The sequence below is a fragment of the Giraffa tippelskirchi genome, chromosome 9 (assembly GCF_054371585.1).
Source record: "Giraffa tippelskirchi isolate mGirTip1 chromosome 9, T2T-mGirTip1v1.2.pri, whole genome shotgun sequence".
In the NCBI taxonomy this organism is placed as follows: Eukaryota; Metazoa; Chordata; class Mammalia; order Artiodactyla; family Giraffidae; genus Giraffa; species Giraffa tippelskirchi.
In genome coordinates this window covers 54,358,041-54,479,936 of record NC_137283.1, presented here as the reverse complement: position 1 = coordinate 54,479,936, position 121,896 = coordinate 54,358,041, and the positions used below count along the sequence as shown (strand labels likewise).

Sequence of the window (121,896 nt, the reverse complement as noted above, 5' to 3'; positions counted from 1 at the left end):
CTAGTATATCATTATCTCCCTCTAGGCAGCACCCATTCATGGTTTTGGTTTAAGATGAATCCTCAAAGAGGAAAACGATTTTTTCCCCAAGTGGGTCCCTGAGTTGCATCTCTCTCTTTTTTTTCCTGCTAAAGTGTTTTAGTTTCGACCTATCAAACATTTTTAATATAACAATTCTTGAATATACAAAGTTCCATCACAACAGCATCTACAGAATGGGGTAGGGGTGGGGTTATCAAGGGGAAGGACAGGTTTTTAGGTTCCTGACTGCTTCCTTCACCTCTGTTGCCTGTGAGAACATGGTCTTTGCAGAGGACAAGGCAGTTCAGCCAGAGGCCAGGGGCCGCACAGCCCACTCTAAGGTGGCCCAAGTGCGGGCGGCCCCTCCAACATGACATCATTGCCACTTCTCGGGAAAGCTAGATCTGCTTAGGAGACAAGAGGGAAGTGGTTGTTACTGAGAAGAACCTCATCATTCTTCAGCATTCTGCTGACCATGTCTTTGGGGGCATAGGATAGAGTTTTCTAGAGACTGCTGGATTGAAAAGAGCTAAAAATCCACCCGGGAGACGAACAGAAACTGAGTGTGAGCCTACTTCCTGCCAGGAGTCTTGCTGATGACTCTGGAAAGCTAGCATCGCGGTCCGCTAGATGTTTGGAAGGGGAAGGGATGACAGAGCCTTTGGCCCAGCAGGGCTGGAGCCTTGCCAGGTGTTGACCAAGAAAGCCTCCAGGCAGGCCAGGGAGGTCTGTGGGAAGCAGCTTTTGGCAAATGGTCCTCAAGGGAGCCTGGTGGTACATTAGCTTTCAGGCAGAATTTATTGCGTGTGTGAAAGAGAGAAAAGATACAAGTCAGAAAGTATTCAAGAACTAAAGTACCTCCTTCTTGGGGCTTCCCAGGTGGCCTAGTGGTAAAGATCCCACCTCCCAAAGCATGGGGCACGGGTTCGATCCATGGGTCAGGTCAGGAAGATCCCCTGGAGGAGGGCAGGGCAACCCACTCCAGTATTCTTGCCTGGAGAATCCCGTGGACAGAGGAGCCTGGTGGGCTACAGTCCATGGGGTCGCAAAGAGTCAGAAACGACTGTGGCAACTCAGCACACACGCACCTCCTTCTTACAGGTCTGTGGGGGTGGAAATGAGATAATACTTCTGGGTTTGGGAGAGAGACCCAAAACCTGTTATCTTTTGGCAGCCTGGTTTGATGGCTTGGATGTACATTTTACCCCCAAACTCTTCATAAGTCCGAAAGTGAAAGTGCAAGTCGCTCGGTCGTGTCCAACTCTTTGCGACCCCATGAATTATACAGTCCATGGAATTCTCCAGCCCAGAATACTGGAGTGGGTAGCCTTTCCCATCTCCAGGGGAATCTTGCCAACCCAGGATCGAACCTAGGTCTCCCGCATTGCAGGCGGATTCTTTACCAGCTGAGCCACAAGGGAAGCCCGAAGCTTCCCCCAACCCAGCAGTTCCTAGGCGATGTGGTGTGTGGTAATTCCAGTGGGTCCCATGGTCACATGTACGGCTGCACCTTCTTTGCTGTAAAATGAATCCTTTGGTCCAATGTGATGTTTTCTGAGACCTAATGTCAGTGGATCAAACACTCTGCGAATCTTTAGATTGACTGAGAACTTGTAACCCGGAAAGCTAACCCCATAGTCCAAGTATGTGTCAGTCCCAGTCAACACAAATGCTCCTGAGTAGAAGATGTCCAGTGTAATCAACTTGCCATCAAGTGACTGGCGGTGAGTTCCTTGAAGAACGGTGCCATGTTGGCAGCTCCATGTTCATCTTTGTTGCTGGAAAATTGGACATTCAGTAGCGGCAGTAACCAGATCATCCTTCTTTTTAATATTTATATATTTGGTTATGTTGGGTCTCAGTTGCTTCTTGTGGGATCTTTTGTTGCGGTGCATAGACTCTCCAGTAGCGTGTGGGCTTCCTTGCTCTGCAGCACATGGGATCTTATTTCCCTTACCGAGGATTGAACCCAAGTCCTCTGGATTGCAAGGTGGATTATTAATCAATGGACCCCCGGGGAAGTCCCCAAATCATTCTCAGTGAATGCAGAGCCTCTCTCCTGCCACATAAGCTCCACTCATGAGCCTACTGTGCCAAAACTGAGGAGATCAGTGGCAGAAGCTGACTGCTGATGTAGCTGAGTTGCCCTTTCTGCTTGGTTGCCTAGGACCTCTTCAATGATGAATGCTTTCCGCGGACACCAATATGTGGCACAAAGATCTTCACTCCCTGTGTCCATTCCTGTGGATCCACACACATGCCGCTTTCCCAGACCTTCTTGTTCCCAATCTTTAGTATTTATCCTTCCTGTTTTTCTCACTGCCCATAAGTCTGTATTTATTCTTACCTCAGGCAGCTTCTCTTGCCCAGAGTGGATACGATGCCCACGTGATCTGCTCAAAGCCCTGCCCTTTGGGAAGATTCCACCTCATTTATTGTCTGTGAGGGTCACTACGGAATGAGGTTGCCTTGTGGCTAGCCTCTATTTTCAGCTTCTACCCACACACCGAACAGATCCATCTGTGGATCAAGCTTGACCCTTTCTCTCCTTGTCAGGTGGCCACAGGGGGCCCCATGCAGCCACAGGTGTGAGATGAAGGGGCCATGTGGGTGCAGCACTGGTGGGTGACATGGTGGGCTTGGCCACCTGCCTGGGCAGCTTACTTGTGCCCTCTGCCCTAATTGTGCCCCATACCAGACATGCCATCTGACTTCAGATTGTCACGCCTCCCTGACCTCAAGCCATGGGAGGTCTGACAGACGCCAGCATATGAGAGGCTGTGTGGGCCTCCCAGGTGGTGCAGTGGTAAAGAACCCGCCTGCCAACGCAGGAGATGCCGGAGACGTGGGTTTGATCCCTGGGTCGGGAAGATTCCCCTGGAGGTGGGAAAAGGCAACCCACTCCAGTATTCTTGTCTGGGAAATCCCATAGACAGAGGAGTCTGGCGGGCTAAAGTCTGTGGGGTCGCAGAGTCAGACACGACCAGAGCATGCATGCGGAAGGGGCTGGGAGGGCTTCACTTCATGCTCCGTCTCTTCCAGGAGCCACTCCAGGAGGACTTTCTCAAAGGGTGCTAATTTTCGGCTACAGAGTGAATGGCCTTGCTCCAGAACTCTGGGGAGCTGGGTGATGATCCCGTTGGGGCTTGCCATAAACATGTGGCATATTTTCCCTCTCATAGCACAAGCTCTCCCAGGTCATATGGCCAAGAGGCAGAACTGCTATGCAGAACAGCCTGAGGAGTTCACAGAGCTCTTCTCTGCCCAGGACCTGCTCAAAGCTGGAAGCCTTCCACATCACTCAGAAGACAGATTGGATAAGAATTCCCACGTATCAAATATGCGGGCTCCAGCCTACAGAGGTCCACCGGGTGCTGAGCTTCCTTCTGAATGGTGGGAGGTACAAGATGCAATCAGATGTCCTTTATCTTGGAAAGGTGATCCCAGCATGCCCCAGACCACCGGAACACCCCCCAAACCATTGACGTGGTGAGCCCCTGAAACCTATTGGGGTCAACTGACCATCTTCCAGAGTCCCTGTATTCTTGTAGGGTTTATTTCCTACCCCCTGGGACCACATCTTGCTCATCGAGTCCTATTCACACTATGTCACCAATAGGGTGGAACGGTGTGCCGTTTTGCAGAATGTCCAGATGGTCCAGCCCCTTCAGACTGTGTTATGACAGAGGGCGGGAGAGTTAACGCAGCCTGAGCTGGATGGTCAACGTGTACTGTTGTCCGCCCCACATAAAAGTGAACTGTTTCTGGTCCTTCTTCTTGTTAGGGATGGAACAGAATGTATAAGTTAGATCACTGACTGGATGCCATGAACTCGAAGCTATGCTCAGCTGTGTAGCAGAGCTACCACATCCAAGGTGGCAACTGCAGTTGGGGCTGTTATGCAGCTGGGTTTGCAGGAATTCAGTGTCAGGCCCCAGGAACCCCTGGATTTTGCACGGGTTAGATTCCTGAATTGAAAGGGGGTGGATGGGGACTTCCTTCATGGTCCAGTAGTTAGGACCCCACACTCCCAATGCAAAGTGCCTAGGTTCAATCCCTGGCCAAGGAACTAGGTCCCACCTGCCACAGTGAAAGGTTCACATGCCTCAACTAAAAGAAGCCCCATGCCACAACAAAGATCCAAGAGCCCGTGTGGTGCAACTAAGACCTGGCACAACCAAATAAATACAAATATTTTTAAAAGAGGGGGGGACAGATGGGGACCACTACCCCCTGAATCCTTTAGCTCTTACATAGAGATCTCTGAGGAAAGTATTCTTAGACCCGTTTGGCAGATGAGGAAACTGAAGCTTAAAGTTAAAAAAAAAATAGTTTACTTATTATAAAACCTTCTGCTTTGTCAAACCAAAGTATTTGCACTTCACCACTAAGCTACCCAATCAACAGTTGTAATTAGAGCTTGTTTAGGAAAGTGAAAAACAAGATGTCACTGAATTTCTACATGTCCACGCACGTCTATCATGCTTTCTGTTAGAAGGTTTCCCAACAAGTCTAACTTTGGAATCAGAGGGGGCCAATTCTAGCTAATTTCTTAAGAGTAGAAACTCAAACTCAGTTGAGAAAGTTTTGGTAGCTTTTATTCCTGGCAGCTTTTGGATCAGCTTTATTTCCTAAGCTAGATGCCAGGATGTTTCCTCATTTGATTTTTCCAGGAGCGTGATGGAAAAAAAAAAAAAAAAGAGAGTTGCCACCCCAAATTAAAATATTCCCTTCCACGTGGAACAATGCAGCATGAGCCTGCCCAGAGCCAACACTGACTCTTTTGTGCAAATGGTGAAGCAGCCCTAAGAGACTAGGTACAACTACCCTCTATGTCTTCATACCCAAGTCATTTCCTGGGCTCATGGGTCTCAGTTTCCTCATCTGTACAATGGGAATAGTAATAATCTCTACTTCATATGATTGGTGCCTCTTGTTCATCTCTGAGTCTCTAAAATCCCCGGCACAAAATATCATTCACTGAATATGTGCTGAATGAATTAATGAAATTTACAGATTAAATGAAATGGCACATTGTCACAGCACAAGACAAACATTAGATTCTATGGTGGCAGTTTGACAAGGTATATTAAAAGCATGAAAAACACACAGGTTTTTTTTGGTCGTACAGCATGGCTTGTGGAATCTTAGTTCCTCGACCAGGGATTGAACCTGCCATGTAGGCAATTAAAGCATGGAGTCCTCACAGACTTAGAGAACGAACTTATGGTTGCTGGGGGTAAGGATGGGGGTAAGGAATAGTTAGGGAGTTTGGGATGGACATGTATACACTGCTATATTTAAAATGGATAACCAACAGGGACCTACTGATAGCACAGGGAACTCTGCTTAATGTTATGTGGCAGCCTGGATGGGAGAGGAGTTTGAGGGGAAATGGACACACGTGTATGTATGGCTGAGTTCCTTTGCTGTTCACCTGAAATTATCACAACATTGTTAATCGGCTATACTACAATACAAACTACAAAGTTAAAAAAAAAAGCACAAAGTCCTAACCACTGGACCTCCAGGGAATCCCCCACACAGGTCTTCTGACCCAACGATTCCACTTCTGGAAGTGGAAACTTAAGTCTAATAATTTTAATAACATGAATTCATAATGACAACAATCTTAATTAATCAGATAATTAATAATTAAGGATACTTCAGAGATTAAGCCACAAGAATGCTCCTGGAAAAACAACCTAAATATTCATCATTTTTAGGTGCGGCATCTAGACTTGTGACACATGGAAAGGCTTTGTAAGGCTACACACTAAGGCAGTGGTCCTCAAAGTGTGGTCTGGGAACCAGCCGCAGCAGCATCACCTGCAAACTTGGTAGAAATGTAAGTTCTTGAGCTCCACCCCCACCTACTGAATCAGAAATTCCCCATGGGGCTCAGCAAACTGAGTTTTAACAAGCCCTCCATGTGACGCTGATGCACATTCAGGTTTAAGAACCACCGTTCTAAAGTGTTACTAGAGATTTGCTTCTTTGTGAGTGGGGTATTTCAGTGTTATATTTTCTGACTTTCCTGGAGTACGTCAGCATGATATTGCCAAGTGATATGACAAAAATACTCCACTAAAAAAAATGAAGAAAAAGAAAAATTAGATTCTGAGTGGAAGTGAAAAGGGAGAAAAAAGTTATGAAGAAGCATGGGGGGATGGATTAGGAGTTGGGGATTAACATATGCAAACTATTACATATAGAATGCATAAACAACAAGATCTTACCATATAGCACAGGGAACTATATTCAATATCCTGTGATAAACCATAACGGAAACGATATAAAAACTGTGTGTGTGTATATATATATATATGTGTGTGTGTGTATATATACACACACATATAAATAACTGAATCACTCTGCTGTATAGCAGAAACACCATCTTGTAAACCAACTATACTTCAATAAAATAAATTTTAGAAAAAAAAGCATTCCCACCTCCCTAATTTTCTTTTCTTTCCCCCACTTTACTTCTACCCCACACCAATGGGATATTCTGTAGTTATGAACTTAACTAGTGTTCAGGCCATTTTGTAGCTTCGTTTTTTTTTTAATATTACACAGCAGCATTCCCCATGATGCCACAGGCTTCAGAATTATCATTTAAAAAACAGAAATATTAATGTTACTTTAATTATGATAGTTCCCTTGGCAACCTAACTCTTCCTCTGTGTTTTCAATGTTTTGCTGTCATAAATAATGCTGCCACGAATATCTGCACATACACTTTTCCCCAAATTTCAAATTATGTTACTGGGAGAGGTTCTCAGAAGTGGGGTTGCAGGATCCAAGGATAGAAACATTTTTATGGCTCCTGCTAGGTGTTGCCAGGCTGCACTTCCAAAGAGTGGCTACTGGTTTCCACTGCCACTAAGTACTGGAAAGACTGCCAGTTTCCAAACAACCTCCCCAGTGTGAGGGATTATGATTTAAAATAGTTTTGCTAATCTGACGGAGAAAATAAGTTATATTCTTGCTGTTTTAATTTTCATTTCTTGATTAGAGACAATAGCCTCTCCCCTTTCAAAATAAATAGTAAATGTTCTTTTGTAAATGGAGATGGGAGGAAAGCTCTGGACTTCTCACCATTTAACATCTTTGGGCTTGAGTTTCTTCACCTACAAAATGGAGTGATACCAGAGCAACTGGGAAATCAAGTGAAACAAAGTATGGGAAAGTGCTTTTTAACAGTGTATTCTGCGAGTATTGGAAAAGATCTTCATGCTGGGAAAGATTGAGGGCAGGAGGAGAAGGGGGCGACAAAGGATGAGATGGTTGGATGGCATCACCAACTCAACGGACACGAGCTTGAGCAAGCTCCAGGAGACGCTGAAGGACAGGGAAGCCTGATGTGCTGCAGTCCATGGGGTTGCAAAGAGTTGGACACGACTGAGCGACTGAACAACAACTCAGCTTCAAACGACCTATTACTAATTTATTTTAAAATGTTCTGTTTTGTCAACAATCCAAGAAAACCTCCAACCACGGCCCAAATCTTTAAAGTCTTCTTTTTTGTGCTTCGAAGGCTGTGGGCAAAGACCTTTCTCAATTTTTTCCTGTTTTGTTTTTTTTTTTAAGGGAAATAGTACAACGTGCTTGGAGTTTTCCGGAAAAGGGCCACCTTGACTGTAGCAGAAAAAAGCTCAGCGATGCGAGGGCACAGCCTCCCCAGGTCAGCAGACCCTACTTTGCCTTTGGAAGAAGAGCCCTTCTCATCAGGAAAAGTCAAAGACGCTCTTAGAACCAACAGAGACGCTCCAGGTGCCAGAAGCGGACCTCGGGCCCACCTGGCAGGTGTAGGAACCAGAATGCACTGCTTACCCACTCTCAGGAGATGACCGGCGCGCTGTGTTTCTCCGTTGCCAGGAAACCTCGCTTTCCCTAGGCTCACCGATTAGAGCCCCCTCTTGCGTTCATGCCCTGTAATAGCACTTTCAGTTGAGTAAAGAACAAAGACTACTTTTTTCTTTTGTTTTTAATACTTGATTTCAGTAATTTTTATTGTGCAATATAATATGCAGAAAAGTATTCAAGATATATCCACAGCTTGAGAAAGTGTAACCTCCACCTCGGTAAATAAACAGCATTAACAGCATCTGGGACACTTTAAAATAACCTTTCTCCCCATCACACTCCTCCCTCTACAGATAAAAATCCCTCCCAATGCTTAAGTAATCCCTTTTTCACTTTCCTTCATAGTTTTACTACTGGGCTTCCTGGTGGCTCAAACGGTAAAGAATCTGCCTGCAATTTGGGAGACCTGGGTTTGATCCCTGTGTTGCAAAGATCCCCTGGAGAAGGGAATGGCTACCCACTCCAGTATTCTGGCCCAGAGAATTCCATGGACAGAGGAACCTGGCAGGCTACAGTCCATGGGATCGCAGAGCTGGACAGGACTGAGTGACTTTCACTTTCATGGTTCTATTACCTGTACATGTACCTGAAACAACAGAGCTCTGGATTTATCTGTTTGGGGACTTTATCTAAATAAAACCATATGGTTTTACTCAATATTATGTTTGTAAGGTTTCATCTGTGTGCTGCATACAGCAGAAGGGCATTCAGTCTCCTCACTGGGTAACATTCTACGGTGTAACTGTGCTCCAGTTTATCTGTTCTCCTGTTGATGGACAATGGGCTGTTTCTAGCCTGGGATTATTTTGAACAGTGCTGCTGTGAACAGGTTATACATCTCAGAGTGAAACTGCCAGGCAACCAATGTGCATCTCTGACTTTATTAGATAATGCTAAACCATTTTCTGAAGTGGCTGAACAAATAAGTGTACATTCCCACCTGGCATCAGATGTTTTTCCCAGCATTCCACAGGGCTACAGTTGATATTGTCAGACGAATCTTTCCAGTCTGATGAATGTGTAGTGGTATCTCATTGTCATTTTAATTTGTACTTCCTGATAGTTAATGAGCTCAAGCACATCTGCGTATGTTTATTGGCCTATTGGATTTCTTCTTACTTGGGGTCTCATCAATTTTTTAAATCCATTTTCTTTTGGGTTGCCTGTGTTTGTAGCAGAAACCTGTAGTTCCTGCAACTGGCCAGTCTCTGCAGCTGTTATCTCAGATAAACAGATTTTTAATAAACTTTTTATGTTGACATAATTTCAGACTTAGAGAAAATTTGCTAATATAGGACCAAAAACTCCTAGATCCCTTTCACCAGATTTCCAAATGTTAACATATTACCACATTTATTTTATCCTTCTCTCATAAAAAAATCCCAGGGACAAAGGAGCCTGGCAGGCTACAGTCCAAAGGGCCGCAAAGAGTCAGACACGACTGAGTGACTAAGCACTAGTCTCTGGTAAATAACTTTTCTGCTTTTTGAAAGCAGACTGCAGACATGATGCCTTGTTACCCTAAATCCTTCAGTCCCTCAGTCCATGTTTGCTAAAAACATATGTAACTACAGTACAATGACCAAAACCAGGAAACGAATACCAATACGTTAATAGTGTTTTACTAGTGACACATTAATGTTTTATCTACAGACCTTACTCAGATTTTGCCAGTGGTCCCAATCATGTCCTCTGTAACTAAAGAAAATTCAAGACTGTGTTTACATTCATTTATGGTATCTCTTTAGCCTCCATTAATCTGTAACAACTCCTCTGTCTCTGTATTGTATGACATTGATTCTTTTGAAGGGTCTGGATCAGCTTGTGCATTTAGGCAGGAATATCACAGAAGTGATACTGTGTTCCAAAGCATCTTTTATTTTTATTTTATGTTATTTCTATTTAAGACTGGAATAGCACAAGCTTTCCGAAGAATGGAGAAGTGGGAACTTAGTTCACAAACTTCTTCCAAAGCATCATCTTAAATCCCAAGATTGGGGCTTCCTTGGTGGCTCAGAGGTTAAAAACAACAACAACAAAAATCACCTGTCTATGCAGGAGACACAGGTTCAATCTCTGGGGCTCTCCAGGGGCTCCAGCTTGCAGACTACACATCATGGGACTTCACCACCCCCCAGCCCCACAACCATGTGATTATTGGTGCAGTAATCACATGAACCAATTCTTTTATAATAAACAAAGGTATTTGGGTATCTCCTACTGGTTCTGTTTGTCCGGAGAACCCTGGCTAATATATCCAGAACAGATCTCTGTTTCAATGATCTGCTGCAGTGTAACAAACCATTGCAAAGTTGGCAGCTTAAAACACAATGATTTATTGTGTTCATCATTTTTCAAGATGGTCTGAGCTGCGCTGGGTGACTCTTCTGCTTCATATGGTGTCTGCTGTGGCTGGAAAGTCCGAGATGCTTTTTCACTTGCCTGTCTGGTGCCTCAGCTGGGGTGACTGCCAAACTTGGGACCGGTCAGACCTCTCTGCCTGGCTTCCCAGCACAGCCAGCTTGGGATTTGTCACTACAAAGAGGGTTTAAGACAGCCAGATTTCTTACCCGGAGTCTGAATTCCAGGAAGAAAAGCAAAAGCCACCAGGCCTCTTCAAGATTTGGCCTGGGATAGTCATTTATCACTTGTGTTACATTCCGTTGGTCAAGATAAGTCACAATTCCAGCTGAGAGTCAGGGGTTGAGGAAATAGGCACCACCGCCCTCCCTGTGGTGGGGGAGTAGCACATGGAAGGGAGAGGTGGTTGGGGTCCCTCTGCAGAGACCCGCCACCTGGTGACTGTGGGTTCTGTTGAGTGCTGAGACCCAGAAAAGGAAAAAAGATCCTAGGGAACAACTAGTGTCCCTGCCACAGGCCCAGCCCAGAGCCAGCAACGAGGATGTGCTAACTGGCTAAAGCCTCTCAGAACCCACCGCCAGAGCAAGCGGGGGGATCAGGACCCACCCCCAGAATCCATTAAGTGCAGGTTTTTTAGTGGGGAGGATTGAGTTACACAGAGTATGAGATGGTTAAATAGTATCATCATATGAGTTTGAGCAAGCTCTAAGAGATTGTGAAGGACAGGGAAGCCTGGCGTGCTGCAGCCCTTGGGATAAAAAGAGTCGGACATGACCGAGTGACTGAACAACATACCACAAAAAAGTGGTACCTCCTTGTGGTTTCGATTTTTTTCCTTTCCCTAATGAATAATGATATGTGTGTGTGTGTGTGTGTGTGTGTGTGTATAACATAAAATTTACCACTTAACCATTTTAAGTGTATAATTCACAGTGTCCTATAACCATCACCACTATCCGTTTCCAGAATTTTCTCATCACTCTAAACAAACTCTGTCCCCATTACGCAATTACGCTCTCTCTCACCTTCTCCCAGCCTCTGGTAACTTCTATTTATACTTTTTGTCTCTATGAATTTGCCTATTCTAGTGTCTCCTATAAGTGGATCTCATATCTCAGACAATATTTGTCCTTTTCTGACTGGTTTATTTCACTTGACATAGAGTCCTTAGGGTCCATCCATGTTTAGCAGATGTCAGAATTTCATTCCTTTTAGTGGCTGAGCGATATTCCATTGAGTGTGCAGAGTACACTTTGTTTATCCATTCACTCACCTGCTGATGGATGGACACTTAGGTTGGTTCCACATATTAGCTGCTATGAATAATGCTGCTGTGAACATGAGTGTGTAAATACCTGTTTGAGACCCTGTTTTCAATTCTTTTGAGTGTGTATCTATGAGTGGGATTGTTGGGTTCTATGTTTAACTTTTTGAAAAACGGACAAACTGTTTTCCCTAGTGGTTGCTCCATTTATTTTTTTATTCCCACTAGCAGTGCACAAGGGTTTCAGTTTCTCCATAGCCTCATCAATACTTGTATTTTCCCTTTTTTTTTTTTTACGTAATAGCCATTCTAAGAGGTGTGAAGTGTTATCTCATTGTGGTTTTGATTTTTGTTTCCCTAATGACTAACAATATCGAGCAAAGCAAATTGTCCTCCCCAAAGTGAGTGAGCCTCATCCAATGCACCAAAAACCTGCTTTCTTGTACTTGCTGGCCATTTAAAAAATATCTTCTTTGGAGAAATGTCCTTTCAATTCTGTTGTCTTTTTTTCCGTCTCATTTTTGAATTGGGTGGTTTGTTTTGTTGCTGTTGAGTTGTAAGAGTTTGTTTTTAATATATTCTGGATATTAAACCTTTATTGGATATATGACTTTCAAAAAATTTCTGTCCTTCTATGGGTTTTCTTTTCAGTTTTTAAAAAATATTTATTTAGCTGTGTCAGGTCTTAGTTGTGATTCTTGCCACATCACGTGAGATCTTTCCTTGCGGAGCACCGACTATCTAGTTGCAGCGCATGAACCTGGTTGCCCCCAGTCACGTGGGATCTTTGTTCCCCGACCAGATATCAAACCCATGTCCTCTGCATTGAAAGGCAGGTTCTTAACCACTGGACCACCAGGGAAGTTCCTGTCTTTTTATTCCTGAAAGTTTCCTCTGATGCACAAAAGAGTGCAAGTTTATTCTTCAAAGGAAAATTCAGTGACAGAAAAAATACCATGGAAATAGCAAAAATACTGGCTACAACCAAGTGGCCCAAAGTAGAGTTCCGGGATCACTCTAGACTAACTCTCCCCCTTCATTCATTCATTCACTCAGTGACTCATTCATTTATTTATTTTGGACAGACTCAGAGCCTAGCTGGGGAGACCAGTATGGACCCAGAGGATTGCCCGGCTTTGTGTAAAGAATTCCAGCCCTGGGGAAAGGCAGTGGGGGTGGGGGAGAGAGGAGGGGCTGCGGGTGGGTGCACACTTCCAGCCATCCTGTGGACCAGACCTTAATGTCACCAAGTGTGCCCTTCTTCTCTGCTCCTGTGGCCCCGCCTCCAGTCTCATCCCTAGTCTGGGCCCCCTGAGAAGCTAGCACAGGATGAGATGAAGTGAAAAAGAACTTCCTTCCCTAACATCCATGGGTGAGAAAACGGGGAGAGAGTGGCAGGCTGGGATGATGCAAATCAAGCTCCAGGGGAAGAAGACGAGGAAAGTGGGTCAGGTGGAAGGGTCTCGTCCGCTGGGTAGTCTAAGGAAGGTTCAGTGGGTGTCGGGGAGTCCTCAAGCCAGCCAGCTGTCTCCCAGGAAAGGGCCTGTCTAGTATGTCTCCAAGTCAATGGCTGGGAGCTTCCCGCCAGAAGCACAGCCTCAGTGCAATCCCAGAGCACAGCAGCCCTTGGTCAACTAGATTCCCTGTAGCTGGAGGTCACGCCCATTCTCATGGCCCCCAAGGGGCCACCAGAGTGATCTTTCTAAAAGGCAATCTCCACGCCTCTCCTCTGCTCAAACACCTTCCAAGGCTCCCCAGTGTCCTCAGGCTAAAGTCCCAGGTCCTTTGGGGGAAGCGAGGCCACCTGCCCTTGTGTGCTGTCTTGCCCACTAATCCTCACGCCTACTCAGCCATGCTGGGCTGATCCCTGTTGCCCCCACACATGCTATCCTTTCACTCCTCCCCACCCTTGCCCATCCTGGGCCCTCTGCCTGCAAAGCCCTTCCCTACACCTTCCCCGCACAGCTCAGTCCCCACATCAAGCGTGTCCCCCAGGTTCCCAGGCTGTCAGCAGAATCCCTGCCTCCATCTCTGGTCCTGCCTGGCTCCTGTGGAGTAGACGCAGGAGGATTCCCCGGGGCTGTGTCAGGAGAAGGAGACATCAAGCCCAGCACAGCTGGACTTCTCTCCTTTCCTCCCAAGGCAAACTGGCTTGGATGACCTTGAAATACTCTCATACCCATGTCCTCCCTCCACTGTGGTCATGGCAGAAACCCAGCACACGGAGTCCAAGGCAACCAGAGATAGAAGCTCCCTCCTGCACCCCACTCCAAGCCCTTCTTGCCCACCCTATGTTGCAACCCTGCCTTCCTGGACTCAGGATTCAGGGCTCTATTTTTAGACAGCTTGTTGGACTGGGGCTCCTGGAATCTGCCTGAGGCCTGAGGTGTAACCAGTGCCCCGCTGGCACTGGCCTTGAGCCCTAGCTGGGCAGAGAAGCGGTGAGGGGTTCCCGGGGCCATGTCCCAGGGAGGCAGTGCACCAGGGCGGAGAGACCCTCTGCTGAAATCTGGAGGTGGGGGCTTTCTCTCCCAGGGCACAAGGGGCTCCTACAAATTGACCCACCTGAGACCCTCCCTTGACCACTGGGCTCAGAAAGGCCAAGGTTACCAGCAGGAGGTCAAACTCACGTCCTCACAAAGCAGTCAGGCTGCCAAACTTTGGAAAGATGAAGAGAAATGATTGTGGCCTTCTTGCTCTGGCTTTCTCTCCCATTCTGTGTGCACCTCCTCCAGCTCCCGTCTCCCAGCTCATGCTATGGAGAGCTCCCCACCGTCCACGGCCTGCAGGTGGGATCCACTGTTGTTTGTTTGACTGTACAGGCTCTTCATTGCTGCATGAAGCAATGCTCTCCAGTTGCTGCACATGGGATCTTAGTTCCCTGACCAGAGATCGTACCCAGGCCCCCTGTATTGGAAGGAGGAGTCTTAACCACTGAGCCACAAGGGAAGTCCCAGGATCCAGATTTCTTTGACCACAAATGACTGGAAAAAACTTTTTTTAATTGTGATAAAATACACACAACATAAAATGCACCATCTTGACTATGCTTAAGTGTACCATTCAGTGGCATAAAGTACATTCATATTGTTTTGCAACAGTCACCTCCACCTAGCTCCAGAACTTTCTCATCTTCCCAAACTAAAACTTTATCCTATTAAACCCTAACCCCTTAACCTCCCTACCCCTACCTTTACCCTTGACTACTCTAGAGACTTCATATAAGTAGAATCATTCAGATTTGTCCTTTTGTATCCGGCTTATCTCACTGAGCACAATATCCTTGAGGGTCATCCATGTTGTCCCATGTGTCAGAAGTTTATTCTTCTTTTCTTTGTTAAATTATTTTCTTTATTTATTTGGCTGGGGTCTTAGCTGCAGAGCTCGCAGGCTGAGTAGCTGTGGCATGCAGGCTTAGCTGCATATGGGATCTTTGTTCTCCAACCAGGGACCAAACTTGTGTCCCCTGCATTGCCAGGTGGGCTCTTTACCACTGGCCTCACCAGGGAAGTCTCAGAAGTTTATCCTTTTTTTAAGGCTGAATAATACACCATTGTTGTACACAGACCATATTTCGTTTAACCATTCATCTGCTGATGGGACACTTGGGTTGCTTCTACCTTTTGGTTACTGTGACTCATGCTGTTATGAGCACGAGTGTGCAAAAATTTCTTTCAATCCCTACTTTTGATTCTTTCATGCATATATATCCAGAAGTAGACTTGCTTGATCATAAGTTGATTCTATTTTTAATTTTTTGAGGAACAACTCTATTGTTTTCCATAGCAGAATTTGACATTTAAAAAAATTAGTTGCCAACGTTAAACAAAATCTGGGTTTCCTGCTCCTGTTGAGAAATGAGAGGTCTAACATCACTCCCAGAATCAGTCTCGTTGGGCAACCCCCCACTGCGGGCAGCTCAAGGTCCTGGCTCCACAGGACTCTCCCTCAAGCTTCGTGGTTCCAGCCTCTTCCCTGTGTTCCCCCAGCCCTGGGTGGTTGGGGCTGCCTCCTCAGTAAGGCTCTGTGAGACCTCCGTGGTTCCTCTGTGCCTTTCCAGTCTCCTGTATCTGTTAACAATCTCTGTTAAACACCGGCTGTGGTCCTGTTTTCCTGGCCGGCTCTGGCTGGTCCCACTCAGCTGGTGTTCCTGGCAAAACTGGACAGTCGCTGCCCCCTTTGGTCAGCTCCCTTGGCCCCTCTCTCCCATGCTCCCCGTTTTTCTTTCATTTTTATTTTTTTAAGTATTTATTTGGCTGTGTGGAGTCTTAGTTGCATCATGTAGGATCTTTTAATTGCAGCACGTGAACTCTTAGTTGCGGCTTGTGGGAACCTGGGGCCCCTGCCCTGGGAGCGTGGAGTCTAAGTCACTCGACCACCAGGGACATCCCTATGCGCCCCGTTTTTCTCCACCGGGCTGACTCTGCCTGCCCCTGAGGGCTCTGATGTGCCCCCCTGCCCGAATCAAGTACCTTTAATCTATGTCAGAAACGTGGTGATCTCATGTGACCCTCGCCGCACACTGTGACGTGGCTGCTACTGTGATCCCCATTGTACAGATGAGGAAGCTGAGGTCGGGACAAGGAAGGCTAAACCACCCTGCCCGCCAGTCAGGAGGCTCATGTTTCTGTTGTGAAACCTTGCCTTCTGTTTGTCTATTTGATAAATGTCTTATCGGCGCACTCCAGGCTCCCTTTTGAGGAAAGTGAGTTATACACAAGGGATTGAAATCTAAACCTCAGAAGCCAACTTTCCATGTCTTAGTTTTCCCATCTGTACAACGGGGATCATGGACAGGGGCTACCTCTCAGAATTATGACGAGGATGAAATGACGTCAGAATGATAAGGATGAAATGAAAAGTAACAAGTACTGAGCAAATGCTAGCTGCTGATACTATCATCTAAACATAGAGAGATTATTCTGTAAAGTATGAAATGCCCAGTGGCTGGAAATGATGCTTATGGAGAGTATGTAGTAACGGAAAAATGCTTATTATGTATGCGAGAAAAAAAGGCCTGAAATCAAAACAAATGAACTCATGCAGTAAAAAGACTCACAGGAAACACACCAAAATACCATCTGTGGTTCATTTTAGTTCTGGGATTCAGGGAGACTTTTTTTCTAAGGAAATGTTTTTTTTAAAAAAGTAACACATCACTAAAAGGAAGCAAGGGTGCTAAGACACTTCAGTCGTGTCCGACTCTGAGACACTAGGCACTGTAACCCTCCAGGTTCCCCTGTCCATGAAACTCTAGGCAAGAATACAGGTCTCCTGCATTGGCAGGTAGGTTCTTTACCACTAGCGCCATTTGAGAAGCCCACCCCCCTCTCACCACAAAAAAGAAGCATAATCCTCTTCAAACTGATTTGCAGGTGCAAAGTGATCCCAGCAGAGTTCCCACCGGCTTCTCGGCTTCTCGGCAGAAATTGACAAGTTGATCCTAAAGCTTGTGTGGAAATGCAAGACACCCAGAACAGCCAGAACAAACTTGGAAAGAAGGAACATGGCTGGAGGGCTGGGCCCCAGGTGACGCTGTCAGGGCTGAGCTGAGAGCTGAGTGTTGAGAGAACATAGCCGTGACTATCAGGAACATTCCCTACTCGTGGGTCACTTTATTCTCCTGAAATAAGGCCTTAAGCTTCACTGACAGAGGCCTCTTAGAACAGAGCAGGAAAATTCTTGCAGTACCAGGTGCTCTGGGAGGCAGCAAGGCTTTCATCCTTTGAAGTGTAAGAGTTGAGTTGGAAAATCCCAGAAACGAGAAAACGTAAAAGTCCTGAGCAATTCTCTAGTCTCACGGTTTTAAGTTTTCACCAGACCACAGTGATTGGAGGGCAAAGGATAACCAGTAAGATATTCATAAAACTTTCTTTTTTTTTCATTTTAATGCCCATTTTGTTTCTGATGATAATGTCCCTGCTTTTTTGATTTGGGACTACTATCCTTTCTATTATAAACCAATGCTGACAGTTGATTTTTTTGTTATTTTTTAAAAATAATTTTATCTATTTATTGATTGTGCTGGGTCTTCGTTGCTGCTCAGGCTTTTCTCTAGTCGCTGTGAGCAGGGGCTCCTCTCTAGCTGCGGTACAGGGGCGTCTCACTGACGGGGCTTCTCTTGTTGCGGAGCAGAGCCTCTAGGGTGCAGGCTCGATGGTTTGAGGCACACAGGCTGAGCTGCTCCGAGGCAAATGGGATCTTCCGGGATCAGGGACCGAACTGTGTCTCCTGCACTGACTGACAGGCAGACTCTTTACCACTGAGCCTTCAGGGAAGCCCTGTTTTTTTGTTATTTTTATTTAATGGGAAAAGTAAGGAGTTGGTAGCCCTCCTTTTCTCACTTGATAAAAATATTCTGTAACTCTGAGAAATCCCAAAGCTGAGAAATACTGGGAAAAACTGCAGCTGCCTCAGGGATGCTCTGCCCACCGTGGGCACTGGCCTACCGAGCTCTGTAGGGCAGCCTGGCAGCAGAACACAGGCCTGGGGCCCACTCACACCCTGCCCCAGACTTGCTGTGGGAACCTGACAAGTTATTCCATGTCCTTGAGTCTCCGTTTCTCCATCTGCAGAATGAGGGGGACGTACATATCTCAAGGCTGTTGTGAAAATTCAACCAACACAGCGGACCGGGACCTGCGGAGGCGCTTGAGAAAGTGTCCTTCAGAGTCTACGGGCTCCGAGAAGGTCCCCATTTTTCTCTTCTGCAAGTTGAAGAGTCCTCGGTTCACACTGTGGTTTCTTCTTCTGTGTCTTCTCTAGTTTGTCACTGTCACTCTTGACAGGTGAATCTAGAACACATTCTATCGGTGTGGCCTGACTGGGCACAAGAGAACATACTCTCACCTCCTTCAATCTAGACTCTATACCTCGGTTAATGAAACCCAAGTTTACCATGGATTTTTTGTGCTCTTATCTCACTTCTTTGGTATTTACTGAGCTAAGAATGCCTAACAGCTCTAGATCTTTTTTCACAAGAATATTTGCAAAACCCTGTCTCCTATTCCAAACCTGTGCAACTGAAGTCTTGGACCTAAAATGACAGTCTTTTTGCATTTATTCCCTTTTATAGTTTGCCCAGTGGGAAAGTAACCCTCTGACTCAATGGGGTCAGAGAAGACCCCGAATGTATTCTCACACTCAAGAAACCTAAAGGAATACTTAGCTGACTCTTTGTAGTCTAGGGAAGAGAGAGTTTATTTGAATCTTGATGGAGTCCAAGGGTAGCAGGGCTGACCCTGGATGAGCCGAGGGAAGACGCCTGATGCTGTGGCTTTAGTCCCCCAACACCTCACCTGTATCAGGTTTATCCCAGGGGCCCAATGTGGTGCTCCCCGGCCTCAGAGTGGTGGGCCAGGATGGCCTGGGGACTTGAAAGAAATCACAAGCCCAGACAGATGACAGCTTGCAGTGCCCAGGGGCTCCTACTGTCTCCAGACAGGAGTGATATCCCAGAACCCCCCTGCTGATCCAGGCCCCCGTGTAGGGCACAGACCCGCACCCTCCCCGCTCCTGCCATCATCCTGGCATCTGGGTTTCATGCTGACACTGCCCGAGGGACACCTCAGCCCAGCTGGTGCCAACATTCACACCACATGGAAGGCAAAGCGCTTTCTTTATTGCTCTAGTGTGGCCCACCCGTGTGTCTCCCAGAATGCCGCTCTGTCCTCATGGGTGGAGAGGATGCAGTGGTGGTCACACCAGGGCCTGGCTGCCCACCAGGCACTGGCCTCAGTCAGTCTTCCTGATGCCTGGAAGGCAAAGCCCACAGGATGGCATGGGATTCCGAAGGCAGCCAGGCCTCCTCCCCACCATTACCCCAGAGGCGCAAATGCCCCTAACAGATGACATAAGGCAGTCATGACCCACAGCCATTACAGCTCATTTCCCCTTTAGCATCAGATGGATTAAAGGAGATGGAAGTCTCTGACCTAGAGACACACAGCCCCTGGCCCATCAGTTTTGCGATGTAATGGTAGGCACAGAGCTGCTGGTCAAGAAAGAGGATCTCCTCTAGCCCTGTCCAGCCACTCTAGCTGTGTGATTCTGGCCTAGTCACTCTACCTCTCTGAGCCTCAGTTTCCTCGCCGGTCAAGTGTAGGAGAACTAAAACCCACTCCCAACCTGAGTTGCTATTAAGCAAATAAAATCACAGAGAAGATACTGCTTGGAGAGGCTCAAAGTTCTCTCAGCGAATGAGGAATACCCTGGTCCCCTCTGCTTTTCCACAGTGGCTCACACCTAAGGACTTTTGCATCCATTCCTCACTTGATTTTCACAATACCTTTGTGCTAGGTATTATGACACCCATTTTTCCAGCTGAGGAAACTGAGGCTAAAAGAGGCTCCCCAGAAATAGGAGACTGGAGGAGGTAGGACTTGCACATGGACATGAACTTGGGCAAATTCAGGGAGGTGGTGAGGGACAGGGAAGCCTGGCGTGCTGCAGTCCATGGGGTCGTGAGACTGAGCGACTGAACAACAACAGGCCTTGAACCCAGGCCCTCAGCTCCAGGCTCTGTCTCTTTCCTATATGCTAAGGCTCATTTGCAACAGAAGACCCTGGTGGGGAGAGACAAAGTGAACAGAGGGAGAATGTTAAAGTTACCTATCAGCCGAAACTTCTGGAAGAAGGGGATGAAGCCGTGCAGGACGCTGTGTATTCGGTACACTGCCAGAAACAGAGAGAAAGGCGATGGAGCTCTGTGCCCCTTTAGAGGGACCCCAAGGGCAGACCTCCCCCTGCCCACTCTTAGACAAAGGCCTCACCCATACAAACAAAGCTCTGATGGAATTTCAGGCAGCAGGTTAAGCTTAGATAATAGGCCTGAGTTATTATTATTGAAAACAACCATGAACACAGTAACAATGCCAGGAAACTAGGCGAATTCAGCACCCCACTCCATTAACTGCCTTGTTTTCAGTATCTGGCTAATTCTGTTTGTTTGCCACTTTAAACTGTTTCTGTTGTATTTTTATGGAGCTGCCCATTTTTTTCCATGGGGTTGTGCCAATGACCTCTCATTGACCTTGAGAGCGGTCAGGAAGCAAACACGAGCATAAAGAAATCTTTACAAAATATTTAGGTCGTGGCTTTCCGGCCCTTGGTGAGCCTCTGGGGCCAGCCCATCCACTGCCCCCACACCAGACTCTGCTTGCGGTGGGGCCTTACCCAGGCCAAAGTAGATGCCAACAGTCTCCAGGGAGGCAAAGGTGAGCAGGCCGACCCCAAGGGACATGAACCAGTCTGCAGGGGCAGCAAAGGAGAGAATGATCAGCCTGCAGATCCAGACCCCCGCCCCCTATTCCCATGCCGCACACCCCACTCACCTGTGTAATAGTAATAACACACCAGCAAGGCCCCAATGGCAAAGCAGAGGAGGATGAAATGGAAAAACTCATCTGTGAAGGCAGAGGTGGGGTTACAGTTTACCTCTTTCTCTTTTCTTTTAATTATCTGAAAGTATTCTTATTTCTGCTCAAAGGGAGCTTTATTCACTGTTCCAGGGTCTTCCCTGGCAGCCCAGTGGTTAAGACTCCGGTCTTCCACTGCAGGGAGCTTGGGTTTGATCCCTGGTTGGGGAAATAAGAGCCCTTGTGCTGCCAGCATGGCCGAAAATAAAATAAAACCATGGTATCCCTTCCTACCCTCACCCTTCTCTTTGAGACCCCCACGAATGCAGGCCTATAGCTGAGAAGGTCCCACTGGTTCTCACAACTTCTTCCCCAGAGTCCAGCCCACCCAGTCACTGCTCTCCATCATGGCCGTAAGGCCTGGAGGGCAGTTCTCATCCTGGTGACTCCGTGTACAACAGAAAGAGCACACGACCAGGGTCCAAGCTCAAGTCGTGCCCCTCACTAGCTATAAGACCACTTCCTGACCCTGAGCCTCAGTCTTCATATCTGCAAAATGGGCATCACTGGACTACCCTCTCAAGGTGATTCCAAGCTGAGGAGTTTGTGAACTGCAAGGCTGGTGGCAGAGGTGGGCTGTGATTACTTTTGTTCCAGGCCACCAGCTGACTTCCTCCCCAGAGAAATTGGAATCAGACAGCGGCGGCAGCCCTAGAACCTCAATCTCCTTACCGTCCTTCTTTATATTCAGTCTTCTTAGCTGAGAGGCCTCCATTTCTCCTGGGAACAAGAGAGATGAGTGTTTAACTCTAATGTGGAACAACTCAGGGATCCTCTCTGAGGAGGCCTCACTGAGAAGGGCTCTCCCGGGTTCTAGTTCCTGGGTCAGAGGGCACTCACTTCAGGGTGGTCAGGGGAAAGCTGGAAGGTGGGGTGACTGTCCTTGCACCCCCACTGACCCCCTCCTCCTCCATAGGCCTGAGTCTGTTCTGCTCCACGTCCCCTGAGCCCGGAGGCCCCTTTTCTGGATCACATGACAACCTGGGTGGTGATGGCATCGCTGCTGGAACCGACTCCCACTCCCACCTCCCAGGCTGTCTGTAGTCTGTCCCAGGCCTTGGAATCCAGGCACCTACCGCTACCTGCATATTTACCACTTGCGGGGGTAGAGCCTCTCCTTCGGAGTCCTGGAAATTAGAAACTCAACATTAGTGTCCAGGCCAGCTTGGGTCCTTAACAGATGCCACAGGTGACCTCTGAAAATGCCCCTGTCAGATTCTCCAGTCCCTAGGGGATCTTTCTATCTATAGACTATTATCAGTAATCCCTTTGCTCTTGCCTGGACCCCCTTTCTCACCTCCTCTGGCCCCCCTCATACCACAGCCAGCCCTGCCAGCCTGCTGAGCCCAGGTGCTGCCCAGAGTGGATATGGGGTCCCATCTTTCGCAGTCATATGTCTGACAGCAGCTGGCTGTCTCAGGGGAAAGATGATGCCCAGACCTCATCAACACCAGCACCGATGTTCCCCCGCCCCTAACAGACACTCACCTGACTCTCCTGAAGGCACCACCTCCCTGGGAGCACCTGCACAGAACAGAAATCAGTGATTGTGTACTTGTATGCTCTGGGTGGTAAGAAGTTACACTCCAGGGAAGGTGGAACTCTCTCACCCAGAGGCTTTCCACTGATCTACAGGGGGCACTGGAGCAAACTGGAGGGCTCTTTTTCCATCTAAAGGGACAGGTGCCACGCAGCAGTCCCTGAAAGCTGCCACAGTAACGCCTGCCCCATATTACAGGTCTAGAGAGGCTAGAAATTCAGGTTTTTACATAAACTTCTTGACTATAAAAAAGTTGGCAACTCACATTCCATCCAATCAAAGATATCATGGTTTGTGAGAATGATGTCATTTTATGGAAGGAAAACTATAGCCAATAATAACTGTGGGTTGCCAGTGATTTTAAGATGCACCCCGATTTCACAGATGTCCAGATGTGAAAAACTATTAGTTGCAGAATTGAATTGATGAAATATATTAAGAATAACGGGGGTTGCCAGGTGGCTCAGTGGTAAAGAATCTGCCTGACAATGCACGAGATGCAGGAGACGTGGGTTCCATCCCTGGGTCAGGAAGATCCCCAGGAGGGCATGGCAACCCACTCCAGTATTCCTTCCTGGAAAGTCCCATAGAGAGAGGAGCATGGCAGGCTACAGTCCACGGGGCCACAAAGAGTCTGCCACAATTGAGTACGGATGCACCATTAAGGATAATAATAAAGACATGCTGGGATCCAGATAAAGCACATCTGCACACACAGCCATCAGTTTGCAATCTGTGCCTGTTCATTGCTCTCCTGACGCAGGTGAGGACAGTTAGGCCAGCACCCCCAGCCCCATCAGGCCCAGAGGTTTACAAGACAAGCTGGGTTGTACGCTGGGGGCCTTGGCCCCGACCGCAGTATCAAGCTCCTTGTCGGGCTGCTCAGGATGAGTCGAGCCCTGTCCCTGCGCTGAGCTGCAGCCTTCTCTTTAATCTGGCCTGGGCGGCCCTCCACCTCATCACCCTCTGGTTCTTGGGGCCTCTCCTGTCCCCAATGACTTCTCTCCTAGCCTGTCATCTTCTTCCCCTCAGGGCAGGCAGGAGCCCCAACTCTGTACACTTCCCTCCTCCAGGTCAGCCCCAGGACACAAACACCGGGAGGGGGCACTCAACTCATGGCAACAAACATTCAGGACGCCGAACTGTCTTCAGGGCTGATGTGCAAACAGGAGCCACTGTCTGCAAGTCATCAAAGAGAGGCCACCACCGAGGGGACGGAAAGCAACCAAGAACAGCATGAAATGAGACTCCCATAGTGTAATTACCAAATGCCTCCAATGTCTTGGGGGCAATTCATTACTTGGAGGAATTAATTCACAAATACATGATGATATTTATGTTTCGACAGTGAATATGACTTACTTTTTGAAGAGAAAAAAACATTTAAAATATATGTATATATATATAAAACAGTTTCTCATTTTACATCCAGTGAAAACTTTCTTGCACGACCTGAGCAATTAGAAACATTTTTTTTCTAAATCAGATAACGCCTGTTTTTGTTAAAAAGAAAGAAAAGCAGAAAACTCAAAGAAGACAGTATGACAATTAAGTACAATGCTGCCACCCAGTGGCAGCCACTGGTAATAGCTTGATGCAGAACACTAAGACATCTCATTTACATTTCTTTGAACGTCTTTGTTTCCTGCTGTATTCCTCGGGTTATTATCAAGAGTTAGGAGACCAAGCAGATTATGGAACTGCTGGATTAAACAAAGTTAAAACAGACTTTCTTAACTGGCAGTGTGCATTTGTGAGGCTTTCTGGTAAACTAGTTCATTCCTACAAATTCCTCCATCTCATCACAGTGCTACCAAGCAAAGTGGCATAATATTTACATCTGCTTGCTGTAAAAGTGACGATGCTTAGAGACAATTACTCTATAATGTAAGTGTTGTAGAGATCAGGTCCTTAATTTTCCCATGCATGCTTAAACAACCCAGTATTCCAAGAGAGAGGGTACTGATCAAGCTCTATCTTGCAGGAACTGGTCACAGCCACCCTGAAAGTCGAGGCAATAGATCAGAATATACTCTGGCATGGTCTGACTGTGGTAGAAAACGCCTGTCCCCACCTCCATCTGCTCACGTTGTAACCACTCACCTAGTCACATCTCATATATCCGCCAACGACTTTCAGCTCATGAAACACCCTCATCACCTTGTTTCCTCCCAACAAATCCCTAAGCCTTCATGCCCTTTGCTTTATTCTGTTTCGCCCAAAGCCACTGGACAAACAATTACCTTCATAGAGTTGAAGCTCATCCTTCGAAACGTCAGGCTCCCCATGCTCAGCACCTGGGTGGAGACAAAAATCTGTTAGTTAGCTCCTCCCAGTAACAGCACCCCAGAATGGCTTCCCTCTTCTGGTATTGGAAGCTTTAAAAAGTAACATAGCCCTTGTGTTGAGGGTGAGGTGGGAGGTTTTCAAGAAGCAAGACAGCCTTACAAGAGATTTCCTGCTACTCTGACACCCCTCACACATCCTGAGGTGACCATGTTCAACTGACTAAGAAAGAACTGGGGGCCTGAGAGGACCTGGGCCTTGTGCAAAGTCGGTAATACCAGCCACAATTTATTGAACACTTACTTTATACCAACATTGAACTAGGTAATTTATAGTTGATATTCCATTTGACCCTCTTGGAAATTCCGTGAAGAAGGTATTAATACCTCTCCCTCCCCAATTTACAGATAAGGAAACTGAGGCTCACAAAAGCTGTTATTCTCTGAAGGTCACACAGCCAGGAAGTGGCAATTCTAAGGTTCAAATCCAGGTCTGTTGCCAAGGTCTGCTTTCCTGGTCATTTTTATCTCCAGAAATAGGATCCAGACCTCAGGTGCAGAGTCATGGGAACATTTATTAAACACCTTGTGTGTGCCAGGATCTGTAGTAGGCATTAATTCAGTTTCTTTCCCCCAAGTTCTTTTCTTCCCATGATCAATTTAGGCTAACATTTATTAAAGTTGTTTTTTTTAAAAAAACACAAAATTATATTTTTCTTATTATAAAAATAAAAGAATCTTATCATAAAACATCTATAGTAAAAGTCAGTTCAAAAAAAAGAAAAGAAAAATCATTCATAATATAACCATCCACCTGCTGCTGCTGCTGCTAAGTCGCTTCAGTCGTGTCCGACTCTGTGCGACCCCATAGACGGCAGCCCATCAGGCTCCGCCGTCCCTGGGATTTTCCAGGCAAGAGTACTGGAGTGGGGTGCCATTGCCTTCTCCATAACCATCCAGAGATAACCATTATTAGCATTTTGATATTTTGCTTTCCGGTCTTGTTTATAATCACGTATGGGTCATTTTTAACAAAATATATAACAAAATGTGGTCAACTGGAGAAGGGAATGGCAAACCACTTTAGTATTCTTGCCTTGAGAACCCCATGAACAGTATGAAAAGGCAAAAAGATATGACACTGAAAGATGAACTCCCCAGGTTGGTAGGTGCCCAATATGCTACTGGAGAAGAGTAGAGAAATAACTCCAGAAAGAAGAGATGGAGCCAAAGCAAAAATAACACTTAGTTGTGGATGTGACTGGTGATGGAAGTAAAGTCCGATGCTGTAAAGAACAATATTGCATAGCAACCTGGAATGTTAGGTCCATGAATCAAGGTAAATTGGAAGTGGTCAAACAGGAGATGGCAAGAGTGAAAGTCGACATTCTAGGAATCAGCGAACTAAGATGGACTGGGATGGGTGAATTTAACTCAGATGACCATTATATCTACTACTGTGGGCAAGAATCCCTTAGAAGAAATGTAGCCCTTATAATCAAAAAAAAAGTCTGAAATGCACTACTTCGGTGCAATCTCAAAAATGACAGAATGATCTCTTGTTCATTTCCAAGGCAAACCATTGAATATCACAGTAATCCAAAGTCTATGCCCCAACCACTAACGCTGAAGAAGCTGAACAGTTCCATGAAGACCTACAAGACCTTCTAGAATAACATGAAGAAAGATGTCCTTTTCATCATAGGGGCAAAAGTAGGAAGTCAAGAGATACCTGGAGTAACAGGCAAGTTTGGCTTTGGAGTACAAAATGAAGCAGGGCAAAGGCTAACGGAGTTTTGCCAAGAGAACGCACTGGTCATAGAAAACACCCTCTTCTAACAACACACAAGAGATGACTCTACACATGGACATCACCAGATGGTCAACACTAAAATCAGATTGATTATACTCTTTGTAGCTGAAGATGGAGAAGCTCTATACAGTCAGCAAAAACAGCAAAAACCGGGAGCTGACTGTGGCTCAGATCATGAACTCCTTATTGCCAAATTCAGACTTAAATAGAAGAAAGTAGGGAAAACCACTAGGCCATTGAGGTATTACCTAAATCAAATCTCCTACAGTTATACAGTGGAAGTGACAAACAGGTTCAAAGGATTAGAGCTGATACAGTGCCTGAAGGACTATGGACGGAGGTTTGTCACATTGTACAGAAGGCAGTGATCAAGACCATCCCCAAGAAACAGAAATGCAAAAAGGCAAAATGGCTGTCTGAGGAGGCTTTACAAATAGCTGAGAAAAGAAGAGAAGCTAAAGGCAAAGGAGAAAAGGAAAGATATAACCATCTGAATGCAGAGTTCCAAAGAATAGCAAAGAGATGTAAGAAAGCCTTCCTCAGTGATCAATGCAAAGAAATAGAGGAAAACACTAGAATGAAAAAGACTAGAGATCTCTTCAAGAAAAATTAGATACCAAGGGAACATTTCATGCAAAGATGGGCACAATAAAGGACAGAAATGGTATGGACCTAACCGAAGCAGAAGATATTAAGAATAGGTAGCAAGAATACACAGAAGAACTATACAAAAAAAGATCTTAATGACCCAGATAACCACGATGGTGTGATCACTCACCTAGGGCCAGACATCCTGGAGTCTGAAGTCAAGTGGGCCTTAGGAAGCATCACTACAAACAAAGCTAGTGGAGGTGATGGAATTCCAGTTGAGCTATTTCAAGTCCTAAAAGTTGATGCTGTTAAAGTGCTGCACTCAATATGTCAGCAAATTTGGAAAACTCAGCAGTGGCCACAGGACTGGAAAAGGTCAGTTTTCATTCCAATCCCAAAGAAAGGCAATGCCAAAGAATGTCCAAACTACCGCACAATTGCATTCATCTCACACGCTAGTAAAGTAATGCTCAAAATTCTCCAAGCAAGGCTTCAACAGTACATGAACTGAGAACTTCCAGATGTTCAAGTTGGATTTAGAAAAGGCAAAGGAACCAGAGATCAAGTTGCCAACATCCATCAGATCACAGAAAAAGCAAGAGTGTTCCAGAAAAACATCTATTTCTGCTTTATTCACTATGCCAAAGCCTTTGACTGTGTGGATCACAACAAACTGTGAAAAATTCTTAGAGATGGGAATGCCAGATCACCTTACCTGCCTCCTGAGAAATCTGTATGCAGGTCAGAAGAACTGGACATGGAACAACAGACTGGTTCCAAATTGGGAAAGGAGTACATCAAGGCTGCATATTGTCATCCTGCTTATTTAACTTATATGCAGAGTACATCATGCAAAATGCAGAGTTGGATGAAGCACAAGCTGGAAACAAGACTGCTAGGGAAAATATCAATAACCTTAGATACGCAGATGGCACCACCCTTATGGTAGAAAGCAAAGAGGAACTGAAGAGCCTCTTGATGAAAGTGAAAGAGGAGCGTGAAAAAGCTGGCTTAAAACTCAACTTTCAAAACACTAAGATCATGGCATCTGGTCCCATCACTTCATGGCAAATAGATGGGGAAACAATAGAAACAGTGACAGACTTTATTCCTGGGGGCTCCAAAATCACTGTAGATGGTGACTGTAGCCATGAAATTAAAAGACGCTTGCTCCTTGGAAGAAAAGCTATGACCAACCTAGACAGCATATTAAAAAGCAGAGACATGACTTTGCCAACAAAGGTCCATCTAGTCAAAGCCACGGTTTTCCAGTAGTCATGTACGTATATGAGAGCTGGACCATAAGGAAGGCTGAGTGCCAAATAATTGATGGTTTTGAACTGTGGTGTTGAAGAAGACTCTTGAGAGTCCCTTAGACAGCAAGGAGATCAAACCAGTCAATCCTAAAGGGAATCAGTCCTGAATATTCTTTGGAAGGACTGATGTTGAAGCTGAAACGCCAACACTTTGGCCACCTGATGCAAAAAACTGATTCATTTGAAAAGACCCTGAGGCTGGGAAAGATTGGAAGCAGGAGGAAAAGGGGACGACAGAGGATGAGACGGTTGGATGGCATCACAACTCAACGGACATGAGTTTGAGCAAGCTCCAAGAGTTGATGATAGACAGGGAGGCCTGGCGTGCTGCAGTCCATGGGGTCAGAAAGAGTCAGACACGACTGAGCGACTGAACTGAACTGATAGGAGATCAAACCAACCCTATGATTTGAATTTCTCTTTTTCGCTTTAGAGATGGATGAAGACCAGGCTCTGACCAGGACAGGGTGGAGCATAGCTGACCTATGCTGCTGCTGTTGGACATTAGGTTGTTTTTGTGACTGCCGTACTATAAACAATGCTGCAAGGAATATCTTCACACAGACACACTCAGTTCCACTCAGTGGACAAAGGAGAAATGGTAAGGCCTACTGCCTACCGGGTGAGCCGCCCCTGCGGGGGAGTCCAACCCCCTGGCTGTGCCGACGTTTTCTGGTTACTCGGGGGTGCTGGTCCTCATCACTGTTCTCTGCAGGGAACAAACACACGTTGTAGGAGAACCTCAGCCTGGACTGAGCCGGGAATACTTCATCCTGGTGTTGGTTCTTGGAATTTAGTGTATGTGAGCAATGTGGTCTGGGGGAAAGAAGTCTGTTTTGAGGACTGGGGGACAGGAACTGTCACAAACTTTCTGTGAGACCTTGAACAAATCACTGACTATTTCTATTATGACTTTCATGATGATAAGACAAGGCCCACGAGGTACTGTTACGGGGTGCTCTCCCTCCTGCCCAGTGCAGGAGCTACGTCATTTGTGAGGCCACCAATGTCACATCAACTCCACCTTTGCTTGTGCTTGGTCTCCCACCTGGAATGCCCTTCCCCTTGCTCCCTTATGCTGAAGTTAAGCTGGTGTAACACCTCCTATAGAGGGCCTTTTCTAGTTGTCCCAGCACATGTGCATCTTGCCCACCCTCCTCAGCAGGTGGGATCTTAGTTCCTCAACCAGGGATCAAACCCATGCTCCCTACATCCCTGCATTGGAAGTGAAGAGTCTTAAGCACTGGACCACCAGGGAAGTCCCTCCTCTGGGGTTTCTATAGCGTCAGCTGTCCGTGCTTGACACAGTGGGCAGGAGGGTCCACAGTGCTATTCATCTCTCCAACCACCTTGAGCTCTTGAAGGACAAGGCCCGGGCATCACTGTCCTAAGGTTGCCCAGCCTGGTGCAGGAACTTGATCAAGCCTTGAAGAATGACCGAGTCATCTGCACTCTTGGATCAGTCAGCATCCCAGGGATTCAGGCCTAGGAGTTTCTGGCTTTGGGTCCAGAGGACTCCCTCTTCCTTAGGATGATTAACAGAGCCCCAGGAGTCCTAATGTCCCTCACTGTGCTTGGGGTGGGGCTTCCCTTATAGCTCAGAGGGTAGAGTCTGCCTGCAATGCAGGAGACCCTGGTTCGATTCCTGGGTCGGGAAGATCCCCTGGAGAAGGGAATGGCAACCCACTCCAGTCTTCTTGCCTGGACAATCCCATGGACAGAGGAGTCTGGCAGGTTACAGTCTATGGGGTTGCAAGAGTCGGACATGACTGAGCAACTAAGCACACACACAGTGTTTGGGAAACTTCTGGTCTATCATGGATAAAATTTTACATTCTAGGAAAGCAAGTTAACTATGCTTACAAATCAGTGCATATGTGATCTCAATTAGGAACAGGAAGTACATCAAGATAACAATGGAGGAACCTCCCTGGTGGTCCAGTGACTAAGACTCTGCCCTGTCAGTTCAGGGAGCCTAGGTTTGATCCCTGGTCAAGGAACTAGATCCCACATGCCACGATAACTAAGACTTGGTGCAGCTAAATAAATATAAATAAATATTTTTAATAAGATAACAACAATAGTATTTATCTCAGGAGATAAGATTTTGAGAGGCTTCTATTTTCTTCTTTTCTGTATTTTATAAACATTAACCAATGCCCCCAAAAGGGTTTTTCATCACATTTTGCAAAATATCAAAGAATACAGAAAATAAGAAAACAAAAATTACTCCAAATTCTATTCAACAGGGACGACCTCTGTTAATATGCAAACAAAAATTATTTTAGCTTTCTCCATGATATATTCATAATATATAATCTTTAAAATTTGTTCAAGGATTGTTTTTTCTTTTCCATTATGATTTATTACAGGATATTGAATATAGTTCCCTGTGAAAGTGAAGTCACTCAGTCGTGTCAGACTCTCTGCGACCCCGTGGACTGTAGCCTACTAGGCTCCTCTCTCCATGGGCTTCTCCAGGCAAGAATACTGGAGTGGGTTGCCATTAGTTCCCTGTGCATAATTTTTAATAAAAAGTATTATAGAATTGTATGCTGTCTAAAATAAGGATAATTTTTCTATGTGCTAATTCAATTGTTTAAAAAATTAACTTGGGCAGAAAAAAAATCACAGTTAGTTGCTGGTCCCCTCAGTAACCATCACAGAGCCTGGCACATGGTTGATGTTCAATAGATATATATTGATGGGAATTCCCTGGCAGTCCAGTGGTTAGGACTCCAATCTTTCACTGCAGAGGGCCTGGGTGTGATCCCTAGTCAGGAACTTAAGATCCCACGAGCCATGCAACATGGACAAAAAATATATATACATATACAATTTAATATATATTGAATAAATGTAAGGAGATACATTAATATGTGTTTAGTGGTTATCTAACAGAACAAAGGATGTTTTTCTTTCTTCTTTCTACTTCTTTATATATTTCACATTTTCTATAATGTGCCCATGTATAATCTTTTCCAATAAAAAAAGTTTTAATTAAACAATAATAGGCTGCATTAAGACCAAATAGATATGTAGGGAGAGTGATGCTGGATGCCAGACTCTGAGTTCGAGTCCTTTGGGTGGAGGGGGCCTGGGGGCAGCTGGGAGACACTCAGGCTTCGGGCCCTGAAGACTAATGGTCTGTCTCCGTCTGAAGAATGCTCAGGGTCTGAGACAGAGCAGCAGGCCACCAGGGTGGGATCAGAGACCAGGATCCTGAATGTCAGTCTGTCTCGATGGTTCCAGGACTCTGTGTTTGTCTTCCTGATGCTTTCTCTTAGTGCTCAGTTTTGCTAACTATTGATATGACCAGTCCCATGTGTACTCTGGAGACCGGAAAGAAGGGACTTCTGGCTGCACTTTGGGGAGAACGTTTGCAGGGAAGCAGCATCCTTGGAGGGTCAATCAGAATCAGAAGACAGAAGGTCCCTGCCCAGGTAGGGAGGAGAAACAGGGACAGAATCCCCTGCTGGAGCCCCCCTGCCTCTGGAAGTTCTTCAACAGCTAACCTCACTGGCTTCAGTTTCCTCACCTGTAAAATGGGAATAAAAATAGACCCTTCCTGATGAGTTGATGGGCTTCCCTGGTGGCTCAGTGTTAAAGAATCTGCCTGCAATGCAGAAGATGTGGATTCGATTCCTGTGTCAGGAAGATCCCCTGGAGAAGGGAATGGTAACCCACTCCAGTATTCTTGCCTGGAGAATCCCATGGACAGAGGAGCCTGGCGGGCTACAGTCCATGGAGTTGCAAAAGAGTCGGACACAACTGAGCGACTAAACAATAACAACAATAAATACTATGACATAATAACTTTTGTTATGGTCTCCATCTGATGGATGAGGACCCCAGGGCACACAGGGTTAAGCAATTTACCCAAGGACACAAAGCTGTTAGTGGTAAAGAAAGGGTGTGAACCCAAGCAGGCTGCTGGAACACACACATGCACTGCCTCTGGCTCCAAAGTGCTCCTAGGAAACTAAAATGTTCCTTGACATGAGATGCAGTCACTTGAGGGGTTATATGGGCAACATGAAAAATAGTTGCTAAGATATTATGGAATAACACGGGAAAATGCTTAGGGTAAGATAGTGAACCAATTGTAAATTGAAGACAAAACTGTCTATGTGGGAGTTATACCTGTACAAGCTATGTGTACAGAGAGGCAGGCTCAGGAAGGGAATGTGGAAAACCGGAACTGCAATACCAAGGTGGGAGATGACAGGAGATTGTTTTTTCCATGTAAATGCTTGTCTTCAATATTTTACTATATATGTATTTAATTAAGTCATTGCTTTACCTGAGGAAGAGGACGAGGAGGACGAGGAGGATGAGGAGGAGGAGGAGGATGAAGAGGAGGAAGACTTGTCTTTCTCATCTTGTCCTTGAGAAACGAGTCTGGCCTCCTGGTCTTGCTTGTGGAAATCCGTCTCTCCATCTGGGAGGCACACGTAGTTAGGAGGAGTATTCCTGCCCTTCCCACCCCAGGGACCACCCAGGCCTTCCCAGGGGTCTACTTGGACTTGGGGATCCAGGAGTGGCTGGATTCTCTGGGGTACTCTTCCCAAACCCCTAGGGGCCATGGGAGGCACAGGAGATCAGGGCTCTCGGAGGCTCCAGAGGCTCTAGGAAGGCCAAAGACAAGACATTTCTCTGAATACGTAGCCCAGAGAGGGGCTTCTAAGCCCGTCATCCTTCCCAAGAGACCACTACACTGTGTAGGTGGTGGAGGTTTAGTTGCTCAGTTGTGTCTGACTCTTTTTCCACTGCATGGACCGTAGCCCACCAGGTTTCTCTGTTCACGGGAGTTTTCAGGCAACAATGCTGGAGTGATTTGCCATTTCCTTCTCCAAAGGATCTTCCTGACCCAGGGATCAAACCCTCATCTCTTGTATTGCAGGTGGATTCTTTACCGCTGAGTCACCAGGGAAGCCCACACTGTGCAGAACAGTTGCCAATTTAAAATTCTCTGTAAATTACAGAGCAAGTGGGATCCAATCAAGCTCTAAACCTTCCCATTCTGGGGCCATGCGGGACCCTTCCTCGCTTCTGGGGACTCTCCCTAATGCCAGTCCAAGCTCCCAGAGCCTCTGAGATTTGGGGGGCAACTGGGGGTTCCCACCGCTGGAGAGTGCTGGGGGACAGACTGGGCCAAGCACAGACATGTGCGAGTGCATAAAATCACTCCTTCTCGAGAGGTTTCAACTGTAACTTGGGCCATTCATTGAGACACATGAGCTGAGCAGCGTCTTCTGTTCCAGCCACTGCTGGACTCTATTTCCCATGCAGCTTTGCCCAGAGGGTTAGAGAAAGCAAACATACAGTCTAGATCTTCTGATTCTCCATGAACTTGACTGTGGTCTTGAAGTGATCCTGAAGTCTCCATGGCTTTCCCTGGAGGAAGTAATTAATATTACCCGAGTTAATATCCTTGATGTATAACGAGCTTGGCAAGTAAATAAGAAAAATAGAAACACCCAATATTCAAAGGTACAAGAAGAACAATTTATAGAAACACAAAAATAGGGAAATCTGAGTAATGATCAACTTTTGATACTATTAAGAACTTATTTTTTTTAGTAGACTTTAGTTTTTAGAGCAGTTCACAGCAAAACTGTTTTTCTCTACTTCTTTGTGTTGTTCACTTAAGAAGGCTTTCTTATGCTTGCTTGCTATTCTCTGGAACTCTGCATTCAATTGGGTGTATCTTTCAAACTGTGGTGCTGGAGAAAACTCCTCAGAGTCCCTTGGACTGCAAGAAGATCAAACAATCAACCCTTTAGAATATTCATTGGAAGGACTGATGCTGAAGCTGAAACTTCAATACTGTGGCCACCTAATGCGAAGAGCTGATTCATTGGAAAAGACCCTGATGCTGGGAAAGATTGATGGCAGGAGGAGAAGGGGGTGACAAAGAGTGAGATGGTTGGATGGGATCATGGACTCAATGGACATGAGTTTGAGCAAACTCCAGGAGATGGTAAAGGACAGGGAAGCCTGGCATGCTGCAGTCCACTGGGTCTCAAAGAATTGGATACAACTTGGTGACCAAACAGCAACAAACAACAATACACAAAAATTAAATGGAGGGTACAAAGATTGCCCATATACCCCCTGTTTCTAAACATGTATAGCCTCTCCCTGTTATCAACATCCTCCATTAGAGAATTTATTTTTTTAGGTGTGATATTTAAGCTGAGGTTATATTTATTTAAAATATCCTTTAGGACTTCTCTGGTGGTCCAGTGGATAAGAATCCACCTGCCAGTGCAGGGGACACAGGCTGATGCCTGATCCGGGAAGATTCCACAGGCCGTGGGACAACAAAGCCCGTGTGCCACAACTACTGAAGCCAGAAAACCTAGAGCCCACGCTTCACAACAAGAGAAGCCACCGTAATCGGAAACCCACACACCACAACGAAGAGTAGCCCCCACGCAGCATCTAAGACCCAGCACAGCCAAAATAATTAATTAAAATATCCTTCAATTTAGAGATGAACACTGAAATATGTATGATGAAATTATATGATGTCTGGGACATGCTTCAAAAAAGTCTGATTATCTGAATAAGGGAGTTGGAGGGCATGGTGGGGGGGCGGAATCCAAACACAACAACAGGATGAGTTAATAACTGTTGGAGCTATATCAAAATATAAATAGTTGGGAATTCCCTAGAGGTCCACATATATAAATATATATAGTTATCTCTGAGATCTTATATACACACACAGTTATCTCTGAGTGGTAGCATTATGGGTATTTTTAGTTTCTTATTTTCACTTTGCATTTTCTAAATTTTTATGTTTTGTTAAATATAATTTTTGTTATAATAAAATAACTTTTTTATAACTTAAAAATGTTATATGCCACCTTACATCAGTATAGTACTAAGCAGTTTTACAAAGGGTTTATATGCTCATAATTCCACCTGAGCCAGATCACAAACCAATCTGGAGAGAATTGGGATTAATTACTTCACATTTGAATTATAGTTTCTAGATAACAAAACTTTGCAAAAGATTGTCTCATTTAATCTTTACTATAACCCTGCAAGGTAAATTTTATCATCCTCACTTTACAGAGGAGGAAACTGAGGCTCAAAGAGATGAAGTAACTTGAGACTACAGAACCCACATTTTGTTTAATGCAACCCCAAACATTGGTCTGGAGCCCAAAACTGCTCAAAGGCCATCATGCAGTCAGGCACTTGGAGCTGCAGAATGAGATTTGGGAACCTGTCCCTTCAGGACACCATACCCTGTGCTTTCCTGAAGTTCTGAGTGGGTGCTGGTGGTAACTCAAAGAGGGCCTTCAAGTGAGGCCCCAAGAAGGCTGGACGTGTGGCCTCGGAAAATCTAAACAGCTAACTTCAGTGACCTGGTGCCCTTCTCTAGAGGAAATACATGGAGCTGCCATGGCTGGGCTGCCCCCCTGAAAGCCTTGATTTTAGCTGGGCACATGGCCATCCAGCGAGGGACAACATTTCCCAGCATCCCTGGGTGCTAGATTTGGCCAAGGGACCATGTGACTCATGTTGCTGCCGAGAGACCAAGAGTGGACAGGAACTGTGCAGTGGCGAGCTGACAGATGTTCTGTGGTTCTGGGGGGAAAGTACACACGCACACACATACACACACACACACACATACATCTGCAATAAATTTTGCTGATGTAAAGAATGGATTAGGGGGGAAATTAGGAATTTAGGATTAACAGATACACACCACTGTATGTAAAATAGACAACAAGGACCTACTGTATAGCACAGGGAACTATATTCAGTATCTTACAATAACCTCTAATGAAAAAGAATCTCTAAGAGAATAGCTATAAATGTATATGTATAACTGAATCACTTTGCTGTCCACCTGAAACACTGCAAATCAACTATATCTCAAGGAAAAACATAATAAAAATTTTAAAAGAATGCATAGCACACAAGTAATAAAAATAAGGTCCTCTGTATTGTGAATTTCATATACAACAAGTAGAATGTAATGCCTACAGTTTTGAGGTTTAATCTGCATTATTAACATTTGCTTAACCACTTTCTTAAACTCAGACAATCAACAAAGCAAACCATAAAGCTCTGATTTGTATAGGTTACTGATTTCTGTGATATAAACTGTCCCACTGACTGATATCAAGGTGATGTCACTGAGTGCAAAGCTGGGAAGAGGTGGGCAGTGGAACACAGATAGCCTTGTGTGGTGTTTCCACCATACACACGACAGTGAGAGTGAAAGTGAAGTCGCTCTTTGCGACCCCATGGACTGTAGCCTACCAAGCTCCTCAGTCCATGGAATTTTCCAGGCAAGAGTACTGCAGTGGGTTGCCATTTCCTTCTCCACATAGAACCTGCGAAAACCTCAAGTGCCCATGTAACAGCAGAATGTAGTAAAATAAATTAGGAAGTGATACATTTTGAGTACTTACTAGCCTTGCTTGTTGCAGGATTTAGTTAATTTATAGAACTTAATTTAATTTAATAGTGGTTGTGTTTAACAACCTGCTCCCCAAATTCCTAAAGATTTAACAATCGGTTCTCCCGTGTGGGAATCCGGTTTCAGCCCTGGGCTCCTAAACTACGGCACCTTCCACTTCCTCCTTCCGGCTTTTTGTACGCTGGTCTGTGGTGGGGAGCCAACCTCCTTCAGAGAAGCCAAGCCAACACCCCAGGGATGCCCTGAGCAATAAGGCAAAGGAACCTGGGCCCCACACAGCCTTGGGCTTAGAGCCGCTGGACCGCCTGGACCTACCTCTGGTTGACCATGTGCACAGGGAATCAGCTTCTCCCTTCTATGAGACTGGGATTCGATATTTGTTACAGCATCTTAGCCAAGCTGTGCTGGCTAAGACCCCTACACCACCCCATTTCTTCTCCTCCCTGCTTTGGGCCTAGGGATTCAACTCTGACAGGAGGTAGATTCACTTCTCTCTGACTAGTTTGGACCCAGGTCTCAACCTCCAAACTCCTCACATTTGGGACCAAAGCTCCTTTGCCAGTATACACGTTATATGGTGTTTAGCATCCTCCCCACTAGATGTAGGTAGCACCCCACCCTAGCTGTGAGAGTCAAAATGTCACCACACATTGCCAACTGTCTCCTGGGGGTAAAAATCACGCCTACTTGGGAATTGCTGGTCTACAGAACCTACTTTAAAAATATATGTATTTATTTATTTGGCTGCACTGGGTCTTACGTGCGGCCTGGGGGATCTTTGGTTGCCATGTGTGGGATCTAGCTCCCTGCCTGACCAGGGATAGAATCTGAGCCCCCTGCACTGGGAGCATGGAGCCTTAGCCACTGGACCACCAGGGAAGTCCCCAAGAGAAACCAGTCTTAAAAAAATTTTTGTTGTTATTTAATCACTCAGTTGTGTCTGACTCTTTGTGACCCTAAGGACGGTAGCCCACCAGGCTCCTTTGTCCATGGGATTCTCCAGGCAAGAATACTGGAGTGGGTTGCCATTTCCTTCTCCAGGGGATCTTCCTGAGCCAGGGATCAAATCCAAGTCTCTTGTGTTAGCAAGTGGATTCTTAATCACTGAGCCACCAGGGAAGCCCTAAAAATTCTTTACAATTTAATTAAAAATTTTTATTGAGGTATAATGCTCTTTTAACATTATATTAGTTTCAGGGGCAAAACATAATGATTTGATATTTGTAAACGCTGCAAAATGATCACCACAATAAGTCTAGTTAGCATCCGTCACCTTACATAAACAAACATTTTTTCTTGTGATGAGAAACTTTAACGTCTATCCTCTGAGCAACTTTCAAATATGCAACAGAGTATTTTGAACTAATAGTCTCCACACTGTACATCACATCCCCAGGACTTTTTTTATTGTATAACTAGAAGTTTGTAGCTTTTAACCCCCTTCACCCATTCCCACCCACCCTCCACCGCTGGCAACCACCAATTTCTTTTCTGTACCTATGAGTTCATAGGAGTTTTGTTTGTCTTTGGTAGAGAATCTACTTTTAATCCACCACAAGACCCAGACAAGGCAGAATCTTTCCCCATGCCTCAGAGCTGGACAGCCTGGGTGTGAACCCTGACCCTTGTAGCTGTGGGATTCTGGGCCAGTGACTTAACTTCTTATAGACCTCAGGTTCCTCATCTGCAAAATGAGGACAGTAATAGTGCTTACCTCATTGTGTACTGTTGTGAGAATGGCATGAGTTAAAACCCATAGAGCACCCAGAACAATGCCTGGTATAGAGCAGGGAATGAATAAATGTCAGCTGAGATGACGATCATTATTATGACGGGGGCAGCAACAAGACATCATGTGCTGTGTGGTTGGACAGAGCAGGGTTCAACCTCACTTCCGTCACTTGTGCACGAGATGACCTTGGCCGGGCGGTCCCCTTCTCCAAGTTCTAGTTACACAATTGTGGACTGTGATGGCAGCACCTTAGAGAAGAAAGCCGGCCAGTGCCTGCCTGAAGGAGGGCTCCATAAGCATGAGTTCACTCTTCCACAGACCACCTATGATACTTGGGCATTCAGGGTCCAGCCCCAGTCCCTCCCAGTCTCCCATCTCCTAGGCTCCAGGCTCCATTACCCTTTTCTGGAATAAAAATTTCCATTTCTCAGGGCAGAATTCAGCTCAGCATTAGGAAGTCACCAGCCAATAAAATGAACTGATATCCAGGTATGAATGACTGATGACCATGAGCCCCAGGGTGTATCTGTATTTTGAAGAGGATTCTCTGTACATAGCAGATGTCCAGCATGTCTCAGAGGCTGAGATCATCTCTCACAGTGGAATTTCAGGTAGAAGAAGAGGCTCAGAGCCACATGGGGGTAACAGAGTTACTGGATGATGCCAAATACGTCAACGGTTCACCATGCTGGTCCTACCTCTTGCCTGCTTTAGCTGTCTTGCTCATGTGGTAGCCCCTGGGCACACTCACATTTGCAGGCCTCCAGACTTCCACTAAGGCCATTCTTCCTTGTTGCCAAAATTGTATGTGACTTTTCTGGCACAGTGCAAATACCACCTTGTTCATGAACCCTCTGCTGATGGGGTCTAACCAGAAACCACCCTCCTTACGCCATCCCCTTAATCCTTCTGCCCGCTATCACCCCTGGACTTCCTTCTTGTTAACAAAACTGAACTTTGTTCCTCCATATTAAGTAGATGGGCTTCCCTGGTGGCTCAGATGGTAAAGAATCTGCCTGCAATGTGGGAGACCTGTGTTGGAATCCTGGATTGGGAAGATCCCTCAGAGAAGGAAATGGCAACCCGCTCCAATATTCTTGCCTAGAGAATTCCATGGACAGAGGAGCCTGGTGGGCTATAGTCAATGGGGTCTCAAACAGTCAGACATGACTGAGAAACTAACACTTTGGGTTTCCCAGGTGGCATTGGTGATAAAGAACCCATTTCCCAATGCAGGAGACATAAGAGACAGGGGTTTGACCCCCGGGTTGGGAAGCTCCCCTGACGGAGGGAATGGCAACCCACTCCAGTATTCTTGCCTGGAGAATCCCATGGACAGAGGAGTGTGCCGGGCTACAGTCTGTAAGGTCATAGAGTTGGACATGACTGAAGCAAGTGAAAAAGCTGGCTTAAAACTCAACATTCAAAAACAAAGAACATGGCATCTGGTCCCAACACTTCATGGCAAACAGATGGGAAAACAATGGAAACAGTGACAGACTTTATTTTCTTGGGCTCCAAAATCACTGCAGATGGTGACTGCAGCCATGAAATTAAAAGATGCTTGCTCCTTGGAAGAAAAGCTATGACAAACTTAGACAGTGTACTAAAAAGCAGAGACATTACTTTGCCAACAAAGGTCCATCTAGTCAAAGCTATGGTTTTTCCAGTGGTCATGTATGGATGTGAGAGTTGGACCATAAAGAAAGCTGAGTGCTGAAGAACTGATGTTTTTGAACTGTGGTGTTGGAGAAGACTCTTGAGAGTCTCTTGGACAGCAAGGAAATCAAGCCAGTTAATCCTAAAGGAAATCAGTCCAGAATATTCACTGGAAGGACTGATACTGAAGCTGAAGCTCCAATACTTTGGCCACCTGATGCGAAGAACTGACTCATTGGAAAAGACCCTGATGCTGGGAAAGATTGTGGTGGGAGGAGAAGGGGATGACAGAGGATGAGATGGTTGGATGTCATCACTGACTTGATGGATATGAGTTTGAGCAAGCTCTGGGAGTTGGTGATGGGACAGGGAAGCCTGGTGTGCTGCAATCCATGCAGTTGCAAAGAATCAGACATGACTGAGTGACTGAACTGAACTGAAGTGACTTAGCATGCAAGCATGCATCAAGTAGATACTTGTTTTCCCCATGAGGAGTGGCCATATGATCCAGTTTTGGCCAAAAAGAAGTGAGAAATCTGATGGTGTTCTGGGAAGGAGTTTTGCTTCTCCTGACAAAAGAGGCCAACAGTACTGGTGCTATGTCTTGCCTCTCCTTTCTTTCTTGACTGTGAATGTGATGGCAGGAGCCACAGCGGCAATTCTGTGACCATGAGGGAAGGCCAAGGCTACTGCAGGGACATTGAGCTGCTGAGCCCTTGATAGCAGCTGCCCATTTTCTAGTTATTTAAGAAAAACAAACCCTGTTTTGTTTAAGCCTCAATAGTCAGGATTCTCAGCATTTGTAGCTGAAAACAATTCTGATTGATATACTTTTCCTCCCCTACCTTCATACATTAATTGAGCATCGACTGTGTGCTTAGGCTAGGGTGATGGCACTAGTAAAGAACCCACCTGCCAATGAAGGAGACATAAGAGACACGAGTTTGATTCCTGGGTTGGGAAGATCCCCTGGAGGAGGGTACGGCAACCCACTCCAGTATTCCTGGCTGGAAAATCCCATGGACAGAGGAGCCTGGCAGGCTACAGTCCATAGGGTCACAAAGAGTTGGAAATGACTGAAGCAACTTAGTACATAGTATGTACTATGTGCTAGCACCAGGGATACTGTGGTGAATAAGTTGTATCCTTGTTCTCAAGGTATTTCATAGCAGACAGAGGGTGGGGGTGGGGCGGGGTTGGTAGTCCCATGGGAGCTCAGGGGCCAAATCACACCAGGGTCAGTCAGAGATCCTGAAGAAGGGAATGCTGAAGGAGAGCTTGGAAGGGCCAGAAGGAGCAGTGTGCAAAGGCACAGAGTCGAGGGGCCTTGGCCCACATGGGAAACAGTTGGCAGGAAGCAACTCCAAAGAAGGACATGATTTGGGAGAGGCCTAGGAGGCACATTGCTCTCCTGAGCCTACGTTAGCTGTGTCTTGTTTCAGAATCTTCCTTCTTGGGCCCTGACTTGTTGCACAACTGCTGGAGCCACTGTTCCTATTCACTTTCTGATCCCTGCTCAGGGCCTGGGAGAGGGTCTGACACACCCAGGGTGAGTCTCCTGCACTAGATCGCTAACCAGCCAGGGAAGGGATTACGGCTGATTCATTTCTGTGTCACCTGCGCCCTGCACAAGGCCTGGCAGAAAACAAAAATGATGACATCGATGATGATGAAGACAGTAACAAATAAGTGCTTCCTATCTGTCAGGCAAGGATCCGAGCACATGACCCATGTGCCTCACGTACGCCTCACCACAACTCTATCAGGGCTCACTGTGCTTGTGCCCATTTTACATGTAAGAACACGGAGGCAAAGAGAGGCTAAGAAACTTGACTGGGGAGCTAGTAAGTGGTTGAGCAAGGGTAGTTGCTTAGTCCTTGTTGACGCTGGTGGTTCTTCCCAGGCCTCTGTCATTAGCACCAGGAAAAGAAGCCACTGACAGTCATTGGAGTGTTATGCAAACGACACCGGCTTGGCTTATATTGACACTTAGCCCACTGGAGCCCTGAGCAAGTGTCCCCAGAACCCAAGGAACTTCCTCAAGCAGTTTTCAGGACACTGCAACGGACAGGAGGAGAAACAGAATGCTCATGGAGGCAGGACCCGAGGGAGCCCTGTTTCTCCTCTTAACGTCCTTACTCATCCTTCCTTCGCCCATATTCCTGCTATAAGTAAAAATGAGCAGAACTGTAAAGGTGTAATAGTCTTAAAATCAGTGTGCAGGGTGAGGCTTAAGACAAAAGGACAGTGCACTAGGGGTGGGACATCAAAAAGAGGGATTGATGCCAGGGGCTTCTGAAAGTCAGGTTCACAGCATATGACCTCTTTTGACCCAAGATGGAGCACAGGGAGTTGAGACAGGAGAAGTGAGGAAAGAAGAAAGCAGAGAGAGGAGAGAGCACATGGTGTGATCCCGGAGGCAGGGTATGGAGGGTCTCAGTTCCCCAAACAGGGATCAAACCCATGCCCCCCATAGCAGAAGCGCGGAGTCTTAACTACCGGACTACCAGGGAGTTCCCAGTCCCCACGACCTCATTTCACGCACACTAGTCTTATTTTACGCAGGAAGAAACTGAGGTTCATAGAGACAAGTGACTTGTTCAAGGTCTCCCAGCTTACGGATGGACTCGCATCCATTCCTTTCCCTAATATGAAGCCCTGTTCCCTGGTCCTGGTTAGAGGCCTGTAGGCTTCCCTCTTTCAGGCGCTGCCCCCATTCTGAGGCTGGTCCTACAAGGACATGCAATACTTAGCATTTTTCTCTGCAAACCCCAGCCCTGCTGAGTCACCGGCGGTGCCAGGGCCGCTGCACCCACAGGCTTTGTTAAACTGGATTTCCACTTCAGTTCAGCCCAGATTTCCTAAGCTCCTGCTATTACAAGGGTGGGAGGGACAGTAAGGGACATTGACCCTTTACAGCTTCACAGCGCTTTCCCCACCCAGCTAGGGTGGGGCATTGGTGTCTGAATTAACAGGTGGGGAAACTGAGAACAGAGAGGAACTTGTACCGGGTCACATAGCGATTCAGGGGCAAGGCTGGTTCCAGAACCCTGTCTCCCGATTCACGGGTTGCTTATCTTCCTTGGGTGTTCCACCTTGGAGGAGAGGGCTGACTAAGACTGAGTTGGATTTTTAAAAAATCTTTATTTATTTGGCTGTGCCAGGTCTTAGCTGCGGCACACAGGATGTTCACTCTTCATTGCAGCATGCAGGTTCTTTAGTTGCGGCCTGTGGGATCTAGTTCCCTAACCAGGGGTTGAATCCTGGCCCCTACATAGGGAGTGCAGAGTCTTAGCCATTGGACCACCAGGGAAGTCCCTGCAGCTGGATTTTCAATAGTGGCCAGCGTGGGATGAGGGTTGAGTGGAAGGGGTGGGAGGCGGGGAGGTGACGGGGGAGGAACTGCATGAGGTTGGGGAATCATCCTGGGCCTTGGAAGCTTAGCTCATGACCAACTTTTCCCGCAGGTGGACTGTAACGTCGTGCCTTGGGGCCACCTATGGTGGGCCAGCTCAGTTAAACATGCCCAGGGCAGGAGGTGGGATTGAAGAGGTGCTGGGAGCAGAAGTAGCAGCTAGGAGGGGACCAGAGGCGACAGAAGGGTGGACTGTTCTGGCCCACCTGGCATCAAAGCCCCTTCTGGTGACAGGAGAAAGCACATGGTTTGATCCTGGAGGCACGGCTTGAGGGATCTCAGTTCCCCAAACAGGGCTCAAACCCATGCCCCCTCTCACTGGACTACCAGGGCGTTCGCAGTACCCATGATCTTACCTCATGTGTGCTAGTCTTAGCCCGAGAGCAAGTCACAGCCCTGGATGATCTCCTCTGGCTGCTCAAGTCACCCCAGACAAGCCTGCGCCCTAACAGCAATCACATCCTGGCCAGGCAGATGCAGCTCCAGGACAAGCATGTGGGAGTTCTTGAGGGGTGACTGCCCTCCTCCCAGGCTAGACTCTCAGCCTCTTTCTCCCAAGGATCTGACTTGTGACGAGCGTGAGTGACACAGAGCTCTCAATCAGCTGGTGCTGCTCTGCCTTGCCACAGAGCCCTCTCATTTCTGCTCCTGGGCACCATCTTCTCCATGGCTGGCTTCCTCACATGCACCCTCTGTTCTGCGAGACCCTCATATCCTCCCAAAGAAGCCCTTTTTGGTAGCCTGTGGTGGTTTCTGTTACGTGCAGCCAAAGCACTTGAGTTGAGACAAATGTGTGTGTGTGTGTGTGGCGGGGTGGTGGGGGAGGTTTGGTGGGGTTTGCTCTGAAAGGGTAGGAAGAGTAAAGCAGGGCTTGCCGGGCCAGCTGGGCCGGGCCAGGGCTGGCCGGGCAGGGCCCCTGAGGCACCCACACTGTATGAGGTGTTTTGTCACAATTCCAGGCTGGCTTGGGGACCTCCTGGGTTTCCTCATTGCAGTAACCATCCAAGCCAGTTGTCTTAAAGATCTTGCCTTCGAGACCTGTACACTTGCTGAGGACAGAGACCATCTTGGAGCTGGTTTGGCTCCTCTCTGGTTTTCTATTGCTTCTGTAACAAACTCCCACAAACTTAGTGGCTGGAAGCAACACATGGTTAGCATCTCGCCGTTCTATAGGCTGGAAATCTAGCACTGGTTCACCGGGCTAAAATCAAGGTGTCCACAGGGCTGCCTGCCTTTCTGGAGGACAAAGGGGAACACCCATTTCCTTGCTGCTGCTTTTTCTCCTTCCTCTCCCCTCACTCTTTGTCCAGCTTCTAGAGGCCGCCCACGTTCCTTGGCTTGTGGCTCTTCTTCCATTTTCAAAGCCAACAATGTCAGGGCAAGTCCTCAGGCTGCACTGTTCTGACCTATTCTGCCTCCCTCTTCCACATTTAAGGACTCTTGTGATGACACTGGGCCCCACTCAGACCACCCCGATCACCCAGGATCATTCCATATGTTAAGGTCAGCAGATGAGCAACCTTAATTCCATTTACGATGCCCATTCCCCCTTGACGCATAAACTAACAGCGTCACAGATTCCAGAGATCAGAACACAGGCATCTTTGGGGATCATCACTCTGCCTACCACAATCTCCCCCCGACCCAGTGCCTGGCTCAGCCCAGAGCTCTCAGAGGCCTAACATCTTCCTTCCGAGCTTCTCTGACTCCACTATCTTCCGGGGCCCTCAAATTCCAAAGGCAGGAAGGATGACGCAGCTCCTTCCTCTCTGGCCAGCCAAAGCCCAAGCCTGTCCGATTTTCCCTTCAAGAGGAATTGGTTTCTCCACTCCCACTGCCTCCTTCTCAGGAGATCCTACAAGGGGAGTGAGGGGTTTGGAGCCAGTCATTATTGTGTACCCATCCCTGTCCCATTGCTGCTCAGCTTCTGTAAAATGGGGTATTAATATCTCTCCCCCTGAGTGCTGTGGGGATTGAAGGATATCATGCCCACAACAAGCCCAGAATACTGTCACCCAGTAAATGCGAGTTTCCCCTTCCTTCCCCATGCTCAACATCTCCCAAACTTGGCTAATGCTCAGATGTCCCTGGGAGCACGGTTGGTAGTGCAGATCCCCCAAGTCCCTCACTCAGAGGGTCTGATGTTCAGAGCAAGGTTAGGGTTAGGGTGGGGCTAGAATCCCAGGGACGGGGGAGCCTGGTGGGCGGACACGACTGAAGCGACTTAGCAGCAGCAGCAGGGAAATCTGTACTGTTAACAGAGACAACACATGCTAGGCAGACTGTGGTCCACTCAGACCGCCAGAATCTCTCCCCTGAATGTTAACGATAATCTTCCAACAGGCTTGCCTGCCTCTGGCCTCCTTCTTCCAAACAAGTTGCTGGGTTGCCCTGGGTTTCAGTTCCTCCATACATAGAAGTTGCACACTACAAGGTTCTTCCAGCTCTGACATTCCAGAAAACTAATGCTCTGCTTCTGTTAAAGCCTTCAAGGTTCATCCAGTCAATCAGCAAAGGCACTCAAGGTTGATATGACCTGCGTAAAGGCCCAGAACAGCATGTTCTAAAAGTAAGTTACAAAGTAGCATCTTATGGGGCCCTCAAAATACTCCAAGAAAAACTGGATTTTATGTTCAAAGAAGTTTGGGCAATGCTGCTTTCCGTAGGCTCCTATGCTGCACAAGGTGTGGTCATATATGAAAGGCTCTGAGAGGGCCTGCAGGAGAGAAAGTTCTTTCAGTCTAGTTAATCTGATCCTTTCCAAAATTACACAAGAACACAGTCCTTTCCCCTAGAATGTGGCTCCATGTCTTTTGGCACAGTGTTGGAAAATGTCATCTGCTCCAATCCCTGCCATGACTGGGGCCAGCCTTTTCATCCTGGCATCCAGGCCAGGGCACTCTCACTGGCCACTCTGGACAGTGTCAACTTCCGGCATCCAGGGTTTTGTCCACTCTTCAAGCAGGACAGTTGGGCAACAGAATGAATCAGAAACAGACCCTGGAAAGCAAGGGCTTGGAACAGAAATGGTGTTTTCAGAGCTCCGGACCCCACGGTATGGGTGGGAAATCCTCTTGGTGACCACAGGGCAGGGGTCGGGAGGAAACTGAGTCAGCTGTTGTGAGACTGAGGGCCTGGCTGGGCCCTGCCACCAACCCCTGGGCACATTGCTTCTCTTCTCTAGGCCCTTTTTTCTCATCTCTGAGACAGAAAATAATGTCACTCACTGAGGGTTTTGGAGCTCACCTGGGGCCATGGATAAGACAGTACACAGTAAAATGATCTCACTACTGGAAAAGACCCTGATGCTTGGAAAGACTGAAGATAAAAGGAGAACGGGTCAACAGAGGATGAGACGGTTGGGTGGCATCATTGACTCAATGGACATGAGTTTGAGCAAATTCCAAGAGACAATGGAGGACAAGAAAGCCTGGCATGCTGCAGTCCATGGGGTCGCAGAGTCAGACTTGACAAAGCAAAACTAACACAGCCTTTGTTTATATTAATAGAAGCACAGAGTCCATGGTGAGAAAGGTGACCTCTACCTTACCATCTCCTATCTTAGGGCTCAATCTTGGGTCCTGAATAGAAGAGAGTCTGGACAAATCAAGATAATTCAGAGAATGTGGGGGGTGTGGAGACTACATCCAAGAGAATTGCATGAAGGAGCAGGTGTGTTAGTCGCTCAGCCATGTCCGACTTGCTCAGCCTAAGGATGAGCACTGCATAAACAGACCTGGTCATTGTCCCCAGGTCTCTGCAGGGCTCCTCCAGGACAGGGGGACCAGGTGGGGCTGTGGGCTCAGAGGGAGAAGTCAGGATCTTGGGGAGTCACCAAGGCAGATGCCAGCTCAATATATGGAAAAACTGTCTAAAAATGATAGCTGCTTCAGGTGGTCACGAGCACCCCGCATGAGAGGTGGCAAGCTGAGGCGTGGCAGTGGTGGGCTTAGATGTCCTTAGCTCAAAATCTATTAGTCTCTCAAATAATAATCTCCAAAGCACAAGAAGGACATATCAGTTCATCTATTGCTACTTAACTTTTTAAAAATTTAATTAACTTATTTTTGGCTTTGCTGGCTCTTTGTTGCTGTGCAGGCTTTTTTCAAAGTTGCAGCAAGTGGAAGCTACTCTCTAGTTGTGGCACACAGGCTTCTTATTGCAGTGGCTTTTCTTGTTACAGAACACAGGCTATAAGGTACACAAGCTTCAGTAATTGTGACTTCTGGGCTCTCAACCACAGGCTCAATAGTTGTGGCACACGGGCTTAGATGCAATGAGGCATACGGAATCTTCCCAGATCAGGGATTGAACTCGTGTCTCCTGCATTGGCAGACAGATTCTTTACCACTGAGTCACCAAAGAAGCCCTACTTCTACTTCACTTTTAGCTAAAAATAGTTAAGAGTACATAGTTCAACTCTGATGTGCACACTTGGCCATATATCAGACACCCAACGCCATGTCTACTAAGTGGGGTCCCTAGAGGCCAGTAGGGAAGCCCACAGTGCAGACAGGTCTGCTGTGGCCATATCTTCCATTCCTCCATGGTCAGCCTATTGCCCTATATTGCTGTGTCCTGGTGGTGGGTTAGGATCAAACAATGCAGCTTTAACTGAATCAGCCCCTGTAGTGTGGACAAGTGGCTTCAAAGAGTCCCTGTCAAGAAACCACGGAAGGAGATAGTGCTAATCAAGAAAGTACAAGCCAGACACAGGAAAAGTGTGGAAGAGACCCACCACTGCTCCTAGTTCAAGTCCTACAGCAGCCACCCTAATGTTGAAAATAATAATGAACAGGTTCTCACACACACACACTGTTGCTGACTGAAATCATGGTAAGAAAACTCCTTAAAAGGTGAACTTCCATTCACTGTTGTTGGTGATGGAAAGTCACTCTGAATATACTATGTTGGGCCTTGAGATATTAACTAATGGTTGCAGTACCTGTATATGACAAACCTAGACAGCTTATTAAAAAGCAGAGACATCACTTTGCCAACAAAGTTCAGTATAGTCAAAGCTATGGTTTTTCTAGTAGTCACATACGGATGTGAGAGTTGAACCATAAAGAAGGCTGAGCGCTGAAGAACTGATGTTTTTGAACTGTGGTGCTGGAGGAGACTCTTGAGAGTCCCTTGGACTGCAAGGAGATCAAACGAGTTAATCCTAAAGGAAATCAATCCTGAGAATATTCATTGGAAAGACTGATGCTGAAGCTGAAGCTCCAATATTTTGGCCACCGAAAGTGAAGAGCTGACTCATTGGTAAAGACCCTGATGCTGGAAAAGTTTGAAGGCAAAAGGAGAAAGGGGTAACAGAGGATGAGATGGTTAGATAGTATCACTGACTCAATGGATGTGAATTTGAGCAAACTCCAGGAGATAGTGAAGGACAGGGAAACCTGGTGTACTGCAGTCTATGGGGTCACAAAGAGTTAGACATGACTGAGCAACTGAACAATAACAACTTGTATATAATTTCTAAATCTATAAATATATATATGTTGGGGTGCCTAAACATTTTTCTTGGGCAGAGGGTTATCAAAAAGTCTGATGAACACTGGTCCAGATTCTTAGGCCCAGCTAGACGCTAGGGGATGCTATTCCCTGTTTAGGTTGGGGGTCTAATTAGATTTGTTTCAGATTTAGGAACAAAAAAACTAGTGAGAAGCGTGCTCCTGAGTAAACTTTTTTGAGGTTCACAACAACTACCGCAACGTTTGAAAATTAATGGGAAGAAACCAAAAACTCTGAAAAGGTTTTCCATGGCTCTGACCCTCCAAGGTGGGTGTCTTGTTAAAACAGCCAGAGCCGGGTCAGGCTCCTCTTTCTCATTCTCTCATCCCAGATGCTCTCAGTTTCTCTGTCTTCTCTCTCTCTCTATCTTTTCCCAGCAGTATCTCACATTCTCTCTCTCACTCTGTCTCTCTCTCCCTCTCTCTCTCTCTCACACACACACACACACAATTGGCAACAGCAAAGACCAGACAAAAGGCATCCAGAGCAGGAGAAAGAGCTTGCTGCTTCTTGAATATCAGACAGAGCTGGACTCACTTCCCACCTCTACCGACCACTGACTGTGAGATCACTGCAAGTCTCCCCCAGTCTCAGAGCCTCAGAATCTCCCCTGGAATAGGCACATGGACAACTCAACAATAACATGACAATCCAATTTCAAAATACCCAAAGGCTTTCAACAGACATTTCTCTAAAGAAGATGTACAAATTGACAACAGCATATGGAAAAATGCTTGACATCATTAGTCATTATAGAAGTGAAAATCAAAACCACAATGAGATACCACTTCACACCTGCTAGGATGGCTAAAATATGAAATACAAATAACAAGTTCTGGGGAGGATGTGGAAAATTTGGAGACCTGACATATTGTCAGTGGGAATGTAAAAATGGTGCAGTCAGTTTGGAAAACAGTTTGAGTTCCTCAAAATGTTATACACAGTTTCACCATAAGACCCAGAGAGTCCTTGGTATTATATCCAAGAGAATCGATAGCCTATGTCCACACAAAGACTTGTACATGAATGTTCACAGCATCATTATTCATAATAGCCAAAAAGTGGAAACAACCCAAATGTCCATCAACTGATGGATGAATAAACCAGATGTGATATCATCACACAATACAAGATTCTTCAACCATAGTGAGGAATGAAGTGCTGACATACGCTAAAACATGCATAAACCTTGACAACATTATGCTCAGAGAAAGAAGCCAGTCAGAAGAGAGCCCCTATTGTATGATTCCATTTACATGAAATGTCCAGAATAAGCAGATCCATAGAAACAGAAAGTGGATTAGTGGTTGCCAGGGAGAAGGGGACATGGTGAGTGACTGCTAGAGGGTATGGGGTTTATTTGGGGAGGATAAAAATGTTCTAAATTAGACAATGGTGAATAAACTGAAACTCACTTTCTTCACAACTTGGTGAATAAACTGAAAACCACTGACATGCACACTTTAAAACAGGTGAATTTTATGGCATGTGAATGATATCTCCATAAAGTTATTTAATTTTTTTTTAAAAAAAGAGAACTTCCCACATAGAGCTGTTGTGAAAATGAAAGAAGGCCTCCATCCGCGATGACCAGCAGGGTCCCCAGTCCTGGTATGTGGCCAGCATGTGGGAGACGATCCCCTAAGAGGGTGACCTGGCAACGATCTCAAGGCACAAGGACCCTAGTTTTTCAGAAGGCTGCGCCAGCCCAAATTCAGGGAGACGCGGAGACAGGAGGTGGTTCATTAGTATAGATCTGCCTGGACTCCAAACAGGACAAACACACCCTCCCGACGTGACTTTTCTGTCAGTTTCTAAACAAACCAGGTCAAAATGATAAGCCCCAGACCATAATCTTTCCCGTCCCCAGTGAAAGGAAAAATGGGCTGGCTTCCGGCCCAAAAGCCGCCTCCCAGGAGAGAAGCCAGGATGCTCTCCGCACAGGTGAGGGGAAAGGGGGCTCCCTCTCGGCCGCACCCCCGGCCCTCCCCCGCCCCGTGAGCCTCTGACAGCAGCGGGGCTCCCCCCTCCCCCAGATCTCCGTTCATTACTTTTTCCTCAAAGATGCCTTCGAGCCCCGAGGCCAGGGCAGCTTCTGCAGGGAAGGGGAGGGCGTGTGTGAGGAAACACCTGCCAAAGCTGTGGGTCCCACGAAGGCGGAGGGGGGCGAAGCCTTCCGAGAGTTAGTCAGACCCTTCACCTCACAAATGGGGAAGCTGAGGTTTTAATGTTTCTGAAGGCCCCGCAGAGCAAGTTAGCGACAGACCCGGAGTGGGCCGGCGGGACCCTCCCAGCACGGGGAGGAGAAGTGCATTCTCCCCTGACTCTCCAGAGGAGACAGAGGTGCTCACCTGACTGGGAAACCCCTGAGTGAGACTCAAATTCAGGCCCGCCGGGAACCACAGAATGTCAGGGCTGCTGAAGAGCTTATTTCTCCCCAAAACTCCGAAAAGAATACCCCCACCCCGCCCTTCAGGCGCCCCGTGTCCCAAACCTGAGCTCCGGAGGAAGGGGCGCGCTGGAGGCGAGGCGAGCTTGGACTGCGGGTGCCGCGGGAGGGGCGGGGGAGGAGGGCGGAGGGAGTGGCCCCGCCCCCTGATGGGGAGGGGCGGGGCCTGGCACTGGGCAGGGGCGGGGCCTGGCACTGGGCAGGGGCGGGGCCTGGCGCTGCGCCGGGGGCCCCAGGTTCACATGCTCACCGGCGTGGCATTCCTTGCTGCGGTGCTGTCGGCCCCCAGCCTTCCTGTCTGACCTGACTCTTACCCCGATGTGCCAGGAGGGCAGATGGGGCGGCTGCACCCCCAGACCCTTGTCTCCTCCCCCCGGAGCCATGGCCATGCTGTCTAACTTCAGGGCCTGTTGCACCACTCTGGCTATGTCAAGCGCCGTCCTAGGTCCGCTTACTCCCTGCCATGGGTGAGGCTGACTCAGGGCACAGCCATGTGGGCCAACCTGATTCTCCCCCGGAGGACGGAGGTTAGGCCAGCAGCAGAAGAGGAGGCCCTAGGCTCATGGTTCCCTTGAGAGACTCCTGTGAGTGGGGATGGCAATGCCCTCCGGCGGTGAGGAAACTAGGCAAAGGCTAGAATATCTACTGACTTGTGGATCCCAAATGGGTGGGGGGTGGGGACTGACCTCTCAAAGTTGAGGCCAGAATTAACCCCAGCTCAGCCTGCCTCTCTCACTCACCTCTCAAACACTCTGGAAGAAAGACAGTAAACAAGTCCTACCCTGCCCTGGGTAGCTCCCTGAGGGAGACAGGCCATGACAGTCTCCATGAAGGCAAGGCCCAGGCAGCTGGGGGTTCCCAGGAAGGCCTCCTGGAAGAGGAATCATCTAAGCTCAGGAGTCATCCTTAGAATCATCCTTGACTCTTTGCTCTCTCATACTCTGGTTCTGACTTCTCTGGAAAACCCTGCTGGCCCTACTTCAACATATTCTGAATCCAGCCTCTTCATGCCATCTCCTTGCAACCACCCTGGTATTCACTAGTCTCTTTGCTCCTGTCCACCACCCATTATCTGTTCTCATCAGGGTAGCCAGAGGGATCTCGTTAAAACCCAAGTCAGCTCATGTCCCCCCTCTGCTCAGCACACTCCCAGGACTCCCCCTTACTAACTTCTATTCTTACACAGCCCTGTACTATGTGCCACCCACTCCTTGCCCTCTCTGACATTAATTCCTATGACGTCCTCTCTCACTCTGCCCCAGCCACCCAGAATGTGCCCCAAACACTCCAGTCAGGCCCTCGCTACTCAGAGCCTTTGCCTTGGCTGTTCCCTCTGCCTAGAGTGCTTTTCCCAGACAGCCACCTTGCTCCTTCCTTCACTTTTTAAGGTCTCTCTATCCAAATGTCACCGTCCCCAAGAAGCCTTCCCTGACCACCCTGTATATAGTAGTAAACACCAGCACCACCTTTCCCTTGCATCAGACACACTATTTTCTTGTTATGTATACTTCCTTCTTATGTATTTGTTTGTTTCAAAATCTGGAACAGTGTCCAACACATAGTAGGCGCTTGATAAATTTTGTTGAATGAGAGAGTGACCTGAAAGGGTAGTCCAAGGGTGCAAAAGCTTAGAGGTAGAGGGCACCAAGTGTGCAAAGGTTTAGAGATAAGAGGCACTATTGTCTTGAGGATCTGCAACTGAATTCAGTAACGTGGGAGAGTGGGGGGCTTCAGAGCTAGAGGAGGGGAGAAGGGAAAGAGAGAGAGGACTTGGAGCCACATCAAGGAGATCAGGCATTATCCTGAGGGTGATGGGGGTACGATCAACTCTTACGTTTCAGACCAATGATTGGTGGCCGTATTATAGACTGGGAGGCAAAACATGAGGGACAGGATCCTGGTGAGCTGGAGCAGTGGCATAGGGACAGGGGCACTGCACTGTGCAAAACAGTGGCCACCAGCCATGTGTGGTTTTGGAGCCTTTGAAATGTGACTGGGAAGAGGTGAGATGTATATAAGTGTAAAATACACGCTGGATTTTCAAGCCTATTAAATATTAATATTAAATATTAATTGTATATTAATTATTATATATTATGTAATTGGTAATTAATTATATATTATATTATATATGTTATATAATATACAATAATATATATTATACATAATATATATTATATGATATATATAATATATATCATGTATATACTATATAATATGTATAATATATAATAATATATTTAATATAAAATATATAATAATATATAACATATATATAATTATACATATAGTTATATATATGTTATATATTATGTATATTGTATAATATATATTATTATATATATTATATAATATATAATATAATAATTATTATAACATACAATATATTATATAATATGTTATATTATAATATATAATGTAATAATTATAATAATTAGAATGTAATATATTATATTATAATATATAATATAATGTATAATATGTAATATAATATACAATATAATATTTTATAATATAACATTATATTATATTATAATAATAGTTATAATATAATATATAGTATATAGTATATTATATAAGGTATATAATATATTATATAATATATTATACATAATATATACATAATATATAATATAATATATTATATGTATTATATATTATATATAATATAAAATAATATAATCATAACATATAACAATATAATATATTATACTATATTATAAAAATTATAAAATAATATATATTATATAATATATATAAAGTATATGATATATATTATATATAATATATTACAATATATATAGTACATTATAATATCATTATATATATTATATTATGTATATAATATATTATAATATTTATAATACAAATATATATATTACATTATGTATATAATATATATACATATAGTATATATATACATATAATATACATAATATATATAATATACATATAATATACATATACATACATATACATATACATACATATACATATACATACATATACATATACATATAATATATATAATATACATATATACATATACATATAATATACAAATATAATATATATATTATATACTATAATGTATATTATATATTGGATATATATAATATAATTTATAATATAATTATAATATAATATATATTATATAATATATTCAATTTATAATATAATATATTCTAATATAATACAATAAAAAATATATATATGTGGTCCACTGGAGAAGGAAATGGCAAACCACTTCAGTATTCTTGCCTTGAAAACCCCATGAGCAGTATGAAAAGGCAAAAAGATAGGACACTGAAAGATGAACTCCCCAGGTCGGTAGGTTCCCAATATGCTACTGGAGATCAGTGGAGAAATAACTCCAGAAAGAATGATGGGATGGAGCCAAAGCAAAAACAATACTCAGTTGTGGATGTGACTGGTGATAGAAGCAAAGTCCGATGCTGTAAAGAGCAATATTGCATAGGAACCTAGAATGTTAGGTCCATGAATCAAGACAAATTGGAAGTGGTCAAACAGGAGATGGCAAGAGTGAAAGTCGACATTCTAGGAATCAGCGAACTAAGATGGACTGGAATGGGTGAATTTAACTCAGATGACCATTATATCTACTACTGTGGGCAAGAAACCCTTAGAAGAAATGGAGTAGCCATCATGATCAACAAAAGAGTCCGAAATGCAGTACTTGGATGCAATCTCAAAAACGACAGAATGATCTCTGTTCGTTTCCAAGGCAAACCATTCAATATCACGGTAATCCAAGTCTATGCCCCCACCAGTAACGCTGAAGAAGCTGAAGTTGAACGGTTCTATGAAGACCTACAAGACCTTTTAGAACTAACACCCAAAAAAGATGTCCTTTTCATTATAGGGGACTGGAATGCAAAAGTTGGAAGTCAGGAAACACTTGGAGTAACAGGCAAATTTGGCCTTGGAGTACAGAACGAAGCAGGGCAAAGGCTAATAGAGTTTTCCAAGAGAACGCACTGGTCATAGCAAACACCCTATTCCAACAACACAAGAGAAGACTCTACACATGGACATCACCAGATGGTCAACACCGAAATCAGATTGATTATATTCTTTGTAGCCAAAGATGGAGAAGCTCTATACATTCAGCAAAAACAAGACCGGGAGCTGACTGTGGCTCAGATCATGAACTCCTTATTGCCAAATTCAGACTTAAATTGAAGAAAGTAGGGAAAACCACTAGACCATTCAGGTATGACCTAGATCAAATCCCTTATGATTATACAGTGGAAGTGACAAATAGATTTCAGGGACTAGATCTAATAGACAGTGCCTGATGATCTATGGACAGAGGTTCGTGACATTGTACAGGAGACAGGGATCAAGACCATCCCCATGGAAAAGAAATGCAAAAAAGCAAAATGGCTCTCTGAGGAGGCCTTACAAATAGCTGTGAAAAGAAGAGAAGCGAAAAACAAAGGAAAAAGGAAAGATATTCCCATCTGAATGCAGAGTTCCAAAGAAGAGCAAGGAGAGATAAGAAAGCCTTCCTCAGTGATCAGTGCAAAGAAGTAGAGGAAAACAACAGAATGGGAAAGTCTAGAGATCTCTTCAAGAAAATAAGAGGTACCAAGGGAATATTTCATGCAAAGATGGGCTTGATAAAGGACAGAAATGGTATGGACCTAACAGAAGCAGAAGATATTAAGAAGAGGTGGCAAGAATACCCAGAAGAACTGTATAAAAAAGATCTTCACGACCCAGATAATCACAATGGTGTGATCACTCACCTAGAACCAGACATCCTGGAATGTGAAGTCAAGTGGGCCTTAGAAAGCATCACTACGAACAAAGCTAGTGGAGGTGATGGAATTCCAGTTGAGCTATTGCAAATCCTGAAAGATGATGCTGTAAAAGTGCTGCACTCGATATGCCAGCAAATCTGGAAAACTCAGCAGTGGCCACAGGACTGGAAAAGGTCAGTTTTCATTCCAATCCCTAAGAAAAGCAATGCCAAAGAATGCTCAAACTACCGCACAATTGCACTCATCTCACACGCTAGTAAAGGAATGCTCAAAATTCTCCAAGCCAGGCTTCAGCAATACATGAACCGTGAACTTCCAGATGTTCAAGCTGGTTTTAGAAAAGGCAGGGGAACCAGAGATCAAATTGCTAACATCTGCTGGATCATCAAAAAAGCAAGAGAGTTCCAGAAAAACATCTAATTCTGCTTTATTGACTATGCCAAAGCCTTTGACTGTGTGGATCACAATAAACTGTGGAAAATTCTGAAAGAGATGGGAATACCAGACCATCTGACCTGTCTCTTGAGAAACCTGTATGCAGGTCAGGAAGCAACAGTTAGAACTGGACATGGAACAACAGACTGGTTCCAAATAGGAAAAGGAGTACGTCAAGGCTGTATATTGTTACCCTGCTTATTTAACTTATATGCAGAGTACATCATGAGAAACGCTGGGCTGGAAGAAACACAAGCTGGAATCAAGATTGCCGGGAGAAATATCAATAACCTCAGATATGCAGATGATACCACCCTTATGGCAAAAAGTGAAGAAGAACTAAAGAGCCTCTTGATGAAAGTGAAAGAGGAGAGTGAAAAAGTTGGCTTAAAGCTCAACATTCGGAAAACTAAGATCATGGCATCCGCACATGGGAAATAGATGGGGAAATAGTGGAAACGGTGTCAGACTTTATTTTTTTGGGCTACAAAATCACTGCAGATGGTGATTGCAGCCATGAAATTAAAAGACGCTTACTCCTTGGAAGGAAAGTTATGACCAACCTAGATAGCATATTTAAAAGCGGAGACATTACTCTGCCAACAAAAGTCCATCTAGTCAAGGCTATGGTTTTTCCAGTGGTCATGTATGAATGCGAGATTTGAACGGTGAAGAAAGCTGAGCGCCGAAGAATTGATGCTTTTGAACTGTGGTGTTGGAGAAGGCTCTTGACCCTTGGACCCTTGGACTGCAAGAAGTTCCAACCAGTCCATCCTAGGGGAGATCAGTCCTGGGTGTTCATTGGAAGGACTGATGTTGAAGCTGAAACTCCAATACTTTGGCCACCTAATGCGAAGAGCTAACTCATTTGAAAAGACCCTGATGCTGGGAAAGATTGAAGGCAGGAGGAGAAGGGGACAACAGAGGATGGGATGGCTGGATGGCATCACCGACTCAATGGACATAGGTTTGGGTAGACTCCAGGAGTTAGTGATGGACAGGGAGGCCTGGAGCACTGCAATTCATGGGGTCGCAAAGAGCCAGACACGACTGAGTGATATATGTGTATTATATATTGTATAATATATAATAATATAATATTATATTATATATTATAATATATATAATATATAACATATTACTATTAATATTAATGACATAATATATACTATAATATATATTATATATTATATACTATGTACTATATATGTGATATATATAATATAATATATATAATATACTATATCTAATATATTATATGTACTTATACATATAAATATTGTATGTATAATAATAATTATTATATATAATATATAATATTATATATAATAACATATTATATTATATATATAATTATATTAATATACAATATAATATAATATATAATACAATATAATATATATTATATATATAATTTAACTATATAAATAATGTATATTATATATAACATATATTATAATATATATCATATATATTATAATATTATATATTATATTTATATTTTATATTATATATATTTGAGCACCTATTATATATATATTATATTCTATATGTTTAATATATATTATATATAATTATATAATATATATATCTATATATACACATATAGTGAATACATACGTGTGTGTGTGTGTGTGTGTTTTGTTTTTTTGGCTATGCAGCTTGTGGGAAAACAGTTCGCCAACCAGGGATCAAATCCAGGCCCTCAGCCGTGAGCGCAGAGAGTCCTAACCAGGGAATTCCCTCACAATATATTCCTGTTGGCCACTGTTGATTTAGAGGGGAGAATGGAGAGGGCTTGGTGGCTCTGGACTGTGCAGGTGAAGTAGAATTTGGTCTAATTGCAAGTCTCCTGTACCCTCTACTTGCTCCTTTGTGATGAGACCATGCAGTCCAGAGGCAGAGAGAATGGGCCAGGAGAGAGCCAAGAGGGTTAGTTTTCATCACAACACAAGTACACACACAAGTCATATCTTCACAGTAAAAACTATCTAGAAATGAAATAGGTTGACAGAATGCGCAATGAGTTCTCCGTCCCCGGAAAAATAAACTTGAGAACCACCATTAAGCAAGTGGAAGGAAGTTGAACTAATCAGTTATCCTCAAAATGTGGTCTCTGGACCAGCAATATCAGCATCACCTGTCTCCTTTTTAGAAAAGCAAAGTCTTGAGTCCCATCCTAGTCCTAATGAATCAGAAACTCTGGAGGTGGGAAATGCAATTTGTATTTTAGCCACGCTCCAACACGCCAGGCGATTCTGGTGCTTGCTCACATTTAAGAACCAACGGGCTACATTATACCTTCTACCATTTAAAGGTTTCAATGTCTGGCATCTAGTAGTGCTCATAAGACCCAGTCAATACCTTGTGTTTACTATCTTCTAGTTCCAGGTGGTTCAGTGGTAAAGAAACTGCCTGCCAAGCAGAAGACGCAGGTTCGATCCCTGGGTGGGGAAGATCCCTTGGAGAAGGAAGTGGCAACCTGCAGTATTCTTGCCTGGGAAATTCCATGGACAGAGGAGCCTGGCAGGCCACAGTCAATGGGGTTGGAAAAAAACGAACGGAGTGACGTCCCGTCCCTCACAATGGAGTGACTACACAGTACAGAGCAGTCCCAGGTGAGGGTACTTCCTCTCTCTGAGCAAATAAGAGTTGACCTCCGGAAGGATGGAAGGAGGACCTCCGGGCATTTCCTACCTCTCTGCCATGTGTGGATCTCCCAGGCCACGACAGAGCTGCCAGAGGCATAAGGAAGTCCAACTTAGCTCCATGCTGAGGTGACCTCACTGCTGTGTGTATGTCGGGGGAGTGACTCATGGGACAACCTCCCACCATCCTGTGGGCATGGCTGACAGCCGCGGGGAGCTGGCTCAGCAGCTGAGCGTGGCATCCGGCTTCCCTGCATTCCAGAACTGACAACCGGGGTGGCGGGGGGCCCCCTGACTCAGCAGGCACGTGAACTCTGGAGACAACAGTTACACAGCTTGACAGCTTGGCCTCAGTCTCCACATTCGTCAAAATGGGGGCGATGGCTGTCCCCACCCGTGGTGAGATTATTTGTATGAAGTGTTCGGGGTGGTGCCTGGACGTAGTCAGCCCTTCCTAGGCCTTGACACATTTGTAATGAAGCTCTGGGATCCCTCAGGCGGATGGAAACTCCCCAGATACTTCCTGGGTCTGGTCTGAGAGTGATGCCCTGTGGGTGTAGGGGGGTGGAGAACGTGCCCCTACTATGGACACCTTGGAGCCTGGTTCTTTTTTTGTTTAATTGTCATTAATGAATCAATTAATTAGCCTGTGCTGGATCTTTGCTGCCACGTGGCTTTTTCTCTAGTTGTGGTGTTCAGGCTTCATGTTGCGGTGGCTTCGCCTCTCGTTTTGGAGCACAGGCTCTAGAGTATTCAGCCTTCAGTAGCTGCAGTGTGCAAGTTCTAGAGGACAGGCTCAGTACTTGTGACGCACGGGCTTGCTGGCTCTGCAGCATGTGGGATCTTCCCAGATCAGGGATCTAACCCGTGTCTCCTGCATCAGTAGGTGGATTCTTAATCACTGAGCCACCAGGGACGCTCGAGCCCAGTTCTTGACGTGAGTTTTTACTTACTCACCAAATGGATGCCTCTGACGGCAGGGCCTGTCTTAATCATCTTAAAACATTTCTTAAATGAATGCTCTAAACAGGGACTATCGCCCCATTTCATGGATGAGAAAAGTGAGAATCAGAAGGGTAAAGGACTGCTCAGGGTGATGTAACAAATATGGCTAAGTCAGGACTTGAACCCAGGTTTCCCTAACTTCCAAGGCAGGACTTTTTTCACTCCTCCATGGAGAAACTCCAACCTAATCTAGCTTAGAAGCCCCTGTATGTGTTCAGCTTAGAAGCCCCTGTATGTGTTCAGCTTAGAAGCCCCTGTCTGTGTTCTTTAAATCTACATTTGAAGAGGTAGCCTCTGGCCTTTGCAACTCCATATTCATTAAGAAACAATGGCTGTATCTGAGGCAATCTGAGATGGAGTTGAAAACATTTCTACATCTAGATTAAGCCTGACACACCCTGGGCCTCCAGGCCTCAGTTGTTTCAACTATGGAATGGGCCTATGGAAAACCTCTGCAGCTGAAGGCAGAAGTTGGACCTAGTCATCTTGAGAGCCCTCTGACCCTCAGATGCCAGTGTTTCAATGCCCCCTCTAAAGAACAAAGAGCTATATATATTTTTTTTCACAAAAAGGGGGTGGGTGGACTTCTCTGGTGGCTCAATGGTAAAGAATCTGCCTGTCAGTGCAGGGGAAATGGATACCTGGTCCAGGAAGATTCCATGCGCCATGGAGTAATTAAGCCTGTGCTCCACAACTACTGAGCCTGCACTCTAGACCCGTGCTCCACAAGAGAATAGCCCCCGCTTATCGCAGCTAGAGAAAGCCCTCGCAGAGCAATGAAGATGCAGCACAGCCATTAATAAATAAAACAGTGTGTACCTGTCAAAAAAATTTAAAGAGGGTGGTGAGTGGTGAAAAAATCCACACTAGGACATTCTGACAAATGCAAAATAAGGGATTCAGGCTCAATTTAGGTGGCTTTTAATTAATTAATTTATTTTTAAGCAGAAAGATCCTCTTGACAAGTAAAATTTAAGGCATTCCATCAGATCAGAGTGGACTTCTTTTTAGCTGAAGTGGGGGTCCTGGGGCTATCGATGGGAGCACCTGCTCAGCGTCACCTTGCAGGGCCATCTTGAGGGTCTACTGTGAGCTACCTTGTGTCCAGCACACAGCTGGAGCTTTTAAGAAGGGGCAGGGTGCATTTCCTGTGTCTGTGCCCCATATAGGCCATCCAGAAAGCAAAACTTGTGTAATGCCATAGTTGTAGAAATCGGAGCCCAGTGAATTTTGTGAACACTCTTCTAACAAACGAATTGCCAACAGACAACTTTGACACAATCTGGGAAACTTGAATATGGACTAAATATTAGATTATTTAAGGGTTAGTGTTATTTTTGTGAGGTATGATGTTGGCACAGCAGCTATGTAAAAATGTCAACCGTGGGACTTCCCTGGTGGCCCAGTGGTTAAGACTTCGCCTTCCAACATAGGGGATGCAGGTTCAATCCCTGGTCTGGGAGCTAAGATCCCACATACCTTGTGGCCAAAAAACCAAAGAATAAAACAAAAGCAATATTGTAACAAATTCAATAAAAATTAAAAAAAAAACTGTCAACCGTTGGCATGGCAGGCTGAAGCAATTACTGGCGACAGGACATTGAGTCTGGGATTTGTTTGCTTAAAAGCACTCCAGCCTTGGGGAAAATGTGGGAGGGGGGGACAGGAAGGACAATTAACCAATGTGGAGAACAGCAGAAGTGAGGGGATTCATACGTGGGAGTTTATTATATCAGTATTATTCTTTCTACTTCTGTGTACATTAGGACGTTTCCATAAAAACAGTCTTTGAGCATGTAGTGTTACTGAACTCACCCGGAGAAAGGTGGTCTCGTCCTACCCTAGTGTCCGAACTGTGGCTTCCATTGCTTTGTCTGAAGCCTGTATTTAACTGACGGGGTATCAGGAGACTCCTGGCTGGAACTGCTGCTGCAAAATTTCCAGCTGTAAATTGTGTCAGCCTTGGTCATCCTGTCCCATACTTGCTGTCAGGTTTCCAAGTATAGTTCTGTTCTTGAGGAGGTAGTCATCAAATCCTTTTAATAAATGTGCAAGTCATTAACCTTTATGATGAATAAAAAGAACAGAAAGAAGAGAGGAGGGAGGGACAAAGGAGAGGGGGAAGAAGGAAATAGGGAGGGAGGGAGATTTTAAAAACGGCTTTTGAGATCATCTTCCGATCCAAGACCCAAATGTTTGGAACAATCTCACCCATGCCGGAAGGACACAGTGGCTTCAGCCTGGGAATTCTCCTAAGAGCTCTGGGCAGTGACACTCCTGTGAGCAGTGTCTAACTGCGCTCAAGCCCAGGTAGATGTCACAGGACACACCTGTCCTGCAGGTATGAGGGGCAGACCCAGGGCACCCTATGATGGAGCCTGAGACTGTGAGGATACAAGCATGCTTGTCTGGAACACTGGCCCAGTTCTCTGCTTGGAGGATGTATCTGCTCCTCAAGGCAGGGCTCACACTTCCCATCTCTCTCCTCTGTTCCCACAATCCTTCCCTCCACCATCCGACTCAGTGTACGTCTCCTCCACAAGCTGTAACAATAAAAAAAACAGTAACAGCTCCAGTTCACTGCAGGTTTGCCGTGTGCCCAGCATTTGGCCAAGAGCTTTTCCTTCCTGGGTGGGTGCTATTATTTCCATGTTATCGATGTGGAAACTGAAGCTCAGAGGGGCTGAGTCACTTGCCCGAGGTCACACAGCTAGAAAGAAAGAAAGTGAAGTCGCTCATTTGTGTTCAACTCTTTGCGAGTTCATGGACTGTAGCCCACCAGGCTCCTCTGTCCATGGAATTTTTCAGGCAAGAATACTGCAGTGGGTTGACATTTCCTTCTTCAGGGGATCTTCTTGACCCAGCGAACCTGGATCTCCTACATTGTGGGAGATGCCTTACCATCTGAGCCACCATGGAAGCCCCCACACAGCTAGAGGCGACTCAAATTCAGCTCTGTCTTCTCACAAAGTAGTTGTTCTTCACCACATCTCTCTTAAGTTTCCCTCCATATCCCCGCTGTGTTTAGCAAACAGCCCGGCTCTTTGGTAAAGACTGACAGGAAATCTCAGGGCTTCCCAGGTGGAGATAGTGGTAAAGAACTCATCTGCCAGTGCAGGAGATGTAAGAGGTGTAGGTTCGATCCCTGGGATCGGGAAGATCCCCTCGAGGAGGGCATGGGAACCCACTCCAGTATTCCTGCCTGGAGAATCCCAAGAACAGAGGAGCCTGGAGGGCTACAGTCCATGGGGTGGAAAAGAGTCCGACACAACTGAAATGACTGAGCACGCCCAAAGGAATATTCACCGCTTGGATCCTTGGCTCCCCCTACAGGGCTGGAGCTGCCCCAGCAAGCTGCCCGCCTAGTTCACTCCCCAAAAGATGTGACAGAACAAAAAGATACGACAGAACAAGATTTTAACCTTGTTTGCTTCAAGCCCAGACATTTTTCTCCATCCCGGAAAGAAGTGGTTTAATATTATAAACAGCCATAACGTGATTTAGTATTATAAATAGCTTGTGGTTGTTGCCATTTAGTTGCTAAGTCATGTCCGACTCTTTGCAGCCCCATGGACTGTGGCCCTCCAGGCTCTTCTGTTCATGGGATTTCCCAGGCAGGAATACTGGAGTGGGTTGCCATTTCCTCCTCCAGGGGATCTCCCCCACCTAGGGATCGAACCCGCATCTCTTGTGTCTCCTGCATTGGCAGGCAGATTCTTTACCACTGAGCCACCAGGGAAGCCCCACATGTGACTAGTGGCCATCTTATGGGACAGTGCAGATACAGAAAATTTCCAGCATTGCAGAGTTCTGTTGGACAGTGCTGCTCTGGAGCCCAGAAACCCATAATAACAGGTATCCAGGAAATGTATTATAAAATAAAGATTTCCTTTATCCCCTTCTTACAAGGGTGAGGCGAACATAGCTCAGAGAAGTTGTGTCATTATCCCAAGGCGTCACAGTCAGGAAGTAACTTCGAGGGGATTTGAACCCAGGGTTGTCTTGCACACACGACTCCCTTTTCCAAGAGCCAATAGCCTCCTGGCTGTTTAGAGAATTTCTTTAAAACACACACACACACAATTGATTATATATATATATATATATATATATATATATATATACGTATATTATTTATTTATTTATTTTTGACTGTGCTGGGTCTTCGTCGTTGCTTGGCTTTCTCTAGTTGCAGCGAGTGGGGGCTACTCTGCAATTGTGGGATGCAGGCTTCTCATTGCAGTGGCTTCTCTTGCTGCAGAGCACCGCTCTAGAGCAAGGGCTCAGTAGTTGTGGCACAGGGGCTTAGTTGTTCCGAAGAATGTCGGATCTTCCCTGATCAGGGATGGACCCCGTGCCCCCTGCATTGGCAGGCAGATTCGTAACCACTGGACTATCAGGGAAGCCTTGGAGAAGTTTTGCTGCTCTCCTTGTTTTCCTATAGATCCTCCCACCTGAGCTTGTACCTACCTGTGGAGAAACTGTGTAGCTTCATTTAAGAATTGCTGCCCAGTCTGGGGTCAGCCCTGATTCCATCCCAGATTGACTGGCTGTGTGACTTGCAGCAAGTCCCTTTGCCTCTTTGGCCACTGCTGCATGGGTATAAGATGAAGAAACCGGCAGTGCTGTCCTGAGGGTTGGATGAGGCAGGCAGAAGGCCTGGTGCGACAGGGTGCTACCCTTCATATCCTGTCTGGCTTTGGGGTGGGCCGCATGGGAAATGCTCTGGTTGGCTTGACCGACAGTAGCAGCTCCTGTTTCTGGAATGCCTACAGATGAGAAAGCTGAGGCTTAGAGAGGTCAAGTGACTTGGCCAAGGCCTCACAAGAGCAGAACTAACCGAGGTGGGGGCTCTCACCTGAGACTCTCTGGTCACTGTGTGTCTCGCTAGCAGGATCCAGGGTAGCACCGGGAATCGTAGGGAGGAGCTGTCCGCTGAGAGGTGGTGAGCTCCCCGTCCGCGGGAGTGTGCAAGCCGGTGATGGGCCCTCGCCTGCGACCAGGACGCCGGGGAGGGATCCGCGAGCCCCTTGGCGGGCCCCTCCCGCCTCCCGCCTCCCGCAGCTGCGGCCGCGGCCGCGGCCGCGGCGAGAGCGGCGCTGGCGGGCGGGGCGGGGCGGGGACGACTATTTCTGTCCGCTGAGCGCAGCCCGCGCGCGGCGGGGGAGGGGGCTCGCGCCGCCATATTCCCTCCCGCCGGCGGCCCCGCGGCGCAGCCACCATGAGCACCGCCGCCTTCCACATCTCCAGCCTCCTGGAGAAGATGACGTCCAGCGACAAGGACTTCAGGTGCGCCCGCTGCCGGGCCCGCGCCGGGCCGCCCCGCCCTGAACCCCCGGCCTTCCCCTCCCGGAGCTCCGGTCCTCCACCCACCTCCACGCCCGGGACCCTGCAGCCCCCGCCTCGCATCCCTCCCGGAGCTCCACCCCGCCCCCCGAGACGCCCCCTCCCCGCCCCCTCCCCGCCTCTGCGCCCCGCGCCGGAGCTCAGGGGGGCGCCTTGTCCGCGGATCGCTGCCCGGCCCTCTCTGGGACTGCAGCCCAGCTGCGTCTCCCACCGTGCAAACTTCAGCCCCTGCCTCCCGTCCCGCCGCTCGGCCCTCGGCCACCCGGTTTCTCCGCTTCTCCCCTCTTGCGTTTCTGCCCAAGCCTGCATCTCTCCGCGTGTGCCACGGGCCCCGGCCCTCCTCTCCAGCCCACGCTGAAGCCCTCGGCCTCTCCTGCCTCCTCTTCTCCGCATTGAAACCCGTTCCCTTCCCGGGACTCCAGCCCCCAGGGCTGACTTTTTCACTGGGACCCTCAGCTCTAACCCCCTCTCAGCGACCTTACCGCAGCCCTCCACCCCCGCATTTCAGAGGGGTACCCTTTCCCCTTCCCTCCCCTCGCGGGTTTGCTCCGACCCTGCCTGCAGGAGGGCGCTGGGCTGAGTGGCTTTGCAGACGCTGGTAGGTGATGCTTCGGATGGGGGCTTCTACGTGTTTGTGGGCCACTCCCTTTTTCGGTCCAACCTCCTCCTCCTCTGGGGAAACTGAGGCCCAAGCAGGGGGAAAAGGGTTGGCCCATGATCACACAACCTGTTCTGGACCCTCTGAGCTGTAAGAAATTTTCAGAGAGGAGATAGCCAAGCCCACCCATTGAGCATTCGGTCCCTTACCCCATTTTACAGATGGGGAGAGTGAGGCTCAGAGGCAGAAAGGGCTCATGTGCCATCGCAGTTAGGAAGTGGAGAATCCGCGTCCACATCCAGGTCAGTCTAACACAGGGGATGAGATTTCGGCAAGGCTATCTGATTCTTGACTGGGGAGGAGACTGAGGCCCTGCCCTCTTGCTCTGACCCCCGCCTTCAGCAACTCATTCCTCCACAGCCCCCCTTTAGTAGACTCCCCGCTTTAGTAGAGCCTCAGAGCCACAGTCCTGGGTTCAGATACCGCCTCCAGCCATTTACTGGTGGTGTGATTGTGGACAAGCTGCTTAATCCCTCTGAGCCTCAGAAGCTCTGTGAAATGGGATAATAGCAACCCGCTTGGCGGGTTGGTGTGAAGAGTTAACTATACGTGGGATGCTGGCACCAGGTGAATGCTTAATTTGTTGTTGCTGTTTGGTGGCTAAGTTGTGTCTGACTCTTTTGTCACCCCATGAACTGTAGCCCGCCGGGCTCCTCTGTCCATGGGATTCTCCAGGGAAGAATACTGGAGTGGGTTGCCATTTCCTTCTCCAGGGGATCTTCCCGACCCAGGGGTCGAACCCACATCTCCTGCGTTGCCCGATGGATTCTTTACCACTGAGCCAGCAGGGAAGCCCCAGGGACACTGTTGTGATCCTGCGCACGTCAGAAGGCTGAAGCATCTCTTTGCTCTGGGCCTTTACCTGGAAGTTCTTTGTCCCTTCATTTCCCTGCTTCACCAGGATAGCTCCTACTCAGTCATCATCACCTTGGGATGCCTCCAATGCCTGTCCCATGTTTCTGCTGCATTCTCTTCTGAAGCCTGGGAGACCCGGAGCTCCTGGACCACTGGACTGTATACTCTCCTTTTGTGTCCCGGAGGCTGTTCTGGGTACACCGCAGGTCCTCAGTGAATGTTTTCTGTGTCCCGGGCTTCCTGCCTTCCAGTATAATCTCATTCAGTCCTCCCGTCTGCCTGCATGGTTGTGATTGTTCTTCCTGGTCTCCAGAGGCTTGGAGAGGTGAAGTGACTTGCTCAAGGTCACACAGCCGGCCGGTGGCTGAGGGGATGTGCCCCACCGTCTGGGGCCTCGGGGCCAGGCTCCAGGAGAGGGAATTGGCCTTGCCAACTGGAGCCTGAGAAGCCCGTCCAGTCTGCTCTGCCAGCGATCCTGAGAACACTTAAAACCACCCCCAAGCATATGAGGATGGTGTCTATTTTTACAGTCCAAATACCACGGGGGCTGGGTCCTGCTTGACCAGCTGTCCAGGCACCCATGTGGCCCAGTGTTTCAGCTGAGTCGCCTCTAGGGTTTCTCTGAAATGAAACTGAGACTGTGTCCTCTGGCTCCTGGAGGCGGGTGGTGACTGCAAGTGGGGGTCCCGGGCAGGTGGAGGGAATCTTCCATCCCCCTTGTTCCCAGTCCCCAGTCTGTGAGCAGGGGGCTGTTCTGTTCCCACTCAGACTCCAGCAGTGAAACGAGTAAACTGAGGGGTCTTGCAGGAATTCCTGCATCACTTTTTTGAATATTTCTTTGTTGATTTGGCTATGCCGGGTCTCACTCCGTGGGTGCACACAAAATCTTTGCTCTTTAGTTGTAGCGTGTGAGTTCTAGTTCCCTGCCCAGGGATGGAACCGGGGCCCCCTGCATTGGAAGCATGGAGTCTTAGCCACTGGACCACCAGGGAAGTCCCCGCTACATCATTTCTTGAAAACATAGTATTGGTTGAGGAGCCAGGAGAGCTGAGTGGCAGGCTGATTCTTTTCCCGACTTGCTGGGTGACACTGGGCAGTTCTTGCAACCTCTCTGAGCCTAGTTTCCTCACCTGCCTCATTCTAAGAGCTGGCTGTCCATTAAAACCTCCCAAGGATGTTATGAAATGGGGCAAAGAAAATTCCCATTTTTGTAAAAGGAAAAATTGAGGCTGAGAGAGGAGCCAGTTGCTCAAGGTCACCTGGGTGATAAATGACATGACCAGTATATTTACTTAAAGCCAAACTTCAGTGCCCAAGCTCCTATCTACCAAGTTATACCCTTTCCTGTTTACCTTCCTTACCACCACCATACAGATATACACATGTATTAATATATGTCTGAGAGCTGAGTATTTGCAGGAACTTGGCAGTGTCTGAAATGCTGGAGCATATTTCAGATGAATGGGTTTCAGCGGTTGGATTTCCACACAGCTCTTTGGCTCTGATCTCTGTTAGGGGCTGACTCTAACCCTTCTTCCTCTCCTGCCCTCACCCTGCTCCCTCAGGGCCTCTTTGGGCCAGTTGTTTGCTGGGCCTGGAGACTCAGAGATGAACTGACAGGCCTCTATGAGTTCACATTAAATGGGGGAGACACTGGTGACCAAGCTTGCAGTGCAGTGTAAGAGGTGCTATAATGAAGGGGTGCAGGATATCTGAGAAATTCCTGTCCAGGGCGACCAAGTGTGCTTAGAGACTGTGGGTAGAGGATAGGGCAGGATGGTGAGAGGAGTCTTCCCCGAGACTGGGACATTTGAGTTGGGCCCTTGGCAGATGAATAGGAGTTCGGTAGGTGGAAAAGAAAGAAAAGAGCAGGAAGCCCATCTTGGGCAAAGGAGCACATCTCTTGGGTTGCTAGGCTGAGCTGGGTCTCCACGAATTGCAGCAGAAACTCAGCTTCAAGGTCCTGCCTGCCTTCTCTGAACATCCCTTCAGCTGGACAGACTTAGGAGCTCATGTGGCTACCCCAGGCCTTGTCACTGTTGTTGTTTAGTCATGTCTGACCCTTGGTGACCCCACGGACTGTAGCCCACCAGCCTCCTCTGTTCATGGGATTTCCCAAGCGAGAATACTGGAGTGAGTTGCCATTTCTTCTTCCAGGGGATCTTCCCAACCCAGGGACCACTGAGCCACCTGGGGAGCCCATACCCTCGGCCTTGTCCTGGCTCATATCCAAACCTCTTCCTTCATCTGACCCTGGCTGCTGCTTCTGCAGCAGACAGGCCCAGGGGTGGGCATTGTCAACCCTGGCACCCTCTCCTTGCCTCCAGCCTAACCTCCTTCCTTCTCTCAGCAGCTTGAGGCTTATCCCAGCTGTTAAAGATAAACAGCTGTGACACTGACAACCACCCTCCTGCCTGAGGGGCCCTGGGGCCCACTGTGACATCCAGCAGCAGGTCTGAGCCTGCAAAGATGAGGCTGGAATCCTACTGTGACCAATTTTGCCCTAGGAAGCTTGGCTTGGTGGGTTGTGAGGTACAGGGCTGGAGGAGGTTCTTGGTTGACTTGCTCAAGCTAGAAAACCAGGCTGGCATGAGGAGGCCTGGTGGGGAATCAAAAGCCTGACTCTTTTTCTGGGGTCGCCCACTCTCTGATCTGGACTTCACAGCATCTCACCTTGCTGCTATCAAGTGCCTGCAAGAGCCAGTAAGCAGGTGCAGTGGGCCTGGGGAGATCCTGCAGACCTGGAGAGTGTGTGTCCACCTCCAGAGGGCAGCTGTCACTGCCTTGAGCCAGTTACTGTCACCAGAAACTATTGTTCAGTCGCTCATCCATGTCCTACTCTTTGCCACCCCATGTAGCACGTCAGTATCTCCCGGAGTTTGCTCAAACTCATGTCCATTGAGTCGGTGATGCCATCCAACCATCTCGTCCTCTATTGTCCCCTTCTCCTGCCTTCAATCTTTCCCAGCATCAGGGTCTTTCTGGTGAGTCGGCTTCTTCATATCAGAGTACTGGAGTTTCAGCTTCAGCATCAGTCCTTCCAATGAATATTCAGGGTTGATTTCCTTTAGGATGGACTGGTTTGATCTCCTTGCTGTCCAAGGGGTTCTCAAGAGTCTGCTCCAGCACCACAGTTCGAAAGCATCAGTTCTTTGGTGCTCAGCCTTCCTTATGGTCCAGCTCTCACATCCGTACACGACTACTGGAAAAATCATAGACTGTAGACCCAGCTGTATTCAAACAAGAGAATCTGGAAGTCAGTACATGCTCACACACAGGACTCCTTGTGATGGCCTAGCTGTGGCCACAGCCCAGATAATCCACTTGCTCTTGACTGCCCCTTTGTATCAAGGTGTGCTCCTGGGGAAACTGTAAGTACTGCCCAAGTCACCAGGGCCTGTGGCCTGCTCGGCAATGCCCCTCCGCCCTCCCTGCCCAGGTTCATGGCCACCAGTGACCTGATGTCAGAGCTTCAGAAGGACTCCATCCAGCTGGACGAGGACAGCGAGCGCAAGGTGGTGAAGATGCTGCTCCGGCTCCTGGAGGACAAGAATGGGGAGGTGCAGAACCTGGCGGTCAAGTGGTAAGTGTCGGCCCCCCTGGGAGCTGGAGGGTCCCTGTCCCTTTGGGGGTCCAGCCGCTGGGACTGACTGGCTGAGAAGTTCTTGGAACGCCTCCCTGGGCCGGGAAGATCCCCTGGAGGAGGGCATGGCAACCCATTCCAGTATTCTTGCCTGGAGAAACCCATGGACAGAGGAGCCTGGCAGGCTACAGTCCACAGGGTCGCAAAGAGTTGGACACGACCGAGCAACTCCTTAGAGCACCAGTGGAGCTGGACAGTGCCTTGGTCTGGGTTCCCCCGGAAGTACAGGGTACAGTTACACCCTGCAGCAGGGATTCACGTGTGAGTTTATTAGGGAAGAGATCCCAGAAAGCTGTTGGGCCCATAGGGAAGGAAGAAAAGCAATAAACATGACTTCTCAAGCAGGTTACCACTGTGGGCAAGTGGCATGTAACCCTGCTGGGGGGGTGTCCCTGGAACACAGTGTAGGAGGTGACCCTCAGGGTGGTCACACTTGGCCAGGTTTTCTTGGTTGAGGGCTGTTCATGGGGTAGGCAGGGGTGCCGGAGTCCAGCTCCAGCAGGTCCAGGGGTTCCCTCAGGATGGATGGCGTCGGCGATACGAATGAGAAGACACAGCGAGTCTCGGTGTTTCCAAGTGTCTTCTGACTATATTGTTTTTAAGACAGCTTTTATATTTTTAGTGGTACATAGAAACAAATGTAAAGTATAGAGTCATGCCAGATCAGCTCGATGGATCAGCAGTTTTTGATCCATATCGGAACCAGAACACTGTTTGTGTTTCTAAGTTATAAAAGGTTTAAACTTGTTTACATCATCTTCTGGCCCAGAGGCCTGCTAACATCTTGTGACTCTTTTATTGATAAGGGTTGATCAGCCAGGACACTTTTGTATCAGGCACAGCAGGAAAGAATTCATTAATAGAAAGTTTCAAGGTAAAACCTGTTTTCGGTAATTTACTCTATGCCTTGAGCTTAACAGAAAAGAATGTGGTTCCATAAAGTCGTAGTACAGCAAGCTGAAACAATATAGCACAAAGGTCAGTTCTTAGCAAAATCACCAGCTGAATTAACGATTGTCTTATTATTTGTATTAAAGCTAAACTTTCATTTATACAAATCTCTAATTGTTATGTTTTCATTATATAGGCTAAATACGTTAAGAGTAGAAAAGGCATAATGAGTAAGTATAGACTAAGTTACAGTTTTATAAAGCAACATTTCTTATATTTTCTAACAAGCCTTTCTTTCCTACAAAGGGCTCTGTGCCCATTGGGGCTTTCTATGTGGAGGCTCTCAATGCTGTTCTGTTGTTAAGGGGCAGTCAAGCACATTAGCTCCAAAGGCACAGGTACATTTATTAAACAAACCAATATGCTAGCAAGAGGAATTTAGATTAGCATATTTTATATCCCAGATAATTTTATTTAGGGTGCTACCATTCAGGGGCCTTGTCGATTGAGATTTAAGATTGATCTATTTTAGAAGAGAATCAGGAAAAGCCTTTTTTCTAAGTCACAGAAAATAAGAAGAGGTTTATTGTAGCAAACATCAGAAAGACAGATATCATCTTTAAGGTGAGTGCTGAGGCAGCCTTCCAAGAATCCCTAAGGGCTGAGAAGCCGTGCTCAATCAGCCCTTTACCTCATGACTCTGTCATGGGTGGGATCTCGTGAGCTGGCTCCCGGCACAGGGGGTTATGCATTCCTTGACATCTCCAGGTAGAGAAAACACTCAGACACAGATGCAGATGCTGGCATCTGGAAAGTCAGGCTGGCATGTACAGAAATGGTGGGGGTGAAAGAACACGGGCATCTTTGCCATTGGCATCATGAGGTGTGGTCCTGAGACCTTTGCTGGTTACCCCCAGAGTTGAAAAAGCAAGATGGGTTATGTGCAGGATGTGTGTGTGTGTGTGGTGTGTGTGTGTGTGTGTGTGTGTGTGTACTGGGGCGGGCAGGGGACTGAGGAATGGCAGAGGTCAACAGAGAATTGGGGCGCTGTCTCTCAAAACAGTACTGGGCTGGATCCTGGCGTTCTGGGCTGGTAGTGAATTTCAGCTTGACCCTGAGAGCAGGGGATTTCAGTAAAGAGTTTCACAGGGGGAACAAGACATGCTCAGGCTTGTGGTCTGGTCATCACTCTGACAGTGGAATTGAGATCAGGTGGACTGGTTCCTATTAGCAAAAGCAGTAACCCCTCTTTATAACACATAATCTGAAATACTCTTTTCTTACCATGAAATGAAATTCATGCATACTAGAACCTGCCTCCACCCATGATTACAAAACAACTTTGTATAATGCCCTAAACCGGCACATCAAGGAAAAAGAGGAACGCAGTTGATAGTAAGATAGTGTGTGTTTCAGTGCCTAAATGCTCAGGCACGTTGATGGTAGACGTGTAGTAAAGTTATGGGAAGCCTGCACCAGAGTGTGTAGGCTTGCTGTCAGTGCTGAGGCAGGAAGCAGGTGGAGACAGGTATGGATGCTGGGGACTCAAATACCAGCACAGTGGCATTGCTTTTAGGAGATTTCTGAAATGGTGACCATCTCCCAGTAAAGTTTCCCAGAACAACAAACTATAATCTTCCTTCAAGTTACTTGACCACTGCATTTTTTGGAAATTTTAGAGTATATTAAAATGGTACAAAAAAGTATTTTTGTGTTTATATGTAAAACGAAATTACATATAACTTCATTTTGGACTCAGATAATTATAGAAAGACTTTTTACCTGTGTGAATGCCCAGTGGGATGTTAGAAACTCCAGCAGGACAAGAAACACGGTTTTGCAATAGTGTCTTTTCTGTCACACCTGGCCTCCCCTCTCTCCCTTCAATAAAAGCCAGAAGTGCCATCTCATTAGCTATGATGAGCATAACTAATAGAAGGCCTGCCAGTAAATTTCCAGAACACCCCTCAGAGCAGTGTTACCCGTACTGGGAACCAGTGCTATAGGAGGTTGAGTGGGAGGACCCATGATTTCTTAGGTGGAGAAAGAAGTTGAGTTTTGCAAACTGGTGTGCACTGCAGACACGTGAGCCCTTTGTTTACACTGTGTGCCCTCACCCAGGGATTCTAATTCAGGAGGGGGCTGGGACAGGCAGACGAGGCTGTGCACCCAAGAGTCTGCATTCTAATGTACACCATCATATGGGAACCACTCTTAGGTCAGAGGTCCTCAGCCTTGACTGCCTGTTAGAATCCCCTGGGAAATTAAAAAAAAAACGCAAAACTCCCCAATGTCCAGGCCACACCTGAAACCATTTAACTCAGACACTCTGGGGCTGGTACCCGGGTAACACTTTCTTAAAAGGCCCCAGATGATGGCAGTGCACACTTCAGGCTGAGAAACAGTGTGTCTCATGCGGTTTTTATTTTTTTTAATTTAAAAATAATTTTATTTATGTATTTTTGGCTGTGCTGGGTCTCTGCTGCTGTACACGGGCTTTCTCTAACTGCAGTAGGTGGGGGCTACTCTCCAGTTGTGGTGGCTTCTCTTATTGTGGAGCACGGGCTCTAGGGCATGCGGGCTCAGTAGTTGCAGCTCCCAGGCTCCAGAGCACAGGTTCAGTGGTTGCGGTGCTTGGGCTTAGTTGCTTCAAGGCATGTGGGATCTTCCCGGATCAGGGATTGAAGCCGTGTTTCCTGCATTTGCAGGCGGGGTTCTTTACCACTGAGCCGCCAGGGAAACCCTCGTGCGGTTCTTCAACTTTAATGTGCTTTCTGGTCACGTGGTGGTTTTGTTGAAGCACAGATTCTAGTCCAGCAGCTCTCAGGTAGGACCTGAGCTCTCCATCTCTGTGTCTCCAGATAGAGCTGATGATGCTGACCTGTGAGCACACTTGGAGAAGCAAGCCTCTAAGGCAGAAGTTCTCAAAGTGTGGTCCCTGGACCATCTACTGCAAACTTGCTAGAAATGTCAATTTTCAGGCTCCTACCTAGACCCCTTAAGTCTGAAAATCTGGGGTGGGGTGAAAATCTGGGGTTCAAGCTGTGTTTGAACGAGTCCTCTAGAAGATTCTGATACACACGGAAGTTTGAGAACCCTGCTCCGGGGCATTCCTTGATTTCCAGCTGAGGTTCCTGGGTTCGATGTTTTGGCCATGTGCTGAGATGCAAAACCCAGGAGGAGATGCAGGTTTGGGAGGTGTCAGGAATGAGGTCAGCATAGCCAGAGGGTACCTCTCTTTCTGGCAAAATAGGGAGTCCCCTTCTTGTTGATCTGAGTCTTTTTCTCAGCACATGTGGCCCCACAGCCATGAGGGGACCTAAGGGGTACCCCAACTCAGGCTGAGCCTGGGCTCTTACACTCCCTCCCTCCCTGCTCAGCCTGGGTCCTCTGGTGGGCAAAGTGAAGGAGTACCAGGTGGAGACCATCGTGGACGCCCTCTGTGCCAACATGCGGTCAGACAAGGAGCAGCTCCGAGACATCGCTGGCATCGGCCTCAAGACCGTCCTGTCGGAGCTCCCCACTGCAGCCACAGGTACCAAGGTCCCAGGGACCAGGTGCTTCTGTTATTTGTCCTAGTTTATGATTGAAGAAGCAGAGGCTCAGAGAGGTGAAGGGACTTACCCTAGGACAACCTGGTAAGTAGCAGAGGATTCAGACTCACATCTGTTTAACTTCATGGCTGTTTCAGAGATGCTCTTAGACTCTGCAGTTAACACAGTCTAACTAATGGCAGCTTGAAGACATGGGGAGTTACTTTTTGCACTTAACTCGGAAGGGATCAGCCACTCCATTTTTGCAGCAATTTACTGAGAAGCTCAGTTAGGACAGGGCTAAAGTCTCTCCCCAGGTCTCTTGCCCTTTGTAAGAAAAGCGCATGTTTTCCCAGAAGACACTGACCTGTATCTCACTGGCCAGAACGTGGTCACCTGGCCCCTCCAGGATGCAGGGGAGTCTGGGAAAGACTCCTCATTGGAAGGCAGAGGGCACAGGGGTCAGATGTGAGGTGGGCCAGCCAGCAGGTCTGCCCTCAGTTCTTCAGCTCCCCAGCTGTCTCCTTTAGTTTGGCTGGACCCTGAGTCACACCTTAGACCATGGAAGTCCTGGCTTCTCTGGTCAGCACCATTTGGGGGGTGGGGGATGTGGCCTCGGGGATGCAACCAGAGCAAAGGCCAGCCACAGGTGGAGGCCGGCCCCGGGCCTCACCGCGCCCACCTTGTGCTCTGTGCAGGCTCCAGCCTGGCCTCCAACGTGTGCCGGAAGATCACCGGCCAGCTCACCAGTGCGATTGCCCAGCAGGAGGACGTGGCCTTGCAGCTGGAAGCCCTGGATATCCTTTCTGACATGCTGAGCAGGTGCGGGAGGCCACCCTGAGCAACGAGGATGGCGGGAAGGGGTGGCAAGGGGACAGGGAGGGACTCAGCTTCACAGAGCGGGCACTTACTGTACAGCAGGCCCTGTGCTCAGGGCCCTTGAATCGCCCCAGTGGTGTCCCAGGAGAACTTGACTGTCACTGAGTTCTCACTACAGTCAGTGCATGGAGAACCTAATAGCTGGGCCAGTGTTTTCAACTGCACTCCACTTTTCTCAAGTATTCCTTCAGCCTCTCAAGGTTTGAACACCTACCAGAAAAATGTCAGGTGCTAGGCCAGTGCTGCGAAGATGGAGCTGGCTGGGTCTTGGCCGCCTCTAGGGAACAGCTCACAGACACGTAAATCTGTGAGTGCAGTAAGGGCAACAGAAAGGCTAAGAGCAGGACCAGCAGGAGCTCAGAGGAGGAGACCCTCACCCGACTGAGGAGGGGGGAACCTTCCCAGAGCGAGTCCAGTCAGCTGACTCTTCAAGGGAGGGCAGGACTTGGCCAGGCGTGGGTGGGCATAGGGGCACCCTGGATGGGAAGGCTGCCCTCGGCCCAGAGGACAGAGGCCATCAAAGACATGGGGTCCCCTGGGGGTTGTGGGGTATCATGTGGGGTGTCATGTGTGGTGCCATAGCTTTTCTAGTAGGTGAGCAAATGAATAAGTGAAACCCAGGAAAGAAGTCTGTGCTGGACAGAGAGAGCTGGGAGGGTGAGGTCAATGTGTAGGTGTGGAGTGAGAGGAAAGAAGGTTTCAGGACACGTGTGGGACGGGAAAGGCACAGGCCTGGCTTGAAGGAGGGATGGGAGCTGCCAGGGTGGGCATGGGCTGCGTTTATGTGTGCAGAAACCATTCTCTGCCATTCCTTCTTGCCTTGAGCCTGGAGCCCATCCCAGGGGCACTGGGAGCCACTGGAGGAGTTAGGCAGAGCTGCACTGGAGATTGGGCTGGCCTCAGTGCGGGGGAGTGAGCGGGGATGAGCATTGAGGCAAGGCCCAGATTCAGGGGAAGTCGGGAAGGTTCACTGGAGTCCCCCAGGCCCCAGGACATTTGGCTTCCTCCCCTGGTGGGCAGAGTGGGCTTGAGAAAAACCCTTCCCCTCTCTGCTTCCTCTCCTGTGATAAGTAATCACTTCACACAGTTGCGGGGTACCTTCCTGTTTACCTAGGGTCATGGGGTTGTCCTAACGGGGAGGAGGCCAGGAGCCCATGGGGAGAGGGGCGGCGCCCGGCCCTGGCTGCCCTGGCTGCCCGCCGGGTGGGCCCCGCCCGACGCCCCCTCCGGCCCCCTAGGCTGGGCGCTCCGCTGGGTGCCTTCCACGCCAGCCTCCTGCACTGTCTGCTGCCGCAGCTGAGCAGTCCGCGCCTGGCCGTGCGCAAGCGGGCCGTTGGGGCGCTTGGCCACCTGGCGGCCGCCTGCAGCACCGACCTCTTCGTGGAGCTCGCGGACCACCTGCTGGACCGGCTGCCCGGCCCACGCGCACCAGCCAGCCCTGCGGCGATCCGCACCCTCATCCAGTGTCTGGGCAGCATTGGTCGCCAGGCAGGCCACCGCCTGGGTAAGGGGGCGCGGCCCACGGCGAGGGGGCGGGGCGAAGGACGGGGGTGTTGGGAGAGGGGCGGGGCCTGTGATAAGGGGCCTGGGTGCCCTACCTCCTTGGTTAGGGGGTGTGGTTGGGTGGGGAGGTGCTGAGGAGAGGGGCGGGGCCGGGGTGGGGCTGGAGCACCTGGAAGAGAAAGGGTGGGCTCAAGAGGCAGCCAGGTGGGCCCTGAGCTTGACCTGCTTCTGAGCCCTACCCAGAGGCTCGCGCGGGTAACTCTTAAGTCATGACCCCGGACTTAAGTAAAATATGTTCTGTAGTCCTATTTTGATAACTGCACCTTAACAACAACCTAGGTGATTAACAAGGTTTTAATTTTTTAAAAATTTTTATTGAGGGATGACGTATGTACAATACACCACACTAGTTAAAGTGTGCTGAAGTCAGTGTGGTTTGACCTTTTCATATACCGGTGAAACTGCAACCACAATCAAGATGCAGAATGTTTCCATCACCCCTAGAAGTTTCCTTGTGTCTCTTTGCAGCCCATCCTTCCCATGCCCCCCACTAGGGAACCACTGATCTGCTTTCTGTCACCAGAGATTAGTTTTTTAGAAATGGAATTCAGCGATCAGGTTTGAATTTATTCTCAAACTCCTTGGAGTTAGTCTAGGCTAGAACAAGTCAGTGTAAGTAGAGTGGCCACAGTCTGCCCTCCCACCCCTCTGGCCCTCTCACTGCAAGGGCCCTTACAAGCACACATGGAGACCCCAGCCTGCAGTCCAAATCTGTCCACGTTTCCCCAATGGCAGCCACCCCTTGGCCACCCTCAGAAGCGTGGACCTGGAAAAGAGACCTGCCCAGGACTGGACATGGGTTCATGGTTGACTGGGCAGGAAAGTAGGGAAGGGTGTAGCTGGAGAAGGGCTTAGCTGGAGTTCCTTCTGAAGCCCAGAGACCAGGCAGGGGGCCCCTCTGGCCTGGTCTATAAGGGCAGTGCCTGTCTCCTCACTTTCCTCACCCAGGGCTACAGCCTAGCACAGGAAATAATCAACAATGTGAGTAATAGTTTTGACAACAGCTGCCACTTATTGAGTGCCTGTTCTGTGTCAGGCAGATCTTTATCTGCATTTTATCGGTAATCTTGACAAACTCTCTGGCTGGTGAGCATTGTTATCCCTACTGTGAAGATGAGTGATCTGAGGTTAAACAAGGGTTGTGTTGTGCCCAAGGTCCGATAGCTTAGATGGGGCTGAGTTGAGGCTACAACCCACACCTGCTGAAGCCTCCGAGGTACAGTTTGCAGTGGCCAAGGCAGCAGGGGCAGGCACAGGCTGATTGCCGTGGGCTGGGGGAGCCCGGGAGACGGCCTGGCCTCGCCTCAGTGACCCACCTGGTCCTGCAGGGGCCCACCTGGACCGCCTGGTGCCCCTGGTGGAGGAGTTCTGCAACCTGGATGATGACGAACTTCGGGAGTCCTGCCTCCAGGCCTTTGAGGCCTTCCTGAGGAAGTAGGTGCAGCAGGCTCCTAGAAATGGGGGCCCAAGGGTTTCTTTGAGAAGTTGGTGGGGATGGAGTGGGCACAAGATGCTGGCCTCAAAGCAGTCAGATCTCGGGGCTCACCCCTGGGCTTCACCCCCCACCCTGTCCTGCCTGGGTCCAGCAGAGCCTCCCCCATCCCACCCACAGGTGCCCCAAGGAAATGGGCCCTCATGTGCCCAACGTGACCAGCCTCTGCCTCCAGTATGTAAAACATGACCCCAACTATAACTACGACAGTGACGAGGATCAGGAGCAGATGGAGACCGAGGACAGCGAGCTCAGTGAGCAGGGTGGGTAGCCAACTTGTCGTTGGGCTGGTGGGTGGAAACGGATTCAGCCTCCCCATGAATACCCCAGCCAAAGACAGGGGCCACATTTGGTGCCCCCCCACCCTGATCCCAACTCTTCCTGGGGCTCCAGTCCCGCCCTTGGAAATCTAGATCCTCTGTCATCCCCACACGCTCTGACTGCACAGGTCACTCATGAGTCGTGATAGCTGTTGTTTATTGAGCATCTCCTGATGTCCAAAGCGTCCTCTTATTTCATGTTCCTTATGATGAACCTGGAAAACCTGATATTTATTATCATGCCCATATTTCAGACAAGAAAGCTGAGACTTAGAGATTTGCCTGAGATCACACAGCGAGGAAGTGGCATAGCTGGGACTTGGAGCCATGTCTGCCAGACTCCCCCATCTCATGCTGCCATCTCTGTACCCTTTTGTAAAAAAATTTATTTGGCTGCATTGTCTTAGTTACCACATATGAGGTCTTTGCTGTGTCATGCAGGATCTTTCATTGCAGTGTGCAGGTTCCAGATCATGTGGGCTCCGTTGCCCCAAGTCATGTGAGATCTTAGTTCCCTGACCAAGGATCGAACCTGCATCCCCTGCATTGCTAGGTGGATTCTTAGCCACAGGACCACCAGGGAAGTCCCTCTGTACCCTTTGAGTTATGGCTTCCAAGAGCCACTGCTTTACCCCAGCAACGTGAAGCTCTGATGATGGATTGGTTGGCACTGACAGGGAGAGATGCCTGGGTGGGAAATGGACTCAATAGCTTCTTTCCTTCTGTGCCTGTGGTCCTGTCTGTTACTCAGGGGGATGCCCCTGGACCCTGGAGGCACTGATGGAGGCAAGGGACTTATGTCCCGGTGGGGTACTCAGAGCAAGATGCAGTGGCAGGAGATGAGATTGGACAGGTATGTAGGGGCCTCAAGTCACAGACCAAGGAGACTGGACATTTTCTTGTTAGTATCTAGGAGCTCTGGTTGTTTCTTCATGGGTGACATGGGGTGGAGATAACAAACAAGGGGCCATCAGGGGGACCATCTGCTGAGCTGACAAAGGACATCTGGGGAGCCATCCCCCTGGCCCAGCATGGCTTGTCCAGATGCAGTGGTCTGAGAGTCTGAGTTCTCTACAGAGCAGAGTGAGTAGGAACATGCTGTGGCTGGGGGTGTCCCTAGGTAGGACCATCCTCCTCTGAGCCTCATACATGTCTCCCCCATGTGTATGGGTGGGCCTTACTCAGCTCTGCTGTTTCTAGCTCTGTGTCCCCAGGAGAATCTCTAATCCTTTCTCAGCCTTACTCATATCTATAAAAGGGCCTCAAGACACCTTCATTCCTGAGGGGTGGTGAAGACATGAGCTCTGGCCTCTGAGGGGAGCTTGGAGAGCGAAGAGCCATGCAAACACAGCTTCTTTCATCAGTAGTCCTGCTTGGAAGCCAGAATCAGGACCCTGCCGAGGGCAGGGGAACTGTCACCTCCCTTCTGAAAGCCAAGTAGATAAAACATCAGACAGCCAGTCCTAAAACCAAAGGACAGGTCTTGTGCCCCAAATGGATTTCCTAAATCCTCACTTGGGAGTCAGTTTTTCCCAGATGCAGATGCAACAATCAAGGGTCTGAGGCAGATGGGGGGACCCTGGTTTACCTCCAGCTAGTTCCCTGCCTGGCGCCATCCCCAGCACAGAGCAGGTACTAATTAACCTCGAGAAGGAAATGGCCACCCTTTCCAGTATTCTTGCCTGAAAATCCCTATGGACAGAGGAGCCTGGCGGTTGCAGAGAGTCGGACACAACTCAGTGACTAAGCAGCAACTTCTTAATAGTTATAAGTAGTGACTATGGAGGCTTCCCTGGTGGCTCAGATGGTAAAGAATCTGCCTGCAGTGCGGGAGACCCAAGTTCAATCCCTGGGTCAGGAAGATCTCCTGGAGGAGGGAATGGCAACCCACTCCAGTATTCTTGCCTGGAGAATCCCGTGGATGGAGGAGCCTGGTGGGCTACATAGAAAGGGGAAGCCCCACCCGAGCTCTCCTCGCGGCCCCCTCACTTCTCACCCCTCTGTCCTGGAAGACCACCTGGGTGGGGCTGGCGGCTCCCAGCCTCCGTGCACAGGGCTCCACAGGTGTCCTGATTCCTGCCCTAGAGAGCGAGGAGGAATACAGCGATGATGACGACATGAGCTGGAAGGTGCGCCGGGCAGCGGCCAAGTGCCTGGCAGCCTTGATCGACTCTCGGCCCGACCTGCTGCCTGACTTCCACTGCGCCCTGGCGCCCGCGCTCATCCACCGCTTCAAGGAGCGCGAGGAGAACGTCAAGGCTGACGTGTTCGGGGCTTACATCGTGCTGCTGCGGCAGACGCGGCCCCCGAAGGGGTGGCTGGAGGTCGTGGAGGAGCCCACCCAGACCAGCAGCAGCCTCCAGATGCTGCGAGGACAGGTGTGCCTGCCTACCCCTCCCCCTCGCCCCCCACCTCACAGCCCTTCCCTCCGCCCACTGCCCCCCATCTCTTCAGCCGCCAAAGTGTGTGTATTGAGCACCTGCTGTGTGTGTGGCCCTTTGTATGAAGTGCCTGGACCGCACGGTGTCTGGCGGATGGCCCGAGGGTCAAGTAGGGTTCCAGGCCACAGGAACGGGGTTCAGTTTTATTCTAAGAGGGTAGAAGCCACAGGAGGGGGAATATGGTATCCCATTCACATTTGAAAAAGTTCACTCTGGCTGCTGTGTGGGAAATGGATTGTAATGGGCTGGAGGCCACTGCAGCTGTGTAGGTTAAAGGCAGGAGGTTGAACTTGAGAGGTAGTTTATTTGTTTTTTTAATATTTATTTATTTAGGCATTTATTTGGCTGGTTGGGTCTTAGCTGTGTCACACAGATTCTTTAGTGGTGGCATGCCAGCTCTTAGTTGTAGCATGCGGGGTCTAGTTCCCCAACCAGGGATTGAAACCTGGGCCCCCTGCACTGGGAACGCAGAGTCGTAGCCACTGGGTCTTCAGGGAAGCCCCGAGACGTAGTTTTTTGGGTCTGTAGATGGATGTGGAAGACAAGGGGCAGGGAGATGTCATGTGACTTCTGGGCTCTGGCTAAAGCATGAAGTACAGTCCCCAAGATGGTGGAGCAGGGGATGCGCAGAGTTCTGTTCTGGACATTTATTCTGTTTGAAGTCCTTGTTGGATGCCCAAGTTGAGATGTCAGGTGGGCAGTTAGCACACAAGTCTCGTGTCAGATGTAGATCTGGGAGTCATTGCTTCAGTGGAATCTGAAACTCGGGAGTGGTGAGCTCATTAGGGAGGGAATCCAGCTGGAGAAGGGAGAGGGACCCCCGATCCGGTGACCTTGAGCTGGTTACTTCAACTCCGTGCCTGTTTCCCAAGTGTCAGGTGGGCCCAGGACTAGTGCCTGCCTCAGAGAGTGAGTGTGGAATGAGGTGTCTGGCACAGAGCGAGTGATGGGGAGCTCGGGGTGGAATGATCCCCTCCACATGCTGGGGGTCCCTCCTTGTCAGGTGCCTGGGCCGAGCCCCCTAGTAGTGGGTGGGGTGTGTGGGTTTCTGGGTGGTCATTGGCCTCCCCCCCCACCCCCGACTTGCCCACAGGTGCCTCTTGTGATGAAGGCCCTGCAGCTGCAGCTGAAAGATCGGAGTGCCAGGGCCCGCCAGGGCTGCTTCAGCCTCCTCACCGAGCTGGCGGGCGTCCTCCCGGGCAGCCTGGCGGAGCACATGCCCGTGCTGGTAGCAGGTAGGGTGCCTTGGAACCTGGGGTCTGCTCTTCCAGGCTTCTCCCCGAACCCAGCCCCTACTCCCTGCCGGTACCACCATTCAGCAACCTACAGCGACTCCCCACTGCCAGCAGTGAGGACAGGGCTGGGGTGCAGGCCCTCTGTCCTCTTTTCGCGTAAGTTTCCTGGCCTGTATCCTCAGCCCTGGCCCCGGCCGAGCCCTGACCTCTCAGAACCTGCTGCTTAAGGGCCCAGGTGCCTGGGTCCAGCTCAGATGCCTGTGGGTCCTCCACCCCCGCATCCAGGGAGGGCTGAGTTGGGTCAGCGTGTGTGTCCTGGTAACCTGGGCACCCACCCCACAGGCATCGTCTTCTCGCTGGCGGACCGCTCCAGCTCCTCCACCATCCGGATGGACGCCCTGGCCTTCCTGCAGGGGCTGCTGGGCACAGAGCCGGCCGAGGCCTTCCAGCCGCACCTGCCCACTCTCCTGCCACCGGTGATGGCCTGCGTGGCCGACCCTTTCTACAAGATTGCAGCTGAGGCCCTGCTGGTGCTCCAGGAGCTGGTGAGGGCGCTGTGGCCACTGGACGGGCCTCGGAAGCTGGACCCTGAGCCCTACGTTGGAGAGATGTCTGCGGCCACCCTGGCCCGGCTTCGGGCCACCGACCTGGACCAGGAGGTGAAGGAGCGGGCCATTTCCTGCATGGGCCATCTCGTGGGCCACTTGGGTGACCGGCTCGGGGATGACCTGGAGCCGTCGCTCTTGCTCCTCCTGGACCGCCTGCGGAACGAGATCACGCGGCTCTCGGCCGTCAAGGCGCTGACGCTGGTAGCCATGTCCCCACTGCAGATCAACCTGCAGCCCATCCTGGCCGAGGCGCTGCCCATCCTGGCCTCGTTCCTGCGCAAGAACCAGCGGGCACTGCGGCTGGCCACGCTGGCGGCCCTGGCCGCGCTAGCCCAGAGCCAGGGCCCCAGTCTCCCGCCGTCTGCCGTGCGGGCTGTGCTGGCCGAGCTGCCCGCCCTGGTCAGCGAGAGCGACATGCATGTGGCCCAGCTGGCCGTGGACTTCCTTGCTACCGTGACCCACGCCCAGCCGGCCTCCATGGCCGAGGTCAGCGGCCCCGTGCTGGCCGAGCTGCTGCGGTTGCTGCGCTCGCCCCTGCTGCCGGCCGGGGTGCTGGCGGCCACCGAAGGCTTCTTGCAGTCTCTGGTGGGGACCCGGCCACCGTGCGTGGACTACACCAAGCTCATCGGCCTGCTCACGGCGCCCGTGTACGAGCAGGCGGCGGATGGCGGGCCTGGCCTGCACAAGCAGGTGTTCCACTCCCTGGCCCGCTGCGTGGCGGCCCTCGCCGCAGCCTGTCCCCAGGAGGCGGCGGGCACGGCCAACCGCCTGGTCGGCGATGCCAGGTCGCCCAGCTCGAGCCCGGGGGTCAAGGTCCTGGCATTCCTGTCGCTGGCTGAGGTGGGCCAGGTGGCCGGGCCGGGCCCGCAGCGGGAGCTGAAGGCAGTGCTCCTGGAAGCCCTGGGCTCGCCCAGTGAGGATGTGAGGGCAGCTGCTTCCTACGCGCTGGGCCGCGTGGGCGCGGGGAACCTGCCCGACTTCCTGCCCTTCCTGCTGGGGCAGATGGAGGCCGAGCCCCGGAGGCAGTACCTGCTGCTGCACTCGCTGCGGGAGGCCCTGGGGGCCGCCCAGCCCGACAGCCTGAAGCCCTATGCCGAGGACATCTGGGCCCTGCTGTTCCAGCGCTGCGAGGGCGCCGAGGAGGGCACCCGGGGGGTGGTGGCCGAGTGCATCGGGAAGCTCGTCCTTGTAAACCCGCCCTTCCTCCTGCCCCGGTTCCGGAAGCAACTTGCTGCAGGTAGGGGCCTGGGGATGGGCAAAGGCAGCCTAGATCAGAGGTGGGCAATGCGCCCAAGAGGTCCACACTGGGTGAGCTCGTTCAGGTGATGGGGGTCTGAGCATCAGGGTGTTGATAAGATTCAATGCAGAGGAGCTGTTAAAAACAGTGTTTCCTGAGACTCAGGGGTACCCTCTGGGATGGAGGGGACACAATCCTTGACGTGTCCTTCCAACAAGTAAACTTCTCAAGATGCCACTGGGTGTTGGCAGCAGCCACATGCCCCGAGTGAAGGTTAGTAAAGGCGGTTCTCTGAGGGGCCAGAGCCGGCAGACTGCAGAATGCAGTTAATTCGGGCTGGCGTGGACCAGGAGCAAGTGTAAACGTGGACTTGGAGTGGATGCCAGGCCCTGTGGCTTGGAGAGGGCCAGGGACGGGATGAGGAGGGCAGGTCTCAACGTTGTGAGGTCAGAGTGCGTCAGGATGTTCCACAGCTCAGGGAGGAAGAAGGTGGGTAGGTGGGCGGTGGGCTCCTGGGCAACTCAAAGCCCCTGGGAATGAAAGGCCTCCGGGCCCAGAGCTGGTCTGATGGTCTCCACATGGTCAGTGGTGGGTTAGTTGACATTTTGCAAGCAGAGTGCTTGGTTTGATGGGTGGTACCTAATTCATACTGTTAGTATCTGCTGTCGTTGCTGTGTTAGTGGTTCCAGTTAGGCCCTTCCTGGGTGGCTGGAGTAGAAGCTGCAGCTCTGGCCCTCACCACTGTGTGGACAGGATGACTGTGTCGAGAGTATCACCTGTTACACCCACAGGGCTCTTCCTGATAAACCTTGGGAGGAGAGGGTCTCAGAATGAGGGGCAGTTTCTTTCCTTTTTTTTTTTTTTTGTAAATTTTATTCATTTTCGGCCGTCCGGGGTCTTCTTTGGAGTGCACGGGCCTTCTCTAGTTGTAGTGAGGTGGGGCTCCCCTCTGGTTGTGGTGCTTTTCATTGTGGTGGCTTCTCTTGCTGCAGAGCATGGGCTCAGTAGCTATGACACTTGGGCTTAGCTGCTTCTCGGCATGCGGGATCTTCCCGGACCAGGGATTGAACCCATGTCCCCTGCATTGCATGGTGGGTTCTTAACCACTGTACCACCAGGTAAGTCTGAGCCCTGCCTTTTCATAGCTCAGATTTGTTTGGGCCTTGCGCCCATTATTGAACCAGCTAACCGGTCACATTTCCTTTTTACCACTGGCTGTGGGACGCTTCGAGCCAGATCAGCTGCCTGGTACCAGCAAGTTGATGGGACTTCTCTCTGCACGCCCCTCACTCTGGTCTCCATCTCACTTTGTCCTTGGCCTCATTTTTCTTAATTCACTTAATCCTATTCTACGTGTATTATCTTCACCAGCCACCCTGAATCTTCTTAGGAGCCAGTCAAAGTGGAAAGAGAAATAGGAAAAAAAGCTGCAGGTCTGAAGTCCGTAACTCACTCCCTCATACCCAAGCATCAACTTGTAAACTTTGTCCTGAGTCTTGAACTAAAGTCTGTGGGTGGAAACAGCCTTAACCCATTCAGTGCTATGCGCTAGGGGGGTGGGAGGTGGAAAGGAGTGACAGATGGCCAATTAATTTCCTCCACCCTGATGGGAAGTGTATTTCCTTCCCTTTCTGCAGCTTCTCTACTCAGAAAGCAAGCAGAAAAGCAAAATTAAGTGATTTTAGCCCATCTGAAGCACAACTGCTCTCTCCTTGGAGAATGCAGGTTGCAGGGAGGCCCAGAGAGAGCTCAGAAGCAGCTGGTGAATTCTGGACTTGCTGTGTGACCTTAGATCTGATTTTACCCTTTCTGGTCTCTCTTTCCGCATCTGTAAAGTGGAGATTAACAATAATTTTTGAAATTATTTTAACTAGTATTATTTATTATCAACCAATGACTAGGATTAATTAAGCCAGAGGATTGAGATAATATGTCTAAAAAATATCTGAAAAATAGAACGCAGCTCCAAGGCCTGGGCAGAGGTCTTTATTCGGGTTGAGCCCTGTCTTGGATTGTCGTTCTCTGTTCGTGTCCTCGGGATGGCTGCTTGAGAACCGGCAGTTGTACTGTCTCAGCTGCAGCTGGAATTCAGGAGCGATTGTGGGCTGCCAAGGAAAGTGGTCATATTGACTTCCCCAAAGATGGATGTGTGGGGTTGCATGGGAAGAGGTTCCGATCCCATCTCCCACGGAAGTGAGGGGAAGCTTGGCATCCCCCAGCCTGGGGGTATCCGGGACCTGCCATGCCCCCGCCAATGCCACCCCTTCTGTCCTACAGGTCGGCCACACACTCGCTGCACTGTCATCACAGCAGTTAAGTACCTCATCTCCGATCAGCCCCACCCCATCGATCCCCTCCTGAAGACCTTCATCGGTGAGCACCCCCTCCCTCTGCCCACTTCGGTCCTCTCCACCCTATTCTTGGTCTTGATTTTTCTTCCTTTTTTTAAAAAAAAAATTTATTGGAGTATAGTTGATTTAAAATGTTGTGTTACTTTCAGGTGTACAGCAAAGTGAATCAGTTATACATAAGTCCACTCTTTTTTCTTAGATTTTTTTTTTTCCATATAGGTCATTACAGAGTATTGAGTAGAGTTCCCTGTGCTATACAGCAGGTTCTTAATAGTTATCTATTTTACCTATAGTCGTGTGTATATGTCAATCCCAATCTCCCAGTTTATCCTTCTCCCCCTTCCTTCTTGGTAACCATGTTTGTTTTCAATGTCTTGTAAGTTTGTTTCTGTTTTGTAAATAAGTTTATTTGTATCACTTTTAAAAACTAGATTCCACATATGGGAGATATTATATTTGTCTTTGTATGACTTACTGCACTCAGTATGACAATCTCTCAGTCCATCCATGTTGCTGCCAATGGCATTATTTCATTCTTTTTTTATGGCTGAGTAATAGCCCATTATGGGCTTCCCAGGTGGCACTAGTGATCAAGAACCCACCTACCAATGCAGGTTAGATGTAAGTGACATGGGTTCAATCCCTGGGTTGGGAAGATCCCCTGGAGGAGGGCATGGCAACCCACCCCAGTATTCTTGCCTGGAGAATCCCATGGACAGAGGAGCCTGGCGGGCTGCAGTCCATGGGGTCACACATGCATGCAATAGTCCAATATGTATATGTATCACATCTTCTTTATCCACTCCTCTGTTGATGGACATGTTGGTTGATTCCATGTCTTGACTGTTGTAGATAGTGCTGCAGTGAACATGGGGATGCATGTATCTTTTCGAATTGGAGTTTTCTGTAGTTACATGCCCAGGAGTGGGATTGCTGGATCATATGGTAGTAATAGTTCTGTCTTTAAAGGAACCTCCATACTGTTCTTCACAGTGGCTATGCCAATTCATATTCCCCTCAACAGTGTAGGATGGCCACCTTATCACCACATCCTTTCCAGCATTTATTGTTTGTAGATTTTTTGATGATGGCCATTCTGTCCGTTGTCAGGTGATAGCTCATTGTAGTTTTGATTTGCATTTCTCTAATCATTAGTGACGTGGAGCATGTTTTCATGTGCTTTTTGGCAAAACATGTGCTTTTTGGCCATCCATATGCCTTCCTCGGAGAAATGTCTTTACATCTTCTGCCTATTGAAATATCTTCTTCCTCATCAAATTTTTGCACACTACATTTTGCATGCATTGTGGTTTCCTGCCTGAATAAATGATTACTGACAGTTATGACAACTAAATAACAACTTTCTAATTTCAGCATTTCTGCCATATTTATTAGTTTGCATTTTATTCTCAGGAACAACTTTTTGTTTTCCCCCATTTATTTATTCACTGATTTGTTCATATCATTATAGACTCTGGGATTTGTATTTCATTCAGTGGATTATAATCTATTACTGTCTTTTATTTAGATTCCCAAGACTGTCTCACATTTAGCCAGTGGAAGCCCTTCAAGCTGGCTCCTATGTTCTGTTGACATGTTTCCATCATTCTTTCCGCATATCCTTATCTTTTGCACAATAAGATGCTCCAGACCCATCTTGAACCTTTCCTGTCTCGTCCCTGGAACCAACCATTTCTCCAAGAAGCCCTGATTCCTTTTAGTGGAGGATGGCATTTATTATGTGTATTATACAGTAACCCCTATATACACGGGTTACCTCCTATTCTAGTCCAGCACCACAGGGTTCATGCTTGCCTTCTCCCTTTCCATGTACCCTTCCATTATGGGAGAATGCCAGCTTCTATTTTCCACAAGATATTTATTCACTTAATCCTGGAGTACACAGAAGGTAGTCATGAGAATTGCTAACCCTTATCTGTGAAAAATCAGTATTCATTTATAATTCTTTCATCTTTAGCCTGAGGGGCATCTTGTCACAATGCTTTGAAAGTTACTTAGATGAGTTGTTCTCCTTCATAACCTGGGTACTTATATCATTGAAATACAGTTATTTTTTTTTAGGGACCCCTCTCACTCTTGATTTTATTTATTTATTGAATATATAAAACCTGAACACAGTTTTTAAAAAGTCTAACCTATACAAAAAGGTATTCTCAAAGAAATGTTGCGTGACTTTGTGTGTAAGTCTTTTTACCCCTCTGATCTTCAGGATTCTCATCTGAAATAAAATCAAGGTAACATTTAGAGAGTCCTCACTCGGTGTTCTGCCATGTGCTTTTTAGACCTTACGACATTTTTAATCTTGAAACCAGTCCAACAGTGTAAGGTACAGCTGTTACCCCCATTTTACAGATGAGGACATTGAGGCGGTCCAAAGTCCCACAGTTAGGTCACGGTGAAGCCTAGATTTAAACCCAGGCCAGACTCAAGTCCACATTCTTACCTGGACTTGGAAGGTTTGTTGTGTAAAGCAGATGCTCCATGCCCATCCAGCCAGGTCTGAGTGGCTCGCGTTAACCAGATAAGCCAGGTGAAGTGGGGGACGGCTGGTGTTTGGCTGTGGCTGTGCCACCCCTCACTCCCGCTTCTGGTCTTGCTGCCAGGAGAGTTCATGGAGAGCCTGCAGGACCCGGACCTGAACGTGCGCCGGGCCACCCTGGCTTTCTTCAACTCCGCCGTGCACAACAAGCCCTCACTGGTCCGCGACCTGCTGGACGACATCCTGCCCTTCCTCTACCAGGAGACGAAGATCCGCCGCGACCTCATCCGAGAGGTGAAGCCGGGGGAGAGCACAGCCAGGAGCCCTCAGGCCAGACTGCTGGGGCTGGGGAGGGGGTTAGGGTCAGGTTCATCAGAGCAAGCGCTGGCCCACAGGGTCAAGTCTGCCCCTCTATTTCCCGGCTGTGGAGCCTGGCCGGGGCAGCCCCAGTCCTCTCTTAGCCTCAGTTTCTCCAAACGGTCACAAGAAAAGACATAATGGTGTCCACATTATAGGGTTGTTGAGATGATTTAATGAGCTAAATCTTGCAAGTGCTCAAAACTGCTCCTGGCACACAGTCAGCGCTCAGTAAAGGTGGGCAACTCTTGTGATCACTTGACATTCAGCAGGTGTTCGAGGGACACCAGCCCTGCGCCTGGGTGCTAGGACTCAGCTGGCTCAGACACAAGCCACCAGTTTGCTAATGGCCTCCTGATTATTGAACTTACTTAGAGCCCATGTGGTGAAGTTAGGATTTAAGAGGCAGAGAGTTAAAGTGACTTAATAGCCAAGTCCTTGCACGATATAAAGAGAAGGTCTGAACCACCTAGCATCTCAGAGGAAGGTACAATTCTGTTTAGAGAGGTTAGGAAAGTTCCCCCAAAGGAGAAGGCATTTGAAGTGGGCTTTGAGGGGTGAGTAGGAGTTTACCACTACAAGCAAACCCTTGTGGTTTTAACAACTCAGAGAGACCTGGGTTTTTAATTCTGATTAAACCATTTACTAACTTGGGCTAGTCTCCTTGGGCAAGTTAGTTAACATTTCTGAGCCTTAGTTTCCTCATAGATTTATAGTAACACTGTCTTCTTGGGACTGTTGTGATGATTTGGTCAAGTGTTATCTGTCCAGCAGTCAGCACAGTGCCTGGCAGAGCATACCTGTTCAGTGGATTATAATAATTATCATTAGAATTACTGTTACTATTATCATTATCAAAAGGCGTCGCAGGCTGAGCACAGGCGTGGAGACTGGAGAGTCTAAGGCATGACTTGGGGACAGGACACAGTACTGAACGAGAGAGGGAGGGGTGCACATCAGGAGCTTGGGGAGGTGTCTTCTGTGCCCCGGGGTCACAGCCCCCAACCCGTCTTCCCCACTCCCTCCCTCCTGCAGGTGGAGATGGGGCCCTTTAAGCACACGGTGGACGATGGGCTGGACGTGCGGAAGGCAGCCTTCGAGTGCATGTACTCGCTGCTGGAGAGCTGCTTGGGCCAGCTGGACGTCTGCGAGTTCCTGAACCACGTGGAGGACGGCCTGAAGGACCACTACGATATCCGGGTGGGACGAGCCCCCTGCCAGACCCACTGCCTCTTTGTCCACCACACCCGCCCCAGGCACCCCCACGAAAGTAGTCGCTTTGTTCTATTTTTTTGGTTGCACAGTATGGCACATGGAATATTAGTTCCCTGATCAGGGATCAAACCTGTGCCCCCCGCCCTCCCCACCCCCACCCCCCGCACTGGAAGGCCAAGTCTTAACCACTGGACCACCAGGGAAGTCCCCTGCTTTGTTCTTTTCCAGTAAGAAAAAGAACCCAGTTGTCACACCTTTGGTGGGAGTGGGCAAGGCCTTGGGAGGTTGGTTTGGCCAGAACTACAAAAATGTAGAACTTAGAAACGTTTTATGTATTTTTTTATTTTTGGCTGTCCTGGGTCTTCGTTGCTTCACGAGCTTTTCTCTAGTTGTGGCGTGTGGAGGCCACTTTCTAGTTGCAGCGTGCGGGCTTCTCGCGGTGACTTCTCATGTTGTGAGGCACAGGCTCTAGGGTGCGCACGCTTCAGTCCTTACGGCTCCGGGGCTTGAGAGAACAGGCTTGGTGGTTGTGGCTTACGGGCTTACTTGCTGTGTGCCACATGGACTCTTCCCACACCAGGGAATGAACCCATGTCTCCTGCACTGGCAGGCGGATTCTTTACCACAGAGCCTCCAGGGAAGCCCTAGGCACATTTCAAAATGTAGAATCTTACACACTCCCGTGAACTGATTCCGTGGACTTGACTCCTAAATATGTTCCAAGAGTTTGAGGCGAGAGGTGGTTCTCCACAGCTTTCTGGGAGTTGGGAAACGCTGGCAGCCACCAAAATGTCTGCTCACGGGGAGCTGGCTCAGTGCACGGGGTACCTCCCGTCACGGGATCCTGACACTTGTTGGAGTGGGATCAGTGTGCTGACATGGAAGGTGGCCCAGACCCACTGTCAAGGGAAGAGTGAGTTCTAGAAGTTTGGGCCACTTGATTATCTTGCTTGGAAAATCCCATGGACGGAGGAGCCTGGTAGGCTACAGTCCACGGGGTTGCTAAGAGTCGGACACGACTGAGCGTCTTCACTTTCACTTTCCCTTTCATGCACTGGAGAAGGAAATGGCAACCCACTCCAGTATTCTTGCCTGGAGAATCCCAGGGATGGCGGAGCCTGGTGGGCTGCCGTCTATGGGGTCGCACAGGGTCGGACACGACTGAAGCGACTTAGCAGCATTATCTGTGGGGGAGACAGGTTTCACCTTCTGTCCTCGTGGAGCTTTTTAATATATGTACAATGAGCATGAATCACTTTTACAATGAAAAACCAATGTAAAATAATCAAGGCACTAATTGTGCTTGTTTAGACCATATAAAAGTGAATAAAGAGTGGAGTGGTAATCACCCAAAAGTTCCACACACTTAAGAGCCTGTGTTGTAAATCTCAGTGTTTGCTGGGAAAATGCACAAAAACACTCCTTAGTCAGCCAGTATTTGGTGAGTGCCAGCACACAGAGATCAGTGCAACAGGCAAGGCCGACTGCTAGTTTGGACTTGAGTTCTGGGGGTCGGGTCCAGACCTCTGCTCTCCCCCAGGGCCTGCTCCTTTCGGTCCTGGGCGATTTCACCAACTGTCTCCTCCCTCCTGGTCAGATGCTGACCTTCATCATGCTCGCCCGACTGGCTACCCTGTGTCCTGTGCCCGTCCTGCAGAGGGTGGACCGGCTCATCGAGCCCCTCAGGGCTACCTGCACTGCCAAGGTAAGCCCCCTGCCCAGCCCTGAGTGTACCTGCCGGGTCCCCTGCAGATGGTTCATGGTTACATTTACTGAGAATTCCTGAGATACAGGTGGTATATGAAACACTTTATTCAGTCGTTATCATTGTCTTATTCTTACCATTATATACACAGGAGAACAGAGGTTCAGAGAGGTTATTGACTAAGGCTACACAGTAACTTGCAAAGCTGGTATTCAAACCTAGCTCTCTTTATTAAACATTTCCTGAGTGTCAGGCCTTGTGCAGGGTACCACCAGGCATGCAATACTGAACATGGTGGACTCTCTCCTCTCACACCCTAATGGGGAAACTGAGTCAAGACACTTAAGATAGAAATCCCTAGTTGATTGCTAGCTATTGGGCAGTTACCCTGGAGTGCCTCAGGGTCCGGGGAGGACCTGGGGCAGAAGGCTCACGGAAACCTGTGCATTAACAGAGCCTGTCACACCCAGGAGGACCCAATAAATGCCTGCCAAATTCAAGAACTAATTTGGGTTTTGGAAGGGTTCAAATTAACCAAGAAGAGCCTGAGTGTCATCTGGGTTGAGTCATGGAGTGTCCTGAAAGCAGACCAGGAACCTGGACCTGATTCCATAAACAGTAGGGAAATTCCTGAGATTCTCTGAATAGGCGGGCGAGGTAGGGATAAGACAGCAGAAGGCAGGCGAGTCAACTTTGGGAAGGGGCCAGCTAGCAGGCTGTCAGAACAAGCCATTCATTAAGTCCAGCGGTGCCAAGAGCCTACTTTAAGCACCGTAAATAAAGCTAGAAGATGGGGCATGAGCTGGGGAAGAGGATAGGTGACCAGCTCATTGTTTCCACTTTAGGTCAAAGCTGGTTCCGTGAAACAGGAGTTTGAGAAGCAAGATGAACTGAAGCGCTCGGCCATGAGGGCAGTGGCCGCCCTGCTGACCATCCCGGAAGTGGGCAAGAGCCCCATCATGGCTGACTTCTCGTCCCAAATTCGATCCAACCCCGAGCTGGCTGCCCTCTTTGAAAGCATCCAGAAGGATTCCGTTTCGGCTCCCAGCACAGACTCCATGGAACTCAGCTAGCACCCACCCCCTGGGGACCCCAACTCGCAAGGAGGCCCACCAGAGTCAAAGCCAGAGCCTCACCCTCCTACTACCACAGGCCTCTACTCCTGCCCTTTCTCCAGCTCCCTGAGGGCCCATCAGCTCCTGCTCGGAGCTTCCAGCACCTTCTCCAGGGACCCCAACTCACAGGCTCTGTCAGAGCTGCCAACAGTTGGGCCCTTTAACTCAGGACAGTCATTCAGAGGGGGCGTGGTAGTCGTTCCAGGCCTCCCATGAAGATGGATGTGACTTCATACAGGTTAGCCTGCCTCCCTCCAGCCAGGGGTCCCTGCTCACACTTTAGTGCTCACAGGAGGCAGGGGGCCAGCCTTCCTCCCCGCCGCTGTCCCAGTCGTGTCACTCTCCTACTCCCCTTTCTCTACTTCACCTGTTCTGATCTGCCAAAAATTAGTGCTTTGTCTGGGCATCTGAAAAACTAGAGATACCTCTATGAGCTCTTCACACTTTAGAGTCCAAAATGCTTTATAGTTTTGCAAGGCCAGGTGGGTTGCGTAGGAAATAAAATATAATTTTTTTTCTAATCCCCAGACTCTTCCATAGCAAACTGGCAAACGTGTCACCGGGTGGTTTGTGAACCCATCCTCTTTACTTTTTAGTATCAAGGACACAGAAACAGTAAACGTCAGGCCAAAGAATTTTCTGCCATCCCAGGTCAATAAAGGACAGATCCTGAATCACCATTATTTTCTCTGCACAATTCCTCTCCTCAGTAGTTAAGACTGTCAGAATGCTTCCTGAGTCTTTCAGAGAAATCATGAAATGACCAATAATTTATTCAACAAATGTTTTGTCAGATTAGGTTTTGAACAGGACCCAGTCAATCTGAGACGCCCATCTATTAGAACTAGGAGATTTAAACCCAATCTTGTGCCAGAGTGCCACATCCCACGTGACCTGTGCTGCTTAAACCATGTGTTGGAAAAATGGTTCATAAAAATTCATAAACAGCTGAACTCTAACTATTGTTACCTGAGATCTATGGCTACGGTTGAAAAGGGACACCTGTTTGTCCTCAGTCTTAGTAAGAACCGCACGGGGTTACTTCTATTCTAACTTTACAAAGTGAGGCTAAAAATGACTACCTGCTCCAAGTCCAAAGTCCTTCCATCTGGGTCTCAGAACCTACCCTGGTCTGAGCACTTGAGGTGTGTGCCCTGCGAAGGATCACAGGTCCTTTACAAACACCCCTTCCAAACAGAAGGTTCCAGAGAGTACGAACAGGCAGAAGACCAATCTGTGGCAAGTTGCCATACCGAAGACTAAGAACCAAGGGGGAGATGCCAGATGGTCAGGTTTTATGCTTTTATTACCACAAACAAAATGTGCACACGAACTGTCTATTCATTTTCCTCACTGCGCAGTCTGGCATTGGGATTGGTGATTCTGATGGCCAGCTGGGCTGCTCTTTCCACAATGGCCTTGCGGTTCTTGGAGGAGACGTTGTGAGCAATCTCAGCACAGTAAGATCTGGAAGAGACAATCAGTACATGGGTAAGGAGGCCTGCCTGGAAGGCACACTGTGTTCCAGTGGGAGGGCAAGAGCTTTGGTTCCTTTGCTTTTCAAGCCACAGCACTGAAAGCAGGGGCTGCAGACTCCCATAATTCCATGGTACTAGTAGCAAGCTCCTAAGTGTTCCTGGTAATGACCCCCTCACCCCAGCGGCCTTGTAACTCAGGCATCACCTCCATTTTACAGACAAGGAAACCAAGGCCCACGAGGTGGAAGTGAAGTCCCAAGTCACACACAGGCCAGGATGGCTCAGCCCTCTGAAGGTTCTCCCTCAGTCCTCTGGGCCAACCTGCCCAGCTCAAGGCAGTCTCAGGGAGCTTGGCCTTGCCAATGAAAAGTTTAGGTAAACTTTCTGCAAAGCAACTAACAACCAAAATCCAACAGTCTGATTAAGCCAAGGGCTCCCTGGCCCAGACCATAAACACTGTTTGTTTGCTGCAGACAAAATTCAAGTTGAAAAGTAACAATGTCTAGACTCACCCAGTAAATGACAATACTCAACAATTCCTGAGCACTCGCCAGCTACTGGTCTATTCATTCCTTCACAGCCACATCCCACCCCAGGTTGTCACCAAATTGGTCTCATGAGCACATTTCAGCAAGGAAATGCCTTATGAAGCCATTCACAGTGGATTAAGACAAGACACTATCCCTGGAGGAACTTCAGCACTCTAAAGGCAGCAGGCAGAGTTAAGAACTATGCAGGAAAATAGCTTCACAGTAAGAGACAAACCAATCCAGACAGAGAACTGCTTTGTTTTAAAGTCTACTCATGCCAGTATCTTAAAGGAGACTTAAGTTGTATCACAGTTTCCATCTTAAAAAAAAAACACCCAGGTCTGCATCTATGTGTATTTAATAATCATGATCACAGTGCACATATTTAAAATACTTTCCTCTCTGCTTGGGCATCTTCCATACATGACCACGGTTTTTAATGCAGGCACAACATTCCACCTGGTGCTTATACCCCCACCTTCACCAGTGATGTGTTCAGTTACTGCAATGATCAACTTAAGTTTCAATTATTTAAAGATAAATGTCCAGAAATGGAATTTGTGCTTAGATTCAGAGTATTTCTGTGGCTGTTGATAACAAACTGCCAAAGTACTATTAAAAAAACACTTGTATGGCAAAACAAATACAATATTGTAAAGTTAAAAAATAGAAAATAAACAAAAAAAAACCCACAAAAAACACTTACCTTTATGGCAACTGGTGACATATGCATAGCAATCTTTGCTACACAAAAGGTATTAAATTGCACCATTCTGTCACAGTTCTCTACCAACCTGCTAACTCCGTGTGGTTTGGGCATCCAACATTAATTCCTAAGCCCATCCTTTCTAAAATACTTCCAGCATTTTAATGCCTGGCTAAATTCCTGACCTAGAGAAACTCAACAGTAAGTTGAGAATACTCGTTGTTTATTACTTGTGCCCACAATTACTAAGGGTAGAGGAAGAAAACAAACTCTCCTCCGCTTAACCAAAAAATACCATTTCCCCCAATCCAGATTAAAATTGTGTCTGAATCACCCATGAAAAAACTTTTCTCATCCCACTGCCCTAAGCAGACCATAGGTCATTTACACACAGAGCTCCCCAAGTGTCTAAATTCCTCAGAACACGTGCTGTCCTCTGCCTGCGGCCTCTCCCTTCTCCACTTCACATCAGGGCCCCAAATGAGGCAGCCAACTCTACTCCTGTAGCCTTCTGAAGATTCCTGTGGCCACACCACCAAGGATCCCTTGGATCTGGGGATCTATTTCATCCCTGCCCTTCCTCCCATGTAAGTAATGTTCTGAAAACCCCTGCCAGAGGATGCTGCAGGAACTGCAGTGCCAAGCAAAGCCATTACCTCTTTTCAGGTCCCAGGCCTCTACACTTTTAGGATCAACCTCCCTCACTGCCCCCCAACAAAGGAAACAGTCTGGAGTCCCCAACAAGTATCCTTCAAGCTCCTGAGGACACAGGACTCCTCCAAATGCATTCTAGAAGGTCTAGAGTTGCCTGCCCAAACCGATCTTACAGGCTGGCTTCTGACACCTGAACCCAGAGGTGAGACCCAACTCACTTGTTGCACATCAGCAGCACCTCAAGCTCCTTGACGTTGTGGACCAGGAACTTCCGGAAACCGCTGGGCAGCATGTGCTTGGTTTTCTTGTTGCTCCCGTAACCAATGTTGGGCATCAAGATCTGGCCCTTGAATCTTCTGCGTACCCTGTTGTCAATGCCTCTGGGTTTCCGCCAGTTCCGCTGAAAGAAAACACATGGTTAGTGTCTGTGAAGACGCCAACTCTGCCTTCAGGAGAAAAAAGGGGGCCAGATGAAAAGGAAATGTGCCAAACTCTAGTCTTTGGGTAACAAGATTTCATAGGAGCTCCTACATTTGACCAGCCCAAATACACACCCACAGTCACACTCCTTCCAAGCAAAGGAAAAGCAGACTACATACCCATGAACTGTGAGGGGCCTGTGTATAAAGATAAGGGGCCTGGCTTTCAACATCACACTCGGCACCTAAGTTTTCTCACCTATGCAGTTATTATAATCTCTCCCTCATATTGTCATCAAAACAGGCCCATGCCCCGTGTCACTTAAATTTCAATTCACACATCAAAAGACTGAGTGACAGTGAGGTAGGGACACCTGGGATTCTAGACAGCCCTGCCACCAGCCAGAGACCGGTCATCTAGCAAAGCTCAGAAACCCAACAGCCTGTTTAGGAACCATCTATCTTCACCCAACACACATTTCTATCCTGGGCCACATACCTTGATTTTGACATATCGGTCTGACTGATGCCGGATGAACTTCTTGGTCCTCTTTTTGACGATCTTAGGCTTCACGAGGGGCCTGAGGGCGGCCATAATGCCTTCAAGAAAGAGGCAAGAGACCACGTCAAAGACTTCTTGGGAGAGGCCTTCTCGCCCTGCCCGGGGGCTTGAACTCTTGTTGCAGAGTGTCTTCCAATCACCAGATACTGAGCAAACTGGGAATGGAATGGGTACCTCTGCCAGGCTTGCTTTCCCTCCCGACTCCGAAGCTGGCAGAATACAAGCTATTCTCCAGATGCGATCCTGGGAGGTTAAGGGGTCACCCTGCACAGTCAGAAGCCAAGAAAAAATGCCGCCGAAGGGGGCATCCTCGAAGGTCAAGACGCAGTTTCACATTCCCAGAGATCCTGACCCGCTACCAGAATTTCGGTTGAATTACACTATTCGACTCGCAGCTCGGCTTTTTTGGCGGTCCCGCCACAGCAGCAACCCCAGGGCCAGAAACTGGAGGAGGAGCACCGAACAGTGGAAATAGACAAATTAAAGTGAGCAGACAGGGCTGAGCGAGGTGATCCGAGGACTCGAGCCAGGGCAACCAGGCCGCAACCCTCCCAGTCGCTCCACAGCCCCCCAGGACCCCCGTATAGTCTGGCCCCAAACAGCGCCCTGCGCCCCCAGGGCTCAAACAAGCTGTCTGCAGCTCTGACTGACTCCAGGAGGCCTCCGTTGGAGGACAAGCGGCCCTGGGAAGCGAACCTCCATCACCCGCCGGGCCGCTTCGTTCTGCTCCTGTACGCGCTCCAGCCAACCAAGAAGGGCAATGCCCCCCGAGACGACTGCTCGGAAGGACGAGTTTTCCCGACAGGCGGCGAAGGGGCTAGAGGCAGACCGCAGAGACGCGGATGGCCAACGATTAACACTCACCGACTCAGAGATGGCTGCCACCTCCGTAGGCAGCGCCGAGGAAGAGAGAGGAAGGTGTCGCGCGGGGGCTGATGGGACGTCACTTCGCATCCTGACAGAGAAAAGGCAAGCACTTCCGGCGTTTAGCCCTTCAAAGATACTAAAGACACGTCAGAGAAATAATACTGAAAAAAAGCCGAGGCTGCCTGTGTTTTCCTAGTTATTAATATCTACGAGTAGCACTAAAAATTTTCATGCCTTCAGTTGGGGCCTCATAAAGATTTGAAATTCTTTTTGGAGCTTCTAAGACCTGGTGAGGAGGCATTCACTTCCGCCAGGAATTGAAGCCGTCCCTCCGGAGGATAATCCAATTTTTAGATTATTTCCGCCCGCGTTTCTTCTTCCGAAGTGCGCCTCTTAGTGGCCAGGAGAGAGCAAAACATAGACTTCCTAATAATTCTCTCAGGTGAGTTTATAAACAGCAATGAGACTGTTAAAACACTCATTCGGTGGGTTTCGCACAGTTCCATGAGGTACTTCTATTAATTTCCTCATTTTACATATGTATGGAGTGAAGTTTGGAGATTTCACATACACACACACACAAATCCACACTTCTAACCATGACGGTCTGGTTATTCATTGTTCTTGGTTTGTTTAATTTCAGCTTTTGTTTTTAACATTAATGTGAAAATCAAATTTCAAGAGAAGAGAAAACGGCCCTTGATTCCAAGACCTGAGCACAATACGGATGTCTTGTCATCAGTGATTTTGGTAGTTACACAGCCAGACAGACACGGAAGCCGAGATGGATTGATTTGTGTTGTTGACTGTGTGATGGGTGAGAAGGGAAGGGAGTGTTGACAACTCCTTGGTGAGATTCTGACTGTGGAGGGGGAGTGTGAGGAGACCCGGAGACATGAGATGGGAGTTGTGAAGGGAATGTCTTGTCCAAAATCACATCGCTGGCAGCACCGCACCTCAGGAATCCTGTCTGTCCTGCGGCCGTAGGAGTCAGCTGGGATGCCCAGCACAGAGGCACTGAGCTAACAGCAGCCCACAGGGTGTGTGTCGTGATGGAAAAGGTCTTGATGGGGTCAGATGGGTGAGTCAGGGGAAGGGCTCATGAACCAGAGAGTATGCTTGCAGTTGCGAAAGGCCCAAGAGTTTTGGAAGTAGTGACCCAAAGGGGCTCCGTCTTGGAGGGGATGAGGGACATGCTGCTGCTTATTTCAAGAGGAGGGCACAGGGGTACCCACACTGCCTGCTGCTTCCTGGTGGGCATTGAGGTTGGGGATGAGAGGCTGGAGAGGTCATGCCAGCATCCCCGTCAACACCCCAGGAAATGTGCCTGCTGTTTTCCCCAGACCCTGGACCCCAGCTTTCCAACACCCCTCTGGCCACAGCTCCTGAGTCTGGAAATTACATCAGCTGAATCACAGGTGAAATGAGGAAAACCCCAACCCGGTTTTATTTCAACAGGACAGAGGTCAGGAGAGGGAGACACTCAAAAACCACATCTTTCCCAGGACACATCTACCCTCTGAGACACTAAAACGCTTTGTCTGGAGACAGCTGGACCAGGCCTTCCCACTGAAACGTCTTCTCTTGTCTGGCTCTTTGACGTCCTCCCTGCATCTACGGCTCTGGGCTGCCAGCTGCACTGGTGCCTGGCCCCAGGATGGCTAGGTCTGGCGACACCTGGGCCACTCTAGTTGATGTCATAGATTTTGTGGGCATTGTAATAGGCGCAGGTCATGTAATTCATGTCCTTAATGGGCCACCAGCGGTCGGGGTGGTAGGTGGCCGAGTAGACGTGGGGCCAGTGTCGGACACAGCTGAAGATGGCCAGGCTCTGGTCCACAGTCACAGTGGGCAGGTACAGCCGCAGCTTGTCCAGGAGGTGACCTGGCCAGAAGAAGTTGGGATGGGTTAGCTGCGGACTGCTGGGCTTCTTCTTCTTCAGCTTCCTGGGGAAGGAGAAGACAGAGACAGTCGTCATGGAGACAGGGGGAAGCTGGGGCTCCTTCCCAGCTGAGCCTGCCGCTGTGAGCAGAGTGGAGGTGCAGCACTGTGCTAAGCACTCTAGTACTCTGCTGTCCTGTCTGCCTCACCAGCGAGGACCCAGAGGCCTAGAGAGGCGAAGTCATTTCCCCAAGGCCACCCAGCTGGCAAGTGGCGGGGGGCAGGCTTGACCGCCAGTCGGCTGCCTCTAAATCCAGACTCTTAACACGCACACCAGCTGTTCTGTAGAGGCATTTTCACGTGCTGTTCAGAGGGCAGCCGCTGGAGTCAGCACACCTGGGTCCAAATCTCTGCTCCACCACTTAATAGATCCGTGACTTGGAGCAAGGTAGTCAACCTTCCTGTACGGCAGTTTCCTCTTCTGTGAAATGGGAATGCTAAGAGAAACTTCATAGGGTTGTGGAGAGGATTTACGTGAATTAACAAGTGGAGAGCAGTGTCTGCCTGGCACGCTGGTGCGTGCATGTGTGCTAAGTCTCTTCAGTTGTGTCCGACTCTCTGCGACCCCATGGCCTGTAGCTTGCCAGGCTCCTCTGTCCATGGGATTCTCTGGGCAAGAATACTGGAGTGGGTGGGTTGCCAAGCCCTTCTGCAGAAGATCTTCCTGACCCAGGGATCGAACGCACATCTCCTGAGGCTCCTGCACTGCAGGTGGATTCTTTACTGCTGAGCCACCAGGGAAGCCCCTGGCACTCTTAAGGGTCATTTTACAGATCCTCAGCTCCTGGGCACTGAGTCCCGGATGCTGGGTCCCAGGTACCCTGCCATACTCGAGTCCCAGGTCCCTTCCTCCCCCTACCCCCCGCCAGAGTTAGATGATCACTACAGACCTGATGAATTCCTCAAATTCCTTAAAATTGATTTTCTTGATTTTCTTCGGCATTTTCCTGGTGGACAAGAGAGAGAGAGGTATCTTCTCAGGAGACAGGAAATCCAGGTCAGTGGGGCCTCAGGGAGTAAGTAGGTCAGGGTGACGGGGGCCCGCCTCTGAGTCCAGACCAGAGCCCTGGAAAGAGAACTTCTTCTCCCTGGGCGGGGCCCTGACTCTGTCCAGCATGCTCCACTGGGACACACAGTGGACTGGAGTGTCTGGACCTCTGGGCCCCTACTGGGGAGGTAGACAGGATGGCAGCCCTGGGGTCCTAGCCTGGATGGCTGGGCGACTTGGGGCAGGTCAGTCCCCTTGTGGGGCCTCAGGTTTCTCGTTCCCCAGCATGGAGACCTCTCAAGCCATTACGAGACATGCTCAGTCATCTGAATCCTTTTTGTGCCGACTCCCACTTGCCCTCCAGAGCTGAATCCCGCCTTGAGGACAAGGGTGGTAAAAGCTAACGCCCCAAACCTGGGGCCTGGTAGACGTCACTTAATCGCCACAGCACTCTTTCCCAGCAAGCCTGCATCTGGCCTCGGGGGGCCTCTATCCTTTATAATTGGGGCCTATCTGAGCAGGACAAAAGTTACTTTCTCAGCTCCTCGCGGCTCATGGTTCAGGAATTGGTGGCAGCCACGCAGGGGATCACCAGGGGATCAGAGAGGACTCTTTAGGTGACCAGCTGCCTGGCTCAGGCTGAGTTCTTCCCCGCCAGGACTGTGGTCAGAACCACCTGCAGGCGAAGCCCACTCCTACACTCAAGAATGGCCTGAAGGGATAGGCTATGACAATCAGTGCTCAGGTGCTAAGGGTCCTCACTGTGTGTGTGGTAGAGCTGTTAGGCCCATTTTACAGATGAACATGCTGAGGTTCAGTGAGCGAGGTAACTGTCCATTTGACCCCCAGTCTGTCAGATTTCCACTCGGCTCCACTGCTTCCCACCCCGGCTGTCTAGCCAGACCACCCGAGCAGGCATCTGGCAGCGATGGACGGTGTGGGCAGGTCCTCCTCCTCCCCCGTCATGGTATCTGGTCAGCTGCCCTTCTCCCCTCCCTCCCTCCACTCTGCAGTCCCCACCGGAGCTGGCTGGTAGCCTGCTCACCGGTCACCTCCTGACAAAGGAGGACATTCTCTTAGAGAAACTTGGGCTGATCTGAGGGTCGGGGGAGGCCCCAGGGCAGAGTTCTTTTCTCCGGGCAGGAGTGTGCAAGCCCACCTTTTGCTAGAGAAGGCAGAAGAGCGGTTGCCACCACTGTCCTTGGCAGGGGCCCTACACCCAGCCCACGATTCGTGAAGAGGCCTCCATGGTTTCTCTAAGAAGTCCTTCTTTTTAACCTTTTCCAGAGACCTTAAGGTCACGTAGGATGTAGTCAGGAGGGCAGCTGCATGGGGGTGAGGCAAGGAGGCTGGGGAGACACGTGCCGGGGGGACACGCGGCCAGTCCGTGGGTATCAGGTGGGCTGGACATACCGGGTAAGGACACAGACACCGGCCCGTGACCTCCCCGTAACTGCCCACCACCCCCCAGCCATGGGGCATCAGTGGGCAGGAGCGCAGGGTGGGGGAAGAGGCGCTGACACTCAGCTTGTCAGGCTTCTGAGCCACAGGCACGGGAACGCCCAGGGGCCGGAGCAGGGCCAGGTTCGTACTGAAGGGCTTGAAGTCTGAGTAGTAGCCTCCCGGCTGCCGGATCGGGCGCACCTGGTCCTTCAGGAAAATGATCTTGTCCCCCGGGTACATCAGGGCTGTGAGCAGGAAGAGAAACATGGCCTGTCAGCCCAAGACCCCTCCCCAACCCCAGCCTTTGGGGCCGAGGGGGGCTATTTTAAAAGACAAATTCACATTCTTGTTCGAAAAGATTTTTCTTATATACATTTTTTTTTACTTAATTTATTTATTTTTTGGTCTCCAAGGGCACAGGGGATCTTAGTTCCCCGACCAGAGATCGAACCCCACAGTTCCCTGCACTGGAAGCCTTAAGCCTCCAGGGAAGTCCCTTTACTTTTTATTTTTAAATGATGGTAGGTTCACAGCAAGTTGCAAAAGTAGTGCAGCAGGTCCCCAAGCCCTTTCCCAGCCTCCCCGATGGTGGTGAGTGCGTCCTGCCAGCACGCTGTCTGTCGGGAAGCGGGGCTGGCAGGCTACCACCACTCAGGGGACCAGAGATGAGGGCGCCTGTTCAGAACCAGGGCAGCGGTGGACCCAAGGCCTGGGGGCAGTTAGGAGGGAGCCGGGCCCCACACCCTGCTCTGCAGGGGCGGCCTGGTCAGGAGTCCCTGAAGGAGGAAGGGAGGCCTCACCCAAGACTTCACTGGATTAACTTAGACTCTGTGGATGGTGGGTTTTCTCATGCAGAAGAAGCACTGGGGAGCCCCACCTCCTGCAACTACTAAGCAGGGCTCACCCCAGCATCTCATGTTCTGGATACAGTGATGGAGGTTTACTCTCCAGGTTATTAATTTTTTTTTAGGGGGTTTTTGTTGTTGTTGTTTTTTAGTTGGTGAATCAACTACAGTTTATTGCTTAGAATGCCCCCTCCTTAGAATGCCCAACACAAATTTATTTCTTTACATTATCTGTTTTGGCTGAGAGGCTTGTGGTATCTTAGTTCTCTGACCAGGGATGGAACCCAGGCCCCTTGCTTTGGAAGCTCAGTGTCTTAACAACTGGACCGCCAGGGAAGTCCAAGATTTTTTTTCATTATTATTAATATTTATTTATTTGGCTGCACCAGGTCTTAGTTGCCAGGGAATTTCAATCTCTAGTTGCAGCATGTGGGATCTAGTTCCCCAACCAGGGGGTCAAACCCAGGCCCCTTGCAGTGGGAGATGGACCACCAGGGAAGTCCCAGATTTTTAATGTTGGTTATTTGGGTGGAGGGCAGAGATTGCACAGGTGAGACGGCAGAGGGAGGGGGGAGATGGGCAACATCAACATTTTTAAAAGGTTTACATGATTTTTTATACTACATTTTTAACGTATATACCTATAGGACTTTTAAAAAAATGACTTAGAGAACTAATCCATGTGAATAGCAAATAAATAAAAAGATTTGTGACAGGACAATCATTAAATATTATTGGTGATCAACTCAGGCTGGGGGATTTTTTGTTTTGTTTTCAAAAATGTAAATGAGCAAGATTTATCTATAAAATTAGAGAGAGCAGAACAATAAAGCTATATTCAGTGGGGAGGGGAAATGCCTCGATGTTCTAGAAGTCTGGCCCATGAGCTTGAGGCCTGGGGTCTGAGCCCACCAAGCTCTAGCCTCAGGCACAGACCTGGAAGTGCCAGTGTTTATGCTTCTGGTCTCTGTCATAAGGACAGCCAACAGATGGTGGCCAGAGATGGACTAGCGTCTTTTCCACTTGGACCAGTCAGAAGCAAAAGGAAGCCCACCCACAGATGCTCCTATGTGCCCATGAGTGAGGGATCCTGCAGACAGGTGAAGCTCAGCTGTGTGCGGGCCCAGGAGTCAGCAAAAGCCAGTGGTGGAGAGAATCAGTAAAGCCTCCATCCTCTGGTGGAGACAGACCAGCCGGCACGTCCAGTGGCGAGACCTAGCCCACAGGAGCAGTCGTGTGCCTGGGAATCCTGGCTGTGTTTTAGAACACATGCAGCCCCACCGCTCGCCAAGCCCAGGTTATCTGGAAGCATGAGGCTCCCCGAGGAAGGAGGGAGGAAGGATGATTTCGTGAAAAGTCAGGGTCAAGAGCTGTGAGGTCACCTGCTGTATCTCTGCCCTCCCAGCCCAGATGGCAGCAAGCGGCTGCCCAAGTGAGGGGCGTGCGGCGTGTGCGGGAGACAGTGACCATTTAGGCTGGTTGGCCTGCGTTCCTGAAGGCCGTTGGCCACTTCCTCCTGTATAGACCTGTTATGGCCTGACTTGTATCCCCACAAATTCATATATTGAAGCCCTGACCCCTAGAATTTGTATTTGGAGATGAGGCCTTTCAAGAGGTGATAAAGCTAAAATGAAACCACTAAGGAAGGCCTGAATCCAGTCTGACTGGTGTCCTTAGCAGAGGAAATCTGGGCACAGAGAGACAGCAGGCACGCATGTGTGCATAGAAACGACCGTGTGAATGGACAGCCAGACGGTGACTATCTGGAGGCCACAGAGAGCAATCTCAGAGGACATGAACCCGGCCAGCACCTTGATCTTGGACTTTCCAGCCTCCAGGATGGTGAGAAAATACCTTTCTGCTGTGTAAGCCCCCAGTCTGTGGTGTTTTGTTACAGCACTTCTACCAAACTAATACAAGACCCAAGGTCCTCTACACTGAGCGTTTGTTTCCCCTCCCAGGGGAAATATTGGAAACAACCAACAGTGACTGTTAACTCCTGTTCTCAGGGAAGTCACGGCACTCTCCATGTGTCCCTTTCTCAGAAAACCACACCCCAGTACAGCCACAGCTCCTTCCTGCAAGGCTCCTACGGGAAAACCTCTGCCCTCCAGTGCAGCAGCGACCGGCCTGTTAAATACGTACGTTCATAAATGTGGGATGCCAGCATCATTACATGGTCATCAGGGGCATATGGGGCCACTCCTCTGCCCCGTGTCTCAGAAGCACACAGTCCACCCAGGAGTGGAGGGTTCAGATCTGCTTGGATACATGAAAACACAGGTCTTGACCCAAGCAGAGGGCGGGACCAGTGGGAGAGCTCAGGGTTGAGACCTGTGGGCTGAGCAGAGGGCGAAGGGCTTCCGCAGAACCTGTCTCCAAGTGCAATCTTCCCTCCGTGTGGCAGAAGCACGGGGAAACAGGCCTGGCTGAGACGAGTGGGTTTGGAACACTCCATGTGTCGTAGTGGTTACCTCTCCCAGCCAGGCTTCCCGTCTGAAATTGCCTATTCTAATAAGCAAACTAATTCATACTTAGGAATAACAAAATAGTTTCCCTCTATCATGCAATCACAATTCCCAAGGACAAAAGCATATTTGTAAAAAAAAATTAGACGTAAATATTAAATGAAACAATGCGTTGTCTGCAAGTCTCATTCTTTAACCATCTTTTCCCTGATCCTACAACAGTTTTATCTGCTTAAGGAAATGGCTCTTATTGTCAATAAATATGAATACAAATAATTATGATATAACTACATTATTTCACCTTACAACTGCCTTTTGAGGTCTTCAAGTTCCGTTTTTTAGGAAACATCACATGCACAGATTCACTCACTATAACACCAATGTATTTCCCACCTCGACACAGTGGTCGGTGCTCATTCGGGACTGTTCCTCCTGGCCCACCTTTGGCTCCCTCACCTGGAACTCCAGTCCTGGTGCTCCCTTCCCTAGGCTGGGGAACCTGGACTCTGGGGCTAAGGAGCGTGTGGGCCCTGCAGGGCTGTAAAATCCCCTCTCACAGCGAACCAGGGGACTTCCCTGGTGGTGCAGTGGACAGGAATCTGCCTGCCAATGCAGGGGACAACAGGTTTGATCTCTGGTCTGGGAGGATCCCACATGCTGCGGAGCAACTAAGCCCATGCACCAACTACTGAGCCTGTGCCGAGAGAACCCACCGCAAAGAGAAGCCTGGGCACTGCCACCAGAGTGCAGCCCCCACTCCCTGCAACGAGAGAAAAAGCCCACGTGGCAACACAGACCGAGCACAGCCCAAAATAAATAAAAGTGAACCAGGTGGGGCTGTTCTTCACCGCCCCCAGACCCCGTTCTCCCCAGCGTCTCCACCTCGGCATGGCAGTGTGGTTGGGTGCCCGTAGGCTGGGGAAGGACAAGCCTCAGGTGGCTGCCACCCTGGCCCCGGCTCGGGGGCCCCCTTGGCACCTTTCCAGCGGCCCCCGGGGGCCCGTACCTCTCATGAGGATGTCCTCGGTTAGCGGGAGGCCGTGGGCCTCGCAGACCTTCCAGCACCGCAGGTAGACCAGGAACGTGTCCACGCGGGACCTGTTGAGGATGCCCTCCATCTCCCCATGGATGGTGGTCGGCAGGCAGTGCTCATCAAAGTGCTTGTCCCCGCTGCGCACCAGGCGGCACCGCTCCGTGTACTGGATGGAGGAGACGGCCAGCTGCGTGGAGAGCAGAGGCGGGCACTCACTCCTCCTCGCCTTCCTCTGGGCCCAAGGCATACATGGAGCCTCAGCTACCTCTCCTCCCAGGTCCCGTGAATGCAGGTGCTGATGTCAGCAACTCGGGAGGAAAAAATCACCCATGGTCGAGGTGACCCCTGCATAACATGTGAATGGTCCATGCACAAGATTCTGTGTGCACAGCTCCTTCCACAGAAGTGCACACGTGACTGTATACACATACAGAAGGCCCCGTGTGTGTGTGCTAAGTCGCTTCAGTCCTGTCCAACTCTTTGCGACCCCACGGACTGTAGCCCACCAGGCTCCTCTGTCCGTGGAATTTTCCCAGCAAGAATTCTGGAGTGGTTGCCATTCCCGTTCTCCAGGGGATCTTCCTGGAGAACTCTGGGATTGAACCTGGGTCTCCTGCATTGCAGGCAGATTCGTTACCATCTGAGCCACCAGGGAAGCACCTAGAACAGTGCCTAACACATCACAGGCTCTCAATAAATATTTATCGGGTGAATTAATTCAGACAATCAGTTCTCCCTTCCTTCACTCAACATGTGTTTCTAGAGTGCCTATGCAGTGCCAGGCCCCAGGCCAGGTTCTTGGATTCCAGCTGTGATGAACATGCAGTCCTGGTCTCAGGATTCAGTCACGATTCAACAGTTGGAGGAAGGGAACTCGGTACTTTCAGAAACATCATATCAACTCATCAGAAACCTTGGGAGGCAGGTGGTGTTCATACACGCAGAAGAGGGAGCGGGGAGGGAAGGAAGCCACTGCCCCAGAACTCCTGCAGCCAGGTGGGGCACGTGGGGCAGATGGGCCCAGCCTGCCCGGTCCCCAAGCCCCGTTCCTCCCCTGTCGGTGGGGGCACCTTGTTCTGCCGCTTCCTGTCTCGGTAGTGCTTGCCCACATCTTCCATCTCCTCCAGCGTCATGGGCCGCGCCTCCATCTCCGTGTCGACCACAGGCACCGTCAGCAGGTCCATCTTGGGAGCCTCTGGGGATACATTCGCCTTCTGCTTCGGGGATGGACTCTGTGTGGAGCCGCCGTCCTTGGATGATCTGTAATCTAGGGGGGAGGGAAGAGGCGGAGGAAGGAGGAGCTGAGAGGGTGCCCGGCCACGGAGCCCATCAGGCAGTTAACCAGTGTCGCCGAGCGGGCTCCTTGAAGGGGTCCCTTCTTCTGGCTCCTCTGTGGCCTTCTCCTCCCTCTCCCGCACCCGGCCCCAGCCTTCCTGTCGCCGCCGTTCCCATCCTCCAGCATCCTGCTTTCCCAGGCCTGCTTCAGGCCTCTGCGGCCCCAGGCAGAAATGAGATCCTGGCCCTGCCGCCTTCTAGATTTGAGACTTGTGGCCAGGTGGTCAGCCTCTCGGAGCATCAGCTTCCTCCCTGCACGGGGAGGGGCAGAGGCGGATCCGTACCCTCTGTTGCAGTGGTCAGGGTGCTTTGCTGCTGAGCCAAAGACCACTGCTTGTAGGTGCTGGCCAGGTTATCCACCGTGATGCTGCTGTGCTTCCCCAGAGAGCCGAGGTAGATCACAATATCCTCCACCTCCAGGTTTTTCAGAGGGGCTCCAATCTGAGGAGACAAGAGAAGCCCCCAGGCGGGCAGCCTGGCTCCAGACATCCTGCTAGGATGGCCAAGGCCTTGCCAGCCTGGCCCCACTTCCCCGGCTAGTTTCATCCTCAGCCCCTCCCAGCTCTCACACCCAAGGTCCCTGAGAAGGAGCTCGGAGCCTCTCCCGGGGGCTCTGCACATTCTCATCCTGTGCCTTGACTCAGGCATTTCCCACTTTCTGCCTGAACAGCTCCCATCCCTCCTTGCAAACCCTAGTCCAGACATGTCCCCATCTTTGCAGGGGCTGTTACTTCTTCCTCTGGCCTCCCTCTCCACTCCATTCCAATCTCATCCTTCCTGTGCGGGACTGGAAGGAGGATCTCACATCTGTCATCCTTGTCCGTGAGGGACACAGAGGCCTCCCTTAACTGAAGTAAAATAGAGTCAGCAATCTGATGCCCGGGACTCTTAACGATGGCGGGCAACTTCGGAGAAATATAATGCTTGCCAGAGATACTGAATATTCAAGAAAACACATTTTGAAAGGAAATGTAACTTTGTCAGCTTCTTTACACTGTAGATGCTATTCGCTGAGCTTTACTTAAAGACGATCAGAACTCAGGGACTTCCCTGGTGGTGTAGTGGCTGAGACACCATGCTTTCAATGCAGGGGGCCTGGGTTCGATCCCTGGTCAGGAAACCAGATCCCACATCTCACTAAGAGTTCCCATGCAGTAACTAAGACTCAGTGCAGTCAAAATTTAAAAAAAAAGAAGATCAGAACTCACCTGGTGCTAAAGGATTTAGCGTTTGATTTTTTTGGTGACATTAATTAAAGGCCCTTTATTTTTTGTTGTTTTAAATGCTTGGAAATGTCATTCAGATAATTACGTGGCATAAAGTGAGAGCATGAAAACTGCTGGTGATTTAAGACTGAAAAAGATGTAGCGTTTCCCCTCTTTCCTAAAGTTTTTTTAAAGGTATCATGTATTCAAAATATATAAAAGCTTAAGTCACCCAGAGAGGAGTGAGCAAACTTTTTCTAGAAAGGGCCAGATGGTAAGTATTTTAAGCCCTGGGAGCCATGGGTCTCTGTCATCGCTACTCAACTCTGTCCTCCTGGCATGAGAGCAGCCATGACGATGCATAGACAAATGCATGTAGCTGTGTTCCAATAAAACTTTATTGATAAAAAAACAGGAGACCAGTTGGATTCAACTCCTGTTGCATAGCTAGCAGAGCTCTGCTAGACCAACAGGACTTTCTGTGATGATGGGAAGGTGCTGTATCTGAGGGGTCCAACAGTGGAGCGACTGCTGAGCACTCCAACTGTGGCCGCTGTGCCTGAGGAACTGGAGTTCTAGTTTTATTTATGTATAGTTAAATTGAATTTTTGAATACCACATCAAGGTGTGGTCCGAGGACCCGCACCATGGGCATCCCTGGGAGCTTGTCAGCATGCAGCATCCTGAGGGGGCTACCCCAGGGGTCCAGCAGTTAGGACTCCTTGCTTCCACTGCTGGGGGCCCAGGTTTGATCCCCGGTCAGGGAACTAAGATCCCACAAGCTGCGTGGTGCCTCTTCCCCTCAAAAAGAGAAGGCAGTATCTTGGGACCCCCACACAGAGGTACTGGGACAGAAGCTGCGTTTTAAGAATACCCCTATGTGAGTCACATGCCACTGATGGTTCCAGAAGTTCTAGAAGGTTCTAGAGGCAGGACTGAAGATCCAGCTGTCTTTGTGCTCAGTTCTGGGGTCTCACTGGCAAGACAGTGATTCCCTAAGCAGAAGGCTGGTTACAAGGCTGGCTCTACAGACTTTCCACTCAGGTAGGGCCTTTCAAGGTCACACTGGGGCAAGGTGGCCTTAGGGGTCTGATAGTTAAGCCACATATTCCAATCCGGCTTTACAAGTAATAAGGGTGATAGTCAGAGCAGGACCTGGGCACAGCACAGCGAGGCTGTGGAGGTGCCTGGGCACCCCCACCCCGCCTCAAGCCAGCAGGGGCAGGGGAGGCGCTTACCGCCTTGAGAGCCACGATGAACTCCTCCCTGGAGATCTGGTGCTCGCCCCGGTCCACCTTGTGAAACAGCTCCAGGATCTTGATCTTGCGGCAGTGCAGGTGGGAGTACAAGGTCGACAGGGCAGGGGGTTTGGGCAGTCGGAGCTGGGGCACCTGCCGGCGGGAGAGTCGCTGGCTTTTCTTCTGAAAGAGGCAAGAGAGGGGGCAGAGGGGAGCATTCAGGAGACACCATGGAGCTGGGTCCCCAGATTTAGAAACAGGAAAGACAGAGGCCGAGCCACGCCACCCAGACAACAGGGTGGTGGGCAAAGGGCACGGGCTTCCGACAGGCTTGTCCTGCCACGGGAGGCCTGGGATGCTTGGCTTCTCTGAGCCTCCAAGTTCTCATCAGGTCCAGGAGGTTTGGACAAAATGAGAACTAGAACTTCATTCTTACCCCCATCTCTCCTGTCAGACCAGTCACTATTATAATACCACTGGGGTCTCACTGCATCAAAATATGAGCCCCTGCCTGAAGCTGCCTGGGGCCTCTGCCCCCCCGGGGCCTCCCGCCTGGAATACCTCTCCCTTCTCTACCTGTCAGAATCCTACTGCTCCACCATTTCCAGGTGAACGGGAATACAGTCAACCCTCCATGTCCATGGACTCCACATCCACGGATTTAAAAACTCCAGAAAGCTCCAAACAGTAAAGCTTCAATTTGTCATGGCCGTCAACTATTTATGTCATACTTAACATTATATTTATAATTATTCACATGACCTTTACATTATATTAGGTATTGTAAGTCATCCAGAGATGATTCAAATGTTAAGGGAGGATGCTCGTGGGTTATACGCAAATACTCTGCCCTTTTATATGAGGGTCTCAAGCGTCTTCAGATGTTGGTATCCGTGGGGTCCCCCCACAAAGATAGCAGGGTAAACTACTTAGGAATACTGTTCCTTTAGTGTGGCGCAGCACTTGACAGTTTACAAAAGGCCTTTCTATTCCCTAGCTTATAGCTCCTCAGCAGCCTGGAGTCTATTAGTGACCTGGAGTCAACTGCAGAGTCATTAATCTCTTGCGTCTGCCTCCCCCACTAACATGTGAACACCCTGGGAGCAAGACCACGTCTTACTCAGCTACATTCTCCGCCTCCTATGCTTATACTGAACAAAGCCCCCAGTCCTGTGCAGCCAGGCAGGAATTGTTTGCTGAATGGAAAAGAAGGATGCCGTGAATTCGATATTAGGTATTAGCTTCCCTTTTTAAAATGAAGAAACAGGCTCAGAGAGGCGAAGTGACTTGCCCAGGGTCACACAGCAAGTAAGCAGTGGATTTCTAACCCAAGTCCTATGCTTATACCTACAGGCTGTGCTGCTGGCAGGAAAGGGTGTGTGAGAACCATGAAATTTGGGTTTTGACTATGATTACACCAAGGACTGACTCTGAAGTTTGGGGGCTAACCCAAATGAAACCGATAATTCTGCAATAATAATAAAAATGACAAACATTGAACGAGGGCTCACTATACGCTCAGCATGTCCCAGGCACCCTATATATATTAATCCATTTGGATGTTGGAGCAACCATGGGAAGCAGGCACAATGGTTATCCCCACTTGACAGCTGAGGAAACTGAAGCCCAGATCATATGGCTAGGAAGTAGCTGAGCTGGGTTTAAACCCAAGTTATCTGACATCTTATGCCAGCTTTGCCTGAACTGGGAGAATTTTCAAGTGTCTGTGTTGGATGCATTTGGAAGATGAGAGCTCTGGCTACTGACTGCCAGTTACTATCCCTATGGGCTTGGACAATGTATGGCCTCACCGAGCTTGTCTTCATATTTATAGAAGGAACAATAAGTATAATATACACAAATTCATATACAAATGTTTTAAAAGACTTTCTTAGAAAAGAAAAGGTTTGTAAGATTTTCTTATAAAATATTTTCTTCCAGTCTCACAACTGTGATCTTCACAATAGCCCTGTGAACACATGGCGGGGTGTGTGTGTACGTGTGTGTGTGTGTGTGTGTGTGTGTGTGTGTGTGTGTGTGGTGTATGTGCTCAGTCGCAACTGACTCTTTGCGACCCCACAGACTGTAGCCCATCAGGCTCCTCTGTCTATAGGATTCTCCAGACAAGAATACAGGAATGGGGTGCCCTTCCCTTCTGCAGGGGATCTTCCTGACCCAGGGATGGAACCTGGGTCTCCTGCATTGCAGGCAGCTTCTTTACTGTCTGAGCCAACAGGGAAGCCCAACAAGAGATCACATAACACCTCCTTTTCAGGACTTCTGTCCCAGGACTCCCCTGGACTGGGAGTGGGGATGGTGGGGGTTAGGGTGAAAGATCTGCACCCTTCCTGATCTGAGGGAATGAGTAACAGCAAGCCCCTAACACCCAAAGTGTCTGCACCTGGCAAACAGGGCTGCTCACCGTGGTGTCCCTGCTCATGGCTAGCTGGCTCGGCAGCCGAGCCACGTGCTGCTCCTTGTGGATATCACGTAAGACCTTGGCCTCGGACAGCGTGAGACTGGCCTTGTTCTGCAGCCACCTCTCGACGTTGCCAAACGATTCCAGGTCCTTCCGCATCTTCAGCCTCTGTCTGAGCCACGCCCTCAGGTCCTTCCGCTGTTCTTGGATGTCCCTGACTTCCGGGGCTTTGGGGCTGGGGGTGGGCTCCGGGGGAGTCTGGGGTTGGGGCGTGGGACGGTCGGGCCTCGGAGCCTCCTTCTGCGGCAAGATGATGACCCGCCGGCGGCTCGTGGGCAGGTGGAAGTCCTCCTGCTTGAACTGCTTGAAGCAGTGGGCGATGACCGCTTCAGGGTTGAACATGGGCTCCTTGCTGGCATTTTCATCGTCAAACAAGGACTTTGACTGGCAGAACCCTTGGGGGAAGAGGGTTAGAAGGTGAGTTTCTATCAGGACGAAGACCAAAGGAATCAGGAAGGAGAAATGCTTCAGCACCGGGCTGTGTGTCAGAGTGCCTGGCTTCCAGGCCTGACTTCATTGTTGCCTTGCGATGATGGTGAAAATATTTACATCTAATGCAACTGGGCACTCGCCGCGGCAGGCACTGTGCTAAGGGATTTCTGTGCTTTCTCATGGAACCGTCTTAGGTTCTAATCTTACTCCACCCAACTCTGTCTGCACCTTACTCATTGGCAATCAGAATGATCTTTTTAAAATGCCATTCTGATGGTCTGAACATCTGAGGCAGCCTAGTGCTGGAAAGAGCAGAGGCTTTGCAGCCAGAGTGCTCTGGCCTGAGTCCTAGCCCAGCTGCTTATGGGTAGCATGATCTCTTATTCTTTCTGGGTCTCAATCTCTTCATCTGTAAAATGGGGATAATGATGGTACCTGCCTTACTGTGTGGTAGAGATGCTTAGAATCCGTTCAGTTTATTCATAATGCTCACACGTGCTCAGTCATGTCCAACTCTTTGTGACCCCCCTGCCCTCCATGGACTGTTGCCCGCCAGGCTCCTCTGTCCATGGGATTTCCCAGGCAAAAATACTAGAGCGGGTTGCCATTTGCTCCTCCATGGGGTCTTCCTGATCCAGGGATCAAACTCAAGTCTCCTACACTAGCAGGCAAATTATTTACCGCTGAGCCACCAGGGAAGCCCTTGGTTGATGTTTATCTTTTCCAATACACTGTGAACCAGGATCTCATGTCTCTTGTTCCCTGCTGGAGTCCCAGCGTCTCCACAGTGCCAACATACACTGGGAAATCAGTAGATATTTGGTTGTTGTTACTCAGTCGCTCAGGCGTGTCCAACTCTCTGTGACCCCATAGACTGCAGCACACCAGGCTTCCATGTCCTTCACCATCTCCCAGAGCTTGCTCAAACTCATGTCCATTGAGTTGGTGATACCATCCAAGCACCTTGTCCTCAGTCATCCCCTTCTACTCTTGTCTTCAATCTTTCCCAGTATCAGGGTCTTTTCCAATGAGTCAGCTCTTCGCATCAGGTGGCCAAATTATTGGAGCTTCAGCTTCAGCATCAGTCCCTCCAATGGATATTTGGGGTTCATTTCCTTTAGGACAGACCGGTTTGATCTTCCTGCAGTCCAAGGGACTCTCAAGAGTCTTCTCCAATGCCACAGGTCAAAAGCACCAATTCTTCAGTGCTAAGCCTTCTTTATGGTCTAGCTCTCACATCCATACATGACTACTGGAAAAACCATAGCTTTGACTAGATGGGCCTTTGTTGGCAAAGTAACGTCTCTGCTTTTTAATATGCTGTCTAGGTTAGTCATAACTTTTCTTCCAAGGAGCAAGCATCTTTTAATTTCATGGCTGCACTCACCATCTGCAGTGATTTTGGAGCCCCCCAAAATAAAGTCTGTCACCTGTTTCCATTGTTTCCCCATCTATTTGCCATGAAGTGATGGGACCGGATGCCATGATCTCAGTTTTTTGAATGTTGAGTTTTAAGCCAGCTTTTTCACTCTCCTCTTTCACCTTCATCAGAAGGCTCTTTAGTTCCTCTTCACTTTGGTAAGTGAGTGAATTACAAGTGGATGGATCTAAGAGGTTGGCACCATGATTATACCCATTTTACAGATTAAGACAGTGAGCTCAGAGAGGCCAGAGGACACACAGTCAATTAGTAGCAGAGGTGGGACATGAGCTTTGGCTTGCCTGGCCCCAGAGCTCAGCTCTTAGCCATTTCTTGATATTACCCCAGGCTGTGACCTAATCCCACTGAGTCTCAATTCTTTTACTAAAATGATATAAACTCTGCTCTAGCAACCTTCCAAAACTGTTATGAAGAGCAAATGAATAACAGGTGTGGGAATGTTGTAAAATTCAGAAGGAACAGAGCATTATTATAAAAAAAAATCTTGTCATCTGCTACATCATTTTCCTGCTACAGTGAAAACTCTCCTGCTTAAAACCTTTCTGTTACTCCCAGCTGCTTCCAGGATAAAGTTTAATCTCCTTAACATGACCCCACCGGTTGCACCCCCCCTCCCGCCAACCCCCCTAATCTCTCCAGTGCCTCCTCCTCATCCCTGCTTCCTCCCCTTGTATTGGTTCCCAAGCTAACCTGTGGTTCCAAGGTACCCCCTTCTGCCCCTGCCCCACTTTCTGTCTCTGGAATGCACTTTCCTCTCCCCTGCTCACTTGGTCACTCCCTCCTTGGCCTCAGAGGCTCAGCTCAGGCATCACCTGTCCCCAGAAGCATCCCAACCCCTCCCTCCTGCCCCTCTGGGTCCCAGAGCCCCCAAGCTTAGCCCCCTCATAGCATTTACCATATTTTTCTTGATGCCGATACTTTTTCCCAACAGCCTGTGAGTCTCTCAACGGTAAGAACTGTGTCTTACTTCCTGTGTATCCCCGGTACCCAGCCTGGCACAAAGTGAACAGTCAGTACAGCTGTTAAGTCTCTTTACGATTCATGTGTTCCTTTCATAGTCAGAAAATAATTAGACTATGTATACATTAATGTGGACAGAAGTAAGCACTTCTCAACAACCCATGTATTATTTCTTTGACGACAAGACGCTGGGTTCGACTGAGAATGTAGTCATTCATCCAACCAGCTTTTTACAAATCTCTCCCTGAATTCCATCCTACCTCTCTGACCACTTATTCTTGGGCCTCTGTTTTCTTATCCACTACTAAAAAGTCGATGGCTTCCAGGTTTCCACTTGGGTGCTCTTGTTTTTTTTCCAAACAATCTCCTCCACTCTCATTTCTGTGGCCCTCCATATGCAGAGGACTCTCATACCAATATTTATGACTTGGAATTAGCTCTGACTATACATACAGTGAGAAGAAAATGGCAACCCACTCCAGTATTCTTGCCTGGAGAATCCCATAGACAGAAGAACCTGGTGGGCTACAGTCCATAGAGTCGCCGAGTCGGACATGACAGAAGCGATTTAGCATTCTACCTACAGTTGCTCCTAAAGCACCTCAACTTGTATGGCTGACAAAGATCTCAAACTCAACCAAGACTGAACTTATCTCCATGTCCCTGTCTACTCTTGCGGGAGGTTCCTTATCTCTGTAGAAAGCACCTCCATCTGCCAGGTCAACCTGGCTACCAACTTGAGTGTCATCCTTGATTGCTCTTCTCAAGTCCCCTATCTAATCAGCCCCCAAGTCCCCGAAGTCCCCTCTTGCCTGGCGCCTTTCCCTAGCCTCCTGGGTTCTTTGGCTGGGGCATTTGGGACAGCTCCCCACTCCCAACATTCTGAGTCTGCCAATTCATTTCTGCATTTGCTGATGCTCCCAATCTGATCCCGTTATTCTCAGTAGCTTCTCCATCTCCTGGCTCCCAAGATCTCTCGGGATCTTATCCCTTCTGACCCCTCTCACCCCTCATCTCCAGCAGCACTTAAACTCTGAGCAGTTTTCTGAAGACACTATGTCTCTGGGCCTCTATGTATGCTCTTCCCCTGGTCTGAAGGCCTTTCCTCCTCCTTCCGGCTTGGAGGACTCCCTGTGAAGATCTCTTCCAGGACCGTGGAAGCATTCCCCGTCTCCCCGCCTCCTCTGCACTTAGCAGATCTCTTACTCCTGGGTGTCACCCTTGGACCCAGTATTCATCCCTTCTTCTGGGATTTTCCATGTATCTGTCATTCACCTCTAAAGTTGTGGTGCTGCTCAAGGACAGCAGGCTATTGTGCAAAGTTTGAAGACTGATGTTCTTTTCCATGCCGCTTCTCCAGTACTGAATGTACTAAAGTCTGGTGAGGAAGTAGGGACAGTCATAGGGCCTGGACACCTTTCCCCGGGCACGTGGGTTGGGCCTCTGGTTCCAAACCAAGGCGACTCGGCCGGCTCACCCAGCCCTGGCCCGGAAATCTGAGAAACACGCATGACCTGCCCCCGACTCCCTGGCAACCGCGCACCCAGAGAAGGGACGGCACAATGAGATACCCGTCCCTGTCCTAGCCCTCACTCCGCTTGCACACGTCCACTAGGGGGTCGAGGGCTTCCTGGCGGTGGCGTCGATTCCCGGGAGCTTAGGGTAAGCTTACGGAGCAGCGACCGCAACGCAGCCTGGTACTCTTCATTAGAGTCGTCCATGGTCGCGGCGCTGGAAGCCGGCGCTGAAGAGCGCGCGCACGTGCGTGCGTGTGTGTGTTTGCTTGCGCGGGAGTACAGGGTTCTTGAAAAGCAGTAACAACCAAGTTTGCAAGAAACGCGAGACCTGTGGAGCTTGGACGCAACTGTTGCCAGGACTACGGACGCCCCGCGCTGATTGGCTGGGCGCCGCCACGTGGCGGGCCCGGAGAGACAGCCTAGCTCCCTGCAAGGGTCCTGGGAGGGACCGCGAGCAAACGGTGCAGCGCCTCTGGCTCCGCAAACAAACAAACAAACAAAACCCCATTGAATTTCTTAGATTGGCCCGGTGGCCCCTCAATCTGGAGTAATAAATCCCTGGTTTCCCCCTAACTCGTAGGAACTTCAGCAGGTCTCCACGTGTTTAGAACACGTCCTCCCTCCTCCAGATAGACCCCTAGTGAATCCTGGACGAATAGAGGCAGTGTTTTTGGTATGCTTGGTCCCCGAAGTACACGGTGCTATGCTTTGGAATGATAGAACCTGAGAAATGGAGTAGTAGTCATAAACATTGGGCTGGCCAAAAGGTCGCTCGGATATTTCCATGTGATCGGAGGGAGAAACCCGAAGGAACTTTTTGGCCAGTCCAAAATTTGACCTGCCCATTGGCTAGGCAAGAGGTGGTCTTATTCAAACAATGGAATATTAGTCGTTAGAAAGGAAGGAAGTGCTGACACATGCTGCTGTGGCAGGCTGGCGCTTGGGGCCCTTTGCTGCAGTGCTTATACCAGGAGAAACGTCTCCTGGAGCAGTTAAAAATAAAAAGAAACTATACAAGAGACTAAGTAACAGGTAAGGGGTTTCTTGCTGGGGAGATGAAAATATCCTGCAGTTAGTGATGATGGTTGCACACTGTGAATGTACTAAAAACCATTGAATTGTGCCCTTTAAAAATGGTTAAATCAATTTTGGGGGGCAAATATTGTTTCAATAAAAAGTTAGAAAAAACCCAAACACTTGAGGGCTTACTTTGTATAAGATACCATCCTTACTGAAATGCATTATTATTTTTTTAAAAACTATTTGGCTGTGCTGGAACTTCACTGTGGGATGTGGAATCTAGTGACCTGACCAGGAATCGAAACTGGGCCCCCTGTAATGGGAGGGTGGAGTCTGAGCCACTGGTCTGACAGGAAAGTCCCTAAAATGCATTAGTTTTGTGACCCTCTCAACAATCTGAGATCTCCACTCGGACCATCCCTATGGGCCACATTAATGCAGTGCTTCTATAAGCCAGACTCCATGTAAACTATTTCATATATTGACATAATAATCATAACTGACCCATTCTAAAGAGATGAGGGAACAGGTACAGAGACCAGGACATCTGCAGGAAAAGGGAAAAGGCAGGGCTTGACATAGCCTGAGCTCTTGACGTGGAGCTTCCCTGCGATGTCCACAGGCCCACAATCCTGATGGAGATGCTGGGATGGGACCTGGGCCCCACCACCCCTGAACACCAAGTTTGGTGCCTGCCCTACCCTCTGACCTCAGCTGTGGCCAGGGTTGCAGGGGACCCTCTAGACTCTTCACTGCAGTGTTGGGCACCTTGTCCCCACACGTTACCCCTTCCATTCTTTTTCATGATTGTTTATACTTTTCTCTTTCCTGTGAGGGTCCCCACAGAGCCTTTTCATCTTTATGTCCCTACCCAGCACAGACCTTCGCACTTAGTGAATCTACTCTGGTGTCTGTTACATAAAAATGTGATGGGAGGTTATCAAGTGGATGCTTGCCTTGCGGGTATGTGTGTGGCCAGTTTTCCCGCTCTGTTCAAAATCCATCCTTCTCTAAAAAATGGAACTCATTCACCGAAGTGGAAACAACCAGTGCTCTGCAGCACAGTGTTTCCTTGTTCTGTTCACACTCTACCCTACAACTGTTTTCCTAACAATTTATTTTTCATTTATTCATTCAGCTTAATTTGCAAATTACACCTTTGAAAGGTTGTTGCTGAACCACATAAGACACCGGGATTCTTGGCCTCCAGAGAAGAATTCAATCTGGGGCCAGTAACAAGGCTTGATTGCTCAGAGCTTTTGTATAATAAAGGTTTATTAAAGTATAAAAGAGATAGAGAAAGCTTCTGACATAGACATCAGAAGGGGGCAGAAAGAGTGCCCCCCTGCTAGTCTTTAGCTGGATGTTATATAGCTACTAGCAGTCTGCTAATTAGAGAAAGGAAATGTCTCAAACTGAGAGAATGGCACCAGGCCCTTCACCCACAGGTGTTTTGAGATAACATTGGCACCAGGTGAGTCATCTCATCTCTGGGCCATAAAACCATTGACATGAATCTTGAAGAAAGGCCGATTTCCAAGCAAATATACAGTTTCATTAACATAGATTAGGAGAACAATGTATGAGTAAAACATACTGGTTTGTCAAGTTGGTTCTGAGTCTTTAGGTGGAACTGACTTGCAGACAGTCTAGGGTAAATACATAGTACAGTTCTATTCCCAGTTTTTAAAGCAATCTCCACACTGTTCTCCATAGTGGCTGTACTAGTTTGCATTCCCACCAACAGTGTAAGAGGGTTCCCTTTTCTCCACACCCTCTCCAGCATTTATTGCTTGTAGACTTTTGGATAGCAGCCATT

At 48.7% G+C, this 121,896-nt stretch overlaps 4 protein-coding genes, 3 long non-coding RNA genes and 1 other non-coding gene across 46 annotated transcripts; 2 read left to right on the top strand and 6 right to left on the bottom strand.

The window, feature by feature from the left end:
* Positions 1-7,857: 7,857 nt before the first annotated feature.
* TMEM40 (transmembrane protein 40) lies at positions 7,858-51,790 on the bottom strand. Of its 3 annotated transcripts, none has more exons than XM_081526378.1 (12): positions 51,743-51,790; positions 33,802-33,873; positions 32,780-32,917; positions 29,096-29,185; positions 24,715-24,768; positions 22,420-22,455; positions 22,026-22,058; positions 21,604-21,651; positions 20,848-20,919; positions 20,690-20,764; positions 20,126-20,188; positions 7,858-7,956 (listed from the first exon to the last, which is right to left on the bottom strand). In XM_081526378.1, exons 2-12 carry the CDS (start codon positions 33,863-33,865, stop codon positions 7,931-7,933), a joined length of 699 nt encoding a protein of 232 aa, XP_081382504.1. In that variant the 5' UTR covers positions 33,866-33,873; positions 51,743-51,790; the 3' UTR covers positions 7,858-7,930. The 3 variants fall into 3 exon arrangements, with proteins under 3 accessions (XP_081382504.1, XP_081382506.1, XP_081382507.1); XM_081526380.1 differs by lacking the exon at positions 7,858-7,956 and adding an exon at positions 19,117-19,269; XM_081526381.1 differs by lacking the exons at positions 7,858-7,956; positions 29,096-29,185 and adding an exon at positions 19,117-19,269.
* Positions 51,791-61,481: 9,691 nt separating this feature from the next.
* On the bottom strand, positions 61,482-65,909 carry LOC145520271 (uncharacterized). Its single transcript, XR_014064360.1, has 3 exons — positions 65,431-65,909; positions 65,043-65,341; positions 61,482-63,282 (listed from the first exon to the last, which is right to left on the bottom strand). It is a non-coding gene; the product is annotated as an uncharacterized LOC145520271 (long non-coding RNA).
* On the top strand, positions 65,729-95,196 carry CAND2 (cullin associated and neddylation dissociated 2 (putative)). 12 transcript variants are annotated; one of them, XM_081526343.1, is made up of 17 exons: positions 65,729-65,861; positions 67,290-69,564; positions 70,290-70,415; positions 70,503-71,014; positions 75,346-75,500; positions 76,197-76,320; positions 77,616-77,881; positions 79,269-79,374; positions 79,553-79,695; positions 81,838-82,130; positions 83,287-83,428; positions 83,771-85,273; positions 87,551-87,646; positions 90,249-90,418; positions 91,517-91,681; positions 93,294-93,401; positions 94,247-95,196. In XM_081526343.1, exons 4-17 carry the CDS (start codon positions 70,875-70,877, stop codon positions 94,472-94,474), a joined length of 3,639 nt encoding a protein of 1,212 aa, XP_081382469.1. In that variant the 5' UTR covers positions 65,729-65,861; positions 67,290-69,564; positions 70,290-70,415; positions 70,503-70,874; the 3' UTR covers positions 94,475-95,196. The 12 variants fall into 12 exon arrangements, 11 of the variants coding, with proteins under 11 accessions (XP_081382469.1, XP_081382470.1, XP_081382474.1 ...); XM_081526344.1 differs by lacking the exon at positions 67,290-69,564 and adding an exon at positions 66,738-66,818; XM_081526348.1 differs by lacking the exons at positions 67,290-69,564; positions 70,290-70,415 and adding an exon at positions 66,738-66,818 and having other exon boundaries at positions 70,871-71,014; positions 79,553-79,686.
* On the bottom strand, positions 71,640-76,682 carry LOC145520272 (uncharacterized). The gene is made up of 2 exons (XR_014064361.1): positions 73,748-76,682; positions 71,640-72,031 (listed from the first exon to the last, which is right to left on the bottom strand). It is a non-coding gene; the product is annotated as an uncharacterized LOC145520272 (long non-coding RNA).
* A 608-nt stretch (positions 95,197-95,804) lies between the features above and the next one.
* RPL32 (ribosomal protein L32) lies at positions 95,805-99,775 on the bottom strand. The gene is made up of 4 exons (XM_081526350.1): positions 99,730-99,775; positions 98,803-98,903; positions 98,103-98,284; positions 95,805-95,983 (listed from the first exon to the last, which is right to left on the bottom strand). The coding sequence occupies exons 2-4, from the start codon at positions 98,896-98,898 to the stop codon at positions 95,854-95,856; spliced, it is 408 nt and encodes a 135-aa protein (XP_081382476.1). The 5' UTR covers positions 98,899-98,903; positions 99,730-99,775; the 3' UTR covers positions 95,805-95,853.
* On the bottom strand, positions 98,979-99,118 carry LOC145522122 (small nucleolar RNA SNORA7). Its single transcript, XR_014065934.1, has one exon. It is a non-coding gene; the product is annotated as a small nucleolar RNA SNORA7 (small nucleolar RNA).
* Positions 99,776-101,156: 1,381 nt separating the features above from the next.
* On the bottom strand, positions 101,157-119,406 carry EFCAB12 (EF-hand calcium binding domain 12). 26 transcript variants are annotated; one of them, XM_081526318.1, is made up of 12 exons: positions 119,213-119,353; positions 118,816-118,918; positions 117,476-117,572; positions 114,651-115,102; positions 112,229-112,411; positions 110,070-110,226; positions 109,521-109,717; positions 108,424-108,637; positions 104,254-104,349; positions 103,821-103,986; positions 102,564-102,620; positions 101,157-101,678 (listed from the first exon to the last, which is right to left on the bottom strand). In XM_081526318.1, exons 2-12 carry the CDS (start codon positions 118,885-118,887, stop codon positions 101,420-101,422), a joined length of 1,950 nt encoding a protein of 649 aa, XP_081382444.1. In that variant the 5' UTR covers positions 118,888-118,918; positions 119,213-119,353; the 3' UTR covers positions 101,157-101,419. The 26 variants fall into 26 exon arrangements, 24 of the variants coding, with proteins under 24 accessions (XP_081382444.1, XP_081382434.1, XP_081382446.1 ...); XR_014064354.1 differs by lacking the exon at positions 119,213-119,353 and having other exon boundaries at positions 103,821-103,952; positions 118,816-119,025; XR_014064353.1 differs by lacking the exon at positions 119,213-119,353 and having other exon boundaries at positions 101,157-101,616; positions 103,821-103,952; positions 118,816-119,025.
* LOC145520268 (uncharacterized) lies at positions 111,917-112,939 on the top strand. The gene is made up of 2 exons (XR_014064358.1): positions 111,917-112,034; positions 112,683-112,939. It is a non-coding gene; the product is annotated as an uncharacterized LOC145520268 (long non-coding RNA).
* Positions 119,407-121,896: the final 2,490 nt, after the last annotated feature.

What these genes read in the sequence shown, in the direction of transcription:
- RPL32 (XM_081526350.1), bottom strand. Translation starts at nt 98,898, where the DNA reads ATGGCCGCCCTCAGGCCCCTCGTGAAGCCTAAGATCGTCAAAAAGAGG. An exon ending in ACCGATATGTCAAAATCAAG is followed by an intron (nt 98,285 to 98,802) that starts GTATGTGGCCCA and finishes GTTTTCTTTCAG; the next exon opens with CGGAACTGGCGGAAACCCAG. An exon ending in GTGCTGCTGATGTGCAACAA is followed by an intron (nt 95,984 to 98,102) that starts GTGAGTTGGGTC and finishes TGTCTCTTCCAG; the next exon opens with ATCTTACTGTGCTGAGATTG.
- CAND2 (XM_081526338.1), top strand. Translation starts at nt 65,794, where the DNA reads ATGAGCACCGCCGCCTTCCACATCTCCAGCCTCCTGGAGAAGATGACG. An exon ending in CTTTCTGACATGCTGAGCAG is followed by an intron (nt 76,321 to 77,615) that starts GTGCGGGAGGCC and finishes CCGGCCCCCTAG; the next exon opens with GCTGGGCGCTCCGCTGGGTG. An exon ending in CATGCCCGTGCTGGTAGCAG is followed by an intron (nt 83,429 to 83,770) that starts GTAGGGTGCCTT and finishes CCCACCCCACAG; the next exon opens with GCATCGTCTTCTCGCTGGCG.
- TMEM40 (XM_081526378.1), bottom strand. Translation starts at nt 33,865, where the DNA reads ATGGAGACTTCAGGATCACTTCAAGACCACAGTCAAGTTCATGGAGAA. An exon ending in AGAATCAGAAGATCTAGACT is followed by an intron (nt 32,918 to 33,801) that starts GTATGTTTGCTT and finishes TGTGCCTCCCAG; the next exon opens with ATGGAGAGACGGATTTCCAC. An exon ending in TGGCATCTACTTTGGCCTGG is followed by an intron (nt 20,189 to 20,689) that starts GTAAGGCCCCAC and finishes TGTTTCTGGCAG; the next exon opens with TGTACCGAATACACAGCGTC.
- EFCAB12 (XM_081526306.1), bottom strand. Translation starts at nt 118,887, where the DNA reads ATGGAAAAGAACATCAGTCTTCAAACTTTGCACAATAGCCTGCTGTCC. An exon ending in ACAGGAAGCGGCAGAACAAG is followed by an intron (nt 108,638 to 109,520) that starts GTGCCCCCACCG and finishes CTCTCCACGCAG; the next exon opens with CTGGCCGTCTCCTCCATCCA. An exon ending in CGAGGACATCCTCATGAGAG is followed by an intron (nt 107,209 to 108,423) that starts GTACGGGCCCCC and finishes GTATCCAAGCAG; the next exon opens with ATCTGAACCCTCCACTCCTG.